Source organism: Hippocampus bargibanti, linkage group LG02 (genome assembly GCF_051943395.1).
Source record: "Hippocampus bargibanti isolate YZ-2025 linkage group LG02, ASM5194339v1, whole genome shotgun sequence".
NCBI lineage: Eukaryota > Metazoa > Chordata > Actinopteri > Syngnathiformes > Syngnathidae > Hippocampus > Hippocampus bargibanti.
The window spans coordinates 12498847-12640000 of record NC_142735.1 but is presented as its reverse complement, the minus strand read 5'-3'; the positions used below and the strand labels follow the sequence as shown (position 1 = coordinate 12640000).

The 141154-nt window shown below is 41.6% G+C and overlaps 5 protein-coding genes and 1 long non-coding RNA gene across 17 annotated transcripts in view; 1 reads left to right on the top strand and 5 right to left on the bottom strand.

The window, feature by feature from the left end:
- Nucleotides 1-29740, bottom strand: part of arhgef37 (Rho guanine nucleotide exchange factor 37) — a 41466-nt gene extending 11726 nt beyond the window's left edge. Inside the window, exons 1-16 of one of the 6 annotated variants that reach the window (XM_088989394.1) lie at nt 29658-29738; nt 25713-25905; nt 25393-25439; nt 20810-21191; nt 19349-19478; nt 16938-17085; nt 16671-16870; nt 16446-16576; nt 16010-16114; nt 15803-15916; nt 15553-15722; nt 12892-13039; nt 12683-12811; nt 11846-12041; nt 9156-9343; nt 3516-5971 (exon numbers count right to left, since the gene is read on the bottom strand). In XM_088989394.1, coding sequence (XP_088845520.1) covers nt 5774-5971; nt 9156-9343; nt 11846-12041; nt 12683-12811; nt 12892-13039; nt 15553-15722; nt 15803-15916; nt 16010-16114; nt 16446-16576; nt 16671-16870; nt 16938-17085; nt 19349-19478; nt 20810-21178 — 2226 coding nt within the window. In that variant the 5' untranslated portion in view covers nt 21179-21191; nt 25393-25439; nt 25713-25905; nt 29658-29738 and the 3' untranslated portion in view covers nt 3516-5773. The other 5 variants (XM_088989401.1, XM_088989407.1, XR_016114085.1 and 2 more) reach the window with 5 other exon arrangements.
- A 266-nt stretch (nt 29741-30006) lies between these two features.
- On the top strand, nt 30007-44936 carry elp1 (elongator acetyltransferase complex subunit 1). 3 transcript variants are annotated; one of them, XM_088989379.1, is made up of 36 exons: nt 30007-30197; nt 31296-31465; nt 31862-32014; nt 32077-32158; nt 33084-33164; nt 33247-33332; nt 34003-34193; nt 34699-34822; nt 34910-35003; nt 35076-35306; nt 35385-35555; nt 36476-36554; nt 36633-36779; nt 36861-36967; nt 37351-37454; nt 37758-37811; nt 37891-37996; nt 38373-38488; nt 38565-38638; nt 38738-38816; nt 38909-38988; nt 39075-39218; nt 40238-40323; nt 40446-40594; nt 40785-40908; nt 41634-41731; nt 41794-41995; nt 42298-42359; nt 42444-42506; nt 43128-43188; nt 43266-43385; nt 43463-43562; nt 43842-43969; nt 44060-44211; nt 44560-44638; nt 44819-44936. In XM_088989379.1, the coding sequence occupies exons 2-36, from the start codon at nt 31316-31318 to the stop codon at nt 44878-44880; spliced, it is 3939 nt and encodes a 1312-aa protein (XP_088845505.1). In that variant the 5' UTR covers nt 30007-30197; nt 31296-31315; the 3' UTR covers nt 44881-44936. The 3 variants fall into 3 exon arrangements, with proteins under 3 accessions (XP_088845505.1, XP_088845504.1, XP_088845507.1); XM_088989378.1 differs by having other exon boundaries at nt 43842-44211; XM_088989381.1 differs by lacking the exons at nt 30007-30197; nt 31296-31465; nt 31862-32014; ... (1 more) ...; nt 33084-33164; nt 33247-33332 and having other exon boundaries at nt 34053-34193; nt 34667-34822; nt 43842-44211.
- Nucleotides 44937-45063: 127 nt separating this feature from the next.
- On the bottom strand, nt 45064-58496 carry LOC148901572 (putative carboxypeptidase X1). Of its 4 annotated transcripts, none has more exons than XM_088989388.1 (15): nt 58232-58496; nt 56582-56719; nt 55721-55830; nt 55509-55648; nt 54195-54279; nt 53958-54117; nt 52619-52707; nt 51969-52092; nt 49989-50185; nt 49134-49313; nt 48873-49070; nt 48140-48236; nt 47932-48071; nt 47727-47829; nt 45064-46894 (listed from the first exon to the last, which is right to left on the bottom strand). In XM_088989388.1, the coding sequence occupies exons 1-15, from the start codon at nt 58458-58460 to the stop codon at nt 46632-46634; spliced, it is 2253 nt and encodes a 750-aa protein (XP_088845514.1). In that variant the 5' UTR covers nt 58461-58496; the 3' UTR covers nt 45064-46631. The 4 variants fall into 4 exon arrangements, with proteins under 4 accessions (XP_088845514.1, XP_088845511.1, XP_088845518.1 ...); XM_088989393.1 differs by having other exon boundaries at nt 46722-46894; nt 47727-47858; XM_088989385.1 differs by having other exon boundaries at nt 47727-48071.
- Nucleotides 58497-59042: 546 nt separating this feature from the next.
- On the bottom strand, nt 59043-64427 carry smu1a (SMU1 DNA replication regulator and spliceosomal factor a). The gene is made up of 12 exons (XM_089017198.1): nt 64320-64427; nt 63146-63356; nt 62920-63072; nt 62733-62843; nt 62467-62595; nt 62267-62386; nt 61726-61842; nt 61511-61638; nt 61003-61129; nt 60759-60926; nt 59645-59797; nt 59043-59564 (listed from the first exon to the last, which is right to left on the bottom strand). Exons 1-12 carry the CDS (start codon nt 64343-64345, stop codon nt 59466-59468), a joined length of 1542 nt encoding a protein of 513 aa, XP_088873324.1. The 5' UTR covers nt 64346-64427; the 3' UTR covers nt 59043-59465.
- A 12784-nt stretch (nt 64428-77211) lies between these two features.
- LOC148901569 (complexin-2-like) lies at nt 77212-140005 on the bottom strand. Of its 2 annotated transcripts, none has more exons than XM_088989376.1 (4): nt 139455-140005; nt 130718-130818; nt 88321-88496; nt 77212-80312 (listed from the first exon to the last, which is right to left on the bottom strand). In XM_088989376.1, the coding sequence occupies exons 2-4, from the start codon at nt 130746-130748 to the stop codon at nt 80118-80120; spliced, it is 402 nt and encodes a 133-aa protein (XP_088845502.1). In that variant the 5' UTR covers nt 130749-130818; nt 139455-140005; the 3' UTR covers nt 77212-80117. The 2 variants fall into 2 exon arrangements, with proteins under 2 accessions (XP_088845502.1, XP_088845501.1); XM_088989375.1 differs by lacking the exon at nt 139455-140005 and adding an exon at nt 134129-134414.
- On the bottom strand, nt 120185-121635 carry LOC148901570 (uncharacterized). The gene is made up of 3 exons (XR_016118077.1): nt 121495-121635; nt 120900-121028; nt 120185-120311 (listed from the first exon to the last, which is right to left on the bottom strand). It is a non-coding gene; the product is annotated as an uncharacterized LOC148901570 (long non-coding RNA).
- Nucleotides 140006-141154: the final 1149 nt, after the last annotated feature.

Genomic DNA, 141154 nt, shown 5'->3' with positions numbered 1-141154 from the left:
AGTTTCAATTGATTTTAGTACGAGTTTGACCTTTTTAAAACATATGTTGACAACAACAATAATAAAAATAATAAGAGGAAGAGGTAAAAAAAAAGAACTTACACTGTGGTGAATGAGTGAATAGTAGATAATTCAATGAGCTGTAAACGTAGACTTTGAATTCCTGTTTGTGATGTAATATAGGGAAAGACATGCCCATTTCATGGTAAGGGAAAGACATGCCCATTTCATGGTAAGATCAGACCATTGTCATCAAATGGTGAGCATAGTTTTGCTTTTTTGATTGTTGCTGTGCTCATGATGTCATGATCTGGTTGGCGACCAACGGGGGGCGCTGTCGGCCCCGCCTGCACCTGCACAGGTGCTGGTCGTCCCGATCAGATTGGCGACCAGCGGGTAGCGACGTCAGCCCTGCCGGCAGCCTCGCAGGTGCTGGTCGTTATAATCAATGACACTTAAAAGGACACCTGGCACGATCATCCGGTGCCGATTCATTGTTTGTTTGCTGCTTGGTTGCAGCATGCATCGTGTACGTGTTTGTTTAACCTTGGAGGGCTTTTACTTTTTGTCTTCTTTTGCTCCTTTGTATTTTTTCCATTCAGATCATTTTGATGTTTTACATTTTGTTCCTGCTGACTTTATTTTAATACAATTTGTCAAACAACCTCCTGCTCCCTCCTGCCTGCTTTTTGGGATCCGAATCCGCCATCACCACCTCGCGAACCGTGACACATGACCACTTTGTGTTTGGGAGCCTTTTTTTTACTGAGCGCGTTGCTTGTTCTGTAGCCACAAAGGGACATAAGTCTTCTTGTGCCGGTCCCAAGCCCAGATAAATACAGAGGGTTGTGTCAGGAAGGGCATCCGACGTAAAAGCTGGGCCAAAACAAACATGCGGATCATACCTCTGAAGATGGAGGTTACTGATTCGCTGTGGCGACCCCTTGAAGGGAAAAGCCGAAAGAAGAAGACATGCATGTCTACGCGCGCGCGCACACACACACGCAAACACTCACTTTCAAGCTGTTGTTGGGCCTGCAACTTCATCACAACTAATTAACCAGCTTGTGTGTTTGTCCTCTCTGCTCTGATGTTATCCAACTGACTGAAAAACGTAAACACTATACTTTGTTACATGCTCCCCTGAACAACTGATTCTGCCCCTCAAACATATTCACGCACACACACACACCATTGCACGCAGTGGGGCAGATGGTTGGCTGTCACCCACAGGCTAGCTTTAGCAACATTTGGTTCACCGTTGTCTTTCTATACAGACACTCAAACACGAACACCTACAATACAAATGACGCCACCACAATTACACTAACAAATGAACCAAGCAATAACTTGTCATTTTGGAAGATCATCCAGAAAAGAATTTATTGACTGCAGTTGAAGGTCAAGTCGATGCAGGTCTCCTGGGCTACATTAGGGGGCGGCTTTGAGAACCAAATTCTATTTTTAGGCTGTTCGCAGCTGGAGGACAAGATATTTATAGACTGAGACTGCTGCACAAACACACACGAATACACGCACACTTACGCTCACACAGCATCTGCAGGCAAGATGTAGCCAGCAGATGTCTGAAGCCATTTTGCATCAAATGGCTGATGAAGGAACAAATCGAGGCTAAATTAGGCACCCACACATCGAAGCACACATCTGTGTTTGAAGTGGCATCACAAACAGTTGCAAAGCCACTCATCCATGACAACAGCCACCTTCCACAACAGAAATAATCCATAAAACACTATGTGCTTCCCCTAAAGAGTCAAGCCAGCACATTTGTGCAGCAGTGTCCGACGCAGGTAAGGGGCTCTTGAAGGTAGCACAAATCTACTCCAAAGGTCGTCACGAATGTGGCAGTTTTGTCACAGGCAAAATCTGGCATGTGCTGCACTGTGTTGCATCTCGACTACATATGAAAGTGGTATCATGCAAAACGAATCAATATAATAGTTCACATCCTCAATGATCTGGACATAGTAACTTTGATGATTTTGTGGTTGAGTATAGCGATAACGATGAGGCACACACCACAGTGGACTACTGTTACAGAGTTGTGTGTGGTGTTCCGCAAACATATGCAGAGGCAATGAGATCAACTTATTCTCAAGAATGGGTAAAAGCCATGGATGAGGAAATTCAGTCATCAAATGACAACAACATAATTACTGTGACAACCCTACCTGCGGGCAAGAAAACAGTGAGGGATAAATGGGTAGATGCTATCAAACATGATGTAGATGTCAGAGACAAATACAAAGCACGATTTGTAGCAAAGGGCTACAACCAGGTGAAAAACAGACTATGGAGAGACATTTTCACCAACAGCCAATCAAACAGGTATAAGAGTGGTGCTTCAAAAAGCAGCTCTCGAAAATGAAGAAAAGGCTGATGATCTAGTTTACAAACTAGAAAAATCACTTCACGATCTCAAACAATCTGGCCGAAACGGGAACAAGGTCTTACATAATTATTTAACTGATAATGAGTACAAGCAAAACCCAGCCGATTGTTGTATGTATGCCAAAGAATCAAGAAGTGACAAGGTAATCAAAATCATATGGGATGGTGATTTTATTGTTGATGACTACCAATACGCAAAAACAATTGTGTTTATACCCAATGTTTTTGGAAGTTGAAATGTGTAAGACAGAGTTCACGTTGTTCTATTTATCTTGGTTTATATTACAGCAAACTGAGTATAAGTGGGGGTGTTAAGAAAGTTAGATTGTATCCTCATTTTGTGAAATGCTGTAATATTGAGCTGATCTGGCAACCCAGCCACAACGCGACATGACGTGATTTGACAGCGATCAAAGCCAGTGTATAGTATGTGTGTGACTTCTCGTACGGCGATGAGCGCAGCGGCTGCTTTCTGTGCTCCGGCAAATAAATACCCTACTTGTATGATCTAAACAAGAGGACCATCTCGACTCTTTATTCTCCCAATTGCATCGCGAAAGCGATGAAGACCTCAACATTGCCCAATTCAACAGAGGTTTGACATCAAGATATTTGGGTATTTGTCTTTTTTTTTCTGGAACGAGGTTATGTCAATGGCTGATCTAAATTTTAGAGTGGGACTTGAATGATTGCATTCACTTAATTCTATTGGTTTGGATTGAATTAGCCTTGATTCGTCTCGTAGTGGAGAAATTTACATTTCACAGCAGCAAAGCGATGAAAAAAAGAGAAAACGAAAATAAGTAGAAAAACAAAACACAGGACCTGCTGTAAAGACAGCGCCATTTTTAAACACAAATAAAATAAAGACAAAATGCAAACCTTTATTTAAGCATCTTTAGCATTAGCTACATTGCTACATTCAACGACATAGGCAATTGTGATGTTTCCAATAAGTTAATCATCAAAAACAACAGTTAAATAAATTCCCTCTCTCTCTCTCTCTCTCTCATATATATATATATATATATATATATATATATATATATATATATATATATATATATATATATATATATATATATATATATATATATATATATCAAATCACCTGATTTATTTATTTTACACAAAAATAATACTTTTTCTTCAGAAATTACAGTGTGTTTTTGAGTATTTATATTATCTGTGTATATCAATTAGACCTGGCATTAATTTATTCAAGTGGAATAAAGGAAGTAACAGTGGCAATTGGTTCACACGTCTGCCTCAGTGCAGAGGTCCAGGGTTTGACTCCAGGCCCCGGACTTCCTGTGTGGAATTTGCATGTTCTCCCTGTGCCTATGTGGGTAAATACTAAATACTCCGATTTTCTTCCACATTCCAAAAACATTAACTGAACAATCTAGAGTCAAACTCGTTTTAGTCGCAGGCCAATTTGGAGTGACGTCTTCCCTCAGAAGGCAGTGATGACAGTGAAAACACAAAATTATTATTTGTACCCCAAAAAATATGCATTACAGCGAGACCTTGGCTTACGAACTTAATTGGTTCCCAGACAGAGTGTTTAAGGCGAAAAGTGTGTATCCCCCAAAAAATGTTCCCATATGAAACCATTAAAATGAGAATAATCCGTTCCCAGGTCTCCATAAAAAATAATTTTCAACTAAATAAGCCTTAAAACTACACACAACATACCTTATTCTATGTAATAAATGTGCTATTGTATTGTAATGAAAGAAGCACACTGCATTGTATAATAAAGTCACTTAATTTACATTTGTGATGGTCATTGATGGCTCTTAATTGACACCTGTTGCTTTCTGACTTGTAAGGTCTTACGAAACTGAGGCGTCACATTATCATTCATCATGTTGATGATTCTCATAGCCAGTCTTTTCTGGATGGAACTGCTCAATAAAAGCCTGCACATCATTCCACTTAGCAAATCAAATACTATCTGTTGACGACCTCATTATGGTCAGCAACAAGCTCCTCGATCTCCTTCTTCTACTCGACTGTAATTTTGTTTTAGGTCTTCTACGGCTGAACACGGGCCTGTGGTGTCTTTTTCGGTCCCAAAAAAGCAAAAGTATCTGTAAAAAACTCAGTGGAGGCGATCGACGTGTGTGTGTGTGTGTGTGTGTGTGTGTGTATGTGTGTGAGTGTCTCTCTCTCTCTCTCTCTCCCTCTGTCTCTCGCTCGCTCTGGATCAACATGTGCATTCAGAGAAAGGGGGTGTGGAAAGGCAGGCCGGCTGAGACGCTGTTCAGTCATGTGCTTTTAGAAGATTACTCCGCCAGCCGTGGTGGGGGTGGGGGGTGTATCGCGAAAAGTAGTGCGTAATCCAAGGTTTAATTTTCATAAATTTAATGTTCGTAAATCGAAAAGTTCGCAAGGCAAGGCGTTCGTAAACCCAGGCCCCACTGTATTAGTTTTGAAGTCAGTTAAGTCAATTATAATAGTTTCTTATTGTTCAAGTGTTATTGTTCAAGTGGGGGACACATTTTTTTTGTACAAAATCTGAATGTTATTTAGCACACATTACAATTTGACATTTCAGTCTAAAATGTTGGCAAGCTGACACACATGGCATGCTTTTGTGGGGCATAAAATAACTGCTTAATGATGAATTGTTGACTCTTTTTCAAACTAACTATGCTGTCTGAAGTTTGTGCTGTCGCATCAAAACAAAAAGCTGACCTAATGACTTTAGCAAAAAAATCCCAATTCCATCCCACATAACTCAGGCACCACTGTATATATATGTACAATTTCAGTCCAAACAAATCCAGAGTGAAGGCAAAAAGCCACAGTATTCTTTCTTTCATTTAATCGACACCCCATAGTATCGTCCCATCACAGTCCTGTCACTGGCATTGAGTGAGACGATATCCATGGCAACAAACAGCATATGTCATTCAGTGTCCATGCAGTGAGGCCATCTTAGCTGCTGGCTAGTTAACAATATACAGACAGATTGCCGACTATATCGATGATGGGTTCCGGGGAAAGATCTTGGACAATTCGGCGCGATATGGATACAATTTAAGAACAATCAAAAAGGAAGTCAAATAACAGGCAAGAACCAAGTCAAATACTAAATGATGATGGAGTCAAAACAAGCATAAAAAAGTTTCCATTGAAGAAAATAATAAATAAACAAGAGTAGTCCAGAACAAAGTTTGTACTTTGCTCAAATATTAAAAAAGTCAAAAACAGAGTCTTTTTTGGGGGGGACCTGGCGGTTCTTGTCTATTATTGAATTGTTCTTTTTTGTTGACAACTTGCATTTTGAATGGTATTTGCTTGAGCGGGGCTTCATTTTCCTGCTTTTCCAGGAAGTGCCACCAGAGATGTGCTAGCAGAATGCCTGTTGAATGGGTGTTATGGCGAGGTAGTTGGAGGGCACGTAGCCCCTCTGTCGGCCTCGCACCTCCACCAGGCTCCACTCAGGGTTGCCCCGCTTGTCATGAGGCTCAAGTACGCGCACCGGCTCCCCTGCCGTCACAGAAACTTCATGGTTCCCTCGTGCCGTGAAACCATAAGCCGCAAACACCTATAGACACATCACGTACATGTGTATTGCACGTCACTGAGAATTACAGTTGGATTGGATTGGATTTGCCTTTATTAGTCTTGCAGTGGAGAAATTTACATTTCACAGCAGCAAAGTGCAAAGTAGAAAACCAAAATACATGAGCCGCATGAGTTGCCAATGTTTATTTATTAATTACTGGATGTTATTTGTTCATTTAGCTTTTTTTTTTTAACTTTTTTTAAACCATTGTTGATAGAGTGTTTATGCACATTAGTAAACATATTAGGTTATTTCATGTTTAGCTTAGTACACATTATGATTATTGCGCGTTTAATTTCAGTCTAATAGCATTATCAATCTTATTAGTTCAATCGTCGTTGCAAAGAAGCAACGGCTCCAATCTAAGACCCTCCCAACACTGAGTTGCCCGTAGCTGATTGGACAACAGATCGCTGCTGTGGACATTCAAAAACTTGTCAGAGCGGGAGCTCGTTCTCTTTGTTTCCTATCTTTGTCCGTGTGCTCATGTCTTCGTCCCACCGAGACGAGAAGTGCCTTTTCTGTCTCATTAGAATAAAGTAGTTTTTTGTTCACCATCTATCGTCGTTACTGATATTTTTATCACTGAACTTCTGACAAAACCGAACCAGGAAAGACGAACAAGAATTTAAACCGAACAATTGTTAATGACCATCATTGACCATTTTGTTACTTGTTATTTACTTTTGGAGTACTGACAGTTTTTAAGTCGTTCTGGACTTTTTTTAATTCTATTTTTTTAAAGGTTTGATGCCATCAAATTCTGTTTTTTTCTACAAGTCTGTGACACTGTTAAAATTGTCAATGATGGATGAATCTACTAGATGTGGTTCATTACTCGCTCACAATAGCCTTTCAAAGGCAAAGGGCATGCTATGACAAGTGGATTTGAACTCGGCGTCGGCATGACATATTTTTGACACTCGGGCACCTGTCCACTTGGTGGTTGATCCACAACCACTCAACTCAGGAAATATTGCCATGTCTTGTGCAAAGCTAAAACTTTGGATCATATGCCAACCTTAATCGAGGAGTTGAGGCCGCAATGCACTTGCAATATTGTGCAGTTTCACCGATCGGCGGTTCTTGGTGTACCTCGTCTACTGCTCAAAGACAGCTGAGATAGGCTACGGCACGCCACGCGACACTTGAGGATAAAGCGGTTCAGAAAATGGATGGATGGATGGATACATTAACCGAGTAAACACTTCTGCATGGGCCATATATGTTGTTTAGCAGAATAAGAGTTCCCTGTTTTAGACTTGTTATAATAGCACTCGTGGCAGCCATTAGCAACCCTCAGCATCATACTCTAGGGCGCCTGCGGAAACACTCTTTGAAGCGTGCAGGTTGAATTCAACTCGTTGCACGGCTCACATTTTCCAATCAGTTATACAGAGTGCCCCAAAAACATAACACATACTTTGTACTCTGACTGAAGTCAGTGCTGGCTGCGCTCAGAAATTAATATCTCTCCAAACACACCGGGTCTTAGAGTTGTGCACGGGCATCACAGTGAATTTCCGAACGCGCTCCAAGTCACAGTCAGATGAAGTACAATATGAATGAAATACGGCAGAAAAACGAGCCCGGTATTCGCTGGGGAATGTCTGAGCGTATTGGCATATTATTGTGCTCCCGAGTGGCAATGTGTTGAAATGCGCTGGATAGAGGTTAAACGGCTGTTGAACAAGCCTTCTTTGACGCCAGGTTAAAATTTCAGACAAGTAGGGATTTTACTCAAAGCCATGTAATCTGACAACATGCTGATTCTCATGATCAGTTTGCCAATGACACCTTGTCCTTGCAATTGAGTCACCATCTCGATATTGAAAAATCTGCTGGCGATGATGTCATCAAGTAGCATGTAATTAGCATTTTGCTGAGTGGCTGTTTGCATGCTTGCCAAGAGCTCTAGAGAATGTTACTTTCTCCCTGGCAGTCAAACCACGTTGGCAGGAAAATGAGGCTCTAACAAAAACGAACTCTGTCAAGTGGCCTTCAATTACAAATGTCTTTAATAGGATGAGGCTCAGGGACACCTGGAAGAGGTCACCTGAACCTTCAGTCATTTTGACAGGCGATCAGGGAGCGCACTGCATTATTTACACACACACACACACGCACACACACACACACGCACACACGCACACACACACGCACGCACGCACACGCACACGCACGCACGCACACGCACACACACGCACACACATATTATCACACACACACGCACATGCACACACACATGCACACTCACACAACCTGCGTGTGTTGTACTATTATAAGTACAGTAATGAAATTGCGCTAATACGATCACCCGAGTCTCACTCTCTAGTTTGCGTGCTCATATAAATCACACACGTTTAAAAACCTTGACATTGCCAACTCACATGAACTGTTTTAATCGTGAAAGTAATACATACAGGAAAGGTGATACACGTTGCATGTGTGATTGGTCATGTGACATGATGCTCCTGCAACAGCACCACACGGTGAGATCACATTAATCAATCACACACACAGATATGCACACACACACACGCACGCACACACACACACACACACACACACACACACACACACACACACACACACACACACACACACACACACACACACACACACACACACACACACACGTGTCACAATACTCGCTGGTGTGTTGGAATAATTTTAGACTCTGCAGCACATCAACATCATATTGTCAATACAGCAGTCAATAACCACCCCCAACTGCGTCGTACCCACTTGTGAAGATAAAATGTTACAATTTTTTTTAACATTTTCACTTGTGCTCCTTTCTGAAGTAACACAATTGAGGGCCTCAGATTGGAATTTCCGAAGGCAGCTCGTGCTGCCGGCGCCAAATGAGTCATGGTTGCATTTCAAACTTCTGCTTATAACGATGAAATGTTTTTCCATTTCATTTAAAATGGTTTATCTTAATAATATAAAAGGTAGACAAGGATGGTGATTTTGCACCTTTTACTGTTGTAAATAGTAAATCCCTTTATAAAAGATCTTTTTTATTCGTAATTAATTTTCAGGTCAATGTTTATGTGTTCATCACTCTTTTTAGCCTCAGAATCCTTGCTCAGTTTGTGAAAACAATGGTAATTAAATGAACTTACATAATATGAGTGTGTGAGTTTTTTGTGGTCACCTGGAAGCAGGGTTGGCTAAATGCCAATGGAGCTGCTGTTGCGCTTGTGTGGGGGAGCTCTGTCGTATATGAGTGTCTCCTGATGCCACCGTCGCCCTGCGGGAGATTCAGATGAGGCGAGGGGGGTGGCTTCTCCTCCGCCTGGTGATATCGGATCAACCTGGAGGCTGGCGCATAGCCTCGTCGGCCTGTGGGTCACAAACCACACAACTCAGCTCATTAGTTAACTTGATATATTACAGTAGTGGGGAGTTCTGGTTGTGCTTCTGTTCTTAATGCAACTCCTGAAGATCTTTTTTTTCCACTTTGTACTCTGTTCCTCACTGTTTTTGAAATTGTTTATGACTGGTTATGACTTGTGTTGTGTCTGACTCGTGACAAATTTGTTGTCTTGGGTCTTGACTTGATTCTTTTCTCGGGTTCTTTGACTTGTGGCTTTGACTTTTTTTACCAGTTCTTTCCTTAGTTTTTGACCATTTTTATATAAGACTCTTATGTGATGTGTCTTTCTCGGCTATTGTACGGCAAAGCCTTTGTTTTTTAAGTGTTTATTTGAGTTGTTCTATCTCTCTTTTTTTAAGTGGTTCTTGACTGACAGGTATTTTTGGCTTAGCCTCTGACAAAATGTGACATTATAGTTTTGTATCCTGCTTGTAGATAAGATTCTTGAGTGTCCTTGTTTTTTTTTACATAGAATATTTTTGACCTCGTTTGTCAGTGGTTTTGTCAGTGGTTCTAACCTTTTGAGTTGTTCCACCCTTCTGAACCAGAAAACTAGTTGATGCTAGCCTGACTTTTGCAGTGAATGGCAGTGAACAATCCATAAGTAGTTCCTAATAGACAGTCGATAATCAGTGCTAATTTCCTCTGTTAGTAGTGACATGTTATCAAGTGCAATCTTTCTTGGCTTCCAGACACCGTCCACCCTCCAACTTCACTAACTACAAACGGACGGTCAACACAACCCACAAGATGGCGCCAGTGAGCTGCACTATTGTATTGCACTTGATTGAATACTGTCTTTAGAATCAGCTGAAGCGCTAACAATACTCTTATCAAGCTAAAATTATGTAAAATAAACGGTGATATGTACCTTGTATATTTTTGTGTTAATTGTACACTACACCTTAAGCATTGTTTTTGCTTCACATTTACAAAAAGTATCAAATAAATAAAATAAAGTAGGCCACCTTCAACTTGCGGCGATGCATAATCTGCATCACAGGAAGTTGTTAGCGGTTAGTAGCCTGCAATTGCAGATAGCAATCGGGGCTGTTTAGATCTCTCCATTTTTTGTTGATTCGCATTCAAAGTTTGTTTGAGTGCCAATTCACAGATGGCATTGTCAAAGAGCAGCATTTTAAAAGGTGTAGGCGATCTATAAAAGTGCAACTGTTCCTCACAATGTCAAGTCTCCCATTATGGTAGCCAGTGATTTCCCTTTTCCAGTCTTTTCCATTTTTTTCTGTTTCATTCATCATAGGATCTGTTATAGCTGCTGCTCATCATGGAACATGTGTGTGCGCGTGCAGTAACTAGTTGATCGCGGGAGGTTGGTTGCTTGAAAAGTAGATCTGCGGTCAAAGAAAGTTGAGCAGTCCTGATCTATGGCATACTTAAAAGACAACCGACATCACTTTTTTGTTTCCTAACTGACATCAGAAAAACGTTTTATAGCATCTAAAATATCCAAAACTCGCAGTATGATATTTTTAGTCAAATGCAAAACACCAATAAAAATGACTTAAAGTGTCCAAAAACTACTTCAAATTGAACCTGGAAGTGACCCGTTTCAGAAGGTCCCGCCCCCTTGTTCGTGGTGTCACCCCAAGACGTTTTGCCTTGCTGGAGAATCAAAACAACGGCTTCAGATTCGGAAAAGATGCTTTCTTGTTACTCATCCAGTTATGAATATGATTCAAATAGTTATGAAGAGGAAAGCATACATGTTTGCAATCGATTAAAGAATTTATTCCGGTCATTTTCATGCATCTGGAGAGAAATGTAGTGACAAACTCTTTAGTACTCACAGTACCCAAAAAAAGGCAGAAGAGGGCGACAAAGCTCCGTGTAAATTGTCTCCTGGGACGTTTTGTAAGCGAACATCAAATACATTGTAGAAGTCTTGGCGCAATACACAACGATTCACCATCACGTTATTTATGTGTTTTCCTTCTAATTTTGCCATCAACACGGATCAACACGAAGTTTTCAGACCAAACAAAGTACCGCAAAATGCATTGAGGTGATGCAAGGTACAGTAAAGTCTCGTTATATCGATATTCAAGGGAGTCCGAAAAAATATCGATATAACCGGGACTATCGATATATCCGACCCTGTTTGCATGTAATTTTCTCAGTGCGTGCATAGAAATAGTATCGATATAACCGGGACTATCGATATATCCGATATCGATATAACGAGACTTTACTGTATATCATTTCTCGGTGAGGGCCGTTCCTTCAGTGACATAGGGTGAGGACTCGTCACCAACTCAAAAACAAGTATTCCGGAATATTCAGCGCAAGTCTTAAAACATAAAATATAGCTATATGCGGTGGAATCTTTGTAAAATTCGCTCAGCAGAAGTCATTTGAAGCGATTTTACAAATTATGGACACAACTTGTCCGGAGACGTCGGTTGTCCTTTAAATTACAGTCAGTCTCCGGTCAGCACCCAAACACTTACCTCCGGCATCGACAAGCCACCTTCGTTTGTCTCCGCGGGTATCTGCCTGGCAGATGACAGCTACGAGCTCTCCCTTGGCGAGGTTGAGGTCCAGGTCTCGGCTGCCCACCACAGCGCTCAGCACCTGGTAGATCTTGTCGGAACTGTGCTTTTTCGTCAACTGCTGGAGTCGCTGCTGCGTAGATGAGTTTAGGGGCTAAAAAAAGGGGAGGAAAAAATGTCACTTGTACTGTCACGCAGCCTGAGTATGTGAGCCAACAAAATCTTGTTTCACGTTACCAAACATTGTGAATTTGGGGTTTATAATTACACTACTGGAGTCCTATATTCACTAATACTAGTGAATCCATTTTCATTGTTTTGAAAGTATCATCGGAGATTTGGAGAATCAAAGATTTAATTCATGTATACATTCATAAAACTACAGTAAAGTCTCATTATATCGATATCGGATATATCGATACTATTTCTATGCACGCACGGAGAAAATTACATGCAAACAGGGTCGGATATATCGATAGTCCCGGTTATATCGATATTTTTTCGAACTCCCTTGAATATCGATATAACGAGACTTTACTGTAATTGTAAATGTGACTTCATTACTGAAAATTCCAAACATTTTGGCTCAACTCAATAAAAAGAAGATAATTACTGTTAAGGCGTAGGAACATAAATTTTATACATATTAAAAATAAATAAATACATAAATATAAACAAATAAAGATGCTTCTCTAAACCACAGCCAAAAATAATAATTCATCACAGAAGCAGGGTTGCAAACAAAACAGTGTGCTCATAGAACAGATAAAAATAGATGTTGAGATGTGTGCAGACCTGAGTGGCAGGCCGCAGTAGCGTCTCCTCTACACTTTGACCCAAAGTATCCAGCCTCCGTGCCTCTTGTAGCACGGCCGTCTGGGCCCACTCCCAGAATGCAGCAGTTTCTACAGAGCTGTGAGGAAGCTGGGAGGAGATGAAATGCATGTTGAGAACAGATGTAATATGGTCATATATGGTAAAGACTCACATTCAGTGGCGGATACCTGTTGGGCGAAGCTCAGGAAGAGCTGTTCCAAGTCGGAGGCAAGGTCTTTGTGGAGGCAAGCGAATGTTCCTAACATACCCCAGATCATTTGCAACGCTAAACTGTTAAATTTGGGGAGCTCATTAAGCAGCAATGTGTTCATCGTCCTGCAATAAGACCACAACGTTTCACTTGGCAATACAGTAAAGTCTCGTTATATCGATATTCAAGGGAGTCCGGAAAAATATCGATATAACCGGGACTATCGATATATCCGACCCTGTTTGCATGTAATTTTCTCCGTGCGTGCATAGAAATAGTATCGATATAACCGGGACTATCGATACAGTAAAGTCTCGTTATATCGATATCGGTTATATCGATAGTGCCGCTTATTACGATACTATTTTCATTTCCCTTGCACATTTCTAGTCTTTTTATGTATAATTAGTACCGTTTAGTACGATACCCGGTTATTACGATAATCCGGTTATTACGGTGCTCCTTTTCATCCCCCGCCGGCCATTTTTGTTGTTTATATCGATATATCCGTCGCGCCATTGGTCAACTTGGTCACGTGTCTTGTTACGTGAGCCGCTATCGGTCGCGCCATTGGTCGACTTGGTCACATGAGCCGCCATCGGTCGCGCTATTGGTCGACTTGCCCGTGTGTCTTTGTCACGTGACACGCCATCGGTCGCGCCATTGGTCAACTTGGTCACGTGTCTTGGATACGTGTCACGCCATCAGTCGCGCCATTGGTCGACTTGGTCACGTGTCTTGGTTACGTGTCACGCCATCAGTCGCGCCATTGGTCGACTTGGTCAGGTGAGTTGGTTACGTGCCCAGCACCCGTGTAGCAGAGCCATTTTCATTTTCAGACGCTAGCTCGTGTGTAGCAGACGAGATTGAAGTGTTTGTGTTAAAAGGTAAAAATGGGAAGCAGAAGAAGATTGATGACTTTTTTTAAATTGTATACATAATACAGTAAGATGTAAGCGTTGCAGTTTCCCTGTTGTGTTATGTACATGCCCACTGTACTGTATATGAATGCAATCGTTTTTTGCAACAATGTTTCTTGTTTTGTCTGCTGAAGCGCGATGATTTTGAAAATTATTAACATTCCATACTGTGTATTAAAGGACAGCCGATGTCACTTTTTATTCAAATGCAAATAAAAATGACTTCACGCCAAGACGTCTTGCATTGCTTGTGAATCCAAACAATGGCTTCAGATTCGGATAATATGCTTTCTTGTTACACATCCAGTTATGAATATGTTACAAATACACTGTAGTTCTGAAGATTAAAGCATACATGTTTACAATCATTAAAGAATTATATGTGCCATTTTGAGGCAACATTGGGGGAACATCTCTCACCCAAAAAAAGGGAGCTAATGGCCAGCTCCGTTTCTTATATGGCGCTTGGCTGCCCTCTTTTGGCGGCTTTTGTTTAATGCAGTTCGGCGCAGGATCGGATATATCGATAGTCCCGGTTATATCGATATTTTTTCGGACTCCCTTGAATATCTATATAACGAGACTTTACTGTATATCCGATATCGATATAACGAGACTTTACTGTATTAAAGTTTGGTTGCCATGAAAGTCCTGGGAATCCACGTTTGAAACGACATAAGACGTCTGCAATTTTTTGCCATTTTTGCCATTTTCAGCATGTGCTTCCAAGACGGACTCATACTTGCCAGTTTGCCTGAACAAATGTCGTATATATGCACATATGGTCTATGTAGTTGTATTATAATTTGAGAAAATGCAGAGGTATTGGCAAATACCAGTACTTAAAAACCAAACACTTCGACTTGGGTGTTAAATTAGTGAGATTAAACTAAATTGCCACTAAAAAGTGGCAATTAGCAACACTCGGAAAAAAAAGACATGAAGCCTGTCATTTTGTTTTGAAGTGGACATTTTGGGTTCCAAAATACAATTCCAAGGTTTCTTTCAAAGCAAATTTATCCCAGCCAGTTTCACTGAACAACATGAAAATTGGCAGTCATTAGGAAAAACACCCACAATAAATAAATGAAATATAATAATAATAATAATAATAATAATAATAATAATAATGATAGGACTTGACTTAAGGTGTGGAACATTAAACTGAACACCGATTACTGGTTATTATTATTATTATTTATTTATTGTGGGTGTTTAGTTTAATCTCACTAATTTAGAACCCAAGTCTAATAATAATAATAATAATAATAATAATAATAATAATAATAATAATAGGACTAGATAGGACTAGACTTAAGGCGAGGAACATTAGACTGAAAACTGATATGAGTGTGTACACACTACAAATACATGAAGTTATATGGTAAACTACACACACATATAGATAGCATATAATAAACTTAACATAAAGAGTGAATAATAAACATTGAATGTTTAAGAATGTGCATATATAAAATTGTCCTATGAAATACTAATCACAATTATTATAACCATTATTATCATTATTATTATTATTATTATTATTATTATTATTATTAGTAGTAGTAGTAGTAGTAGTAGTAGTTGTAGTCGTAGTCATAGTCATAGTCGTAGTTGTAGTACTAGTAGTAGTAGTAGTAGTAGTAGTATTATTTGCATTTTAGGTTTATCTTGACCATCGAAGGTAATACATCATTGAAAAATACATCTGTCCTAACCTATACGTGTTGGCAATGGCTTGCTCGTCGTAGGTGAGGGAATACTTGGCCTCGATCACTTCATAGTCAAGCAGCTTATGCAGCCGCTTACGGATCAGGTTCCTTGGGCCTGCCAGGAGGTCACGGAGAGCACACAGAGGTTTGTGGATCAACGTCCTAATCCTCTTTTCCTGCGAGATTAACAGTGACGACAACAATCATCAACAATATATATTGAAGTGATATTAGTGGATGTTGGCTAGTGACTCACAAATTCAGGTAGGATCCACTGTCTGAGTGCAGTGGTGATCTCCTTATAGCAAATGGGCACCTTCTCGCCATCCATATCCAGGTCAAACTCCTCCGTTTTGCAGTCCAAGAAAGTCTGCCGACCAGACAAAAATGATAGTGATGATCACAGATGCTCGATCAAGTCAACTTATTCCAATGCTAAGTTAGAGCAGCAAGGTGTAGCTACCTGGAGGTGATGGAGGTAGACTTCCACATTGTCCAGGAGTTGTAAGGTGCCATGCTCGAGGACAGAAAAGAAGCCTTCTAGTGCATCAAATTCCTCATCCACAAGCTGCAACAGAACACATACAACAAATGACCCATGCCAGGTTTGCACGAGCAGAATTAAAAAAATTAATGAAAAAAAAAGTTCCTCCTGAAAAGGCAAATTGTGTTTGAATGCAGATTACAAACTATAAACAATTTGACTTGACAAGTCATGTATCACTTAAAACCCAAGTCACATGTCAAATGTTCCCAGGTTTTTTTTTTTGTAAACCAAGTCGCAAGTCTTGAAATGAGCAACTTGTGTCAAACTAAAGTCAAGTCATATGACCCTGTCTGTGGTAATATCTTTTGTTAAAAAGTGTATGTTTGATGTCTAAGTGAGATGTGTGTATTACCTTGGGAACCATGCCGGTCTCATGTTTGATGAACTGTCCGATCCTGGCAGTTTTCTTTGCAATGCTGTGTGAATTCAATCGGTTTATCTTTTCCATGATGCTCAAGGTCTCACTTTTCTTGTACTTGTCGGCTGCAAGGATGCAAAAAATAATAATAAAAAAAGACCTCAAACCCATCCAGTCACCGGATCTTAAGTTTGCTGAAATGTTTTAAGAGGTTCTCACCGACTTCCCGGAAGCGTTTGTACTCATTGATGCGATAGTTTATGGCAATGGAGGTGTGTGCTGTCTTTTCCAGCAGCGCGTATGCCGGATGCTCTGAGTCCGTGTGCTTCTGGATTGTCTGCAGCAGCAGAGGATAGCGCGCAATGCGCTGCACTGGCATCACCATAAAGAAACTCAGGGAACTGGCATTCACTTCAGGCCTGCGGAATCACACACGTGTGGACATGGAGTCAGGAACTTTGGGCCTGTGAATTTTTACAAACTTACGCTGATGTCTTGATGACTTGGACAATCTGCTCCCAGAGTGCCTCCTTCTGTTTATAGGAGTTCTCCACCACGGTAACACGGTTGTAGTTGGCCAGGTACTCCTTGTAGGCTGCCTCAATGTCAGAGGACAGGTTGAGGAAAGCGTCACCTGTTGGAGAGAGAAATAGCTCTGATCTGTCAGTGTATGCAAAGTTATTCACTCTTACACAACATCCATCTATCCATTTTCCGTACCGCTTATTCCTCATTAGGGTCGCGGGGTTGCTGGAGCCTATCTCAGCTGGCACAAGGCGGGGGACACCCAGAATTGGTTGCCAGCCAATCGCAGGGCACAAAAAGACATACAACAGTCACTCTCACACTCACACCTAGGGACAATTTGGAGTGGTCAATCTGCCTGCCATGCATGTTTTGGAGTGTGGAAGGAAACCGGAAGACCCGGAGAAAACACACGCGGGCCCGACCATGCAAACTCCACACAGAGAGGCCGGACCGGGACGCGAACCACCGACCTCCGCATTGTGAAGCCGGTGTGCTAACCACTCGACTACCGGGGCAATCTTACACAACTATGTACTCTGAAATTGACCCTCTTCACCTCCCCTAAAAAAAGAACAATTTAAATGAAAACAAATGACTGTGCCAGGCAGTAATTGTTGAAAATGTATTTTTTTCTTCAAAAAGCTTCATCCGCACAATGAGCTGAAACAATTATAAGTGACAGCAGTTGCACCAACGAGAGGATATAGTAACACAGTCACAGGGGCTGTGGGATGGCCCAAGTGCTGGATGATAAATTTAATATACAGTGAGACCTTGGCTTACGAACTTAATTGGTTCCCAGACAGAGTGTGTAAGGCGAAAAATGTGTATCCCCCAAAAATATTTCCCATAGGAAACCATTAAAATGAGAATAATCTGTTCCCAGGTCTCCATAAAATATAATTGTCAACTAAATAAGCCTTAAATCTACACACAACATACCTTATTCTATGTATAATAACTGTGCTATTGTATTGTAATGAAAGAAATACAATGCACTGTATGAGAGATAAAGTCACTCTATTTACATTTGTGATGGTCGTTGATGGCTCTTAATTGACACATGTTGCTTTCTGACTTGTAAGATCTTACGAAACTGAGGCATCACATTATCATTCATCATCTTGATGATTCTCATAGCCTTTTCTGGATAGAACTGTTCAATAAAAGCCTGCACATCAACTCCTGAATGGCCTGCTTCTGCTTGTCCTCTTGAAGGCAAATCAAATCCTCTGTGTTGAGGACCTCATTATGGTCAGCAACAAGCTCCTCGATGTCATCTGCAACCACTTCGAGTCCCGTAGGTGCTGGCAAAGATTTTATTACAACAAGCCTGTAAAGCTGGGCAAAATAAAATGATCCCGGAAAGCAACAAACTTACGTGATCGCCTCTAACAATCACCTCGGGCAAAGCAAATTCTTGGACTTGCCAGCACAAGACACAGCGAGGCTCGCGGCGTCGTAATCATGTCACTGGTGAGGTGACAGTGACTCGTTGAAATGTCCCAGTATCGGTGATTAGGAGATCAACACGCACACCTAGTTCGTGTTTCTCTTCTCCTCGACTGTAATTTTGTTTTGTGTCTTCTTCGGCTGGCGGAGGTCGGGAGCGGCGGCCCCGCCCCAACTGTCAAATCGCACGTGACAATTTCGGTGTCATTAGTCACGTGAAAGCATCGACTAAATAACGCCTTTGTGTCACGCTTTTTGCAAAGGATGGTAGCAATGGTGGACGGTACCGGGCTCTTTATTTGTAGAATGGTCATAGAAAGTTACTCTCAGGGAAGTGACACACAGCGTGGGAGATGTGTCAGGGTGAGATTCACATGACAGCCGCGGTGCGCACGTGTGATGCCACAAACACACACCTCGTTCGTGTTTCTCAATGATCTTCTTCTCCTCGACTGTTATTTTGCTTTGTGTCTTCTTCGGCTGGACACGAGCCTGTGGTGGCATCTTTTTCGGTCCCATAACGGCAAAAGTATCGCTGAAGACGATCGACGTGTGCACTCATCGAAAGGGGGTGTGGAAAGGTAGGCCGGCTGGGACGCTGTTCGGTCGTGTGCTTTTGTGTTCTTCCGCCGAAGATTACTCGATTACAGCCGTGGTGGGGGGGGGGGGGGGTATCGCGAAAATAGTGCGTATGCCAAGGTTTAATTTTCATAAATGTAACGTTCGTAAACCGAAAAGTTCGTAAGGCAAAGTGTTCGTAAACTGAGGTCCCACTGTATTTCAATAGCTTATTTCCTTTATTATTATATATTATTATTTCCTTATTATAGGATTTCCTCCCTGCTCCCAAAGCAGCGGCTTTCCTGGCAGGAAGGGTGTGGAAAGAAATAGGTGGATGTTGTGAAGCGTCCACTTACACAGAGTCGTCAGGAAGACTGGCTCTGTGGGCTGAAGCTGTTTCTGATCTAGCAGACTGAGGAAACGAGTGGACACGTCCATCACATCCTCTAGGTACAGGAACATGCTGTCCAGGTTGGCCAATGCGGGCTGCAAGCAAAACAACACACCAAGCCACACACTGTGAAACAACAAAACCCCTCTCTATGTCAAAAACATTGACGTGCTTGAATGAAACGTTCTCCAAAGACCAAAAATGAGTAACGTAACAGCCACTTTAAGGGATTTCAATGTTTCAAATGAACTAAATGGCCTTTGTGAAAGCTTTTTACAAAATTGAAATGTCACCACATTTGACACACACCAGTATACACTGGTTGGAAAAGTTTGACAAGCATCGCCATTAAAAACAAACAAACAAACAAAACTATACACGTTTCAGATGCAACCCCCTCAAAACTCATTCACTAGCACCCCCTGTACATTGAAAACAAATTCAAGAAGCCTCGGTTTTCATCAGCGTCCAGGAATAAGATGTCCTTTCAATGAATAACAATAAGAAAACAATGTGGCCCATCACTGTTGAGTAGGTCAAATGTGGCAACAGTAGGCGAACTTAGCTGTGAACAATAGGCACTGTGCTCTGAAAACAAGCCTGAAACATGAACATTTGACAATGCTGCGGAGTGGCAACATTGTATCAATGTGGCCCTTCTTCACAAGCCACAATGGTAATTCCCTCAGCACCCTTTTTTAAATAAGCATTAACTATACATATTTGGGTTTATTCTCTCTTATTCCCCCATTACACTTGCATGTTTATTTTCTGCTTGTGGAGCACTGCACTTGGTTCTTTTCCCACACAGTCGGCTAGTATCTGCATCACGCATTATTATTTCCATAAAGCCAGATTCCGTTCCGCCTCAGAGTGCTGTTCATAACCTTCACCGTGATTAAAAATCACAGAAGCAGCAGAAATTAAAGAAGTTGCTGATGGTTTTACTGTAAATCGATGACTGATCACATTTCCTCACTCCAATGTCTTTTACTTCTATTTCTACTTTTTTGAAAGTATTTCTATTATCACCTTTTGTAACTTCCAAAAGAAGGTGTCGTTTCACTTCCTAGTTCATTTTTCCCCTTTTTCCAAGCAGTGGCTGATACCTTAGGTTTTGTAAACACGACACTTCTATGCTGATTGGCCTGCCAAGTAGCACTAGGGCAGCGTTGCAAAATGGTTACCTCGCAAGAGGTTTTTCTTCAGCATCATTGCGAAAAGCTATATAGGCATGAAATTACGGGTCTGAGGCCAAGGTTGGGGTTTCAACCCGAGGTTAGACTTTCAAGCCTGCCTTCCTAGTGGATGATCAGTGAATATGAGTAAACTGCTATGGTAACCTCGGTGTTGCTGTGAGATCTTCCTTGTATTTGATATGAATTTTTTCCCCAATATCGTAGATGCATGCAATGATCTGTTGTACCTGTAATTTTTGCAGGTTGCTCCTGATGGTGACCATGCTGACTTGCAGCATTCTCAGGTAATTCCTCTCAGACTGCACCAGCTCCTGGATGGACATGAGCTGCCTGCGTGCCGCTCTCTCCTTCGCTACCTTCTCCTCTTCTGCCATCTTTTCCATCTCCTCCTCTGAGGGAACCATGGCATTGGGACTTTTCTCCTCTTCATCCTCTCTGAATGCATCGTCTTCTAAATCGTTCTCCTCCTGGAGCTTTTCTTGTTGCGGTGGCGGCTTGTTCAGGGAGATGTTCTCCATTGCGCACAGAGGAGACGCCGAAGGATTAAAAATAGTGCGGGGGAGGGGCACAGGTGGAGGCATCGTGGGCACCTCCATGATGGAGATGACTCTAAATGAATACAAGAGAAGAAGAAAATGATTACTGACATTTAAAGTAGCAGGGGAGACAATTGTGTGGTAAGCTTTAAGGAGCACAAAGAGAAGGAGGAGCGGGACTCCGGCTGCTCCTTCTTTTTGTCAGCGGGAGCCACAGGTAACGAACCTTTGTTGAGGGAACAATGGAAAGCAGCACTCATTAAAGTTTTGTCATGGAAGGGGTGAGGCTCAACTCCACTCACGGGGCGGCCGAGCGAGACGATAGCAAAGCGTGTGCGGGTGCGCTACTGTGAGAATTAGCATTGCAGCGACTCTGATGACTCAAGTCAAATGTGTGAATGAATCATGAAACCTTTTCACGAAAATCGGATCCTGTCCATGCAATGCATTGAAATCATCCATTACAATAGTTCAACACTGTGATTTATCTTGAGATCTACAATAAGTCATATGTAATTACTTTGATCATGTTGGAGGAGCGTGGCCTTCTTTCCTCTGTGTGTTCGTTAATATCGGATGATGAGGATTTTGGTTATCCAAATAAAGGCTGGAGTCGATGAACAGTACTTTCGAAGGGTTTACTTGCAGAATATTCCAGACACCTATGATTGACAGGTAATGTCTAGCAATCTAGCTTCTATCTATTTGAGTTATTCCGGGTTGAGTGAACACTGGCGCGAGTGGCTACCGCTGCTCACCCACGGAAAATGTTATCCTGTGACTGTTAAGTGACCTTGATTGTTGTGAAAGGCGCTTACAAATGAGATGTATTATTAGGATTATTAAAGGCTGTGTGATCACGAGTCTTTCCAAACCATGGACACGCAACATATTTATTTAATCAGAAGGGCGGTATCCAGACTACGGCGCAACATCGACACGGTATTCTAGCAAAACAATTCTTAGCTTTTATCAGTCTGTCTAATGAAGGTCTCTAGTAAGCAGTGTATCAAGGTTAACAGTATGGCTCCAAGAATGCACTTGGTTAACTCTGCGTATAAGAATGTTATACAGGCTAGACTAAATATGGCCCAAGAAACACATCATGACATTATTTTCATGACATATTAGTGAGAAAAGCAAAATACCACAGCAGAGGTATTACTAAACAAAATATAATCAGAATTTACCCTTCAATCACTAAGTCAGTATGACCAACTATGAGGGTTTCCACATCAGGGTTAGGACTTTTGGAATTATATGTATGGGTTAGGATTTTAAAATTGAGAGATAGAAACAGTGAGGCGGATGTGCTAAGAAGTCGTTCATAGTTCCACTGTATAGACTTGTCAAACAACATTAAAACGGCACATTTGCCTTTCTAAAGGTGCTGTATAACCATGTACCTACACCCTGAAAGAATTCATACTTAAAAAAAAACAAAAAACAATAACTTAAATATTCTCAATGACGACCAAAATTTGGCCAGGTCAACAATTCAGTAGACATTCTTTTTTGTTTTTTTTTTCACTTTGAACAAAGTATTATTTTCATGCCTGCCCTGCAAGTGAGAAAATAAATAAACCAAAACAGCACATCCATATTGGGTGTGAATTTCACACAGCCAAGTCAATCAGAACAAGAAAATCTTGCCCATTTCAGATTAATGAAAAAATAAAAGATCGCTGGCAATAAAATAGACAGTTTCAAGCCAATGTTGGGGTTTCAAACAAGTCCAACACTTCAAATTAGCATTTTACAACTGACTTGCAGTTTGAAAGCAGGTTTCAAGCAAACGTGAAGTGTTTCAAAAGACAATTTAACGCCAAGTTAGGGTTTAGATGCCTTAACTTGGGGTTCAAACCAATTCAAGAAAGGTGGATGTTTTTTTCCCCAAGATGGCGGCGCGTGAACATGCAGCGGCTCCTCTCGCCCCCGGAAAATTGGTGTTTTCGTGTTTATTATGTTTTTCTCACTCGTGTAAATGTTCGTCTCCGTCTGCCTCGCTACACCCGAGGCGTACCTACTCCCGTGAGGTTCTGCTCGACATCGCCAATTCCTTTTTAAAACCAAAACCAGCTGAAGCAGAAATGCTACGAGTGTGGATTGCTCAGGAAGTCGGCTCATCCACCGACCCCCACTCCTCCATCGACCCCCACTCCTGCACCCAAATCAGAGTGGAGGCGCCACAAGCGGTGTATGAGGAAACAGAAGAGGGGGAAGCGTGGAGGTATCCGCACAAGGCTCGCAGCTAACCCCCACCGGCCGACCATTCCTACCATCACGCTAGAATACGTACACTCGCTGGACAATAAAATGGACTACATAAGACTTCTCCGCTCAACTTCCAAGACCGTGGGTGAGTGTTGTGCCCTTGTGTTTGTGGAAACATGGCTGAACGACAGCATACCGGACAGCGCCATCCAGCTAGCCCAGCTAACTAGCTTCCAGGCAGACAAAGCGATCGTCGAGGGGGGGGACTCGCGGCGGGGGACTCTGTGTTTACATCAGTGATGCCTGGTGCCGCAACGATGTTGTGGCATGCAAACACTGCTCACCACTGATGGGGCTTATGGTCGTAAAATGTCAGCCATTCTACCTGCCGAGGGAATTTAGTGCCATACAGTTCATACAGGTAGCAGTTTATATCCTGCCGAGCTCCAGTAACAACAGGAGCACAGCATTGAATGAACTCTACCAGCACATCAGCCAGCAACAGACAGCCCACCCAGATGCTGTCCTTATCCTGGCTGGCGATTTCAACCATGCCAACCCGAAAAGCGTGTTTCCACAACTCCATGGACACATTAACTTTCCAACTAGAGGTGACAAACTGACGGGGAGACCACAGGCAGTCAGAGTTTGAAACAACACCTCCAGCACCATCACGATGAACACAGCCCCCCCCCCCCCCCCCCCCCCCCACGGGTGTGTGCTGAGACCCCTCCTCTTCATTCTGCTCACACATCACTGCTCACTATCATCACCCAGCTCCACCCTGTTCAAAAAGTTTGAGGATGACACAACTGTGGTGGGCCTCATCAACAACGATGAGGAGACAGCCTACAGGGACGAGGTCAGCCGCCTGGCTACGTGGTGCAAGGACAACAATCTCCGTCTGAATGTGGAGAAGATGAAGGAGATTGTTGTGGACTTCAGGAGAGTGCACCCCAGCATGCTCCACTAAACATCGACGGTGCTGCAGTGGAGAGAGTGAGCAGCACCAAGTTCCTGGGAGTGCACATATCCGAAGATCTGTCCTGGAGCCACAACAGGGCATCACTGGCCAAGAGATCCCACCAGTGCCTGTACTTCCTCCGCAAGCTCAAAAGAGTTGGGGCCCCGACCCCCATCATGACCTCCTTCTACCGCGGTACCATCGAGAGCATCCTGACCAGCTGTATCACCGTGTGGTACGGCGCCTGCACCGTGTCCTGCCGTAAGACTCTGCAGTGCATCGTGAGGACAGCTGAGAAGCTCATCGGCGTGTCTCTCTCCTCCCCTTCAGGACATTTACAACATCCGCCTCACCCGCAGAGCCATCAGGATCGCTGGCAATCCCACCCCTCCCACAGCCTCTTCAATCTACTGCCATCGGGTAGGAGACTGCTGAGTCTCCGAGCCAAGACCCGCAGGCTCAAGGACAGTTTCTGCCACCAGGCAGTCAGGAGACTCAACTCCTTCCCAGCCCTGCACCCCTTGCCCTTTCCCACTGCCACACTCACCGAACTGTGAGTACATACTACACGCTGTACTATCATCCTGAATTCTATTTTTTTCTCTATTTCTTCTATTTACATGTATTGTCTGTTGTCAATTGTAATAAATGTGTTTTTTTAGCCACATTATAAGTGCCTTGCACGCTGGTCCGAGAGGACATTAATTTCATCTGTGCTGTATGTCATGCATATTAGAATATTTGACAATAAAGCTGACTTTGACTTTTTGACTTTGATCTCTACTTCATCCCAAAAGGCTTGTCTTTCACTATGAACACAAAGTTAACTTTTATTTATCCGTTTTTAGTCTTTACACCTATGGATAAGTTACAGCTAAACAAATTGTCTCTGTGATTTAATTTTAGACAAAACTTTAGATAATCATCGTGGATTTAAGTTGTAATATGCCTTATTTTAAACATTTGTGTTTTTCTCTGTGGCTCCACGTGAATATGCAGGAGACTAGTAAACATGCAATAAGATGAGCTTAGACATCAATAAGTTACAACACAAAAGTACTTTCTTGTGCTCAAAATACAAAACAAAAACACAAACCTTGTGAAGAAGACTTTTCAATGTATCTGCACTATTCCTCAGTGTTCCTGTTGCATGGAAAAGACACGCACAAGGTGGTATAAATGTATCCGCTCACACATACACACATACACACACACACGCACACACACACATATTGCAGAACCTCATGTGGCACCAGTGCCTTAGTGTTGTTTGGCTAAAGCATGTGTTGCTGGGGGGGCTGTTTGGTTGAGGGAAACAGGAGGCTGGGGGGTGGGGACACGCAGACACACACACATACACATAATAAACTGATTGTCTGCAGCAACCAGCAGAAGGGTAGAGGAAGTGACACTCACCCTAACACAAATTCAATTGGTGTACAGCTCCACACTGGGCTGCCGAGGACCAACCGGAATGTCTGCGATCCCACCCCTCCCCATCGGAGGGGCTTTATTAGGGCCTAATAAAGCATCAGAGTGACTGAAGTGCTCCCCTGGCGGGAGACAAAAGCATTGCAGTGCCACATTCTCCCACTTGGCTCTTCATGTTCTGTTATGAGACACAGATTTTCAAGATTTATAATAACAGCAGAAATAAAGTGTGAAAAATGTTGCTTTTTATTGTGCGAGGTGGGGTTTATCACGGGTTACTTTCAAGGGGTAATGGTGAATATTGAATACATTGTATTTTTATTGTAGGAGTTTTTTTGGGGGGGTGACATATTATTTGTCATCTCTTTATCTCCACAGCAATTTTTAAAAATGCCATTGTGATTTTGTGTGGTGCACTCTGAAGCATTACAGACAAAAATCCTGACTCTAGACTGTTGTTGGTGAATCAAGATTGGGAAACAAATCCACGTACAAAACTTCAACAATTGGCGTCTTCAGTTTCCGAACGTAATGGAAAACAGTGGTCAACATTTTTTTGGCAATGCGTTGCAGCCATAAAATTCAATGTGAATGAGTATTTTTGAAAAACAAAAAAAGTTCAGCACAAACCACAGCATTCCGACTTCACAGGAATTGGGCTTTTACTCGCGTGGTCATTTTACACTTGGAAAAAAGGAATTGAATCAAATGTTCAACGTGAAGGTAAGAAAGGCATGAAGCGCTCATGGTATTCCTGGGTAGTCGAGTTTTGATAGTTGAATAAATACTGTTTTGAAATAAATTAATAATCATTTTATGAATTATGATCACAATCTCAATCAGAATATTTATGATAATTATTCATCCATCGATCCATTATCTGAGCCGCTTATCTTCATGAGGGTCACAGAAGTGCTGGACCCAATACCAGCAGACCTTGACCAATATCCACCAGATCGGTATCAGCTGATCGCACTTAAGGATGATTGGTTTCAGCAGCTCAACACCCCGGACAGAACATCGCTAGTTACGATGAATACATTGCGAGAAGAGTCACCACAAAATCAGATGATGCGTGCATGTGTAAATATGATGCCGTTTTTTTTCACCCCTTGCAAGAATTCAAAAAGTTATCTTGATTTGTATTCTGCAAGTTGGCAGTCACTGTGACTAAATGGCAAAAGGTACTGTGACATTACTTGGATGACTTGAGTTGGACAAAGGAGACTGCGGGCAGTCAGCCAAACGCAGCACTCTTTCCAAGTCAACACGGCAGCTGAAGTTAGCTTGGGTGTTTAGTCTTGTCATTTTGAACGTCACAATGACAATGACAAAGACAAATCAACTTCACCAACGAGCAATGAATGAGCAGTAGCTCACTTGGAACATCATACTTGGAATACATACTATACAGTATAGTCTATACAGCTACAAATACTGCCGGGTAGGAGGCGGATTTTGTCAGTCGAATCAAGCTTGAAAGGGTCATGACATGTTGCATGATCTAATGACTTGAGACAAGGAAGTAATGCATCACAGTGGAGAGCTCAAAATGCTGCGGGACCACATTCCTGAAGTTAAAAACTCGTCAGTGTCGACGTTCGCTCAGTTGGAGGCTAAACATGTCCTCAAGACAAAAACATTAACATGACTGGCAACATTTTGGGAGGTATTGAATATAAGGCACAAATAGATTTTTATTTTTAGCAATAGAATCCCTATTTAACAAAAAATAAAATAAAATAAAGCTGCAAATAATACAACGTAATACAGAATTGAATCAACTTTTTTTATGAAAAAAAAAAAACCCTTTTACGAGAATAAACCCAAAAATTCAATATTATACATTTATATCTTAATAGTCTCCTCTTCTTTTCCTTTCGGCTTTTCCCTTCAAGGGGTCGGCACAGCAGAGCAGTGTCCTCCATCTTTAGAGGTTTGATCCGCATGCTTGTTTTGGCCAAGCTTTTACGTCGGATGCCCTTCCTGACACAACCCTCTGTATTTATCTGGGCTTGGGACCGGCACAAGAAGACTTATGGCCCTTTGTAGCTACTGAACAAGCAACTCGCTCCGTAAAAGGCTTCCAAACACAAAATGGTCATCGGCACAGCAACATTCAAAATCCAGTGCCCCGTCTATGACCTCGACAACAATGTAGCCTTTATCGGCATGTATCAGACGATGACAAAAAAAGGTGCCATTACAGTGCAAGTAAGTTCTTCAATTATATGTAGCCCCAATGCAAAATCATCAGCAAGGGATATTTATGATAAATTAAGCAAGGGAGCATTTATGGTCGGTAAATCCTGAATATTTGACAGTAAGATCAGAGCATTGTCATCGTACAAGTGTAAAACGTGCAAGAAAAAAAATGAGGAGGTGCCATAAATCGTGTAAATATATAAGAACATTATTTTAAATACACATATGGCAGGAATAAAATGTAATTCATGGAAAAAAAATAAAATTTTACACAATTTGCAATTTTTACGGAATACTCTTCATTTTATGGTAATGAAATCTTATGAAATCCTATTGTATGTTTAAAATGTATTTTAATGAGACTTGAAATGAAAAAAAATGACACTCATAGTCCTAATTTGATGACAAGACTGCTTGTCGAGGCATGACATCAATTGGTAATTCCAATGCTGTAATGACAGCATTGGAACTTGGGCACATTTGAAACCAGCGTTCACATGCACTCCAACTTTTTTTCTATATAAAAAGACACATAGCATATCATATGACACACAATGAGAGGATCATTAGTGTTCTGTGTATCGCACATTATCTCAATTTTCTCATGGCATTCAAAAATGGAAACATGAAAACATGATCACTTATTTAGAATTTTTATATTTACTTAAGCACATCCATAAAAGTGTGATTTTTTCAGTGCATTTTTGTATCATTAATTACATATGATAATTTTACATTTTGGTTAAGACTTTAGCAAGCATCATGGAATTTCACCTGCTTTATTTGCTTGATGTGGCGGTCCAAATCTGCCTTGACTTTGACACCTGTGGTGTCAAACACTGAAATACTTTTTGTTAATCGAATATAATTAATTTATTCTGGCATAACCATATTTTTTCACCAAGAATTACGCATGTAAAAGATGATTTATTCTGGTTAATGTTTGAAGAAAATGTATGACTTTTATGTTTATATCAAAACAAATACTTTTAATAATAATAATATTTTTTGGTAACACTTTATACATAAAACATTGTCTTTTTCTGAAAAACAACTACGTTATTTATAATAATAATAATAATAATAATAATAATAATAATAATAATAATAATAATACATTTAATTTCAAGCGCCTTTCAAAACACCCAAGGACACTTTACGATAAAAACAAAGCACACAACAATAAAACCATAGATAAAATGATAAATAATAAAATAGCAGATTGAACTAGACATTGAAAGCAATTTTAAACAGATGGGTTTTGAGGTGGGACTTGAAAATTTTCGCTGTTAAATTTGAGAAAGATATGGGAAAGCCAGGATTTAATTTCTGAGAGGCAAAGTGAAAGGGCTGAGGTGGAAGAGAGGCGTCTCTAACACCTTTTCTCACGCAATCACCATTTTTTCACATAATTAAGAATTATCGGTGTAAATATTTTTTTCCTGCCCTTTTCCCACAAAACATTTACATTTTATTTTCATGAAAAAAAATAATACAAAACAAAAGTGTGGAGGTACACACGCGCACATCGAGAAACACAAATCCAGACTTCTCGTAGTTTCCATCACTCGGTTGACATGTTTACGAGTTCATTTGCTTAGAAAGACGTTTAAATTCCCGCATGTCCGAGAAGAAAATGCAGCTAAATAAAACCAATCGCAGTTGGCGGTTTCAATAAGGTGGGGGAAAGGCATTCATGTCAAAGTATAAAATTATTGTAGTTACCTTTTCTCGGGACCTTTTCAAAACCTATAAAATCCTTGCTTGTGGTCACTCTGAAGTCGCGCGCAGCCGCGGACCTCCTCAGTCAATCCTGTCAAACTCGCGAGATTACCTGACAGACGTCTCGTTCCTGAAAGTACAGTAGTTCAATTTTTGAATTTATTATTTTATATTTGAATTTTGTATACACTTTCTTTCGGTAACGTTCAATAACGGTCCTGGTGTTTATCTATACGCATACAAATATATCTACACAGAATGTAATGATCCGTAATGTTTTTATCGGTGTCCACCGAGCCATTAGGTGGCGATATGGAGCTAAGTTAAATACTGTGACAGAGGGGTGAAAGGTTACAAGCCTGTCGTCACCCATGTGTGTTGCTGATGTTGCCCTCCAACTAGCGAACAACAAACTGTTTCAGTCAATGACTTTCAATTGTTTTATTGCGTAAAATAAGTAAATTGGCATCTATTAGGTTGTGGAAGGAATATTCTCGTTTTTCGTCAGTTTGCTTCAAAGATTCATCTTCGGACAGACGCCTGGTAAGTAGACAAAAATTTAAACATGAATACCTCAAGGCGGCCCGGTAGTCCGCGACTACCGGGCTACTCCGGGTCCTCCGGTTTCCTCCCACACTCGGGAACGGATTATTCCCATTTTAATGGTTTCCTATGGGAATTTTTTTTTCGAGATACAGTGAGACCTCAACTTACGAACTTAATTGGTTCCCAGACAGAGTGTGTAAGGCGAAAACCATTAAAACGGGAATAATCCGTTCCCGGGTTTCCATAAAATATACTTTTCAACTAAATAAGCCTTAAAACTACACACAACATACCTTATTCTATGTATAATAAATGTGCTATTGTATTGTAATGAAAGAAATACACTGCATTGTATCATAAAGTCACTTTATTTACATTTGTGATGGTCATTTATGGCTTAATGGAATGGCGTTGGAGGTCGAAGGTCAAAGGGAATTGCTATTTGGAAAGAGAGACGCATTACATGACGACTGTAATTAAAGAAATAAACTGTGCTGTAAAATAAAGTTTTATTTACCTTTTTGATGGTTGTTGATGGCTTATGGAAGGAGAGTCACCTTCCATAAGGACTGTTGGTAACTTAACCTCTGGTGCTGTTCGGTCGTGTGCTTGCGCCGAAGATCACTCCGCCAGCCGTGGTGGGTGTGTATTATGAAAATAGTGCTTATTATAAGGTTTAATTTTCATAAATTTGACGTTTGTAAGACAAAAAGTTTGTAAGTTGAGGTCTCACTGTATATATATATACAGTAAAGTCTCGTTATATCGATATTCAAGGGAGTCCGAAAAAATAAAAAATATCGATATAACCGGGACTATCGATATATCCGACCCTGTTTGCATGTAATTTTCTCCGTGCGTGCATAGAAATAGTATCGATATAACCGGGACTATCGATATAACGAGACTTTACTATATATATATATATATATATATATATATATATATATATATATATATATATATATCCCGCCTCATGCCCGAAGACAGGAATTGAGGGAATAAAAATGGGACTTTGACCAATGAGTGTCGATTGTTAAATGAATTATTCATTGGCATTGTCACTCCAAAATGAGCTTGATTCTCAATGTGCAGGTGTCATGTCCTGAGTTGAAATGAGGAATTTAAAGCTACTGAAGAGCCTGCAGAGTTCTGAGCTCCAGGGTCTGGGGTCACCGCAGTGTTTGGCGTTACGCAGTGACGCCGAGACACTTCTGGTTGCCTCCCAATACTCCATTGCGGAGTTCAACCCTCAAACTGAACAGGTAAAGCGCACACACACATACAATTCAGAGATTTTCATCATAATGTCAAAATTCCAATGACATTTCAAATATCACTTGATTAAAATATGCCACAGTGGTTATAAATGGTATGTTTATTTTTAAAACCCTTTGAAATAGTTTTCCCTGTTTACATAGGTATCATAGTTATAATTATAATTTCGACATTTTCTGTGAAGAAAACAAGTTCTTTCTAGAGAAATGTCCCTTTAATAAAAGCACATAAGACAAATCTTTAACATAATAAAATGAGTCTTCAAATGATATGGGTTGACGGGTTCACATCTAATACTAGCTTGCTCCTGCTCGAGTGTAGGGTTTTTTTCCATGCTTGTCACACTTTTTTAAAAATTTGTTTGAACTCCTTTCTGGCTGAAGGTAATAAGCGAGGCCTCGCTGACGGCAGACGGCTACCTCTCAACAGACGGCAGCGGCTGCGTGGTCGGGCTGCAAGACCTGGCGGAGCTTGAGTCAGCATGTTTGGCCACGGCTGGCGGGGATGTCATTGTCTTTGACTACAAAACCAGCCAGGTACGTTGCACAGGAGAGTTTGCGTCTGTTTGCTAAACCAATTACTTGTCTCCTCATAACAGTTGGAGTGCGTCGGCAGTGTAGACAGTGGGCTGACCTCCATGAACTGGAGTCCTGACGAAGAGCTTGTCATTCTCACGACAGGTCAGCTGTAAAATTAATTCCATAACTACTTATTTCATGCAAGGTTTTTCTGAAGTCATTGTTATTTATTTTTTCAGTATGCGCTGGTACCTTGGCTTACTAATTCACTTTGTGCAATAATATTATTTTTCTTCAGATGATAAAGATTAAAAGAATAAGAAACGTTAAAGAGTATTTTTTGTCTATACGCGTTCTTGTGCTGTGTTCAAATATCAGTTGCCGTCTTAAAGTGTAGAACAGGGGTGTAAAACAAATTTTTATCGTGAACTTTTTATTGTAGTTACGGTTTCCCTTCGTGGACCGTTTTGAATTTTAGGAAACCGTATAAATATTTAATCACCTCCACATAGTACATGCACAGCGCAAAATAAATTGGAGAAGAAGTCAAGAATAGCGACTATGGTTGTGGATTACATCTGATAATTTAAAATGTTGGTTCTGACTTCAGCAAGCATCAAGGAACTTGACATGCTTGACTTGCCTTCGCAAGTGATGTGGTGGACCAGATCGACTTTGACACCTGTGTTGTAGAGCACTGGAATTGTAAGGCAGTTTTGCATCGTTTGTTAACGTAAAGTTCGCACACTTTGCTTCTGGTAAAGTTACTGTTTCATGCACACAGACGTCCTGACATTACATTCTATCCCATTGGAACACACAAACACTGAAAATACTTTTTTTTACTCCACATTTTTTCATGATTGAATCTTTAGTTTATGTTAAAACATGTTTACATGGTTTTTTAATGTTTTTCAATATGTTATGTGAGTAAAAGTACTGGTGTATATGTTTAAAAATATATGGTGTATATCGCAGATTTTCTTCTACTGTTGGTTAGGTCTGGTATACGTTGTGACAAAGTGGGGTTCACTGTACTTAAAAAAAACAGGACACATTATCAGTGATCATATTTCGATTCTTGCAGGTCAGGAAACCATCATCATGATGACCAAAAACTTTGAGCCCATTACTGAGTTTGCAATACACCAGGATGACTTTGGTGAAGGTATAGTAAATCATTTTTTAATTTACTGTATGATAAATGTCGTCATGAAAACTGTTGATGAAGACAGTTGTCTTCTTGACAGGAAAGTTTATCACAGTGGGATGGGGCAAGAAGGAGACACAGTTCCATGGCTCAGAAGGCAAACAGGCCGCTCAGAGAAAGGCCCAGGTGTGTGCGTGTTGTGTGTGTGTGTGTGTATATGTGTGTGTGTGCGTGTGCGGGTCTGTGCGTGTCTGAGAATTTTAAGGAAAATAATTCAGTTCGTGAATGTGGCTCTGATAATATAGCGTATTTATTCGAGTATAACACACAAAATTTTCTACCTAAAAAAGAACTCAAAGTTTGGGTGTGCGTTATAAACGAGGCCTGGGGAAAAAAATCTCATATATAGTTAATGCTTTTTCCCTTCCAGGAGAGGGCAGCATTTCCATGGCTATTCTCCATAGTCGTGCAGCTGTTTTTAAGGTGCCCTTCAGATTCGATTCTCTGAAAGACCCGGACGCATTCCTTTTTTTTAATTGTTGATTACCATCAATACTTTTTTTTTAAAGACGGGCATCAGCAATAACATGGATGGCACAGAAGACGACCTGCTGTGGATTTCAGACTCAGATGAAAGTGAAGAAGTTTACATTGTCAATAAATGATTTTTAGCATGGACGCATGTGTTGTTACTGACAATACTTGATCTGAGCCGAGAAAAAGTGAAACAAAATTGTATACCAATTTTTTTTAATTGAAAATTAGGGGTGCGCGTTATACTCGAATAAATACGGTAATACATTGTACTGACCTGATGTATTGTAAATACTTTAGTGATTATCAAACGCACCTACAGGACATCAAGCCAGCAGCACTGTGGGATGACCGCCGGCCTCGGGTGACATGGCGAGGTGACGGACAACTTTTTGCCATCAGTGCTGTTTGTCCGAACACCGGAGCCCGCAAGGTACGGGTGTGGAACAGGGAATGTGTCCTGCAGGCCACCAGTGAACCCATCGACGGCCTGGAGCACCCTCTGTCCTGGAAGTAAGAAGTTTTTTGATTAAAAGTTGAAATTATTTGCGGAAAATGCCTTTACATTCACCAACTCAACACCTGAAGTCTCAAAAGTTTTGGTTAGTGGGAGTACTAATAATTCTAATCAAAAAAGTCCCATGCTTGTCCCATGCATTTATTTTTGGTGTGGTTCCATATACACTGACAATAATTAAAATACATTTCATGTTGTGTAATTAGGTTAAATGTTAAAGGGATACTTCACTTATTTTTTGCCATTTGCAGCAGTGTGAAGAAATGAATTTGACTCCCAACATATCCATTCATCTATTTTCTGATCCACGTATCTTCGGAAGGGTGGTGGGCGTGGCAATCGATGGGTACAACCTGAACTAGTGAAAATGCCTTAAAATATGCCTCAGTCAAAGTTCATTTGGATGTCCCAGCAGATGTAAATGTGCCGTTATAAATGTCACATGTGTAATGCAACTGCTTTTCTCAAGAGTTATTCCAAACAAACCCAAACATGTTTAAGACCATCCGGAAGCCTGATGGCAAGCACTCAGCGCCATCCCAACAAGCACAGTGTCGTCTTTCTGGAGAAGAATGGTCTGCTGCATGGAGAATTCACCCTGCCTCTCAGAAAAGACCAGTCAAAGGCATGTCCATGCTTCTATATCTCACTATCGTATGCTTTTGGGGCAAAAGATTGATGTCACAAACACCCACCCACCCTACTCCTTTAGGTGAAGAAGCTTTTGTGGAACAATGACTCCACAGTCCTGGCCATCTGGTTGGAAGATTTAACAGCCGGCGAGGACGGACATGTGAACACTTGTGGTGAGTTCAATTCACTTGTTAGTCTCTTCTACACACCGCATACATGAACATCGTCCTGTCGTCTGCCTGTAGTGCAACTGTGGACAGTGGCAAATTACCACTGGTACCTGAAGCAGAGCCTGGATTTTGGCACAGACCCAAGCCAGGCTCCGGAGTGCATGTGCTGGGACCCTGAGCGGCCCTTACGGCTGCACATGGTCACCCATGGTTGGATCTACTTGGCCTACGACTGGGGCTGGACGACGGAGAGGAGTCTGGGCATGGATGCCTCAGACCACGCCAACGTGGCTGTGATTGACGGAGGTGATGGCCAATTGAATCGGATGTATGCTGTTGGTTAACATAATCAAAAATATATGTACATAAATCACTTCCCTCCAGACAAAATTCTGGTGACCACCTTCAGACAGAGCATGGTTCCTCCACCCATGTGTTCCTTTGAGCTCCAGCTCAGCTCACCTGTCAATCAGGTTACCTTCCTTTCCGAGCCTCAGAGGACCAATCAACTTGCGGCACTTACTGCAAACGGAAACATAACTATCTATGACCAAGGTGGGTCTCCAAAGTTAAACTATTTCCCCTAAATCATTAGTTTGAGCATATTACATTTAATATAGTTCCTATATTATCCCTGTACTTAAAAAAACCATCAAACCTCCCTGATTACATTTAAAGTGAGTTTTTCTTCTTAAATATCTTTAATGGCTTTGTCATGCTAATCATAATAATAATAATAATAATACATTACATTTTAAGTGCCTTTCAAAGCTCTCAAGGACACTTTACAGTCACAGACAAGCAGAGGTACTATAATAAATAAAATACAATCACAAATAGAATACAATAAATAAAATACAATTATAAATAGAAACATGAGAGAGAGCTACACAGAAAATGCCATTTTAAATAGGTGGGTTTTGAGATGGGACTTGAAGGTGAGAAGAAAATTGATGTTACAAATGTTGGGAGGAAGTGAGTTCCAGAGTTTTTGGGGCAGAGCAGCTGAAGGGTCTGTCACCCATCGTGCTGAGACGGGCCTCCCTCCACACAGAGGTGGAGGGAGGAAGAGGATCTGAAGGAACGAGAGGGAATATAAATTTGAAGGTCAGATAGGAATGGGGGGGGGGGCAAGGTTATGGATAGCTTCAAATTTATAAAGAAGAATATTAAAGTTGATTCTATAATAATATAATAATGCATGATAGTTGTACTTGTAACAAAATAGTAGGAGACAAACACAAAGCGTCACTTTAAACAGTTTCAAATGCAAAAAAAGAAATTGTGAAACTAAAAATATTACACATTGCCAAAGTGGATCAAGCGTAAAGCCTTGTGGAACTCCACCACTGAAAAAAATATATAGTTTACAATCATTATTAGAAAAGCTTGAAAATTAACCTCAATCCATACTTGAATTTGTCACAAATGTGTCTATGCACGAAGCTTATCATTGGCCCTTTTACATTTGGCAGATTCTGGAGGAGAACCAGACAAAGTTGCAAATGAATTCAGGACTACGATTCGTCCCCTGGTCTTCCAGAGAACTTTCAGGTAACAAAACTCTCAGTTACACATTTGTAAATGCAGTCAGTAGTCAGTCTTTAAAAAGTTTCCTTGTTCTATTTGTAGTACAACCATTCACCAGGAGATGCCATTGTTTTTCCGACATCTGCTGTGGCTTCAGCACAATCTCTTTGTGGCTGTCAGCAAGGGTTTGGTGCCCACCTCCTCTGCCCTAATACTGCTGTGCCCCAGCCAGGACACACTCTCTGTCAGGTACTGAATAAAATGAATCCTGCTTAAACAACCATTACAGGCTAAATTATTCATTTTGCTGTTTCTGTTTAACCACTTCAGATGTCGGCTGGAAGTGGACAGTGTTGTGACCAACGTTGTCCATTGTTGTCGCACGCGTTCGGTGGCCCTACAGCTAGAAGATGGCCGCATCAAGAAGTTCCTCTGGGGTCAGTCAGCACTCACGCTACACCATTCCGTTCTTGAGCTGATTCCACTTATCTGTACTCGTTGATCTGTACACTTTGGACACAGGGACCATGGCCTTTTAGAATTGGTCATACAATGTATATGTGGCATCAAATGATTGTAACGATATTGCTCTTTGCCAGTCATTCATGTTAACTGCCACCTTGCACATTAAAAATACAGAGAAAAACTAGGACAAAAAAAAATCTATAGCTCCAAGTTCATGAGACACTCAGTCATATGCAAGCATAATGTCCGCCATGTGATCAATGCCGTTTATTCCCGTAACCATAATTTTGCACAATAGAAATAAACAATGGTAGTAATCCACAGCGCATCATGTCAAAGTCATGTTTTTGTGTAGATTGTGCCGATCCTTCATTAGAGGATTGGTGCGACTCCAGTGGGTGCAGCGTTAACTTCCCCATGCCTTGCACTCAGATGGCTCTCTGCAGCGTGGATGGCCAGGTAAAACAAAACCAAATTGAATAGTACATATTTAACAGATTTGGTGGTGTCCTGATTTACTCTAGCGCCCAGACTAGTTATTTATTTATGTATTTATTTTAATGGTGTAGAGCATCTGGTACAAATTATTTATGTTTATAGTCATTTCAATTTGGAAATTTGTGAGTAATGTATGAGTACAGTAAATTGATGTATAAGTAAAGTGATTTACTAACAATGTCATGGATTACATTAAAGTTGTCTTTCAATGTACCACTGCAAGTCAATTGTTGTGATTTAAAATCAAGACTAACTCTTATATAGGAGTGTGTGCTGGGCCTGACAGACAGATCTCACCTGTACGCTGCTGACATGGAGGTAGACGGCCATTTTGCCATGATAGCTGACACTGAAAAAGTGTCCCCATTCAACTTGTCTGCATCATCTCTATCTTCAGCTCGCCTCCAACGTGTCGTCTTTTGTCGTCAGTGATGACTTCCTGGTGGTCACCACGCACTCGCATAAATGCCGGTGCCTCCGACTGAGCAAGCTCAGCCTTAAAGGTACAAGACCACCATTTATTTTTAATTCTGAAATGACATTTTGCATTGTTCATGAGTGGACAATGTGGGTCCATATTTTTTTAAAGTTTGTATTGACACTTGATTATGCTTAAAATGATCTGGGTAAGTTTGGGTGAATGCTCCATTGCATAGAAAAATAGAGGGGCATTGCTTTGCGGTAAAGGAGAGGGATTATGAGGGTATACTGTACATCTCTTTTTTTTTGCCCTCAAATCTAAAAATAACATACATTTAAAATCGGAAATCACATTTTTGTGTGGGTTGAGTGATCTGTGGCTGTTGATCGGGGAAACAGCATTTTGGATTGTAGCGGTGAGCCCTGATTTACGCACTTGGAAAATGAAAACTCCCACAGCGTTGCAGGCAGCCTTGGCCCAGGATGGCGGGCAGAACGATGAGACCGTACGACGAGTTGAGCGGGGCTCCTATGTGGTCACGGTCGTGCCACAAGACACGCGAGTTGTCTTACAGGTGAGCCCTGAACAAAACATCCTCTGCCGCTGGAAGTCACCTGCAGGCTTTCACCGTGGTGCATTTATGTGTGCAGATGCCACGTGGGAATTTGGAGACTGTCCACCATCGGGCTTTGGTGCTGGCGCAGCTCAGGCAATGGCTGGACAAGTAAGTCGAGGAGGGTGCAGGATTCCATCAAGGCTATGTACTTCTGTGTGGACTATGTAAAATAAAGATTGATGCAGTGACTGCTCTTTTGTTCTCCAGTTTGAGGTTTAGGGAAGCTTTCGAGTGTATGAGGAAGCTGCGCATAAACCTCAACCTTATTCATGACCACAACCCAAAGGTATGAGCCATTGTGCATCGATTGCTAATATTGTCAAGTATTATTATTTTGATGTAATATTTGCAAGAGGTCACCCATTTTGCTCACATCAGGTGTTCCTTGAGAACACACACAAATTCCTCACCCAGCTCAACTCAATCACCAACATCAATCTGTTCCTCACAGAGCTCAGGTCAGCCCAATGTTGTTATGTGAGGACCCCATCTGCTACAAGTTCTCTTTTATTTTTTAATCTTGGATTCTCTATGGCGCCATCAGGGAGGAGGACACCACGAGCACTATGTATCCCCGCCCCGGTGGGTGCCTGCAGCTCCAGCAGCCATCGCATGCTTCCCGATGCAAGAAGGTGGATATGGTGTGCGATACTCTTCGGAAAACGATGGAGGACACAGACCCCAACAAGTTAGTGACAGTGGGAATGAATAAAAATGCGTTAAATGTTTCAATGGGGAAAATATCAATTTTGTTACAGTTATGGTTTGCCGTGCAGACTTAAAATAGTATCGATTTTCTTACCCCACATTTTTTTTTTTTTTTCATCAACAGTGATATCTCAGCTTACGAACGCTTTAGCTCACGAACTTTTCACCTCACGAACATTAAATTCGCGAGCACATAGTCTTGGTTAACGAATTAGTTTTCGGCGGACGAACCAAACCACACAGCGCCACGGTGGCTGGCGGACTAGTTTTTAGGGGATGAACACCAAACCACATGGTCAAACAGCGTCTCGGTGGCTGCCGGACGAGTTTTCGTCACCTGCTTTCTTTAAATGCAGACGTGGTTTGTTATCGAGTGGAGTACTTTTGCTATTATGGGGCCGCAAAAGACCCCACCACAGGCTAGTGTTAAGCCGAAGAGCACACAAAAGAAAATTACGGTCGAGCAGAAGAAGATCTTCAAAAAATACGACCGACGTGTGTGTTTGTGTGACTTAGCTGTCCCAGTACCAGTACGGTAAGGCAATCCATTGACAACTACCATCACAAAGGTAAATACTGTAAATGACTTTATTATATAGTACAGTTTATTTCTTTAATTACAATACAATAATAGCACATTTATTATACATAAAATAAGGTATATTTTGTGTAGTTTTAAGGCTTATTTCGTAGAAAATTATGCTTTATGGGGACCTGGGAATGGATTATTCTCATTTTAAGGGTTTCTTATGGGAAATAAACGTTTGGAAGACAAACTTTTTGCCTTACATGCACTTTCTGGGAACCAATTAAGTTCGTAATCTGAGGTATCACCGTATTTTCTTTTCCTCATTTTATTCTATAAAAAAACAATTTTGATGTTTTCAATCTTCAATTAATTTTTTTTTAATAATAGCATGAAATAGCCCCTCTGATATGACATTTCCACAAAAATGTAATAATTATAAAACACTTCATGTTTATTTCCCATTCCTTCAGGTTCTTTCTCTCCATCCTAACGGCGCATGTGAAGAAGTCGACTCCTGAGCTGGAGATCGCCCTGCAAAAAGTCCACGAGCTTCGAGGTGAGCTGGAACACTTATCGGTCTCTGCTCTTTCCCAATGAACACTACAAACATGCACACATGCACACATTTTTTCTTTTATTGGAAACGGCTCTGATACAAACAAAATTTGACATTTGCAGTGAACCCCCCTGAAGGAGACAGCGGCGTGAACGCCGAAGAGGCACTGAAATACCTCTTGTTCCTCGTCAACGTCAACGACTTGTATGAACACTCGCTGGGCACATACGACTTCGACCTGGTGCTAATGGTTGCTGAGAAGTCACAGAAGGTACTAAAAAAGTCTGAATGTTATTGGTTCCTTGTTTGTGTACGCTCCACGATTGGATAGCAGGGTTTACCTCGCTACGCTCCCAATAGTTGAACTCTAATGAAGATAAGCGGCATACAGTAATGAATAGCAATGGCGGACAGATTTTAGATGGGTGAAAAACCCTGATGACCTGTTCTATGTGCAACAGGACCCGAAAGAGTACCTCCCCTTCCTCAACATGCTGAAGACCCTGGAGGTCAACTACCAGCGCTACACTATCGACAAACACCTGAGACGTTACTCCAAGGCGCTGGTGCACCTCAGCAACTCTGGTAGGCCTCCATTTTGCTTCTAACATAAAGTCACTCCTACCAGTAGCAAGGTGACTTTACACGATCTAATATGCTGCTCCAGTTTTGTTGTTCTGTCCCGTACATGCGCAGCTCTTTGTAATTTTATTTTATTTATTTATTTTTATGAAATGCAACAGTACCGTACTGATGATAATAGCAACGTAGCGCTACTTCTAACCATCATTTGACTAACGTCTCTTTTTGCACACTTGGATTGCGCGTTTATGCACTATGAGTTCTGAAAACGGTGCTCGCCAGAAATTTCAAAAAACTGCCGACCGGCACGAAATACCAGTTTCAAGTGTTAGAACCAACACACGAGACCACCCTGCGTTATCTGTATTGCTCCAGAGAAAGGTCTCTCGTTCATCGAGACATTACAGCTCGTTCGACCGGGTTGTTTTTTTATACAAACACATCAATGTGTATCATATCATTTCATGTATTTAGCTTTAACTTGGGAGAGTATAGATTCGATCATTTTGAAAGCAACTTCTGTTGAGCCAGTGTACCTATTTTGCGTTAGAAAAATCTCACAGGTAATGAACAAAAAAAAAGAAGTGTTTGGCTAATTTCAGGGAAAAGTTATCTTCTGGAATGTTTTTAATGTATTTTTTTTTATCATGACTGGCTCTTACTGCTTCCCTATTTGGTACAATTTTGCAAATACCGTACTTCAATAGCTTTCTGTAATTTTGTTTTAGGAGATGAGCATTTTCCAGATGTTTTACAGTTGGTGAAGGAGCAGAAACTTTATAGCAAAGCTCTGCGTCTGTACTCGACTGACAGTGCTCACTACAAGGTACATCACCTTCCCCACCTTACCGCTCAGCTTCCTATCACAAACGCGTACCCTCCCCCAAGGCACTGAGCCGCACCTACGCCAACCACCTGCTAGAACAGCAGCAGGCAGAGCAGGCTGGCATGATGCTGTGGAGATGTGGCGAGCTCGACAGCGCCTTGCATGCCTTCACTACTGCCGCCAGCTGGAGAAACGCCGTCTGTGTGGCGCAGCAAATCCCACTGTCCACTGACAAGCTTGCCCTGCTGGCCCGAGAACTGGCAGGTAACCCTGGCCACTGCCGCTTAGCACAGAGGCACCATATTCATATACAAGGCTTTGGTGATATAAAGCATCACAGAATACGGGACGATACGATCAAACCTTCCTGTTGACTTTATATAGAATCCATAATTTTAAACATATACTGTATATACAGTATTTGATAATACTACTTTGCAGTAACAATTGTTTGTATAAATGAGAAAATTTTATACATGTTTTATGAATCGTAAAATTTTGTAAGTGTTCTTTGACTGTCTTTTCCACTCATTTTGTTATTTCGTAATTTTTTTGCCTTCTCTCAGAAAAGCTGAGCAGACAGCAACGCTATGCGGAAGCAGCCGTGCTGCTGGACCAGTACGCCAAAGTAGGTTGTTCACACAAAAACTACAAACGGTTTGTTATCATGAATGGTAATAATAGTACATTTGGGGTTTTTGTGACTATGCAGGACTGTGAGGAGGCCATCTCGACGCTGATCTCCGGTGCGGCCTGGGAGGAAGCGCTTCGACTGGTTGGTGGCATAAAATAATACACCAATATGATCACAATGATAGCACTGACAGAACAGCCTCGTAGGCTATTCTTGTTGTCCTTAGAGCAATTTAATAATCAGCCTCGGAATATTGGACAACATTCCACAATTCTTTCCTTTGAGTCACTTTACTAATATGTAGTTGAATAAGCACTTGTTAGGCAGCCGCTTCACGTATGTGTTGCATTCAATCCACCAGTTTCTTGCACCAGTGTAGTATTCCAAACCACTTTGTCACTCCCAGTTGAAGCTTACTGTAATAAAATGTCGCAAATTACTCATTCTGCATTTAAAACCAGCCTCGGAAATCGTTTACACTAGTTTTCTCTTTGTCTGCATTACTATATTATACTGCCTCCAGGTGGCCACACCAAAGGAGCAGTAAAATCATTTGTGGCGCACAGTGTTGAAATACATTCTTTTTGCTCTGGCTATGTTTTTTTAAGAGAATTCCTCTTTATTTCAGTATAGAAAAATTATTTCAGATTCACAGGAGTGGTCATGGAACAAATTCACGTCATATCTCTTCTCGTCTAACATCTGTGTTACTTAGTTTCCAACTACTGTTACATAATTTGACTTTTTTTTTCTCCGCTTGAGATTCACATGTACGACAGAGCTGACATCACAGAGACAGACCTGAAACCTGCCCTGGTTGAAGGTAGTTTTAAAAGCCATTTTGTGCCAAAATTTTTCCCCTAAAATAAAACTTTCCCTCTGCTCCACCCGGCCTCGCAGCTGCCTCAGCACAGACTTTCCTGGTGGAGACGCAGACGGCCACCTTCTCGCGCCACCGTTCGCGCTTGGTGCTAGTGCGGCAGCACAAAGAGGACAAAGCCCAGCGGATGGGCGTGCTGGGTGAGGATGTGGAATGGCGATTGGTTGCCATGGTAACCTCCGCATTGAAACCAAACAACCATCTCATCTCCTTTCAGATGAGGACGGACCCGACTGTGCGGATGCTGAACTTTACTCCGAGGCCAGCAGCGTCATGAGCGCCTCTAAGTACTCGCACAGCAACTCGCGTGTCTCCTCGTAAGACATGCACGCATGCATGAAGATCATACACATCCTTTACACACCTCGGTGAAATACATTTTTGTCCGATGTATACAAAATGTTCTAAATCGAGACTCACTGAGCGTGTTTGTGTGCTGTGTTGCCAGTTGGCTATTTCCAATGTAATGTATGATACGGGTGGTTGTAGGTTAAATTCCCCAAAATACAATTAATTCATCTGATTCTTTAGCCTGAAATGCTACCCTAGAGCATGCAACCCAGTGCCATGAAATATTCATCAAGATGATATTTTAGGAGGTCTTCCAAAAACCGCCGTAAGGCTGAAAGAAAGAAGCTGAGTCTGAAGGAAGGAAATCCCATGGAAGAAAAAGCACTCATGTATGCCCTTGGAGAGATCGTCACAAGCGTGGACAAAATGAGAGGTGTACGCCGTACACTTAGATTTTTTAAGCACTCTGCCCTCTGTGGGGGAAATATGTTCATATGGTTTAATGCATCAACCTGTTCTGCAGAGGAGGTTCAGGCGCTGCTCAAAGCTCTCGTGCTTTTCCACTTTGACAAGCAAGCCGATGAGCTGCAGCTCGTCTTTCAGGAAGCGCTGCTTGCCATGGAGGAGGCCATCCCGGAAGTCTGGCCTCAGGACACGCACAGGAGCCATGCAATGGTAACCGTTTATCTTTCACCAAATTCATTACCAAATCATTAATAATCCCTTTCCAGATTATCGTTCAGTCTTTATCAGAAGTAGACATAGAAAATAAGAAGCATCCTTACAATGCACTTTTTTTTTAAATTACCGGTAAGGGAAAAAAAATACTTTTAAAGTAAAGAACTTAATATTCCCATTTTGAAGTCACAGTAATGTTATTTTTCCCTCCAATTAAGAAAAACTATGGACATTTGTAAATGCAGTATTGGGATATATATAATTATAATATAATTCATATTTGAACCTTCAGGCTCAAGAAATGCTTTGTGTTGTTTTCCTATTTGTGTGCTTGTTGCTTTTCAGCCGACGGGTCCCAACTCAACGGCCAACAGCATCACGGCCTCTTTCCAGCAACAACAGACTTCGCTAACATCGCAACAAGGTCAGCAGGACATACTCCTGTTTTGGTCACACTAACATACAAGCACTATCTATTCTCGCACACACACACGCACACACACGCACACAGACTCTCTTCCCATTTCTAAAAATCTAATTTAATGTTTTCATAAACATTTCATTTAAAATACATTTTTTGGTCTTGAATCTTGTCTCCATCCAGATATCGAGATCTCTACTCTGCCTACCATGAGGACCGGAGTCAAATGGAATCTGGACTTTTGAGCCCCCCCCCCCCCCTTTTTACATATAAAAAAACAATAAAAATATGAATTAAGATTCCTGAAGTATTTCTTCATTCAGACGGCAGTGTTCATCATCCCAAAATGCTTTTGGTCAAACAGTGGCAGTTCCCTGCGATTGGAAGTTGTCCACCTTTGTTCTACTTAGTCTCATTGGGGCTCAGCCAAGGTTTGCAAGTCAAAGGAAGTCTCAGACAATGGGGAAGTAGTCGCATGTGGGGAAGCGTGAAGAAGACAGGTAGCTGGCAGCAAAATCTTCATTTTGATTCAGACACAACAGCTTTGATGCCTCACCAAGATGCTGCGCAAATGAATTTTTGGAGGAATTTCTCAGCCATCTGTACTTGTTAATGAGCCATGTGACTCATCTTGTGCAAAATATCCGATTGGAAATAACGTACAGGTATTAGCAATGCTTGATGACATCATCCTGGATTGGCCGAACACGAACTGCATTACCATTGTCCACACGAGAGACCTAAAATCACAGATGATCACACCGAAATACTGTACTTCACTGATGGACTACGGCTGGCTTGCTTCATATAGAGAGCTGCTTGACTTCATCAATACGTAATCAATCCTTCTCTAACTTTTTTTAGTCGATATGGTATGGCATAGCAGTTGCCACCAACACCGCTTCCTGACGGGAGGTCACCTTTACTTATAAATGAAGTCCATGCGCCACTCCTTCTGAAGAAAGGCATCGATAACTTCGCTGTAGAAGCCTTCCTTATCTTTCTTCAATTTTAAAAGTCTCTCTGTCTCAATGGAGATCAATGCCAGTGAATGAAAGTCTTCCTTGGTCAGTCCTGTTCCGATTGTATGTTTTCAGTCTTTTCAGTGCTGAGAATGAGCGCAGCAATGCGGTCTCACTGCAGAGCCAGCCAGCACAGTTAGCATAGTGATTGCGCAATCCATGGTGAGGCTCAGCCGCGTGCTGCCTCACCGCTAGTCTTAGTATTTGAACGATAAATGTGAAAAATCAGTGATTTTGAAACAAAAATCCAAAAATGGTGAAGTTAAATGGAAAATAACTTCAAAGAACAAATCACTACATAAATATAAGTTATTTTTCTCATTTGATATTTCCATGATGACAGGTGAAGCATGGCCTCACTTGCCTCCCCTGACTGCACGTCACTGATGCGTAAAATATGTGAGTTGAAGAGTTGAAGTTATACATCAAGCAAGAATTGGAGAGAATTCAACCGACAAAACGTCAGAAAATTGTGTCATCTGTTCTCAAATGTTTCATGAAGCTTGTTAAAAGAAAAGGGGATGCAACACTGGTAAAAATGAATCTGTCCTGGGCTCCTAGTATTTTTGTTTGTTGCATTCATACGGTTCAGTTCATGATTTTTTTGATTAAAACAAAACAGTTCATCAGTTTGAACATCATACATCTTGTCTTTTCAGTGCATGCAATTAAAATAGGTTAAATATAATTTGCAAATCATGCAAATGACAAAAGTATGTCTATAATTGATGGCCACGGAAATATATGAGTGAGAGGTGAATTACTGTTATTTTTTTCTGCCCGTCAAAAACCCATATTGGTCGGACCCTAACGTTTGTTACATTTTTTTTCTCTTTTTAATTACATAAAAAAGTTTTTTTAGTACATTCAGTAAAAACAATACAATTTATGTAAGAAAGTTTTATTACCTGCAACTGTGTTTTTTTTCTTCCTTTTTGTTTTAATTTTTATCCAGAGTAATGAAGTGGTCGCCCTCACATGGTTTTGGCACGTCTACCGGCCACCTTGATCTTGCGCAGTCGGCGCAGGCGCTGTTCTCTTGTAAGCATGCTGACTTTTTCCACCTTTGTCTCTTTGAGACTGAGTCGGGACTCCTTCACCAGGCGGAAGTCGCAGACAGTGGGGAAGTAGTCGTACATGACCTGGCAGGTACGTGAGGACGGCAGGTAGCCGGCGGCGCTAGCTGTCACACGGTACTCGCCGGGGTTCAGCAGGCGCCAGTAGTCACCACCGGCAGCTACTCATGAAAAACACAAATAGAAGATAGTGGGGAAAAAACCCTGACCTTTCCCTGGGGCAGTGCTTTGCAATTGTCCTCAAAGCGCTATCTTTGACATTCCTGTACTACCTTTCTACAAGCTTCAGGTATAAAACGAGCCATTTGTTATTTGATAGAACATACTGTACAGGTTTGTGTATACATACACTTGAAAGGCTTGTTTAACTCATTCACTGCCATTCATTCCCGAATTGAAAAGCATAACGTGGAGCGCCATTCTCGAATTTGTTCGGGTTTTGGTTTTCCTTGTGGGGGGAATAAAGCGCCGGTCAGACCTCTGGCAATGTTTTCCCTCCCACAAGAGGGCATCAATTGCATTTTGTCCAACTGTCCCAATTTCAAGCTCAGATAACTCTAAACCCATATGATTTAGGAAGTAACTCTTTTTTTTCTGATGTAAGAAGAGATTCTAATGTTTCTAATGCTGTATTGAATGTTCATGTCACCCTAAAACTCAATATTCTGTGAGTTCCGCAATTTGAGTGAAAATGACAAAAACCCTGGCACTGGAGTGGACACATTTTCTGGCAGTGAATGAGTTAAGAACCTCAAGTCAATTTTCTTTATCGAGCAGAAAAACAAACAACCGCAAGAGCCATACAGAAAGAGGAGAGACTCAAAAGTATAAGTCTATACTCATGCTTAAAAAAAACACTTCTAATGCATAAATTAAAAAAACGCGATGAAAAATATTGGAATAAATCGAAGACCTACCTGTCCACCAAACCAGTGTCCCAATACTTTTGTTCTAAGCATGATCAAACTTACCACGTGACACACACTACACTACCTGATCGGATGTGGTGGTCGATGTCTTCGACTTGAATGATTGCATTAGAGATTCCCGCCTCAGTGCTTTTGTCTCGGACCACGCCTTTGATGCCCCTGTGCACCTGGAACACATCAACCGTATATATACAAACTGTGGAATGTGTCAGTGTTCTGTGGGCTCTTCTTCTTTTTTTTAATTTGTGAATGATTTTGTCCGAGAGCACCTGCTCCATGTAGACCAGCAGAGACTCTCGGTTGTTCTCCCACTCGATGGGAAGCTCACTGGCGTGCGGGAACTTATCGCAGGACAACTCCACGGTCACCTCAAAGCAGTTTGTGTGCAGGTAGCTGAAGTCGTTCATGCCTTCTCGCACACGGGCAAAATAATAGCATGTGCGTTGTATTGCAAAAAAATAGAGGTCTTGCTCTTACTTCCAGGTACGTTGTGCCACGCTGCACCATTGATGATGTTGTTGTAACGGATGAAGTCCTCATTGTGGCATGGCCGCCGGTCGGGGTTGGACATCACCTGCAACATTCAACAGGTCAAGAGGCTTGATTTGTTGGCAACCACCAGTTTCAAGTAGACATTTTGGTCTGATTTGGGCAATTTCCGGCAATTCTTTAACTCATTCACTGCCATTCACGAATTTATTCCGGAGTTGAAAATATGACGTACAGCGCCATCCCCGAATTTGTTTGCCTTTGTTTTTTCATGCTTGGGCACCGATAAAGTGCTGGTCATGGCCTCTGGCAATGTTTCTTCTTTTCCACAAGAGGGCAGCATTTCCCTTTTTCCCATGCTATCCTTTAGTTCCAAGTTGTTGTTAAAGCGCTATGTATGTCTTGCATAGTATTTGGGACAGCCACCATCATTTCAAGCTCATATAATTCCAGACCCATATTATTTAGGAATTAGCTCTTTTCTGATGAAATAAGAGAGTTTCAAATGCCTTTTTGAATGTTTATGTAGTCCTACGACTCAATATTCTGTGGGTCCTGGAATTCAAGTGACAATGACAAAAACATGGCACTGGAGTGGAAACATTTTGCACATGTCTGGCAGTGAGTTAAAAACAAACTTAGTGTAAACATAAAGATGTTTCTGATTCTGATTCTGATGTCCATCATCATGGGAGCCAAAGAAAAGAAACCGCCAGTCTACCTGATTGGTGCTGGCATAGGCGACGGCCAGCCACCGGAAGAAGCTCTCGTCCGGGGTGGGCGTGTGCTCTCGGGGCGCCCAGTCGCGGGTCATGTCAAACGGATACGTGACCACCAGCTCTCCGCCGTGAAGGTTGGCGCCGAGCACAAACGGGATTTTGTGCATCCAGCCGATGACAGCTCTGGTCTCGGACGCCACCTGCCGGGTGCCGGTGATTGAGGGAAGGATGACGGCGAGGGGCAGGGGAGGTGGCGTACGTACAAAGGCATCCTTCGAGTTGTACTGCTCTGGGATGGGGAAGTAATGGTTGATGAGTTTGGAGCGGTTCGTCTCCAGTTCGAAGGCGTTCCACATGACTGAATTGAGGTCGGCAAAGTTGTGGTTCATATCGATGCCTTCGTAGCTGTAGCGGCCCAGAGTCCACCCGGACAATTCCGAACCCTGCATCGAACCACTCGATGAACACAGTGGGCAAAGGACGGGCATTTGCATTATCAAGAGTGGTGTTGTGTCAGACAGGCTGGGTTTTTTTTTTTTTTTATTAAATAATTGGGGAATATTTTTATAGTATGGTCACGTTTGTTAACAATTAGAAGCAATTAATCTAATTTATTTCTTTGTATAATTGACTGAATCATTCATTGTGAGTAGCACATGAAAAGGGTAGAATAAAAACAAAACCTTTGTAAACATTTTTTGTAGCATTTGGAAAAGAAGCAGGGTTCTTGAAATATGGTTTTAAAAAATTAGCCAAAAAAGATAAATTAAATATCAACATAATATTTTCACTACATTTTCAAATTCACTCATGTTCAGTCATAGCCATTTTTGTCCCCATGAAAATCTAAATTAAGAATCAATTATTAATTATTGAATCAAGATTCTCAAAAATATATTTTTTCCTAACAATAACATTTTTTTGGGAAGAAAAAAATACTTTTTGCTTGATTCAATTTGTTAAAACTACAATTTATATTGTCTGAAATATGTAATGGTTTACACCCCGCAAAAACACCCGAGTTTATTGTAGTAATCTTCAACTCTCTAGGAATAAACAAAACTTGAATCACAGCAAGTTTTATTCCCTCACCCCCCAAAAAATCCAACTTCACGAACCTTTTTGAAGGCCATTTCGTATCCGTCAGGGTTCATGGAGGGCAGCAGGTGGATGCGAGTGTCTTCGACCAAGCGGACGACACGCTGGTTCCCGCGTTTGTACTCGCGACACATGAACTGCATAAGGTTGAGAAGGAGCTCGCGACCCAAGACCTCATTCCCGTGCATCCCGGCGACATAGCGGAACTCTGGTTCGCCTGCACACAACGCAGTGGAGAAACCCCACTTTATTCTCATCACATTACACTCATTTACAAATGCGTGTTTTCACTATGTGAAAGGAAACCGGTTACCCGGATGGCATGGTTAGCATGTGCACGGCTGCACTGTGAGACCAACAAGTCGACCAGTTTTTGTATAGCAGACCTACGGACGGACCGATCGATCAATTGATAGATAGGTTATAAAAGACAGAAATGCAAGCAATATGAGAGAACCATCCCTAGGATAACATATTTGAATGAAGTAGCAGTCTTGGTGTTCGTGTAAAAGTACACACAGTTAATTGCCACTTTGGTGTCCAGTATTGTGCCTGAAAGTCACAATCAAATGATTCCTGTGGAGTTGCCATTTTACAAGGTCTTCGTCAAAGAGGCCCCGTCCGTACCTTCCCCAAACATGCATGGTAGCGTATGTTTGTCAAATAGTCAAGTAAGGAATTCCCTTTCCAACTAGGAGTGTCAAATATTCTCAGGGCAGCAACATTCCAGAATAATCTCCATGGACATTTTTCACGATGTCCTATGTGTGGAGGTCTTGTTCAACTGGGGGAAGGGGGCTTTGGTGGTGGCTTATGCTACACAACATTTTTTAATTGATACCTTCTGCCGTTGTAAGCCGGGAAATTGGATGGAATGTTGGCAGGGCCGACAAGCCCAGGGTCAACATTTTTACAAGTGGGGAGCAAACGGGACAAAGGGGCGACTTGTTTGGCCACGCAGCACACAAGACACACATGCGGACTTTGAGAGCTTGTTACTGCAACACAAAGTGGCTTCTGTCAAAAGACAAAAAAATGCGCTCATTAGAAAGCTCTGCAGAGGCCTGCAAACAACCGTAATTATTTGTAAGCAGTTGTCTTGCAGGAGAGAAACATCTAAAAGATGCACAGCAGTGGCCCTTGAGGACTGGATTAAGCTAAGCGATCAACTTATACCCGATGCTCTGACAGTGCCCCCACCCAAATAACTCAATGTTACTGGAGGTCACATGGCCTCATAAAGTCCCGTTGATCTGAACATTGCCCACCACAGGTAAATCAACCTTTTTTTTAGCTCAAGCAATCAGAGGCTAAATAAAGCCGAACCAATTTGAGGAATGAAAAACTCACTCGAATCATCTAAAATATGAGTGGTTAAAAGAAGAAACGGTCATTTCAAGAGTGTGCGTTCGTGGTCAATGTCAGCACTCGAGATTGGGGGCAACGTAAGATTTGCGTGACAACACACCGAAGAGGAAATCTTCTTGGACAATTTGTTTTCAAATAAAATTCCCCACAAACAACTGGAAGTAATCTGGCTAGATTCAATAAGAAGCATTTCGTGGATGTTTGCGACTTTTTTTCATTCCTTAAAAAATTTTTTATTGGCTAAACTCTGAAGAATTCCTTGATAAAAATACAACATAAAAGTCCAAGATGGCGCCCGAGTAGGCAGCCGTCAGTAAGTTCTCTCACGAGCCTTGATTTTAGTGTTGTTTTTGTGTTTTCTTGAGTCACTTTGAGTTGTTGTGCGTCGTGTGGAACAGATACAGATTGGTTTTCAGCATTTTTGGCCACAACATTCATAAAGGAGGAGACAAGTGCTGACAAATATGCCAGCACTGTTTTTGATTTGGAGGAATGTGCTATTTGACTGGGGCGATTGTGCTTTTTTGTCCCTTTAATGGGCAGTATCTTCACAGCCCAGCTTTGTTCAGTGGAAAAGTCGGACAGTTGTTGGACAGTCTAGGGCTGGATGGACGCATCAAATCAACGCTCACCCAGTTCGTGTGTTCCCGGGTTGTCTGAGATCTCCATGACGAGCAACTGTAGCCCGTTGTAGCTCTTCCCGATGCTGTACATGCGGGTGATGCTGGGGCAAGCCTCATTCACCGCCTTCATCAACTGCAATCACCAAAGAACGTCATTAGGGAAAAAAAAAAATCAATGTGGGCAGAGAAACTGACATTTGTGATAAAGACGCAAAGACAAAAAACAAACTGATCATATTATACAATATTCGACAATAAGGATGAACATATTAGACATTCATTTTAAGAATACAAATGTTGACTACAGCTGATCAGATTCAAGCTGTATTAACAGCGCTCACCACTCGATGGGACAACAAAAAGCAGGGAAGACAGTCGTTGAATAAAGAAAATTAGGCACAAGAATTGGACGCACCATTAAAACTTGATGAAAAGAGGAGGGGGAAAATGGGCTGGGCGGCTGAAAAAAACTCCCCCCCTCCACACCTCGGAATCAGGGCTGAGTAAAAGGCATTATGAAATGTTCTTAGAACTATTTTTTCTCAATTGAGTTGTGAAAGTCAGACAGCAGGTCACATTAAAAGGCTCAACTTTGGTCTCATCTCACAATATTTGTTTGGCGGTGGCACGGGCTGTCGCCCATTTTTATTTTGCCTCACCTTCCGCATCTCTTTGTAGTTGTGGTGCCTGAAATCCAGTTTGTCCCTGGTGACTTGCGTCTGCCACGGGTACGCCACCACGTTGGGATCTGCAACACGAGCAGCGCGGAGCGCAGCGATGAAATGCCCTTTATCTGTGGGAGCTCATGGCTCACTTTTTACTTTCTATTTAAACCGACAGCTGGGCAAGGTCATTTGTAGATACATTATCTGAGATGGTTGTCCTCACAAGGGTCGCCTATACCAGCGGTCTTTGGGGCGTAGGCAGGGGATACCCTGAATTGGTTGTCAGTCAATCGCACACAGAGACAAACAACCATTCGATCTCACACTCACAGCTAGGGACAATTTAGTGTTCAATCAGCCTGCCATGCATGTTTTTGGCGTGTGGGAGGGAACCGGAGGACCCGGAGAAAACCCACACAGAGAGGTCGGAGCTAAGGTTGAACCAAATACCTCTGCATTGTGGGGCGGACGTGCTAACCAGTCAACCAATGGGAATGTTTGAATGATTTATCATCAAATTACGTATAATGAATCATCCAATCCAACAAAATAAAAAAGATGAACATGTTTATATCTGGTGCACCCAAAAGCTTTGATTTTCTTCAAAAGATGACCCTGTTCCTTAGGTGCAGGTGGGCCTTATATGTAAAGTAATATTGAGCCACAACAGGTCTCAGAACAACTGTCAGCAGCCACGACTTCATTTCCACCCAGTAGAAGTAGTGCGTGATCTCAGCCTCCACTGTAGCGCCTCATAATGTGTTGTGCCTTATATTTGGAAAACTTGGATATATTTATGTTATATTTGGAAACGTTTCCCATTCATTGAAAGTGTGCCTTATAGTCCGGTGCACATTGTCTATGGAAAAAGTTTGAAATTGCACCGTTCGTTGGGGGTGCGCCTTGTACTCTGGTGCACCTTATACTCCGGAAAATACAGTACCTTTATTTTTCAAATATTTTTATTGTATTTACAAACACATTCGCCAACCATTCACCAGAATAAAAACATTATTTTTGTGTAATTTTTATATTATTTTATTTGTAATAATGAATTAAAAAGTACTTTAATCAAACATGCATGTCTGGATGAAAAGTGCTCCAAAAGTTGAACTTTATTTTTCATTTACAATAAATTAATTTTGTTTTATGTAAATAAGTATGACACGAACTGAAAATCAAATGTACACGTTACTGTTTTTTTTTTTTTTACTGCAATTACAATTATATTTTCCCGAGTTTTTATGTTTTTTCATTCTTTTTGTCACTCAATGATTCCAACAATTCGACATGTGTTTTCTGTTTGATGACTGTTATTGAATAACTGGAATACCTGGCAACGTGCATCCCAGCACCTCAGCCCTGAGGCAAATGCTTCCCTCCGTCCCGTTCTGGTACCACGTCTGAGGATTGATCCGGATGTATCGCGCCACCATGGACGTGTTGAAGATGGCCAGCACCGGCGTCTCTGCGTCACGGTTGCCTTGGAAAACCTGTACATGCGTGCGTAAACATCTGGGCAGGGATGCTTTGCAGTGACAGACAAGACTTGGCGGTCGGACACACGTACGGCCTCCTGACTCCCGTTCATGCACGCTGTCCACAGATGGGAGTCGTTACTGAACTGCACCTTATATGTGTAAACCACGTCCCAACTGCTCAACAAATAAACATTGTCATTAGAAAAAAAGGAACAATTGTTGTCTTCTGCTTTCACTTTTTAAATTTTAGTTTAATCCTCAAAGCTATTATAATGTACGTATACTATTTTTACCACATACTCCTTATAAAATGACATATTTTTTGAAAGCAACATTGAGCTAATACATCTTTTCCTTTTCAGAATCACGTTTTATTATCCTAAAATTATGACTTGAAGAAAATACAATTTCCTCATTAATATTATTTTGAAGAAAAAAAATAATCATGTATATATATATATATATATATATATATATATATATATATATATATATATATATAATATATATATATATATATATATATATATATATATATATATATATATATATATATATATATATATATATATATATATATATACAGTAAAGTCTCGTTATATTGATATCGGATATATCGATAGTCCCGGTTATATCGATATTTTTTCGGACTCCCTTGAATATCGATATAACGAGACTTTACTGTATATATATATATATATATATATATATATATATATATATATATATATATATATATATATTATTTTTTTATCTCATCTGCTTAACTTAGAAGCTGACCGTTACGTGAAAGGAGGTTTTTCTTTTCTTTAATCTTACAAAATTATAATTTTTGTAATCATGAGAATATTAATAGCATATTATTCAGAATATATTAATATTGAGAATCCAGATTTTGTTCTTGAATGATTATCATCTGTTCTGAGATGACTTTTTATCATTAAATTCATACCTTATTCTTAGACTGTTTTTGTAATAATAATAATAATGAGTGACCTTGAAAGTCGCTTATAAATGAAACGTATAATAATAATAATAATAATAATTATTTATTATTATTATTATTATTATTAAATTCATACCTTCTTCTTTTGTTTTGTTGACTGTTTTTGTAAAATACAGTCATATATTTTTTTCTTGAAAATGTATCAATCGTGTAAATGGATTGTTTCTATCTTGTAGTATTACATCGAATGGGCATCTGCAAAAAGTTTTTTAAAAAAGGGAAAAAATAAAGAACGAAAGACAAATCCTATACATACATAACCATTCAAAGATATTTTCTTGGAAGACAATTCTTGAACAAATATGACTCAATTTGACCGCTGTGCGGTACTGTTCGACAGGGGTGGCAATGCAGATTTTGCGGCAGCGCTAAATCGTGTTATTCCCTTAATCCTGACCTCCATATGGAATTGCGCCCCTGCAGGATGACACCGGTGAAGCGTGTCAATTTCAAGGCGTCCACCTGAAGCCACTGCTTGGTGTCGCGCTCGTGGGCACACCAAGCTCCGTCATAGATGTCGCCGTCCTCGATTCCCGACTGCCGTTTCAACAAAATAAAAACATGTCACGGGCATGAGGTTTGTCGTCACGGCGACGTATCGGCGCTAACCTGAATGTTGAGTCGCCCGCGGTGGGGGCCCAAGCCTCTTCGTTTGTAGGATGACGCGCTCAGCTGAGTGTCTTTCACCTTAAGGGACTCCAGACCCAGCGGGGGGCATTCTGAAGACGACGCCCATGCCGTTTGATTGAGACACAAGAACAGTGTCAATGAGGACCAGCGGGAAGACACTCCTGCCATTGTGCATGGTGGCGGTTATCCTGAAATGACTGGCAAAACGAATGATCATATTTTTGATACAAGGGTTACTTGGTAGCGCATGCTGTGGAATTTGTGGCTCATTTCAGGTCGATGTATTTATTTGTAGTATTCTTGTAATGAGTCAAGATTAGATTCTCCCATTGTGGAAGTGTTGCGTGTCAAACACTACAGCAGAGATTTTGAAATGCACAGCTTGCTCTATGTGACTTTGTCATCCAGCAAGATTTAGGACTGGGACTGCAATTAGTGCTGAAAGATAAGAACAGATAAGCATAGAAATAATTGGACCGCCAAGAGTCAGTCCATTCATACGGTAGAACAATAGTTGAGATTTTCCCCCGAGAGGGTTCCGGCAGAGGAGACAGTGTTATCAGTGAAGCATGACGAGAGCATAACAGAGTTCAACATGTGGACAAAAGTATCAGCTCCCAGAGTTATGATCAAAACTGGTTCTGAATGTCAAAACATTCATATCAAATAATAGAGGAAACAATTAGTTTTGATACACTGATGGCCATCGGTGTCCCGATACTTTTGCCCATGCGGCGACTGGTGAGTAGCCTACACGCTATGGAGCACATGCACGCTTGTCACATGTCAAGCTCAACGTAGGAGGTCTGATTGAGTTCGGCAACAATGCAGCATACATACGTGTCGCTGTCTCCTTGGTAACCGGCAGGCTGGATTTGGATTTCTGAACAACTTTTGGCTCTTTGGAGGCAACTCTAAGTTTCTTGAGGACAATTTGGGGCTTCTTTGCTATCTTCCCACTCCTGATGGGCTTCCTCTCTATAACGAGTGTGTGGCATACATTTGTCAAAATACAACTGGGATCGAGAATTGCAGAAATGATTCACAGCATATTTGTTGTTCTAAAACTGTGCCATTATTAGAGGCAGGACTGTCTCATGCATGCAGTGTGCCAACCCTCATCCGTCCTGCACATGATTGGTCCAACGGTGAGCTTAGCTTTCATTTTATGTGGGCTGGGAAGTTGTCCGTTTTTTTAACAAGAAAAAGCGGAACCATTTTTATTTCCGAACCACTTATTGCTCACTTGGGTCACGGCCCACAGGGGGTCTTGGAGCCTATCCCAGCTGTCTTTGGGTAGTAGGCATCCCTGCAGGGATACCTTGAACCTGTAGCCACGCAACCGCAGGGCACACAGAGACAAACAACCACTTGCGCTCACACTCACATCTCTGGATATTTTGGAGTGTTCAATTCACCTGCCATGTATGTTTTTGGAATGTGGGAGGAAACCGGAGTTCCCGGGGAAAACATGCAAACGCACAGGGAGGCAAGGGAGGCAAGGATTGAACGCATGGCTTCTGCACTACTGTGCAGTGGACGTGTCTAACCTGTCAACCACTGTGCCATTTAAAGGACAACCGACATCTCCGGACAAATTGTGTCCATAATTTGCCTGTGGAAACGGGCTGATTCATTCCTCACAGGAGATCGGTGGCCATTTTCTGCCTCTTTTTGGGTGAGACATTCCCCCCAATGTTGCCTCAAAATGGCACGGAATACATTCTTTAATCGATTGCAAACATGTATGCTTTCCTGTTCAGAACTATTTGAATCATATTCATATCTGGATGTGTAACAAGAAAGCATATCCTCCGAATCTGAAGCCATTGTTTTGATTCTCCAGCAATGAAAGACGTCTTGGCGTGACGTCACGAACTGGAGGCGGGACTTGGCCAATTCGCAGCTTAATTTTTTGCAGATTTTGGACACTTTAAGTCATTTTTATTGGTGTTTTGCATTTGAATAAAAATATCATACTGCGTGTTTTGGGTATTTTAGATGCTATAAAACGTTACGTTTTTTTATGATGTCAGTTAGGAAACCAAAAAGTGGTTGTCCTTTAAGTGAATGACCCTTGTGAGTGTAACGTGTCAGTGACAAATTTGCTTAACGGAAAATCAATTTCTCTTTGTTTGCTAATGTTGTACTCCCGAGCTTCTTACGGTCCTATTTTGTGCATCTCAAATTGGAACAATAAGCCTCCTTTGTCCAGAACCCCCCCCCCCCAGTTAAGGGTCTTACTTTGTAAATTAGACCCACTTTGATTTCACAAGCTGAAAATTTCCAAAAGGTTCACAGTCGCAGACGCATTTTCAGAAACGAGCACATAACTCGAGATTGGGGTTATTTAATTTTACACTTGATGAGCAGGTCTTTGGATAAAAATGACATTAAAAAGCAAATTCCCACAATATACGGAGGAATGACGATAGAATGGCCACATAAAAATACATGAAACAGAATCTACAAACTTCAAATTGATTTTACCTAACTGTAGTGGAGTTTCTGGTTCCTTAATCGTAGTTTTTCGACTGGTGGATTTGAGAGCCCGGTTGCGGTCGGCGGGCGCTGCTGGAAGGGAGCCCGACTCAGTGGAGGTTCCTTCGGCCCGTGCGGTGCTTTTGAATCCGGCGGCAGCCCTGCTGCAGGATATGAGCACCGGGCAAATGCAAACAAGGAATAAAAGCGGGGTCAGGTGCAGACCCAAAGCTGGCATGGTGGCGTTTCTTTTTTCTTTTCGTTAGAAAGTTGATGATCTGCTCATTCAGTGTCAAGTTAACGAGAAGCAAACCCTCACTTCCGGTCAGTCAAACAAGTAAAAGAACACTTCGAAGACATTGAGAAAAAATGCCTTAAATCCGAGTAAAATGGAAATCCAACCTGCAACAGCTAATCACAGTTCTCTGTCAATTTATGAAATGCTGAAAACGCCAACTAGTAAATGCAAATTGCGGTTTGTTACGAAAAAGAAATTTACCCGAAGGGAAGGATTTTCTTCTGACTTATAATATTCGGCAGGACTCTTCTAACCACCACCCCCTCCCTCATAAAAGAAATAATTCTCAACACTTTTTGATTTTCTTTACATTTTCTTACAACATGGCTTTGAACTGACCGAATTTAAAATACCATTCAAATATGTGAATTGTACTTGACTTCAATATTTTACTCCAATTTTCACGTTGCGTAAGTTTTCAGAGAAACAGTCACATTATTTCTGCAGATATGACATTTTCTTGTTGAATTTATAATTACGGGAAAACATTTCCACATTCATTAAAAATTGAACACAATTACATGCCGCTTAAACAGCTTTATTAACAAAGTTAAGGTGGAAAGGCATTAAATAAAGTGCCTTGTCCATAACTGAGATGGTGATTATTGTTTATAACATGGACTGGAATCATTCCATTGTAGTTTTGTGTGAAATTTGTGTGCCATTGTATGTATGTCAATGATACTACAGGGCAAAATAATAACAACACAACATAAGCATAGAAAGTCCTAAAAATATTTACATAATCAGGAAAAAATAGAGGTGTAAAACACAACAATAAAAACGAATCCACCTAGTTGAGCCCCAAACTTTCTAGGAAATCCACCAATGGGTCATGTGTCTGATGCCAATTCTTGTCAACTTTTCCAGGTGGATCACGATGTCACCGTGGTGGCCTTGCCACACGTTAACAAGCGAGGCCCAAGAGTACACGTCTGGGATCTTTTAAGGCTTCCAGAGCTTCAGGAGACCGTCTTCACCGTAGGTGGCGATGAGGTTCTGGTGGGGGTGGTGGGCTATTCCAATCACGTCCTTCTCGTGGACCTGAATGAGGGAGATAGGATGGGAGTAAGAAATATGGATTCCCGCTAAAACTGAACTACTTGGCCACATATGCTCCGTACCGTCAGCGTTCTTTCCAGCTTGCCTGTGACAGTGCTGAAACAGTAGAGCACATAGTCTTCGCCCACACAGTAGATCCACTCGCCACGCGGTGATAATGTGCAGCACACAAAGTCGCCTCCTTCTCTCTTACCCGAACTGAAACTCCTCACGATCTGTAATTGATCCACAGTTCTGACACTTAAATGCTGATGATTTTGTTCAAATCTAAAATAAACACCATTTTTTTGTAGCATTATCTTTTCAATAATTCCTCACGTCCACGGCCAGCAGGCCATTGGAGCAGCATAAACGGCCGCAAGAGACATTTGCTTGAGCAAGAGAGCACGACAACACAACAGACTGTGGCCTCGGTGATTTTTTTTAAATGGTTACATTTAACTCATTCATGACCAGACGTGCAAAAATGTGTCCACTCCATTGCCAGGGCATTTGTCATTTTCACTCAAATTCCAGGACCCACAGAATATTATAATAACTGACTATATAAACATTCAATGCAGCGTAAGAAACCTTAGACTCTCTTCTTTCATCAGAAAAAAAAAGAGTTAATTCCGAAAATTGTATGGGTCTGTAGTAATATGAGCTTGAAATGAGGGTGGCTGTCCAAAATACAATGCAATGCATACATATTGGTTTATATAGAGCTTTAGCAACAGCTGAAGCGGGAACAAAGTGCTAAAATAGGAAAAAAGGGAAATGCTGCCCCCTTGTGGAAGGGAAAAACATTGCCAGATGTCTGGCCAGCGCTTTAGCGGCCACCCCACAAGAAAAACTAAAACCCGAACAAATTCGGGAACGGCAGTGAATGAGTTAAGCGAGTATACAGTCGAGTTAATATGCACCAATTTTGGCAAATGTATTTTCTGATTGATTGATTGCTTGTCATTGTCAGATATTTTACAGAGGAAAAAAAGTGAAATCAATAGGATAATCAAGCATAAAAAGGTGAATGAATGATAGCACTAGTCCAGGGGTGCCTGAGTCAAGACCTCGAAAGCCCTTACCCACTCTGTTTTACATTGTTTCAAAAATCCTGACTGAAGTGATTAGCTCATTAGCAAGCTTTGCTGAAGCCCCAAAACACTCTCTGTTTTTGTGCGTGTGTGAGTGTACCTGTCCCTGCATGTTCATGATGACCACGGTGTTGGAGCGATTGCACACCACAAAATGTTCTGGGTTCTTGGGTAGCAGGAGGACGTTGTTGACGGTAATGTCGGTGCCAGCCGACGAGCCCAGCGGCTTGAAGGTGCTGCTACACTCTGTTGTCTTCATGTTCCACACCTAAGGTACACAACAAGTCATGTATAACCGCGCACACATGCACGCACGCACGCTCACACACACACGACAGGCGCACCTTGACCGTGCCATCAGAGGAGGCACTGACAATGTGGTGGCCATCGGGGGTGAATGTGGCCTCATTGACAAACGACGAGTGGCCTCGGAACTCTTTCAGGGACTTGCCCGACTTGAGACCGTGAATCCTGACACACAAAACATTGTGAGGAAAAGAAAAAACATTCCCATTGTTATATTTATCATGACTGATGATATAGATATGGTACACGGTAAGTGCGTAAAACATTACATGTGATGTTAACATTGATTGAGCAGAGCAGTATCAAACATCAAATGGGGCATTAAAATAGTAGAGGTGTACAATGATAAAAACAAAAGTTGATTTCAGATGCAACATTGGTGTACGTATGTATAGACAAATGTGATATGCAACACGTAGGGTATAATAAAGATGTAAAACTGAATGTAAGATGCATTAGCTGTGGAAAAAAATACCTTTCCTTTCATATATTTGTGGTGAATTCATAGTTCAGACTCACAGTTTTGTGGCTGAGGAATTTTCTCACCTTATTGTCTGGTCAAAGGACGCGCTGAGGATCTGGCTGCTGTCCTTGCAAAAAGTCAGGCAGGTGACTCCTTTGCTATGTGCACGTTCGAACCTTCTTAAACACTGGCCGCTCTGGATCTTCCACACCTGCCCAGACATGGGATGTATAAGGAAGCTCAGCTCAATGGTTCACGGCGCACACACAAAAAGGCAGACAAGGCAGACAACGCAGACCTTGATCTTTCCGTCTTGGGCGCCGGTGGCCAACATCTCTGTGTCTCGACTGAAGCTCATGCACAAGACAGCGTCGTCCATCATCATCATGTTATCCTGAGCCTGGTACTTGAGATCCTTTTGAAGACACACAACAGTACTGACAAAACGTACTGCATTTTAAAATGGATGAAAAAATGTTTTCCCCATTTATCCTCCCCAATGTAGCAAGCAAAAAATGGATACACTGTAATAATGAACTGAGACATTCTTCCAATGATTGAAATGTCCTCAGATGTCTTCACCATCTTGATATGTGATTTCAGCGTGATGGCAAAATTATGTAACTAGCCACATTGTGACATGACGATGTGGCAAAAATCAAAGGGGCTGGCTCGCAGTCCCACTTTTGGAAAAGGGCAGGTTTGGGTGTGTCGTTTGACACTTGCTCATTGGGCAAGCTCTGCAGAGAGCCAACTATTGGCATAGAAGTCATTAAAAAAGTCACTTTGCGGAAAACACTTACTTCCCTTTGCCTGCCTGCGTGTGCGTTTTCTTTTACCTTTCTGATTTTGCCTGTGGTGAAGTTCCACACCTCGATGAAGCCGTCCACAGAGCCAGTCACCAAGTACTGGCCATCAGGGGAAAATCTGGAACATTCCACGTGGGATTTTTGGCCAAACTGTAAAAGCAATTTGATATTGTTAAGGGATTTGAGCCTCGCTTGGAAATAACCCGAGAGGACAAGTACTCCGGTACTACCTTGATGAGCTTGCTGAGCTGCGTGGGGAAACGTTCTTCTTCGACGTCTTTGACGGCAGCTTTGCCCCTGAACAAGTCGATGGTCATCCCGGGGGGCAGGAGACCCTGATGCTGCTGCCACTTGAGCGACTGCTCACAAAAACAGGCAAAACTATGTCAAAATGCAGTGAAAATTGGGGGGGGGTCGTCTCACTTGCTTATTTTTTGTTCCTAATTGCTGTAAGATGTTTTCTATTTTCCCCAGGAGATTTGATGCAATTGCTCACCTGGCCCAGCAGAGCCATTAGACGAGACGGCGGGACCACGCTGACCTCCCCCGCCAAGGCATGAGCGATAGCCGCCCGACGCTTCTCTTTGCTGCTGCCATCAGGATATGCCTGCAAATAAACTAATTAGAATCCCACTTGATGATCCTCAAATATGATGAAGACAACAACAACATATCTTCCTCACCTCGCGGGGATCGAAGTAGGAGCGAGCCAGCAGGTTCTCCAGGTGGATGTATCTCTCCGGCTGGGTCTGCTTCAACATAATCATTGGGTCTGTTTGCCTGAGGAGGGAACGCGCTGCACCCAACTCTCGCAGCTCTATGAGCTCTAGCACAACCTGGACACAATAGAAACACACAAATGTTACCGGGCACAGGCAAACCACAAATTCTCAAATAAAGTGAGCTGACCTGCTCGTAAAGATCTACAAGGGTCTTGTCAGGCAACTTGAGGGACTGGATGGCCTGGAGGACAGTATCCCAATGGCCGCTGTTGATGTCGGCCACAAAGCTATCAATACTGTCCACCGTGTTTAGCGACACGGTGGTCTCCTCCTGGAGGGTCGCCAGCGACCTGTGCAGATTGTTCTCCTTCAGGTACTGCATGATGAGTCGAATGACGCTGAAAGAGACATTAGTTGCGGTGGTGAATCTCACAGTGAAAAAACAAGTCACTCAAGAGCAACCCTTTGATTTCTAAAATGAAGAGATGAGCCCAAGACCTTCATAGATGAAGAAAAAAAGATTGTGAAAGCCGTTATGGTTGAAGCAGTTATAGTTATGTAATGATCAAGCATGTGGGCAAGTAAAGTCACAGTCGCTAACACTCTTAGCCATTTATTAAACAGGAGTAATGAGAACACATAAAGGGAACACACTGAAAGAACGGTACAACCCCAAATCTGAAGAAATTCACGTAGCCACACCCCGTAAAGGGACACAGGCAACACACAAATATGACAGTTTATTTAATCTTGGTGAAATAGTTCTTTTACACAGAGCAGTTTTTCCTGTACACCCTGTAAAAGATGTATTGTGGTGTTTTTGGGTCTGCAACGCAATCCTGCATTTCATGTTAGTAGTGAAAATTGAATTTATATAAATATAGAAAAAGTCACGAGTTTGGAAACTGAACAAACTGATGTCGTAAATTAAAGTTCCACTGACATGTGTTTCCTCTTGGACTTTTACTTGCATTATAATATTTCTTCTTCACATACTACTCGTCTCGTGAGGATTCGTGACACCGCTGCCTTAGGTGAAGGTACCGAACCATCATTTCAAATGTGTGTTTGCATCCCCAGTGCTTAGTTTCTAGATTGTAAATCGAATTAGAATGTCGCCCACGAAGAAAAGAAGTAAGACAATCCTATTCTAAAATATCCTAGTATGTTTAGGCGTTGCAAACAAATCATTTGATGCCAATTTAAACTGGACTAGCTTAACATTGGAAACGCTCGAGCTAGCGTAGCTCGAGTGGCCTTGCATTGGAGAACATGTATTGTTATTAAACGCGTGTGATGAAAAATAATGTTTGTTGTTTTGTGTGCTTTGGTCGCTTAGTGTCAAGTGTTTGTTTACTCACTCTGCCGATTCAATTTCCAGAGACATGCTGAGTTTTGTGATGAAGAATTTCAACAAGAATAAAACGCGAGCAGAAGCTGTTGACCCGGAAGTGGACCGAAGACCTCCAATCCGCTTTTGGTGTTTAATGTTGGGTTGAAACTTGCTTAGCGCCCTCTCTTGGCAATTTGTAGTAGTGGAGCCATTTGATTCGAACGCGGTTCAAAAGGAGTCTCTAAAATAACCGAGTGGAAGGTCAATAGAACAAAAGAGGAACGCAGAATATGTCGATGTCAGCAAATACTGTAGAAGAGCAGCACTCTCCTCCTCTACTGTTGACATACTGATGATGGCGCATTTTTTGCAAGGCTTCGATGATGGATCACGTGTAATTCTTTATGAGCATGAGGTGTTCGAATAGATGTACAGTACAGTCTGGATTTACACTGTAGAAATCCAGATTTGTAAAAATTCAGGTTCAAATACTCATTCAACAAAAGAAAAAGTGCATCCAGAAACACTCTCAAGTGCAAAAGTATAGAATCTATAAATCTAAAATAACATATATACGATATACGATATACATGTACATGTATTATATTTTTCATTTACTTACAATAGCAATTTTCATCACTTGAAAACAACCGTCATCACCAAACGCCAATCAGTATAACAGTCATTGTCTCCAAAATCATTCAGGTCACCAAAACAATTCTAAATGATCACAACTATAAACATAACACGTCACCATGCCTATTTTGACCAATCATCATCCCAATTATTTGCACCGCCATACGATTCATTTACTTGGCATCAAAATAACCTCCCATCACGAAATGAATCATTCACGTCACAATAACAATAATTCACAGCAGGATAAGAATCACAAGTTACCTGAATAATCATCCATGTCACCGTCACATCGCTAATCACAAAACCTCTACAAATAGCAAATGTTCACCCTGTTTATTCAACTATTGTCATTGGTAAGAACACGCAATAGGGGACGCTGCATGCACACATTTTCCCCCTGGCCTCTGAAGGTCTTTCAAGGTGAACATGTTTTGATGCTCCGAGGTAAGTAATCGTGACATCATGCTGCAGTTTGGGGGAAGAAGAACCGGTGGGACGTGGTCATGTTTGATTGCATCATATCCCAGAAGTCCAAAACTTGTAGGAGGCTGTCACGAGAATAATGGTGGTGGCATAAAAGCGAGAGGTTGAGGCAATGGGCCACAGAGTATTTTTTTTAATCAACTTTTGATCTGAAGGGCCACATTATCTGTATAAAAGAGACAAATAGGCCTGGTTATTTGCAAATTATGTAAATTATCCTTCATTTCCCAATTACTACATTTCATCAGACCAACTTTTTAATTGAGAGTAACCTTCCATTGATTGTATATATGCAATACTGAAAAGTCCATTGGGGTGCCAGGGAAACAGGTGGTGCGTCAAAAATACCTTTATTGAACAAACTCAGAATAGCACACAAACAGCTACATCCAGAAAAGAGTTATCTACCCTTCGTTCCGTGGAATAAGAAACCAGCCACTTCACCTTATGCTAAAACAGTTTTCCATTGTGTGTGCAAGTATTTGTTTTAGGTTCATTCCACCAGATTAGAATTTTTGGAAATAGTCAATCCCTGATGCCATTTTGGGGACAGAGATTGAGAATTTTTTCGAGAAGGACGAACAGCCATTTAACTAACGACTGATAGAAACACTCCTAACCTGTTTTTGTGTAATACGACCATATACAAGTAACCTATCAAACCTAAGGTACAATATCCTGTATTTAGTTTGATGGAAACATTTCAGATTATTTCCTACTTGCGAAAGAAAAGTGCACAAGCAAGATTTCTATGAATGTGGACCTTTTATGTAAATTGAAACATTTTTATCATATTATCATGTATTTTAGCTTTTTATAGACTTAATCCACTCAACTCATCATTATTTTTACAGTGCTTTCACAAGACCTGCCACTGGAACAAAACACTTCACAGAACATAAAACATACTGTAAAACACTAAGATTAAATCACAAAGCCTGGTCATTCCCTAAAGGACTCAGAGTAGAGCCACTGCTGTTCCGCATGGAGTGCAGCAAAATGAGGACAGTTGGGCATCTGGTGAGGATGCCTCCTGAACATCTTACCGCTGAGGTGTTCTGGGTACGTTCCGTGGGTACGTGGGAGGAGGCCTTGAAAACAAGCCAGAACACGCTGGAGACGAACCCCCTCCGGGAGAGAAGAGTGGTAATGTCTTGGGAATGGGACATTTAAGCTCCAACCAAATCTAAGTGAAAGAAAATGGAAAGATGCATGATTTAATTCATGATTTAAACCAACATGGTCAGTGACAGGACATAGAGGTGATGAAGCTTGATATTCTGTTAATGAAATGTATTCTGTCTAAAAGTAGGGGGTCCCGAGTTCATGGTTTGATATTTATTATTTTCTTGACAGCATTTGATAAGGCAAATACATATTTGGGTCTGTGTGCAAACAGAATTCTCATAAGCTTGCCAGCTCGAAAGCATCAAGAGGTCCTGTGGGAAGCGGCTGATATGAGTGCTTGGAACACGGCGAGCCTTTCACTTCTCCATCCACTCTTGCGTGTGGTGCAAATGTAAGTGTCAGGTGCTTTGAAAAACACTGGCAAGGAGGCTTGCTGAGTGAAAAGCATTCAGCCTTGCACACCCACACATAGACCATAATGTCGCATTTAAAAATGAAGAAAAAAACAAACAAATGCATAAAAGGGTGCAGAATATTTTTCACACCCATTCTGCATACCAAGATGATTATCAGCCATGCGTTCATGAGGCTTAGTTGCACATCTATGCATGATAGACATACCTATCAAATGTCACACTGCCAAGAGAACCTGCATTCAAAGGCTGAGATATTATGAAAATGTGTGTTCTGTGTTAAATATAGATGAGATTAGATGAGCTTTTATTTGTCTCGTAGTGGAGAAAGGTATATTTCACAGCAGGAAAAATAAAAACAAACAATAAAAACAAATCAGCCCATTTCCAATGGAGCTTGTGCGCCATCTTGTGCATTTTCTGGGCGCTACATTGGAGTCCAGACGGCTCGAATTGATACGGAGGGACTTCTTTAACCGATTGCAAACATTTATGCTTTCCTCTTCAGAACTATTTGAATAATATTAATAACTGGATGAGTTACAAGAAAGCATCTTCTCCTAATCTGAACTCTCTGAAGCCATTGTTTTGATTCTGGAGCAAGGCAGTGTGTGACCAATAGTGACCGCATGAACAAGGGGGCGGGACTTTCTGAATCTGCCCAGTTCCGAGCTCATTTTGTGGCAGTTTTGGGACACTTTAAGTCATTTTTATTGGTGTTTTGCATTTAACTAAAAATATCAGCCTGCGTGTTTTGGGTATTTTAGATGCAATAAAACGTTTTTCTGATGTCAGTTAGGAAACATAAAAATGGTGTTGTTGTCCTTTAAGCACTTTCTGCACGCTCATTGTTGCATGAAGCAGTTGCAGATGAAAGAGGAGAGGATCAAAGCGTCCTTTTCACCAGTGGATCAGGTATGTCATGGTGTGAATGTGCACGTCTGCTACAAACTAAATGTTGAAAGCAAACACGACGCTGTAGCATCCATTGACGAAAAGAGATTGTCTCACATCTCCTGCGCCACGTAAATCCCCTTCAATTCCAAGCCACGACAGTTCCATATCCGCATCGGTACTCTGCGCAGACGCTCCTTTCTTCTCATCGCGGGTTCCTCAAGCCATGCATCCATCCAGCCGCAGATTGTCCAACAGCACTGACCTTTCTGGTGAACAAAGCGGGACTGTGAAAATGCTGCCCATTACAGGCGCGAAAAAAGCACAAACGCCCCAGACCTGTCCAGCGATGGCGGTGAAACGGCACCGACATTCCTCCCAATCAAACACGGTGCTGGCATATTCATGCTGCCGAAAAGGCGCAACCGCTCAGCAAATACTGAAACAATATCCGCATCCGGTCCATACAACGCACAACAACACAAAAGAAAACACAAAAACAACAACAAAAGCAAGACTCGTGAGAGCACTTGCCGATGGCTGTCTACTCGGGTGCCATCTTGGACTTCTAACATACAGGTACTTAATTGACAAAATGCTGCCATTCACCTGACAGTGACCAATGGAAATGGCCACCTATGCCTTACACGCCCAGGGCTGCAAATTAAGTCGATCATTGGTGGCAAGTCAAAAGTGTCATGTCCACAGTGTCATGTCCCATCGGACCATAATGACCTGTCATCATCATGGCAGATAAAGAACGTTTGCTTCATTCTCTCTTCGTTGGACCCAATCATTGTTGGCTTTTTCCAGCAATGCAATCATAGATCTGAAATGTCAGCCATTCACTCTCTCTTATTCACACCTATTCAGTTTGAGGTGGGAGTTTTATTACTGTTCTCATTCCCACTGTATGGTATAACTGTCTGATTGAGGATCTGAAGGAGCAGCGGTACCTCAATATTCAGGTTGATATTGCGACTTGACAAATCTTGTAGCTCAATTAATTTAGCTCTCAAATTAATTGGAAACAACTGAAAGAGCATGAATATAGCTCCTGCCAAAACCCACCCCGCTAAACAAAAAGAAACATTGATAGAACAAGAATTAGAATTTGGGACGAGAGCCGTGAGCATAGACGAAACAGAAACAGAATGAAAACAAAACCATGACACGCACCGAAAAAAATTAGTCTACTCGTAAGTCAAGGTACTACTATTATACTGTATATCAAATTGGTGGTTGCTGTGACGCTAAAATTCCATTTGCATGGGAAGTCAACAAAATGGGAAAAAAATCCCTCATGCTATTTATTGCAAGTTCGTGTTGAATTATGGATAGACACAAATTAATACTTGGAACAAAAGGTGGCACTTATCATTAATCCTCCCTACTCAGCCCCCGCCCTTTTAATGATCCTTATATGATTTCTATGAATAATTGAGAATTTAATAATGCCACCGTCACTGAGGACACGATCACATCACCGCATATTCATTCTCAATAAAAAGCTTTTAATCAGCGGCCGCACCTTTTCTTCTATATTCGCCTGGTTTTGAACAATAGTCAGAATTTTGTTAGTAGGTTTTATGATGTTTGCATGACTCCTCATGAAAATGCATTCATTTCATGCTTTCATGTTGAGGTGCGTAAGTTATTATGAATAAATGATGTGTGTATGATGTATTTATATCTAAATATATGCAAATCTATATGTGCTTGTATAAACTGCTCATGATGACTAATCTCTGCACATATTTAACACTGCATTACAGAATGTCCGTTTTAGAAACAATATTGAACATCAAAGACCAAAATGCCCGGGAAATCAAGGAGGTGTGTACTGTTGTTTTCCATTGTCAAAATGCTAATTATTTTGAAAGTCTTATAATTTTAGACATATAAGACAAAAAAACAACATAATGTTATGTATGGTATTTCAAGTCATACCTGAAAAGAAAAAGGAAGCCTCCCATTAGACTTCGGCTCACTGGGCTCTGTGGAACACAACAGGATTAAAACAAACAATCAAATAAATAAATAAGCAAGTCCCAAAGTTAGATTCATTTTGCATCGTGAAATTTGGTCAGGGCGGCCCGGTAGTCGAGTGGTTAGCACACCGGCTTCACAGTGCAGAGGTCGCCGGTTCGCGTCCCGGTCTGGCCTCCCTGTGTTTGCATGTTCTCCCCGGACCCGCGTGGGTTTTCTCCGGGTCCTCCGGTTTCCTCCCACACTCCAAAAACATGCATGGCAGGCAGATTGACCACTCCAAATTGTCCCTAGGTGTGAGTGTGAGAGTGACTGTTGTACGTCTTTGTGTGCCCTGCGATTGGCTGGCAACCAATTCAGGGTGTCCCCCGCCTCGTGCCCGAAGACAGCTGAGATAGGCTCCAGCAACCCCCGCGACCCTAATGAGGAATAAGCGGTACGGAAAATGAGATGAGATGAGATGAGAAATTTGGTCAGCATGTCTGTCATGGGAGTCCCACAAAAAGCTTCAGGAATGCCGGCTGGAGAAGACAGTAAGTCTGCCATTTTGGATTGAAGCTCTACTCAACTTTATCTCACTTCAATAAGTGCAGTACTTAAAACATAAGACACTGAATCAAACAGGAATCACTATACAATCATGACCAATAAAATGGAAAATGTCTTTTTCAATTAAAATATAAAAAGTGACTGTTATTCTCTTCAGAGGTACATATTTCAAAGGCTGACTCATTCCAGAGAATTTGCCGGATTGCTACCAAATTTGAACCTCATATATGCGACAGATGGAGGAAGAGCAACAGTAAACAACATCCATCAGTGCGGTGCTGCTTGACGTGGGATAACGTGCAAAAAGATTTTCTTGTTTGGAGGCGTGCGCACACATAAACTCGAACGCACGCACGCACGCACACGCACACGCACGCACGCACGCACACTTGCCCTTTTCAAGCACTCCAGTGCGCAGCTAAATAATTGATTGAGCGCTTTTTCCTGCGGGAGGCAAAGTAGGCCAACATGTCTGCTGGTGCGCTCAAAGACCTCCTCCTTTCTGTCTGCCAACACATTTGAAATGCTCCATTTCAACAACTTCAATCGGGTACTGAGTAAAAACCAACTTTTTAGCAGGAAACGTTTGACAGATGGAACGCTATTGCTATTACTAGCTGTTATTTAACTACCATTTGGTCAAGTGATTGTTGTCATCGTAACCTTTGAGAAATCCACCGCCAAATTCACAAGAGGAATCCTGATATGGCATCAGAAACGAGCACAGCATGTGCGGAAGCAATTGTCATTGTGTCATTAATCCCATTTCATGGTAACCTTTCCGTATACGTTGTCGTGGGATTGGTTTGGGGTGTGAAATAGATTTCAAATTTGTCCTATCAAAAGTAGTGCAGAAGGAAAAAATGGTTTGAAATGGATTCACCTTTCACTTATTCAACTTATTCAATTGTTTGTATTAATTTCAATGTACTTTTCTTTTATTTAGACTTGCATTTTAGTGTTATTAGTCATTTGTTTGATATCATTGTATTGAGGGTCAATTTTCATCTGACTTTTGGTGCCTTTCCAGTTCAGGGAACCCTTAGAATCTGCCAATGTCACCCTGAGGGGCTATGTTGAAAGTGGTGCAGGTTCACATTTGACAGCTACCAATGTATCACTGATTGTACTGTATGTAAGCAATTGTCACTGTGATATTAAAACCCTTCGCGTTGAGCATCAAGAAAAACAAAACATTTTAAGTGGAGTGACAGCTACAAAGTCAACTATTTCAGGAGTTACTGGATTGGATCTGTTGAGTGTGCATGTGTAAATGTGTGTGTGAGGCGAAGACACGATTGGGGAAACTTCATGATTGATATCACCTGCGAAACAAGCTGATCATGTGATACCCGGAAATTGTGAAGCCTTTTTAAGAGCATGCGCAGAATAAAATGTTTGTCGAGTTCCCAGACCACTGCTGTGCCTCATTTTTCTCGTGAGTACTTTCAATCGCTACGAAAAGTTACCATTTTGGTTACTGTTAAAACACTGGGACTGCTGCCAGAATGACTAGTGCAACAGGATCAAATGTGATCAATGAGTCTGAAGCTCGCTGCTAATTACTACATCAGCGAGTGACAAGATGGCAGCTGTCAGCCATCATTGCTGGATGGGGAAGAGTCGAGGGTGTAAAGATGGGTTGCGGGAGATTTACAGTATCTTGAGGATCGATGGCAGAAAGCAATCATGCGTCATGGGCTCCGTCACATGTGGACTTGGATTGGCTGAGTGGATTTCCATTTCTTGCCTTTAATCAGTCCGGCTCACATCATAGATTTATGGAAAAACCACTCGCGGGTGATGCCAGAGGGCCACCATCTTACCTCGCCACTATGACTAAGATCTTCTGTTATTTTTTTCGGCCAAAACACTGTTATCGGTGAATTGTGAATGCTCGGAGACAGACAACAATGTAAAAAACTGCCAGGAAATCAATTGCGTTCAATTCAGGCAGGCAATGTGAGTGGGAATGTAAGAGGACCATCAATGGCTTCACCTCTCCAATCAGCGAGAATATCGAAGTCACATTTGTTCCTTCAGTTCTGTGGTGCTTTCAATTTCAATGGGGAAAATTGAGACGCAAATTTTGACGGAAAGAATTACTCTGCTTTAATGCCGTTGGAAAGAGGCCGACTGAGTGGCTAATTGGCAGCGTGGTGTGGTGCAGCAATCCAAGTGAAGACACCATGGCTCTCAAAAGACAATAACTTGATAATTTAGTCACTTTCCATTGTGGTCCTGATAATCAAATCCTGTAAACTGTCAAAATGATTGCCAGAAGCAGCTGGCTGCTGTGAATTGGGAATTTCTCCATTGTGATTTCTCTTATTTTCATACAGTATTTTGTTTTGGGAATCAATCTTTAAGACTCAGATCGAGTGTCGGAAGTGTCATTATTTTGGTGTTGATTACACACAACCATTCACGATGACGGACACCTTGGACAATAAAGTAACAAAATAATCGAAAGCACACTTGGTCACGTGGGTGCCTGTTGTCATTGTCACATGATTAATGCAATTGTTCCTCTCGCCAGTTAGTCGAGATAACTGCCACAATGGAAATAAACAGCTTGACTTGACTAGTGTTTAGCATAAAGATAGGATGTAGAGTTGGATAACAAGCTAATGGTTAATTTGATTGTAATCATGGCGGCAATGAATATTGATGAGGTTTAAGAATAGACCCAATTATTGAAGATGTATAGAAATATTAGATGGGGATTAAATGTGAGGAATGATGGATTATCATCTTCACCAAGGGACCAGAAAGAAAGCACTGCAATTAAATGTGCAGGGAGTTGATTGGAGCGCTGCAACCATATGATCCGCATAACATAATGTATGCATTCTTATCATTGTCATTATTATGTTATACGTAGCATTTAACGTTGAATAGTGTCTTTTACTCAATTAAATGGGGGTTTCATTTTATGGTTTTAATTTTGAGGTTTTTTTAATGGCCCACACGTAGAGAAATCTTTCCACATTCATTATATTTTTGGAAAATATATTTTTATATATACGAAAAGGCCAATTTCAATCTGGTAGACATTCCATACATAATTTATAGTCAACATGCATTATTGGCTGTTTTTCTGTCGCCTGCCATTTTGTTCATTCTTTATTTGTTGATGATCATCTTTCTCATTCTTGTTTTACAGAGCAATTATTTGTTATTTATTTTACACATCCACATCTGCTTTTCTGTATTTTACCTCTTTCCTGAAGAGCTTAAAATGTCAACCTTGTGCATCTGGTAACACACCACAAGGAAACGTTTGGGTATTTATAGATGAGCAAAACATCCCGTTTCCTTGTGTGTGTGATCTCGACGCAGGAACATCAAGAATTCATACTTCCCTTGCCCCTTCACGCTTTTCATATAAATCATGAAGCAGATTACATTATGCAGTGTGAAGGTCTGTGTACTGATGATAATGATGACGATTTCACTAACGGAGATGAGAGTGTCAATTTTTCCTTTCACACAAAACCCAGCAAAGTTGGTGCACAATACAGAGCATCTCGAAAGTATACACCATTTTACACATTTTGTTTTGTGACAATCTGATGAGTTCAACCTCCTCTCTTGGTTACCAGGGATACAAAATGTTAGCATTTTTTTTCTTTCTCGCAAATAGTCATGAAGCATCGTCAATGCTACGTGAAGGATGAATCTTTTTAGGTTGGTAAAACAGTGACCGTGAAGAGGAAATGCCTAAATACTTTTACTGTGGAGAAATTATTAATTTTGTCTCAAACTATCGAAATACATTCCCAAGTACTATCATAAATAGATGCTCAACATATTTAATTTATGGAGGGAGAAAAAGCATTGTGGCAACTTTGTTTAGATTGACACAATGTTTTTGGAATAGGGGAAGAAACCCAGAGAAAACTCACGCAGGCCCGGGCAGAACATGCAAACTCCACACAGGGAGGCCATAGCGGAATTCAAATTGACAACCTCTTCACTGTGAGGACGGCGTGCTAATCACTAGAATACCGGGCCGCTCTACCAACTAAATATCTCATCTCTCATTTTCCGTACCGCTTATTCCTCATTAGGGTCGCGGGGGGTGCTGGAGCCTATCTCAGCTGTCTTTGGGCACGAGGCGGGGGACACCCTGAATTGGTTGCCAGCCAATCGCAGGGCACACAAAGACGTACAACAGTCACTCTCACACTCACACCTAGGGACAATTTGGAGTGGTCAATCTGCCTGCCATGCATGTTTTTGGAGTGTGGGAGGAAACCGGAGGACCCGGAGAAAACCCACACGGGTCCGGGGAGAACATGCAAACTCCACACAGGGAGGCCGGACCGGGACGCGAACCGGCGACCTCTGCACTGTGAAGCCGGTGTGCTAACCACTCGACTACCGGGCCGCCCAACTAAATATGTATTTATAAAAAACATTTATTCACAAAAAAACATTCACTCTGTCACATCCTAATTGGCGTCAGGTGCGCGCCCCTCCCCTCCCTGCTCTCCGGGCTCACTCACCTGATTCCAGTCCCTTTGATTGTGCCTTCTGGCTATAAAAGCCACCTGTTCCCGTTCAGTCCTCGCCGGTGTATTTTTTCATTCGCTACCCTGTCCCCCAGCAGTACGCAGGTTGGTCCCGCTCGTCTGTTCGGTTGCCTTACCTTCTGTTTTTGCCCTGCGTGTCTCAGTAAACCTTTATTGAACTATACTGTCTCCATCGTGTATTTCGGATCCAAACCCTTCCTTTTTTTCGTCCGTCGAGTTCTGTCGCCACTCCTCCAGCGGACGTGACACACTCTTTAAGACCTACTGCCTCTATGGGACCCTCACCCATTCATTCTGACATAGTCTGCTGTTCAAGAAGCGTCGCAGTACACTCTGGAGGAGATAGGATACAGGAGGATGATAGTTTAGCTAAAAGCTATGATGGACATACCCTCCCACTGCCTCCAGGCCACCCTGACTGAGGTTGGAAGCTCCTTAGCGAGAGACAGTTACACCCACGATGCAAGAAGGAGAGCTATACCGCCGCTTGTTCATACCGACTGCTATCGAACGATTTAACTGGACGGAGGTTTTCAGGTCTGTTTATGAGGTGTTGAATAGACAGATGTGAAAAAATGGGCGAGGTGGGGTCCCACCTCATCCATTTTAAATATTCTCATATTTTATCATTTATCTACTTTTAGTTCTTCTACAGTCTCCCTTTCACAATTTTGCTACTGTAAATTGGGAAATTCTCTACTGTGAGACAAATAACGGTTTTCTTGTACTTATTTGTAAAAAAAGATTGACTGACAAAATATAAGCAGAGATAGCTGGCGTCAAAGAGCCAAATGAATCGGATATAAACATAAACAGCAAGGTGAATTTGATACATGAATTTGCACAAAATGAAATGGCAAAGGAACAAAATCATAAAACTTAAATCAGACAAGAATAAAACCTAAACTAAGAGAGCAGAACATAACACAACGCACACCCCGCTCTTCAAGTGATTGTGAGACATATTTTTAATATATAAAGCTATAAAGCTGGTTCGGTTTCTATGTGGAAATGGCACCTTTCATATGGAAACCCAGAAATATTCCCGCAGATTTGTCACAGAAGATTTAGTAGGAAAAATATGCTGGGAAAAAAAGCATAGGCCACATTGTAAATCGCTCCACTGCCTCAATGGCAAATGAATGTTGAGTGCAGTTCAAGTATTGAGGAGAGTGCAGGAAAGAAACCTGGGGAAGGGGACCGCGAGGCTCCCTCGTCTCGACGTGCGAACGGTGTCAATTTAAACCTCCATTATCTGCAGGCAGAAAGTAGTGCGCTCGACTTTCTGGAGTGAACGACAAGAAGCTTGACAGTTGAATCCGTTTGGACTCATTGACACTGTAATAACTTGCCAACTGTCAGAAAAATCACACCTGTGGCTAAGGAAGAACGCTAGTGACAACAACGTGCTTCTTATAATGGTCGTAACTTTCACACTGGCAGTGAAGGTGAGCTGGGGTGGGGTTTGAGTAAACCTGAATATGCAGTTTTTAGGAGTGGATTTAGAGGTGTAACAAAGGCTGAATGCTGACAATGTATTCAGCCAGGATTATAACCAGAGTGACCAGAGTGGCTGCCTTTACGGCAGCTTTTGTATTTTGTTTTTGCTGCTGTCAAATGTAATTTCCTCCACTGTGAGACAAATAAAGGATAATCTAATCTAAACACAGAGTGCAATGAAATACCTCAATGGACTTGGGCAACTTCAAAGATCTTGGCCAAAATGTGACCACTCCAAAACTAAATTTCTGTCTTTGTGTTTAACGTCAGTCATGGGTTTACCCGACTTTTTTGTGCATCCTGTTATGTTGGACATATCCGCAAATTTTTGTGTTAATCCAACATTTTGATCAGGACAGCCACATACGAGGTGAGATAGGCAAAAGTTTCATATGAAAATGTCTAACTTCCTGTTCGATTCGATAGGCATGTTTGCAAAATGTCCTGATCTGTGAAAAACTCCTGCCTGATACATTATTCAAATTCCATTTTAAAATACATGCACTACAAGTCAATGGAACACTAAATTGTCTTGAGATGTGAGCGTGAGCACGAATGGTTGTTGGCCTATGTGTGCCCTGAGATTGGCTGACAATCAATTCACGGTGTTCCCCGACAACTTCTCGAAGACAGTTGAGATAGGCTCTGCCACGCTCTGGATTGGTGTGAAGATAAGCAAGGGGGAGTTTCAGTGGGTCACGATAAGGTGATAAACATGATAAACATCTTCACCGCACATTTCCAAAAACAGCCGTACGCGAATAAGACAGCACGACAACACCAAACGTTTGTATGAAATCACTTTATTCTCAGAGTCTGCAGCAATTTCATTTTTTTGCATGGTTTCCAGGGTAAAATATCTTAGTTTAGAGGGCATGCAAGTGAGACTAACAGAGTGGCATGAAGGGGAAGGCGAGTTAAAAACACGCAACAGGACACATCAAAAACACTTTATAGTCACACCACTGCATACCACAGAGCATGCAGATGTTCAGGAAGAAGTGGAAGGAGGGTGAGAAAACTTGGCAGTAGAAAAGACTTAAAATATGCACTTCAAAAAATATATATATGAAAATGAAAAACAATCACCAGCTACCAAGAGGACAGGAACGGGACAGGCTACTGACAACATAGAAGATTAGCATTTTAAGCGTCACCAAGCTTCCAAAAATACGGACAACAGAGTACAAACATCAGACGTTTACATTCAAGTTACATCAAAGGGTAGGTTTAGTATTAGGTGGTTTCTTCAGGCTTGCTAATCATAATGATTAATGAGTGAACTTTGACTGGCAGTGGTCCGTAAATCATGGCAAGCATCAAATTAGTAATAAGCGACGATATAATGAGACTGTGAAAGTTTCACAATTTGATTAAATTGGTCGAGGAGAAGTATTCAAAGCTTAATAGAATTCCATTGGGGCTGTAAACGACAACTGTGCAGGATTTCAAGGCCATTGGCGATGTTAGCAAGCTAGGCGAATGAGGCTAGTAGAAGAAGGCTAGCAAAGTTACAAGCAACAACACCTGAGATATGCTGGGGGAGAAACATTGTGTACTACAGCGATCTACTACTACTCTGAGTGTCGTTCTTTGGTTTGACTGGATAACGCTGTTTGCGGATGTGGTCGCAAGTTCGCTGCTGGCGCTCCAAACGGAGGCTGCAGCTGCAATTTTACAGCACTCAAATTCAACACAATTGTATGTCTTTAGCTTACTGAAACTATCATGTTTATGCAACATTCAGAATGTATGTGAATCTGATACACCGATGTTCTAATTTCTACAATTTGTCACAGACAAGTCCAATTGTTGCTCAGATTCAATGCAAAAATGATGGCACACCATCACAGTCCAATTGTGGAAATGCTTGTTTTCTATGGTTTAGTCGCTTTTGGTTAACCACGAGGATAAGTTAGCGGAATGTTTTAAAGAGCTGGAATGTTTTTGAAAGACTCTGTGGAAAAAAAGCGAAGAAAAACACTCCAAATTTGCGTACCAATCTTTTTTTGTTTTGGCTCAAACGAGTCAGTCTCCCCTCTGCTGTCTGGAATCGCTGGAATGTTTTTAAAAAGTCGCAGATGACGAGAAAAAAAAAACCATCACATCTGGCAAACTATCAAGTTGTTCAGCTTTTTCCCCATCCACAATAATGTTCGACATATGGTGACCCTTCAGCATTTTGTGCAATTTTGTTTTCCAATGAACAATAATGGTGCAATGCAAACATGTCAGATTTGAGACAACAATTGACGGCTTTGCATCTTCCACTGAGATGCTAACATTGAAACGCACAGTAGCAAATATAATTGATTTCCAACTACTGTTCGCGCCATTTAAACATTGATGGATGTTACAATGCAAACACTAAACTCGATTAAAAAAAAAAAAAAACCTGAGAATTTGTGGCATTAGATTTGTACGTTAGATTTACACATTCAAGTGATGGCAACACTGTAATATGACTTTCTGTGTCAATTTTGTAATGCCACATTCTCAAGTGTTTTTTTTTTTTTGTGTTGATCAATGAGGCTAACTGAGTATTTTTAACAAACACAACTAATCAGCTTGATGCATCATTTTTACAGTATCTATAGATTGAGAAAATTACGATGAAATTGCTAGGCAGGCTTTACACATCTCATCAATGAATGCTGTTACATTTCTCTACTATGTAAAACAAAGTTCTGTATCTTCAGGCAACACAGTCATGGAAACACAAAAGACAACTATCAATGTCGGTTATGAAGACAAGGCATCCGATGACTGCACACTCTTTGTTTTCTTTTCTGAAAACTACATCCCGAAAACAACTCAACGTGTAATGCTCAGCTTCCATATAACTAAAATGGAGGAGCCTGCATCTTCAGCCGAACATGCAACACAGAAGATATTCTGCCACATTGTAAAAAATAAACAGGGGACGAGTACACAAGGAATGATATTTTTTGCAGTTGCCACCGTCTGCTATTCTTGAAGCATTTTCTCTATTTGCACATTTATTTTTACACTCACGTGTTGGCAAAAACTCGGGAGCCACAGGATGATGACAGTCGTTGACTGGTTGGAGACAAGCTTTGCGTCATTTTGACGACTTTCTTTCAGCCCCGCTTCCCTTGATGTGGAAGAACATTTGACACAGAGTCACATGTATGGATTAGAAAGAAAAAAAATAAATAGTGGTTATTGCCTCAAATACTTCGCTCAGTGGCGATGTCATGTCACAACATCTCACTGCATGTTGTGGATTAAAAACAAACAAAAAACAAAATGCAAACAATCATTAAACCAATCGCTTCTTTGATACGGCACAGAGAGGACAACCAATACATGTACCAAATCTTAACATAAAAGAACCAAAAAAATGATTTGGATCTATTCTTCAAAGTTAAAAATATGGCTTGTACTCATCTATCCATCTGGTTATATGTCATATACATATTTGATATATCTATATAGTTATTTGTCGTGTATCACCAGACTATTTACAAATTAAAGTGGACGTAATGAGGGTGATAATTATGTCTATTTTTACAAATTAATAAGTGGCAGAGAGGACATGAAATTTGCCATTTTGAGGCCCACCAATATGTCATGTCACAGCAGTGGAAAAGAGCAGAGCGTGAGGAGGAAGGAAGGGTAGAGGAGGGGGATGTAATCGAGTTGGAGGAGGTGGTCGTAAGCGAGGCCGCGTTACTTCTTGTTGAACATATCCATGAGCGGTGCCGGGATGAACTTCATCACCGTGTCCACGATGCTCTCCTCTTCCTCTTCTTCTCCACAGCCGGTGGGTACTGCCTTTTTGGGGCGGGTTAGACTGCCCTCAGAGGCCTGCTCCATGGCGGCGGCTGCCTCCGCCTCCTTTTCTTCTTTCTTCTTGATGCCATACTACACAAGGCCAGAAGAAGAAAAAAAAAATCAAATCATAGCAACGTTATCAATTTTTATGACGAATATTCAAGGTGATTAAACATTTATGCCCACATTCGATGCCGTAAGCAACAAAGCTGGGAAATTTAGCATCACCCATCTGTCCAGGTTATCGCCTTCAGATCGGGGTTTTCTTGGACCACTTCCTTCGTAGGAGATCTAAGCTGGTTGTTCCTTGATGTGCCAGTTGCTATGCAGTTGCTATGGCCTTAGATGAAAGCTAAATAGGTTGATACATCTATAAAGAGCTAATATAACGGTACTGAGAGCCTCAAACCCAATGTCCCTTGAACTTATCCCCACTGACGTTTCTCAAAGTAGGAAGGTAGAAGAGGCTCATGTAAACCGGAAATTTATTTTTCACAATTATTCTATTTTATACAGTTTTTCTCCTTTTTCATCTGGAACTGCTTTGTGTAACAAAGAGGGTACAGAAAGTGCTTAAGAATGAATGGCTCTCTGTCTTTGTGTTGTGATGTTATTTGTTATTTAGTTTTTTATTTTGACTTCAAGACGGCGCCGCGAGAGTGGCGGCCTTTCCAGCAGCCCACATATTTTGTTTTTCTACTTTCATTCCTTTCATAACTTTGCTGCTGTGAAGTGTAAATTTCTCCACTGTGAGACGAATAAAGGCAATTCCAATCGAATTAGTACTATTAAAAAAACAGCAGCAAAGGATAGAAAACTGCAATAGGTCAGGAAACTCCTAAAAATAATTGTGTTGCCAAATACAGAACATGGGCCAAATAACCAGAGTGCCATATAACCTGAATTTACATGTCTAATAAATACGTATAAAAATAGATGCACTGCAAATGTCACTCTGAAGCATTACACAAAGTCACAGAAAATTTGAAGATGAAATACACAGCTAAAGGGATTGTGAATTGGCATCAATAATTCTATAGTGGTATGTCAACCGAGGGACAGAGTTACAAGGGCCAATGAGCCAATGTCCAGTAGGTATCACAAACGATTATTTTAACTTGGGCACTGACCAATTAACCTTGCGGCAGCATTACTCTCATGAAAGCCAGCATAACACGTCTTGGAATTGAAGCGGATTTACGTGGCACAGGAGATGTGAGACGATCTCTTTTCGTCAACAGCTTCGTATTTGCTTTCAAAATTTAGCTTGTAGTAGATGTGCACATTTCATCATGATGCCCCCGATCCACTGGTGAAAAGGATACTTTGATCCTCTCCTCTTTCATCCAAAACTGCTTCATACAACAAACAGGGTGCAGAAAGTGCTTAAAATTGATTGACTGTGTCTTTGTGTTGTCATATTATTTATTCTTATTTTTTGGTTCTTTTGACTTAAAGATGGCGCCGCGTGACTGGCTGCCTTTACAGCAGCTCCTGTATTTTGTTTTACGACTCCTTCTTTTCCTTCCATCTTCCTTTTTTCACTTTGCACCTGTGAAATGTACATTTCTCCAGCGTGAGACTAATTAGAGTTAGAGAGGGACAGACAAAGCCCAACCATCCTCCTGCCAGACCAGAAGTTGGACAGCTGTCCCGGGCCCGCGATTGGGAGATGCGGATTGACATTGGCCAGCAATTGGTTTTCCCAGCGGAGATTGCAGCCACCACCCTAAAACCAGACTTGGTGCTCTGGTCCCCTTCACTCAAGGCTGTCTACATCACAGAACTCACAGTCCCTTGGGAAAACTCGGTTGAAGAGGCCGATGAGCGCTAGAAGCTGCGCTACACAGAACTCGCAGTGGATGCGCAACAGCGGGGATGGAAAGCCAAGGTATATCCAATTGAAGTTGGATGCAGAGGGTTTGTAGCTTCCTCCACCATCAGGATGCTAAAAGACCTGGCTATACATGGACAGGCTCCGCGGCACACAATTAGATCAGTCTCTGAAGCGGCAGAAAGAAGCAGCCAGTGGATCTGGATGAAGAGGAAGGACCCTTGTTGGGCTCATCGAACAGCAACCTAAGACACAACCCCCCCGCCGCCCCCGCCCCCCACCAGCTTCTCAACATCTGATTGGGCATGGGACACAAGCGCGGGCGTGATCAACCTGTCGCTGGCCACCATCGATGAGGGTGTCTAGTGATTAAAAGGCCGAAACACCCAATGATTCTTTGGCACACTACTGACAATGTGTCCCAAATTCACAACCTTCCCATGCCTGAGGCACAGCTTCCACACCACTCTCAACATCAAGGATAATCTCATGTGAGGACCATCCATTGGCACAAACGGACAGAACAACATCACATCCAGTGTTTCATGATTTCTAATCTAATCTAAACCCATCCAATATAATATAATATAATATAATATAATATAATATAATATAATATAATATATCATATCATATTTGCTGCTGTGAAATGTAAATTTCTCCACTGCGAGACTAAAAAAGGCAAATCCAATCCAATCATGTATCATATATCATATGTCATATCATATGTCATGTCATATCATATCATATGTCATATCATATCATATCATATAATCATATCATAATATAATCTAAGGCCTCCTCCAGGGAACCAGGATTTGCTATTGCACCCACCGTCTGTTCTGTGACATTCATGCAGAAATAAAATGTAAAAATGTAAAGGTTTTAACATTTAAAACTTGCATCAAAAAATTGGCCACCCTTTGTCATGTAATTCAATGAGAATCTGTGCCAAAAGTATGAGTGCTCATGTGTTTATTATATACAGTAAAGTCTCATTATATCGATATCGGATATATCGATAGTCCCGGTTATATCGATACTATTTCTATGCACGCACTGAGAAAATTACATGCAAACAGGGTCGGATATATCGATAGTCCCGGTTATTTCGATATTTTTTCGGACTCCCTTGAATATCGATATAACGAGACTTTACTGTATAACTGTTTATTTCAGCGCTTCAAGCTGCAGCCGTTGTGAAAGCACTATATAAATCAGGATGTATTGTGGATAATAATCAGAATCAAATGGATCGCTCTTCTCTATTCACAACCATGTTGTTAGTGGAAGCTGTTTACCTCAGATAGGCTTTAAACAAGAGAAGCCACAAAAAAAGTGAGCATGATAAACATTTCATAGTCCAGGTCAAGTTTCAAGTTAACCTAGCGGTCATGCTCTCATATGTCACAAACAGTTTTCTGTGTTACCCATATTGTTCCTCTCGTAACGTAGCACCAAAAAAAACTTTATCTTCGCTTCTTTTTAGTTCTTTTTTATTTAATGCCACTGTGGAGTGTGGTGCAGAAGACCATTTGGGAAAGGAAACATGACTGCTGATCTCAAGGCACAGAGGCAGAAAACGGGAAGAACTCCTTTGTGACCCCATTGCCGCTTCTCCGTAATGCAATTCCAGGGCAAATAAATATCCTTGAGGAAGACCTCTTTTGCATAGATGAGCTTTAGCACATTTTGTGTGTATTTTTCCAGACGCATAGTGAGGTCGTCTGGGGATCGCTAAAACTAAAATTATTGAAGAAGAAAACAGATCATCAGCCTTTCTTTACCGCCATTTGTTCACAATTCATTGTAATCCCCTCAAGACAAAGCTGCGAAATTTTATAGCAATATGGTGCATAAATATGCATTTTTTTTGCCCCCTGGGTACATGGATTTAAATTACAACATTAATAGCATGGTGGATTTCCAAAATCCCGAGTTATTTTTATTTTATGACATAGCTTGCCTGGTTGTTGTAGTTTATGGTATGTCAACATCGCCAGGACCTTGATAGCGTTTTGTTCGCGGCCTTCTGTGATGAGGTTGGCCAACTTTTAGAACTTTTATTTTTCTGAGACCAATGCTTCACATATTGACAATCTTTGTTTTTTTTACGTGTAAAAAAATCTTCCATTAGACTGTTTCATAATTTTTTTTGGGGGCGCATGTACAGTGAATGTCACTCCTGCCACCAAGACAGAGCTCTAACTGTCTACGCGAATGGAGCACCCTGACAAGAAAGAAACAGTCACTAGTGTTTTTCAACTTCTGGAACACTTCCTATTAGTGTTTTTGTAGCACCCAAGCAGAGAATCTCAATTCTGACAATGATATCTGAAAGAGGCATTGAATTCTTGAGAGAAATTTGTGGGCTCTTTTGTCATAGATCGGTGTAAGTGTACTTGTCACAAGAATAATGGCATCTTCATTTTCATGAAGGCCATTGGCTAATTTCACACCATCCGCAAGTGGACGCCTGCTTGCACTTGCTTATCAAGATACTTTCCACATTTCAATCTTCTGCATAGACTGCAGTATGCTGCTACTTCTGCTCCGAATTTAAAAGTATGAACGGAGCCACTTTCATTGGTCTGGAAACAGGTCGACTGTGTTCATTCGCGGAAATGAAAATACCAAAAAGAAGAAATTCTATCCACGTGCACGGTTTCTACATTTTACATCTCCTCCATAAAGTCATTCCTGATGGCAAACTTTTCTTCCAAAAAGTCTCTTGACTCGTATCAGCTCGTCTGTCTCCTGCCATCATGTTTGCCCTCTTTGCCGCAAGCCACCTGTCTCGCTCGGTAACCTTTCAGACATAATCAACAAGCAACAAAAGGCCTGAAGAGACGATGGCTACACTCAATCGAGCCCTCCGATATCGTATCGGGCTGTCGCTTTCTCTCATCTCTTCCAAAATTCAACAAGGGACAATGACTGCGATGCATGCGCACTAAATCCAGCAGACATTTAAACAGCTTCTTCTCCCAAGCCATTAACTGTTTAAACAGTAACCCAAATAGAACTGGATAGTGCCTCTTTGCAATTTGTTGATGATGATACTAGTGCAGCATGTTCTACCGGAAACACATTACTTGTGTGTTTCGTCTGTGTAAGCTCTCAGTCGTACAGGAGTGGTCCATCGATGAGAAGGTTTCTTCAGCCGTCATCTGTACAAAAGTGAAGGTTTCGGACGTTTCGCCTCCTATCCAAGAGGCTTCGTCAGCGAACTAAAGTCTGACTGGTCGTATCGGCCCCATTTATATATCCCTAATGTCCAGACATGGTGGCGCCGGACACAGCTATGATAGGTCCCTACTCTCAGGTTGGGGGGGGCAACGTCCGCAACCACTCATTTGACGACAATGAGGTTAAAATCTTAGCGAAAGAACATAGATGGTTTGAAAGAGGGGTAAAAGAGGCGATTCTTATAAAACAACAAAATCCTTCATTAAACCGGTCTGGTGGGGTGAGGTTCAATTTGGATCGTTCATACAATAGCCTGCTTAGGCAAAACAGGTTAGGCAACTTTCGCAATGCTGATGAGGGTCGTTATGCTGATGAGGTGATACCGGGGGGAGTGGGGGTAATAGGCCAGTCGTTAGTCAGGAATGTAGGAACAATCAGTGGGGCCACAGGGAGGGGTCCCTTGCCCCCCCAACCTGAGAGTAGGGACCTATCATAGCGGTGTCCGGCGCCACCATGTCTGGACATTAGGGATATATAAATGGGGCCGATACGACCAGTCAGACTTTAGTTCGCTGACGAAGCCTCTTGGATAGGAGGCGAAACGTCCGAAACCTTCACTTTTGTACAGATGACGGCCGAAGAAACCTTCTCATCGATTACTTGTGTGTTCTACATACTTGGCAATAAAGATGATTCTGATTCTGATTCTGCAATGTGATTAAAAAGCTGCTCCATAGTCAAATAGTAGTCCATAGTTTTTGTCGTGCGGCGAGACAGCAAGCAGGTGGAAAGTTGATAAAAGTTCACTCAGCCAGATGCAGGAAGGGTATTGTGAGTTTTCTTTATTTGAAGTTGATATCAGTTTTCGGCAGAGCCCAGGTAACACTGCTCTCCAGGTTGTCCTTTGTCCCTCTTCTTCCTCCTCGAAGTGACTCGCTCAGTCTGGCTTTAAAGGTGCTTCACCTGAGCTTCTGGCCAATCGGGTCCCAGCGGCAATTGGCCATTCCCAGGTGGTTGCAATCACCTTCTCAGAGTTAATTAGTGGTCGCCCAACTCTACTGTTTTGGATGGGGAGAAATGCGTACCTTTCTCCCATCCAAAATCCAGAAAACACAAAATTATTTAATATTTCTTTTGGCATCATGACAGTTTTTTAAAGATGCTTTCACACAACCTTCATGACAAATTGCTATTGGAGTACGAGGTAAACTCTGCATTTATTTTATTTGGGGAGAAGGAAGTCCGAGATGGCTCCCGTCGGCAAGTGCTCACAAGTCTTGCTTTTTTTTGTTTGTTGTTTTGTTTTTGTCACATTGTGTTTGTTGTTACATCGTGTGGACCTGATATGAATTGTTTTTCAGCCTTTTTGGGCCAAGATATTCATCATAGGAAAAGACTGCTTGAGGGTTGCGCCTTCTCGGCAGCACGGGTATACCAGCAGTTTGTGATTGAGAGGAATGTCAGTGCCATTTGACTGTCGTTGCTTGACAGCTCTGAGCCGCATTGTGTTTTTTTGCATCTGAAATAGACAGCCTTTTTCACAACCATGCTTTATTCAGCAGAAAGGTCTGCGGTTGGACAGTCTGCGGCTAGATGGATGAATGGCTTGGGGAGTCGCAGATGAGAAGAAAGTAACATCAGCGCAAAGATCCAATGAGTATGTGGTGGATCTGAGAGTTGCGGCTTCGAATTGAACATATTTTCATGCCACTGGAGATGTGAGCCAATTTCTTGTTTCATCAATGGACGCTACAACTTTTTCTGTACTTTTAACACTTAGCTTGTAGCAGACGTGCAAGTTTTCTGCATGACGTCCCTGATCCACTGATGAATAGGACACTTTGATCATCTCGTTTCATCTATAACTGCTTCGGACAACAAAGAGGATGTCGAAAAGGGGTTAAGATTGTGTGACTGACTATGTATTATGTGTTGTGTTGTATGATTAGGTTATTTTGACTTCAAGACGGCGCAGCGAGAGTGGCTGCCTTTACAGCAGCTCCTATATTTTGTGCTTCTACTTTCTTCCTTTCATAACTTTGGAAAATTGGAATTTTTGCAATTGTGAGATGATTAAAGGTTTCATTCTTTTTCTTATTTGCTGGAGTGGGAGCCAGTGAGCATTCGGTCAGTGATTTCAACAGCTCATGCATTCAGTGTAGACGACATGGGTGTCGAACTCACACTTTAATCACAGGCAATGTTTTGCCTCTGATACTACCTCAAAGGCTGGGAGTGTTTTTTTGTTACTCTTTAAAAGGAGGATCTGAAGACTTTTGATGCAATCACACCAGTATTGTTTTAGCGTGAGAAAGACACGGAGAACTTTTCAATCATGATCTAACCAGCCTCGTTGAGTAACAGAATAGATGGACTGATGTGACATATTCACAATTAAAAGAAAAAAAGGAAACTGTATTCTATTACAGCCTCGACTTTTGATACCTGTGCTTTACACATAGTAACAGCAATTAATTTCACTACATTTCAGCAAACAATTCTGTTACAGTTACAGAAAAAATATCAGATTAAAGGTACTTTTATGAAAAAACGGACTAGTTTGCCAGATTTCATTTTCTACAAGAAGGAGAGTTACACCACTGTTTGTTTGAGCCATTAGCACAACTGTATCAATTATCCGTCTGAGTGGTCCATCGATGAAAAGGTTTCTTCAGCCGTCATCTGTACTTTTTTGAAGGTGTCGGCACTGCAGAGTCCGGCACCGCCATGTCTGGACAGTAGGGATATATCTATAGGGCCCAAACTACCAGTAAGACTTTAGTTTGCTGACGAAGTTTCTTGGATAAGAAGCGAAACGTCCGACACCTTCAAAGAAGTACAGATGACGGCTGAAGAAACCTTTTCATCGATGTATCAACTATCACGATCAATGTAGGTGTGTAAACTTTTTATATCCAGTGTGTGTACGCTACCAGGCAGAAACGTAATTTTTAGTCTTATTATGATTGTGATAATGATTATGTGATTATGATCAAAAACAATTTGGTACTAGTACTGTTTTTTTTTTATTCAGGTTTTTACTTTTGAGAGTGATGCGGGTGTTGCATTTCATACCTTGTCCCTGATGCCCTGTCGCACATTTTCCCTCTCTGCCTCCATTCTGGCATACTTGGCTTTCCGTTCTTCCTCTTGTTGCCTCAGTGCTTCTTGCCTCTCCTCCTCCTTCTTCTGGGCATCAGGGTCTTTCTCCTCCTCACCACCCAGCATCTTGCCCATGTCCTTGGTGGCCCCTAGAAAGCATATGAGTGTCATGATCTGGTTGGCGACCAACGGGGGGGGGGCGCTGTCGGCCCCGCCTGCACCTGCACAGGTGCTGGTCGTCCCGATCAGATTGGCGACCAGCGGGTAGCGACGTCAGCCCTGCCGGCAGCCTCGCAGGTGCTGGTCGTTATAATCAATGACACTTAAAAGGACACCTGGCACGATCATCCGGGGCCGATTCATTGTTTGTTTGCTGCTTGGTTGCAGCATGCATCGTGTACGTGTTTGTTTAACCTTGGCGGGCTTTTACTTTTGGTCTTCTTTTGCTACTTTGTATTTTTTTCCATTCAGATCATTTTGATGTTTTACATTTTGTTCCTGCCGACTTTATTTTAATACAATTTGTCAAACAACCTCCTGCTCCCTCCTGCCTGCTTTTTGGGATCCGAACCCGCCATCACCACCTCGCAAAACGTGACAATGAGAGACAAAAAGTGAGATTTTCAATCACAAAGCTGAATTGTGTATAATTTTAATCTGAACCCTTATAGGATTTTTACAGCCAATGTTGAAAAGCCATTTTTCTGCATATATATATATATATATATATATATATATATATATATATATATATATATATATATATATATATATATATATATATATATAATATGCTGTCGGGCACTTAATCTTTGACTTCAAGTGATAGCTTTTTATGTTTGACTTGGATGCGCTGCTTTGTTTGAGTTCGATGTCGGCAGTATATATATATATATATATATATATATATATATATATATATATATATATATATAACCAAAGCTTAAGTGCCCGACAGCAGTGGTGAGCGACTGGGATGAAAGTGGTGACACTAAATTATTACTTGTTCTCCTTTGTGCCTCCCAGAGGAGATTAGCATCTCTTCATGCAAAGCATCCACTTGGACCTCTGCTCAGGATGCAGGGATAAAGAGGCTGAAAGTGACTGATAATTTGGACGATGAGACCAATCGTGAGGCTTGTCTCGTAGTCTCATCTCCATTCGCAACTCTTTAGATGTGCTAAACATGCAATCATATTGTCTTTCAGAAACATTGCATGAAAACTAATTTCCACCATATTTATATTGGGTCAAAGGTCATTTTTTGATTGAGTCCACCAAGGCAGTGATTTTCAACCACTGTGCCACGGCACACTAGTGTGCCGTGAGAGATCGTCAGGTGTGCCGTAAGAAACTATCCAATGCCCCTTTTTTAAATTTTAAATTTTACAAATATTTATAAATCATTTTCTCCCAGTATTATGTAATTGTCTTGTGTCCGTGCTGAAAGGACTGGAAGGGTATTTTAATATTCGTCCGTGTGGCAACACGCCACTCATTGCCTCGTTCCTGCGAGATGGTTAGTAGTGTGCCGCAAAAAAATTCCAATGTAAAAAAACGTACCCCGGTTCAAAAAAGGTTAAAAAAAACACTGTTCCAATGTGCATACTTTTCTGTGCATCCTGCCATTATTGTAGGATTTTGTGTTGATGAGTTAAACAGAGTTTCCACCTGAACATTTCACATAGTCAAATGCAAATCCAGAAACCTTAATTGCAAAGCAGGCTTGCAATCCACGTCACCTTGGATAAATGACAATTACTTGTGAAATGGACAACACTGCATCAAAAACGTTTAGAAGTAGTGTTTGCTGTCAATGGGAGCTGAATGTTGAAATTTCACGGAAGGGAAAGCGAGGTGGAACCCCCCCAGTGACGTGCAGTGAGGTTCATGGGTGGTGAGGCACTGACGTCATCACAGTCAGATTTACAAACATATGAACTCCACAGAGTAGCTTATTCACCATTTGATTGGCAACAGTTAACGTGATTTGTTTAAAATGTCATGTCGGCATTCTTTATATACTGTATACAAACTGTAGCATAGAAAAAAAGAATTAAAAAAACATTATTATTGTGTTACCTTTACTTATAAATGAAGTCCAAGTCTCTCTGTCTCTATGGAGATCATTGCCAGTGAAGAAAGTCGTCCTTGATCAGTCCTGTTCCGACTGTATGTTTTCAGTCTTTTGTGCTGAGAATGAGCGCTCCACTGATGCTGTAGTAGCTGGAACAGTGAGCACGAGCTGGAGCAACTTTGTCGCCTCAGGAATAGTGTCAATGAGATCCTTCCTGGCCAAAAAGCTGAGAAGCTGTCCAGGAGATTTACATCCATCCCTCACCGTTTGTGAGCTATACAGTCCGGTGTTGGTCTTCCTTTAATTATTCTCTCTTGCTTCGATTGAAAGTCCAGTTTAGAACATTCTTTCAATTTAGATATGTAACCTTCCATTCTGAAAATAAGGCCAGGCAACACGAAAAAATGACTGGATGGCTGCACTTAACTTACTGTAGCTTGCTGTCACTAATTCTATTACTCTGCAGCCGAGGAGTCGCAAGAAGAATCTGTAATCACCAGCACCCCCCTGTCATGAGGCAGGAGAACTGTGTGCCTCACCTATGCACACAGTTTTGATAAAAATAAAATAAACACTGTAGTACACTGTTTATAATGTACAGTGACTGTACATTATATACACCAGCTAAACTGTAGAAATTTAGTTCATATACTAAAAGCTTTACACTTACCACTTTAATAGCGATATGCAGAGGGACAGCAATGCGGTCTCACTGCAGAGCTAGCCAGCACAGTTAGCATAGTGATTGCGTAATCCATGGTGAGGCTCAGCCGGCTGGGGCCTCACCGCGCGTCTCTACTTAGTATTTGAAAGGTAAATGTGAAAATTCAGCGAATTTGAAAACAAATCCAAAAATGGTGAAGTTAAATGAAAAAGAATGTTAAAGTACAAATCACTAAATAAATATAACCGTTTAATTTATTTTGTCATTTAATATTTCTATGATGACAAGTGAGGCACAGCCTCACCTGCCTCCCCTGACTGCATGTCACCGAACCCCCCCCCCCCCCCCCCCCCCCCCCCCCCGCCCACCTCTAGAATAATCCTGATGGTCAGCTCGTGTGTTCTTGCATGTGTATGCTGTCACTGCGGCTTCCCGTTTCAGTCCAGCGCTTTCGCAACGGCAATTCACAAGCCTCCACCTGTACTCTGTGCTCACTTTCAACACACCGAACGAATTGATTTTAAGCAGAGACGAACCTCATCATCTCAAGAGAGGAAAAAAAGCCAAGCTCCTCATTCCAACTCTGGAGGACATATCGGACGCGGCCATCTGCTTGAGGCAAAATTGATGAGACGGCAGTGTCCCGGAGGTTTCTGACTGCCGTTTGGAAAGCAAGGTGTTGACAAGCCGGGACAAGCACCCGTCCGTCGTCGGACAGGCAAGGTGACAGCTAATTAATGAACTCCAACGATGTTCATGTTGTCAAGGGCTTTGATGACGTCAAGGAATTTATTGCAAACAACACTTTGTAGGGACGAGATGGGGGAGTATATCCATCTGTTTAATTTGTGTCAGCTATACTGCTCCTCTTGATTTGCTGGAGAGTATCCCGCTTGACTTTGTGTAGAATACATCCTGGATTCGTTTACAGTGAGGAACCCAGCTGTCCAAGATATGTGCTTCCGATTGGGGCAGCTTTGACTTACGACTTCTCTTATAGGTGTTTGTGCAAGGAAGTCCTGGAATTTCCTGCTTCAAACCAAAAGGGCAAACTTCATGCATAGGTCTCGGAGTCTTTGTCATTGATCCATTTATCACGCTCAAGACAGTTGAGATAATCGTGGACTTCAGGAAACATCCATCACCACAACTACCCCTCACACTATCCAACTGCCTTGTGTCAACCGTTGAGACCTTCAAGTTCCTGGGAATCACAGTCTCCCAGGACATGAAGTGGGAATAGAACAACACCAACTCTATCCTGAAAAAGGTCCAACAGAGAATGTACTTCCTGAGGCTGCTAAAGAAGCATGGCCTGCCACAGGAGGTGCTGCAACATTTCTACACGGCTGTCATCGAATCCATCCTGTGTTCTTCCATCACCGTTTGGTTCGGGGCCGCCACAAAAATGGACAAAATCCGACTTCAACGGACAGTTAGGACGGCGGAAAAAAATCATTGACACCGCCCTACCCACTCTCGAGGACTTGCACACTGCAAGAATCCAAACTAGGGCGCGGAAAATCCTACTGGACCCTCCGCACCCTGCCCACCACCTTTTCCAGCTACTCCCCTCAGGCAGGCGCTACCGATCCATGCGCACCAAATCCAGCAGACATTTGAACAGCTTCTTCCCCCAAGCCTTTGAACTCTTTCAACAGTAGCCAAAATGGAACTGTATAGTGCCACTTAGCAGTTTTTTGACGACGATACCAGTGCAGCGTGTTCTACCGGAAACAAATTCCTTGTGTGTTCTACATACTTGGCAATAAAGATGATTCTGATTCTGATTCTGATCAAACAAAAACGTGTCCACTGAAATTCGGCCTTAGCGCATCAACCTCCCAGTGCAGAGGTCATGGCTTCGATCCCGCCTTTGGCCTTGTTGTCTGGGGTTTACTTGTTCTGTGCGGGTTTTCTCCGGGTACTCCCTGTCAAGTGCGAATTGACAGCTGGGGGCGGGGCCGCCTCTCCCACCTCCACCACCGGCTGTCAATTCTCCAATCACGGCCACGGGGCATTTATACGGGTCGCGGTCACCTCACGATGATTGACTTGCCTCGTATCTCTACCGTACCCTGGACTCTTCCTTTGGTCCGCGAGTTTACCCGGTCCGAGGTGTTCTCCCCCGCGTCCCGTAAGTTTATATTATCTTCCGGGATTGCGTACTTTTGCACCTCCATGTGCCATTTTGCTTTTTGGCTAAGTAGGCGGGTCGACTCACCCCCTGCCTTCCTACTCACTGTGTTTCTTTTGTTTGTGAATAAACATTCTGCTTGGACCGTCCATCTCTGTCACCTGCTTTGGGATCCCAAACATTCCACTACGTTCCGACGACTCAGCTGCCTTCAGTCTCGCTCGGAACGTGACACTCCCTTCCTCAAAGATTCCGAAAGCATGCATGGCAGGTTAATAGACCACTCTAAATTGTCCCGAAGTGTAAGTGGTTGTTCACTTCTGTGAGCCCTGTGGTTGGTTAGCAACCGGTTCAAGATGTCCCCCGCCTATTCCGCAAAGACAGCCAGGAATGGCTACAGCATGCAAGCAGCATGCAAGCAGATCAGAAAATGGATTCATGTCCCCTAAAATCTATTTCACTTCATGAAACTGATGCGGGTCAAATGTTTCTCCCTCATCAGCGAATTTGCATGAGAGGCAACAAGAACGACCCCACTGTGTATTAATCTACCTGTCTTCAACATTGTTTGGGGGAACAAAATTGGATCTACCAATGTTTAAGGTGAATAAAAATGCATCTGTGTGACTTCTTTTTCAATTATCCCGTTTTATAATGTGCAGATATGCAGCTCTTAATTTGGAGTGGCCAACGAATTTAAAGCTTTTTTTTTCCGTAGCTAAATTTAGGCAGTTGCGGCTTATAATCAGGTGCTTTTATAATCTGGAAATCATGTTTTTCTTTTGTCCATAGGTGTACAATATACAGTCGTTTCTTCATCTTCATATGCATAGAAAGACTTTGCTGCTTCACTCCAGGCCAAAATTAAATTTGCTGAACAGAACTGAAAACTTTTTGCTTCACTTTGCTTCTCATCTCTCGAGGGTATTTTGCAGGATGAACATTAGTCATTCTTAAAAGTTTTTAATTGCAGATTTTATGAGACTTAAAGTGAAATAACTTTCGCTTCACATTTCAGCAGGCTACCCCAACGCTGCCACTGTGACATTTTATCGTCAACTAATTAGCACCGCCAATCACAGTGAAATGTCATTTAATGCCAGAATGGGCTCGGAAATGTCTTTGGGAATGGTAAGGAGGCATTTCTGCTCATATGCTAATTTGTAATAACAAACGTGTGTTCTTTGCAGGGGGTAGAATAGGGTGGGGGAGGTTAGTGCCTCCCGGCAAATAGCTCCACTCACCATAATGTAGGCCTAAAAAAACAACAATAAATGAATACAATAAATATAAACAATGTATTACATGTACTTTCCTCAGTTCATAAACGACCATGTTCAAACATAACTCTCAAACCAAACCGACCCCTGTCGCTAACTAAAGCCACCCTATTGCATGACTTAAGCGCCTCCCGTAGAAATGATACCGCGACATATGGTGAGAAATGCTCTACTTTCATGGACCACCCAAGACAAATGCAACATTTCTCTTTTCCTATTAGGAAGAAAGCAGGTTGGAGTTCTCTCAATCTGTAGATCATTCACATCCCATTTAAACTGTGTTGCTAACCAAACAAGTCACTTTCTGTACCGGCAGTGACACTCATACACGTTGATTTACAGGCAAATAATCTGCTAATCAAGGACTCTAAACGCACCATTAAAAAGTTAACATTAAAAGTCACTTTTAACATCAACGTGAAATCCATTTCAACTTTATCCCAAATCAAAGGAGCCGCACATTTCCGGGCCCATGTGAAATAATGAATCACAAATGTCCACAAGACATGTCCTCACTGTGGAAAATATTCACAAAAGCATTTCAGCAGAGGCAATGCGTCAAGAGGTTGTATTCCGAAGGTCCGCTCTAATAATTTTGATGTCGGGGACTAATTAGCTTGTGGAGACATAGTTGCTGCGCGGCAGTGTGCAGAAAGACGTCCTTCCCCAAAGACTCCACTCACACCCCATTGATGCGGTCGGTGGGAGAATCAGAGAAGTGAAACGATGGTGCAGGGAGGTGCTTGAACCCCTGCGGATGTGTTGGTTAATTGGTACACTCTCAGAAAAAAAATACATTAAGGGGACCAATGCCTTGTCATTGGAGTTCTATTAGCACCATTAGTTCGATGGAGTGCTGCACACAGATCCCACCTAGAGGCACTGGCTCTCAAACGAGGGCAAGGAAACTGTACTGTGTAGCTTGGGGGTCCACATAACAAAATAATATATGGAATGGTAATATTTTCAAATGGCATATATGCCTACATATGTAAATGATGACGCCCCGGCCAAAAAAACATTAAAAATGTAAAACGATGTTTCATTACTTAAATTTGACATCCCTTGAGAATAAAACCTTGATTTTTGGATATTATTCAAATAATGTTTTTTCTTGAAAAAAAAAAAAAAATAAGATTCCAAAATAAGCAACCTTTTCATTCCTATAGCCTATGGTAGTCATGTTCAATTTATGAGAAGATTATGAGGGGATCCTGGGAAAAATGCCTTTTTTTGTAATGAATTCTCTGGGCTGAAAACACTTAACAGTACTTGCCATACAAGGGAGGAGATTAATTATGGATTCCTGACAGTAGCCTCCTTCACAGTGCTTATCTACCCCATGTCACTTTTCTGTAAAACAACATGGTGATAGATAGTATGGGTAGAGAACGATGTATCACAAATACTTACCTCCTGGTTCGTGAAGTGGTGTGTTGGCATTGCTAGCAGTGATTGGTAGAGCCAAAGCAAGCAAAGCTAACTGAAACCACACACTATTTTTTTTTGTATGTTCTTGGCCCCACGTGAAGAGTGTCACCTTGTTGGCCGGACATTTTGCTCCACAGACCCTTGCAATTTGGTGACGGCAGCAGATGGATGAGTCAAAAGCCCCTTGCAAAATGACCATTTGTGTGGAGTGATTTATAAAATTTACAACTCTCCATGAATGATTTTATTCACCTCATCTGTTTGGCTGTAGCTTCCTGTTGATCCTGTCTTGGTGGATCTTTTGCTCCTCTCGATTCGCCGGCTAAACCCCAAACCCCTCCATGCCACATCAACATCTTAGACACAGAACAACAAGCCGTGAAATTCCAGTTTGAAAGACGCTAAGGCGCAACAAAACCATGCACGAGGAAATAATATACCGTAAAGCACAGTGGTCGTGAAGCATAACACCTGGAATTTTCTTGTCCCACCTCGTCGTGTTGAAAGCAGTCGTAAAATCTGACTGCGGTGTGTAAGCAGCAGAGACTACTGACTATATCCTACTGCTGCAGAGAGTACTGACTAAAGGCAAAGGGCTTTCTGATGAGGCTTATTTTTCCAGAATCTCTGTGTTAAAAAGGATCATGTTGAAGGGTGACCATGGTTTAAAGAGACAAGGTCACGGTGGCCGGGCTAAGGAAATGATAAGCAATTCCAGGGAGGGTTTTATGTATTTCCTTCATGTGACATTTGCAGGTTAAAATTATTGCAAGCAAGTACACAGATATTGGAGTTCCCATGACAATTCCTCTAAGTAGCCATTAAAGAACATATGGAGTCGGCCCTTCAATGTCCGCCACATTCACAGAGCAACAAGAAAGCTACCAAAGCAAAACTGTATACCAAGATTCAACAAGAAACAAAAAAATCACCTGACTGATCTCTCTCCAACTGTTATGATAGGTTAACACTGGACATAAGCCACCATGAGTTATTTTTACTGGGAAACATCAACTTTTGGCCACAATGAATCTTTTGATGCTTTCTGAAATAAGGTCTTTCGTGAATTAAAGAAAAGAATGTGAAAATGATTAATGCTGTCTGCTTTGTCGTAATAATCTGCTGGTCACTTTGAAGAACATTTGCTATAAGTGTCGTAAAAACCATTCAATGTCGTGACCAAATCACAACACTGGCTGGACTTATGAAAACTAGCTTCACTCTTTTGGTAGCCATGTTGATCATGCTCCTAATGTCATTTATTTCCACAGACTGAAGGAATGTCATCTAGATGTATCCAAAACACATTATTAGTGATGGGACAACCCCAAGATCTGGCATTGCACAAGGTTGCAATGGCAGCATGTTGGTACAAGACCAATTTGTTTTATGAAGCAGTGCACATCCACACAACATTTTGAACAAAGAAAGCTATCAAGTCATCACTGACATCAATTATTGACATCAATTAATTCCCAGCTGTACGCTATATTCTTCTGGGAAGTCTTCTGGACATGTTTTGAAGTGAGTCTTTCCCTATTCTAGTTTTTTTTCTTTAAGATGTTTGATGGGCTTCATCCAAATCAAACTCCATCAGACAGCTTGCTCTGTTGCACTGGGAACTGAAAAGCTATTTCCCCAAAACAGCTTGCATAAAGCTAAAAGTGTCAACAAGTCTGAAAGTACAATAAAATGTAAAATTAAGTCCCTGGGTCTTTCCATGATGTGCAATGAGCGTTGGATCGTTCAGCTTTGAATGGACTTTTTAGTGGTCAACCGGGGATTCATTTGATCCTAAAGAGGGATATTGCTTTCTGTGCTTTGTGGGAAGCACATCAGTACTGGAAAGCCCCTGCAAAGAAGTGCGGATCGTCATAGAGTTTCCTTACTCACCATGATTAGACTTTATAAAACATAGAATGTACAAACACATGCACTCTTCTGTGAAAGTGTGTGTGTGTGTGTGTGTGTGTGTGTGTGTGTGTGTGTGTGTGTGTGTGTGTGTGTGTGTGTGTGTGTGTGTGTGTGCGTGTGTGTGTGTGTGTGTGTGTGTGTGTGCCTGATGCAGACAAAACGTATATGTCCTCATTACCGGCCATGTTGCAGTGCATGTTTATGTATGTGTGTGTGGATATAAAAGTGCTGGTTTCCTCGGTGAGCGACCACATGAGGACGTCTCTCCAGAAGACGGCTAAAAGAAGAAGGGCCTTGCATGGAGGGCAGGACAATATGAAGGCCTTACGCAACAAGATGGCTTTGTGTGATTCATTGAGAACAACGAAATTGAAAATGTAAAAATATAAAGAATCCTCCCGGGGAAGTTAAATAGGAAAAGGCTGGATGGGTGATCCTGAAAAAAGTATTTTAGTCTAGATCTCAGAATTTGGCTGTACAATTTGGCATGCAACATGAATGTCCAAAGTTCACCCAAGGAGCAGTGACGTGCAGTCAGGGCTCACCTGTCATCATGGAAATATCAAATGAAAAAATACATTAAACAGTTATATGTATTTAGTGATTTGTACTTTAAAGTTCTTTTCCATTTAACTTCACCGTTTTTTGATTTTTTGAGACGACTGTGTAAGCTCTCAAAAAGTACAGATGACGGCTGAAGAAACCTTCTCATCGATAAGTAGAGACGAGCGGTGAGACAGCAGCCGGCTGAGCCTCACGATGGATTGCGCAATGACTATGCTAACTGTGCTGGCTTGCTCTGCAGTGAGCCCGCATTGCTGTCTATCTGCATATCGCTATTAAAGTGTTGAAAACATTTAGTATATGAAATAAATTTCTACACTTTAGCTGGTGTATATAATGTACAGTCACTGTACATTATAAACAATGTACAATAGTGTTTATTTTATTTTTATCAAAACTGTGTGCATAGGTGAGGCACAAAGTTCTCCTGCCTCATGACAGGGGGCGCTGGTGATTCCAGAAATTCTTCTTGCAACTCCTCGGCTGCAGAATAGAATTAGTGACAACAAGCTACAGTAAACAGTTAGCAAGTTAAGTGCAGCCATCCAGTCATTTTTTCGTGTCATTTCGTCGATGTTAAATTATGAGGGATTTTAATCTTTGGGGACTTTGAGTAAAATCAGCTCTGAGTCACTTTTTTCCATCACGTCGAGCTGGCTGTGTTGGAAGCTTTTTGGAAAGTTAACCTCACAGCGAGCTAACATGTCGAAGATGGAAAAGGGTTTCTGTGCTAATGATCTCCCTTTTTGAGAATTGGCTTGTGCCAAAGTTTGGCCGTCTTTGAAATGCCCGCCCACTACCCCCTGTGGATCACTTTTCAAGGTGCTGACGATTTCTCAGTTCATTTTAAATGTATCTTTATTTCAATGGATATGAGTGGGAATCAAGTCAGCTATGTTCACTCTAACAATGGCGCAAACGCCCACTCCTAGCTCTGAAATACCAAAAGATAGAACTCTACCCATGCGTCATGTTGGACTGCACTTTACACTACACTTGCGCTGGGCAAGAAAATAGGGTCTCATGACTCCAACGGTGTTTCTTTTTTCCACTTGTGAATAGCGTTATAATAACACACGGCTAAACATTTGTACTAAGGAATGTTTTACCATTATTTCTAATTTCCATTTTCTTGCACGTTATTTCCCGAGGGAAATAATCTTGGTTTCAAACGATATTTGACTGTGGCTGTGTCATAACAATTTATGTTATTAAATTAGAATATTAAGCAGTAAATTAAACAAAGGTATGTGTTTTACCAGCATGGGGAGAGGAAATTCAAAAGTACAATTGATTTTCTTTTAGTTCTCCATACAGTAACAAGAATGTAAGGTACTGTAGCTAATTGTAGTGAAAGAAAGCACAGGCCATTAATGACATAAAGCCACCCACAGCCCCAAAACATCTCCCTGAATCTCAGGAGTAAGAAAGACAAGCAACGGTCTGCTGTTCGCCACCAGTATCTTTTAAAACAGACCGACACGTACACACAAACACACACACACAATGGACAGGCTACATTTATCACCATCGAGGTCGCATGAAGGACAAGGGCGACCACACACATACACACAATAGCTGTGAATGCAGGGCTTCACCAGACACAGCGATTTAATTGAAACTGTAAGAAATCTCCATCACATTGAACACAGCAAAACCTTGTGACGTGACAGCTACCTGAGCTGGTATCAGGAAATAATCGAATCAATCACAGGGGTCATGCCTGTACTCGCATCGACAACACCCTGCAGTCAGAGGGAGTTGGCAGTCCAAAGGATAGCCCCCCTAATATAAATCTGTATGATCTAAAGAAAAGGCTTCCTGTAATTCTTTATCCTTTGGCTATTTTCAGAGTTGAAAACTCATTTAATTTGAGTGAAAATTGAATAACATATCTCCTCAGGCACAATATTGGAAATCCAATTTAATAGTTCTGCAGTACCCTTCCAGATGTGGTATTGGACCTCAGAAGATTCTCCAATATTGTTTGAATTATGGACTTCACTATAGGCACTGGAGCATACTCTTAACATCCCACAATAGTTGTATTCTTTTTTATTAATGCTGTTTATCATTTGGAGACACACACAAGTAGCTCGCGGCCATGGGATTTTCCATTTGATATTACCCGGCTCCATCCTGCGTGCGCCTGACAAATCTGACTTGTCAAAATAAAAATCCAAAACCAGCAACAGGAAGTGAACATTAGAGCATCTGCCGATGATTGGACGCAAAACGGCGGGAACACCGTGGCCTGTCATTTCCCCTCTGGTTTTCTCACAGTTCAGTGGGCTGAACCAAAGCGCGCCAATGCGGATGAGCTTGGAAAGACAATTATCTTAAGACGTGAGAACAGGAGGAATGCCTGAAGCAGCAATCTGTTAACACACCACCTGAATGAAGTGACCTAAATGGACAGTTGCGAGTACCAACCACCGTATGCGCCACCACTTTTATCCATCCATCCATTTTCTAATCTGCTTATGCTTACAATGGCGAGAGCGCCGGAGGGCCAGACTTTCCTCCCACTATACTCGATAAAACAGTACTCCGATGCCATGACTGTAACAATTGCTGCACATACTATTTGCTGGAGGCAAGTTCACTTTATTATAATTAATTTTAAGTTATCTGTCACAATGCAGGATAGATATTCCATGCCATAGCTGTGTGAAACTCTCCCATCACATGACAAAGGTGTCAATGAAGAAACAGGTCTAGCACTGGGTCTCTCTGGCTTTGGCATATAATACTTTATCTGTGACGATCACCACTTTATTTTAAGTCAGGCTATCAGCAACGGAGTGACTAACGACTCGAAGTGGACAGCGTTGAGGTTGGTTGGGCTGGCATAAATGACAGGATTTATCGTGAGTTGCGTCTCGCTTTAACATCATGTTAAATCCTGATTCCTTCAATTTGTAGGTAAGCATAAGCAGGTTTCCGCTTCAAGAAGTTGAGAATTGGATCAGCAGTGGCCAAAATCATTCAGGAGTTCTTAGGAGTTGTGTCAGAACAGTCATGTGCCAAATCTTTTACTGGGGAGGTGAAGGGAGTTTGGCAATATTTAATACGGACGGGGGTTGCCTTTGGGTAGCGCAATATAAATTGTGGAATTTAAGGTTTTTTTTATTATTATTATTTCTCCATGACAAATAATGTATATTTGTTTATCTATCTATTGATGTATAGTGATAGCACTGACAGTCCTAATAGTCAAATACTTTTACACTATATGGCAGCAGGTACAATTCATCTGTGCATAAATAAAAATATGCGGTGCCTTCCATCAATAATGCGATAAAATACAGCTCAATAATTGAACTAAGCAATTGAAGGCAAGGTCAAATAGATTCTCGAAAAACTGGATTTTTTTTTACAGAATTAGCATGCAAGCTTGTACCGGGCACAGAGGACAATTTTTGTCACCTTTGTGAAAATGATCCTTGAGAGGCAGCAGTACCAAAGCTAGCTGTGCGCTTAGCTTCTTTCATCGCATTATGCTCACCCTTTGATCCCTAACACCCAAATATGAGCACACACACACACACACACACACACACACACACACACACACACACACCTTGTACCCGCAGTTATGCCTTTGACTCCAATTTCCTTGGGAACCTCTCTATGCTAATGCCAGCGGCTCCCATTCAATCCATCTTTGGAGAGGCTCGGTCGGTGAATTAGTTCAGCGGATGTGTGGCTTCCCGCCTCGCATAATCACTTGGGCTTCATTTCCAACCTCCTGCCTTGCCCCTCCCCTGGGGCAGCCTTCCATCGCTCGGGATAAATGTGATATGAATGATAATCAATCATGCGGTCAATGACAAGAGGCTCTCCTGCACCCTTCTGTTTACAGTTGGAGCGGTTCCACTGGGAGATTTTATGAACGTACCATATTTATATTTGATGGCTTCCTTCCCATGGCATGAAAAAGCTGGAATTGAAATAAGACTGCATTGTGTGAAAGTAATATGCTTCATTTGGAAGTTGGTTGACTGTCCCTCACACATCCACATCCAAAATAAATAGGTCTGTGTAAGCTCTCAGTCGTACAGGAATGGTACATCGATGAAAAGCTTTCTTGAGCCATCATCTGTACTTCTTTGAAGGTGTCGGACGTTTCGCTTCTTATCCAAGAAACTTCGTCTGCAAACTAGTCTTACTGGTAGTTTTGGCCCTAATATATCCCTACTGTCCAGACGTGGCGGTGGGTGAATGGATGAATGTTACTTTATAAGATTCAGTCAGGCGGCACCGTTGTTGATTGGTCACTATCAAAGTTGTCTCAATTTTTCTAGATAAAACGATCACTTTTTAGCTGAGCGACGAAAGCAATCAACAATAAGTCGTATGTGTAGTTTGTAGCCATGTACAAGACAACTGTATGATACTGAGACTCTCACGTTGCTACGGTAACCACCAACTGTCTCCCATTTTGTGGGCGTACCTAATGTTGTGATTTATGAAAGCAGCGTGAAAAGAGTCGTAGAAAGAAGACAAATATTTACACAGAGGCATCCTTATAATGAAAAAGCACGATGAAAGAAGAGTAAGGGTGTCACTGGGTCGCCTGTGCGCGCGTGGATGTGATTTATTCTGCCTTGGAAGTGGCGTGACAGTTATTAGGAGAAATAACTCTTTTCTGGGGCCTGCATTTTAATGATGTAACAGTGTGTAATAAAACGGTGAGCGCAGTCCGCTTTCGCTCTCATTATCAAACACACAGCGATGTGTCACTATTGATTCTTTACTCTGCGTGTGTTCATGTGTTCGTTTGTGTGTGTGTGTGTTTGTGTGTGTGTGTGCGTACATGAACTTCATCAGCATTCTCCACCACGGCAGTTGCGGTGAACTTTGACCTCTTTGCTTTGTTATTGCCTTATTTTTGTTTGTCACCCTGGCAACGATCTGTTCATTTGCATCTCTTGTCTTTTTAATTATTGGTCGTTTTGTGTGCTTGTATCTATGCTTGTCTGTGACTGTAAAGTGTCCTTGAGAGCTTTGTAAGGCGCTTGAAATAACATTTATTATTATTATTATTATTATTATTATTTATTATTATCATAATTGTTTTCATCGATGAAAAGGTTTCTTCAGCCGTCATCTACTTCTTTGAAGGTGTCGGACGTTTCGCTTTTTATCAAGAAACTTTGTCAGCAAACTAAATTCTTACTGGTAGTTTAGGCCCGATATACAGTAAAGTCTCGTTATATCGATATCGGATATATCGATAGTCCCGGTTATATCGATATTTTTTCGGACTCCCTTGAATATCGATATAACGAGACTTTACTGTATATATATATATATATATATATATATATATATATATATATATATATATATATATATATATATATATATATATATATATATATCCCTACTGTCCAGACATGGCGGTGCCGGACTCTGCTATGATAGGTCCCTGCTCTCATGTTGGGGGGAGCAGATGATTACTCCCTGCAGCTCCACTGATTTGTTCCTATTGTTCTGACAAATACTGGCCTGATTGCCCCACTTCCTCCGGTATCACCTCATCAGTATTACTAATCCTATGTTGCCTAAGTAGGCTGTTGTACAAACGATCCAAATTGAACCTCACCCCACCATATCGGTTTAGTGAAGGATTTAGCTGTTTTATGAAAATCGCTTCTTTTACTCCCCTTTCAAACCGTCTATGTTCTTTCGCTAAGATTTTAACCTCAATGTCGTCAAATGAGTGGTTGCTAGCTTTTAGGTGCATATGACTGCCGATTTAGGCCCAGTAGTATTATCTCTGCGATGTTGATACTCTTTTTTTTGAGAATTTGTTTAGTCTCCCCAATCTACTGCTCTTTACAATTTTCATTCTTACAATGTATTGAATAAACTACATTACTTTGTTTTTCATTGGGCAGCCTATCTTTTGGATGCACTAATTTTTTGCCTGAAGGTGTTTATCGGTTTGAAATAAGTAGGAATTTTGTGTTGCCAAATGACTATGTAGTTTTTCAGAAACTCCTGCAATGTAAGGTACTGCTACTCCTCTCCTTTTTGTATCTTCAGAATTTTGGGTTTCATTCCCTATTCTTTCTTTTTGACATTTCTGACATCTACACGAACGACTGCACCTCAACGCACCCAGCTGTCAAATTCATAAAGTTCGCAGATGACACCACGGTCATCGGTCTCATCAAAGACGGCGACGAGTCTGCGTACCGACAACAAGTGGAGCAGCTGGAGCTCTGGTGCAGCCGTCACAACCTGGAGCTGAACACGCTCAAGACAGTTGAGATGATCGTGGACTTTAGGAAACATCCATCACCACAGCTACCCCTCACACTATCCAACTGCCTGGTGTCAACCGTTGAGACCTTCAAGTTCCTGGGAATCACAGTCTCCCAGGACATGAAGTGGGAGCCAACTCTATCCTGAAAAAGGCCCAACAGAGAATGTACTTCCTGAGGCTGCTAAAGAAGCATGGCCTGCTACAGGTGGTGCTGCAACATTTCTACACGGCTGTCATCGAATCCATCCTGTGTTCTTCCATCACCGTTTGGTTCGGGGCCGCCACAAAAATGGACAAAATCCGACTTCAACGGACAGTTAGGACGGCGGAAAAAAATCATTGACACCGCCCTACCCACTCTCGAGGACTTGCACACTGCAAGAATCCAAACTAGGGCGCGGAAAATCCTACTGGACCCTCCGCACCCTGCCCACCACCTTTGCCAGCTACTGCCCTCAGGCAGGCGCTACCGATCCATGCGCACCAAATCCAGCAGACATTTAAACAGCTTCTTCCCCCAAGCCATTAACTCTTTGAACTCTTTCAACAGTAGCCAAAATGGAACTGTAAAGTGCAGTTTGTTTGTTTTTGACGACGATACTAGTGCAGCGTGTTCTACCGGAAACAAATTCCCTGTGTGTTCTACATACTTGGCAATAAAGATGATTCTAATTCTGATTCTGATTTGTTAAATGACCACTGAGGGTACCCACAGTTTGTACGTGCTCTCCTGATATGTTTTGTGCCAGGGAAGGATGTGAGGGCCTGTTTCTCCATCTCTTACATGTACAGATTAGCCACTATGGGTGAAACTGGTGAGCCCATAGCACAACCATGAATTTGTTTGTAAAATGTCTCCCTAAATTTAAAATACGTAGAGTATTAAGGCAAATTTCCAATAATTGGCAGATGTGGTCCGGTTTAAGTTTGGTTCTTCAATGCAGAGAAACGTCCGCCAGCAGTCTCGTCCTCACCACTGAGACTGCTGCTGGGGTTGGGACAGATGTAAACATCGTAAAGTGCCAATGTTTCCTCAGGTTCCAAGATGAGGTCTTTGATACTCTCTACAAACCCTGTGGTGTTCTCTACGTGATATTCTGTGTTACCAACCAACGGAGCTAAGATAGTTTTTAAATATTTGACTACATTGTATGTAGAGGAGTCAATGCTACAAACCATGGGTCTGAGGGGGAACCCTTCTTTATGTATTTTTGGCAGGCCATAGATACATGGCGTGGCCTCTCCCGGGTATAATCTAATCTAAAATACATCTGTTATTCCCTAAGTGTTCCCTAAAACACTCAAATATTTTTTTTTGTTTTTATGTTTGTCAAATACTTATGTATTTTCCCCCTTCCATGTTTTTTTCCTCAAACATTTTTTTCTACTCCTGTCTAATATTTTTATCATTTTTATGTGACATTTGTGTATTTTGACCTATTTCGGTAATACATGAGCATTGTGGCTTTTGCTCTCGTTAGCCTGTTTGATTGTACCCAATGTTTTGACATGTGTCAGTCCCATGAAGCAAATTTTTTTATCGCGATGATAATCCGGAGAAGCAAGATCATGTTCAAGTGAAAATATCACAGCATTTTTCTCACTCGACTGAGAATGGTTCTAATGCAGTATGTCCTGACATGACTTCTACCTCATTATTAGATCTCCACTCAAGGTGGCAAGTGGACATATTCGACGCAGGGCGACTATACAGGGAGTCTGTCGAGGCAAGGTCAGCCAGGATGCCGCCAGGTCTTATTAGACCGGCGGCCCGTGCTGAGCCTTTGATGATGGGAATCCAGGTCGTCTCAAGAGCATCGCTAATGGAAATATACGCAACAAATTACCCTCCATTTACATTCACAACAAACGGGTTTGCATGTTCTCCTGCGGCCTGTTTTCTTCAAGGTACTTTTATTCCTCCTACATTAAAAAAAACATGCATGGCAGGCTAATTGAAAACTCAAAATAGTCTGATGGTTGTTTGTCTCTGTGTACCCTGCGATTGGCTGGCAATCGATTTGGGGCGTACCCCCGCCTACTGCCCAGGGAGGGGCTAGGATAGGTTCCAACATGCCTTGCGACCCTTATGAAGATAAAGCGGTTCAGAAAATGGATGGATGGATACATTTTTAAGAAAGCAAAGCAGTTTAAATTTGCCATCGCCGCCTCCAACCTCAAAACTGCGTTTCAGAAAAAACAGCGCGTGTCCTGGCAAGCAAATTTTGTCCTTCACTCCAAATGCAATCACCCTTTGGTTTCTCCTCTGATGCTTGCTACATGAAGTGAACTCCACATTTGAGCATATGTGCGTGCCCAACATGAAAAATAATGATGGCGGATTTTGATTTATTGACTGAAAAAACTGTCATGTTTGTGATAGTTCAAATCCAAGTCAAATCTACTACATACTAGGTCATTGTCTAGTTGAATGTTTCATAAATTTTAGTCGAGCAAGTCCAAAGTCCTAAAATTGACTCTGCACAATGCATCTACTGATTTTAAATCGCAGCTCTATGCACCACTGTTCTTTCTACCCCTACCTGTGACTTTAAGGATTAAAGTAATGAGAGAAAACGATCGTTGCACTTTAGAGAAGTGATGGATGAAGCAATAGTCGGGAGTGGGGAAAAAATGATACTGAAATCAACGCAAGATATTGCGGCAGTGCTAACACAACACTGCTTTGTTCTCTTCTGTGCAACACATGCCTCACTAACACTTTGAACAGCTTGTTACGGCAAAAACAAACTTCATTTAACATCAGTCAAAACAACACTCTAGCTAACACCTGACATCTGCGTGAGCAGACTCTTTAGCCTTGATTATTGGGTCTGATACATCCCGGGGCCGCGTGGGTTTTCTCCGGGTCCTCCGGTTTCCTCCCACATTCCAAAAACATGAATGGCAGGGAGATTGAACACTCAAAATTGTCCTTAGGTGAGTGTGAGAGTGACTGGTTGTTTGTTTCTGTGTGCCCTGTAATTGGCTGGCAACCATTTCAGGGTGTCTCCCGCCTCGTGCCCGAAGACAGCTGGGATAGGCTCCAGCACCCCCCGCGACATTAATATAAATATAAATAAATGGATGGATATAATATTTCATGATGTATGGAAATCCATGTGGGGATAGCGACCAAGCCTTGTTGTGAATTGCTAAAAAGTGATTAATATACAAGCAATATGTTTAGAATATTTGTTTCATCTATTCTATGCAGTGACAGCAAAAGGCTATAAATATAACGTACAAAGCATCCCACTGAGACTGATTGTTTTTTTGCTGTACATGTTAGCACAACTCTTCCCACAAATACAGAGTAGTCAGAGTAGTACCGAGTCTGATGCCCGCTGGCACTTTTGACACGATCACACCCACTACCGCCTGCTTCCTTTGTTCAGTTCATGTTGGCCAGAAGGATATGTTCAAGGGTCCAGTGTTGTGGTCACACCAACATCGCTCTAACTGAGCGTGTTGGTTTGCGCGACATGAATGCTTGTGACAAGTCATATTATGAAGCCTGGTGGTTGGCAGAGGCAGGTGACCCCCAAGGACAGCAAGCGTGCCAGCTTTCTAGGAGGCTAACTCAGACCGAGAAGATGTCGCTCAACTGATGTCATTCCACATATATTTCAAACCAAGCTGTACAGAAGCTGGCGTATGGTACATGGTTTTTCAACCCCCCTACTGAAGAAACAAACTCATCAACACTTCTCAGCACAAAGATTCGCATGACATTGTCACTGAATTGTAAATGGGACTTGTAGCCTTCATAACTCCACCACACTGAAAAAAATATCAACTCTCTGAGATGCTAATTTGAGGCTGCTTCTCAGGTCATGGATAGATGGAAGGATGCATGGATGGATGGATTTTGTTTACCGGTATTTATTTTATTTCTATGATGCGAAGAATAAATTGTTTTTATCTTTTCGCCCCCAACCCCTTTCAATTTTGCTGATGTAGATTGCAAATTTCCCCATTGTGGGACTATTAAACGCTTTCTGATTCTGATAGGTAGGTAGGTTGGCTAGTCTGACGGTAGGCAAGTTAGTTGTTGGGACGACTGAATATATATACATTATATACATTTCAGGGTGAACAAATATGATAGTTAAGTGGGTGGATGGACATTATTTTAAATAAGGGCACATGGTGAGTGTTATGGATCATTGGAGACTAGTTGCATAGTTGGACAGATGAAAGAGTGGATAGGTCACGTTTACAAATTCAGGCTAAATAAGAAGAATAATGGAGTAGCTGGTTGGATGATAGCATAGGTTTATTATCACTCCATCGATACATGACAAAATTGTATGTATAGCCTAGCATGTTTTCAAAACATGAATGGATGGTTTTGAATGTAAAGTTGAATAGATGATGTGCATTTGTGAGATGGATGGTAGATGGAGGTGAGCTGAATGTATTCATCTCTCAAAAGATATGTTAGTGCTGTATCTACATTTATGGGAATGTTGTTTGAATGACAGCTGGTAATGAGTTATTCACATATACCGTATAAGCAGTAAGTCAGCGCATCCCCGACACTGCATAATGCTTTGGGATTTAAGACCGCCATCCTGTGACTTGACACACTTTACAGTTAGTGTGTTAAGCGACTGTTGTCACCGCAATGGTCATTCATTCAGCTTGCGCGCTGCCATTGTGTCTGTGTAGATGAACTCCGATAAGACGCCTCTCCCTGGGTTTGTCTCGCCAACAACAAATCGCCAGTGACGTCGGAAGTGTGCAGAGACCATGATAACTGCGAAGGCCGTGCACTCACTCAGTCATAATCAGTGCCAAGCACAATGAGTGCTTCCGTCTCTATGGCTGCCAGTGATCATTTTTACACATGGGGGCAAAAATAGTTGTAAATGTTGATTGATTGCATTGATTGGATGACATAACGGTGTTTATGATTAGAGTGTGCCAAGGGCTTTCACTTTGGGGATTATCCATTTACTTGATTAATCAGTGGGATAATCGGTGGAATAATGTATTCTAAAAATAGTCACTTGATGCTGCCCTACCTATTTTATACTAGGTAGCAATTGTCTTTAACTTGACTTCATGACTGAATGAGAACAACGTTGTGCACCTGCGCTCGTTTGGGCATTCAACAATATTTGATTTTATGGTTTAACTTGAGTGCTTCTGATCACTGATTGGAGCTCTGGTCCTATATCAATTGTTTTAATTTGAGCATTCCTTTTTTCCAGATAGAAAAAAAGCGTGGGGGTTCCCCAGTGGTCCTTAGTTATCTCGCAACTTAATTTTGCAATCAGGACTTCATCGAACGGAATGTTGGATGCAAAATGAAGCCTGGGATTCATCACCTATTAAAAAAAAACTTCATGATTGCTTTCATGTGCCCTGAGCCCTCATTGCATATTCTGTCTGAAGTGCTGATGAGATGTTGCTGATGTTATTGAGGTGTTTGCACAAGTGATGCTTATTTTAATCCTCCTGCAACAAATTTGCAACAGACACATTTAGCTGTGCCATCTCACCAAAATGGAGGTGCTTGCCATTGGCTTCACATCTGCAAAACAATTGCAGCTGCATTGTGTCAGTTGGCATCATTTCCGTGTCCGAGCCGCTCTCTGTTGTAGGGCTTGGCACCTTTTGAAAGAGGCATCGTGCTCTGCTCTCTAAGACGGACGTCAGCAATTTAGCTTCAGGTTTTGACACAGCGGAACAAAGCGGCGGTTAAGCGATATGGACTCAGACAATTGCCCAGGAAATGAACAGTGATGGAAATATACACTTTCCTCCCTACTCACTCCTCTGCAACAGCTTTCTCTGAAAAACTTTCTACAAGAGCATGTTTGTGGGAATCGGGAATCTTCACGGGAACTAAGCGGTCAATTAATGGATCACTGAGAGTTCTGCTGACCGTGTGGAATTGATTTTGGATTAATTCAAAGCGATGAGAGCTTCCCACATCATTGCCACAGTTGAAAGCTTGCAGTTGTCTAGTTTAGTCTTGTTCAGATGAAGAATTGAGTTACTTTTGAACGTTAAAGTTCCTTTTTGTTGTACCGTTTAGTCTAAGTTTATAGTTCACGAACAATCCCAGTTTATCACATGTATGTTGCGGGACATTTTTTTTAACCTACTACATTAATGTCATGCGTGGACTCCTTTCACCTCTCATGTGCCAAATTTAAAAGGGAATAAGAGAAGCTGCTTCAATTGGCGATAAATCAAGTTAGCTGTGTTCAGGCCACAACTATGCAAAATATCAATTTTTAACTGCATCAACCAGAGTGCGCCTGACAAAATTCCAAAACCCAGTCGAGTCTGCCTCCTTGCAGATTTAGGCCACGACTCATGCTAGACTCCACCTGGCATGATAAAAATTGAGATCAGGGAGTTCCGTCAAAATTCTGTGCTGGCTAATTATTAGTATCAAATATCTATCTACCGGTGAGGTGAGCGTTTAGCCATTCACAAGCAACAATAGCAAATGTGGAAGGGCTCCATCTTGCACAAAAATCATACCGTTAACACTCACTCAAGCAGTTGCCATTTGGTCAGTGCTTCAGTGAATTAAGACTCGTTAAGGTCAGACTTGTCCACGACTCACCCGATTTCATCTCACATCGGCTTTTGGCATTCTTAGCATTGTAAAGAATGAATGTACCCACAATTCTGTTCAAATCCTTGCACAACACTGCCACTTCAATTAATTCCCATGATATTTTTGGGTAATCATGAAATATGATTATCACAACCAATCTGGTAGCAAAACAGACTGAGTGTAGACCATCCGCTTATTTGGAACAAAGAAAGTGAGCTAAAGATAAAATTAGTCAATTCCCTCCGATTCATAGTTGATAAATGTCAACGTTTCAAAGTTACCTGACATGAATAGCGTTTTAAAACATTGCTGTTCTGGAACGAACTTGCTGATTTACTCCTAATAACACATTTGGTTTGTAAATGCTATGATACTCAACCCGATGATAAGCAAATTGATGTTTTGTACATTTGGGCTTCCTTTTGATATCGATAATATTACAAACATAACTCTTAGAAAGGAATACATAGCCAATATGAATACCACGAGAGAGAGGGTGTGTGTGTGGAGGGGGGGGGGGGCGTGTGTGTGCGCGTGCGTGCGTGTGTGTGTGTGTGTGTGTGTGTGTGTGTGTGTGTGTGTGTGTGTGTGTGTGTGCGCGTGTGTATGTGCGCGCACGCGTGTGTGTGTGTGTGTGTTATTTTGAGTGCCATCAGGGCTGCATGTGAAAAATGCCCAGACTGGAATCGGCTGGGGAAAGCAAAATAAAACTTTGAAGGGCTTGGATTCAGCCTCAGGACTGAGTGAGTCATCTCCCCGCAGCCATCACCTGAGCTCAGACACTTTCCAGGAGGGGAGACAGACGGGCAAACACTGGCCCAGAATAATAAATGTGCCACTAAAACGAAAATCTAAAACGCTCAGCGGGTAAAACAGGCCCAACATTGACTCCCGGGAGGAGAGTGGATATTTGATAAGTAACAGAGAGGAGGCATACAAACGAGCTTCAAGGGAGTGACTGCCATGGCAACCAAGATTGAGGCCATGGAAACTATCAAACTGTGTCAGAAAACACAGTGAACATCTGTTGAAACATGTAAGAGTGCCAACAAAAATATGGAAGTTAGCTTTGAGGGTGGCTACTTCAAGTAACCAGAACAGCTTTTTTTATTCATGAACAAAATAAAGAAACCGTACCCAAGAATAATACCTGAATACTGGAAAGAAGCAAATCATTTCTTAGTCTTGGTGTAAGAAAATGGATCAACCTGAAGGTAGTCAGTTTGATCTCCATGACAAACACAAAGTATCCTTGATCAAAATAACAAACGTCCAGAACTTCCAACGGCTTATTGTTGAAGTACTTTTAGTTTGAAAAGCAACCTTACAAGAGTTGTCACAAAATGGCCCAACGAAAAAAAGAAAACAAAAAAAACATAATGACAAAGGCGGAATTTCCCCAAAACAGATGGTAGCTGGTATCGTGGCTGTCTGATTATCTGCCTTGTGTCGCCCGGACCTCCTGCTCTGACCACCTCCCCTCCACCACATGGCCCAGACACACATGACTTCCAAATCAACAGCCCGGTTTCGCCGTGATATCCAAACAACATCACAAGAGTGTTTTTGGCATGACTTGGCGCTACGGGTATGGAAACCCACACAATCGTCTCTTAGGGACACTCAGCATATGACGAGCAACGGAACACATGCGGGGAGGATTACGACTCAGGAAGAACAACATGTTCATGCCCTTCCGCAACGTTGGCGTTGGACCTCGATACAGATTGAAAAAGAGAGAAGATTCCTTGACCTTGGACCTTTGCATGCAGAGTCTTCCTAAAGGGTGAAATTCAGAAGCTGGGAGGCCAAATGCTGTCTGAACAGAATTTAACAGCATCATCGCAATTTGATCTTAAAGTTCCACACTGTTTAAATCACATACATATATCCACATACAAATTTACATAGGCAAGTACATTTTAGTTTGCTGCGTATGCCCAAAAACATGTCTTGAAGATAGCCCAATTTACAAAAATATCTTTCACCCACAACTTGGCAGCTATTATTTTGGTCAAGATCTCACAGGAATCAAAGTGCAGTGGGAACACCAAAACTAGCCCAACTCCGATTAGGGAATTCGCCCAAACAAGATATATATACAGTGATACCTCCGCTGACGAACGCTTCAGCTCACAAACTTTTCGCCTTACAAACATTAAATTTGCGAATGTTTTGTCGCGGCTGATGAACTGGTTTTCGGCTGACACACCAAACCACGCGGCGCCACGGTGGCTGGCGGACTATATATATATATATATATATATATATATATATATATATATATATATATATATATATATATATATATATATAAAATATATATAACAGTAAAGTCTCGTTATATCGATATTCAAGGGAGTCCGAAAAAATATCGATATAACCGGGACTATCGATATATCCGACCCTGTTTGCATGTAATTTTCTCCGTGCGTGCATAGAAATAGTATCGATATAACCGGGACTATCGATATATCCGATATCGATATAACGAGACTTTACTGTGTATATATATATATATATATATATAATGTATTTTTTTTATACTTTCATTCCTTTTATCACTTTGATGCTGTGAAATGTAAATTTCTCCACTGCGACACTAATAAAGGCAAATCCAAATCCAATCTTCTTTTGGCAGCTGACGCCGGCTTACTCTCCATCCTCGTCCTTTTTGACCTCACTGCAGCTTTTCTCATCCCATCCTCCTTGACAGACTTTCCTCCATAGGGATCACCGACACGCCCCTACGCTGGTTCCACTCTTATCTCTCTGGCCACTCTCAGTTCATCCAAATTAACTCCTTCACTTCACAGTCCTCTCCTGTATCTTCTGATGAGCCCCAAGGCTCTGTCCTGGGACCCCTCTTCTTTATCACCTACCCCTTGGCAATATTCTCTGTAAAATTGTTATACAATTTCATTGCTTTGCAGATGACACCCAGCTCAATCTCTCCAACAAACCCGATGCCTCTCTTCCACCTTCTTCCCTTTCACTCTGCCTCTCTGAAATTAAATCCCACAAGAAAAAAAAAACACCCACCAAATTCAACAGTTCAAGTGCATTCAAAAAATTAGAGAAGGTTCAATTAAATTCACCTGTCAAAGCCATAGTACAAGTTTGCAAACTGCAACCACAATGTGAGACGAATCCCTCTCTCAAAGCAATTGTTGACTATCTTTCTAGAGGTACAGTGTTTACTGTTGCAGTAAGCGTCCACGTTATCAGTCACAGACCAGCGAGCAGGCTGGAAGGTCTTTTTCCGTATGAGCGATATTTGCCAGGCCGACACTGCCGAGATAAAAAGGAGATCACAGCAACCTCAGCTTGAGCGATGGCGAAGATGAAAGCGTGAGGGTCTATCATCCCTCCGAAGAGCCACAAACAAGACCCAGAGGGTGAGAGAGGAGCCGGTCGGATCATTTGTTTCTCAATGACTTTGAGGGAGACACGAAGCATCATTGCAAGCGGTGCATGTATCCTGGAGAGCGCGGGGACGGCGGCCATTTTGGCTGGTGTTCAAGAACACATGGCTGGGCTCAGATGCTGGGTTGGAGCCCTCGCCAGAGGAAAGACATCCAGTACTAAAGACTTTCTATGACTCTGTGGTGGCATCAGCCATCCACTATGGCATTGTCTGCTGGTTAGGCAGCATCACCACCCGGGACAGAAAAAGACTGGAGCGCTTTGTCAAGCGGGCCAGTTTTGTCGTGGGCTGCTCGCTGGACTCTCTAGAGGAGGTGGGCAACAGACGGACGCTAGCTAAACTAAAAGCTATGACGGACAGCCCCTCCCATCCCCTCCTGCCCATCCTGACAGCTCTGGGTAGCTCCTTTAGCCAGAGACTATTACACCCGCGCTGCAAGAAGGAGAGGTACCGCCGCTCGTTCCTACCGACTGCTGTCAGGCTTCACAATTCCCAATGATCACTTGTGAAAAAAAAAAAAAAAAAAAAAAAAAAACTGGACACTTGTAAATATGGGTTGTTGCAATATATCTAAATGCATTTCTTGATTCTGCACTATGTACAGTCTTGTTTATAGAACGGTTTTTGGATTGGATTGGATTGGATTGGATTGGATTGGATTTGCCTTTATTAGTCTCGCAGTGGAGAAATTTACATTTTGCACATCTACATTTGCACAGTATACAGTTGACATTTTTATTTTGTTATGCTTAGAATATCTTGTTTTCTATCCTTTCACTCCCACCCCAACCCCATCCCTCTTCAATTGCTGCTGTGGACTGCAAATTTCCCCATTGCGGGACGAATAAAGGTATTCTGATTCTGATTCTGATTCTGTACTTGTCACGGTGCCAAATGAAGGGAAACCAGCCACGTCACCGCGGGTTATTTTCGGCGCAATGCTTCCTAACTGATCAGTAACATCTGAGAGATGAAAAACAGCTCGATTTATTTGGAATGGTATCTAGCCGAAAGGGACTACAAATGGAAATAGAGGACAGATATGCAATTTGACACAGGCCATCTGCATACTTGAATTTAATGTTTTGTGAAGATGTGCCCTGATAGATTCTCAAATAAATGAAAGATGTGAAAAACAAGGATGTGAATTACAATGGATCGATGAAATATTAGTTTAATTAGTGCCATGACTATGGCTGTGTCTCAAAATATTTGGATATCAAACCATCTTTCCCAACAGCAATGAAAGAAGATTCCATTAATACACATCAGCACAGAGCACCAATACGTATGCGGAAAGGTTGCGGCTTGAAATTGAAGCGGATTCACGTGGGGCAGGAAATGTGAGACAATCTCTTTTCATCAATGGATGCTACAGCTTCGTGTTTGCTTTCAACATTTAGCTTGTAGCAGACAGTGCAGATTCCACCATGATGTCTCTGATGCAATGGTGAAAAGGATGCTTTGATCCTTTCCTCTTTCATCTAAAACTGCTTCATACAACAGAGGGTGTTTAAGATTGAATGACTCTGTGTCTTTTGTGTTGTGTCATTTTTGTTTTTTTTAGTTCAAGATGGTGCCGGGAAAGTGCCCATGCAGTTGTTTTTCTACTTCTTTCTTTCCTTTCCTCTTACTTTCATCACTTTGCTGTTGTGAAATGTCAATTTCTCCATTGCGAGACTAATAAAGGATAATCCAATCCAAAAACACCAAATTCATTAATTTAGCAAACCCCGCATTTATATTTATACACAATTTCACTGTTGGTCATACTACGAACAAATGATTCGAATTTTGGGAAATTCCATCTTTTACGTCCTCTATCTTCCTGTACTTGTCAATATTGCGGCAACTAGAATGAGAATGTGAAGTTCGCAGCCACGTTAGTTTGTGTTCACAATTTTTGGACTGAGAAGCTTCAAAACTGAGATTTTGCTTTGACCTTTTTCTTGTTCTCGAATGATTCGGGCATTTATTTCTTGGTTGAACCTATTCTTCACCTTCAGTTCATCCAAGAATCCCCACGATTTTGAATGTTATTAACGAGAACCTGCAACATAATTGTCAACCTTCGAAAGACAGCAAAGGTTATTAAAATACACGCTCCTTGTCATGGCAATAAAGAGTTTCTCTTTATTCGTAAGTAGGTTCGTTGTCAGATCTCCCAGGCAAGTGACACGCAGATGAAATGTGTCCCAGAGCTTGATCGTGGCGTGGAGTTGAGCAAGTCATTCTTCGGTGATGTGACTTCCGTCCGACGCCCGGTGTGGGTCGGGCGTGCCTGTCCGTGTCTCTGCGAGTCTCTGTGATTCCTTGGCAGTCCGTGTAATTCTGATTCTCTCTGTCCCGCGACGGCTACTTTTATACCCATTTTCATGCGTGGGAAATGTGTCAGGCTGAGACGCACATCAAGGAGATCAAAGGGCTTGAAAGACATGAAAGGGTTGAAAGGCGCACTTCAAAAGCATACATACACACGTCAGCGCCGCGGTGCACACGTGTGACGACACAGCAACACTAATCAAGCCTTTCCTCATTTTTACATTTTGCCAGAGACAATTATGAGGTGTCAAAGCAAGAATCGGGCTGTCTTGATATAATATTCAGTATAATCAGTGAGGTTTCGGCCGGGAGGTTCCTCCCCCTATACGTTTTTCCAATTTGTTCATCCTCGCCGTTTGACGGCAAATCTCTCAGCACAGGCGGAGCTGCATAATGCAGGTGCAAATATTCAGTGCAAACACAATGACTCATCCTGGCGAGGAGTCCCGTCTGTGCTGAGATGGAGTGTCTGTCAATCTGTGGAGCCGTCACCACTGGTGCAGTGTGTTTGTCACCCGTGTGTTGATCTGGAGCGATTTTGAATGTTCTGTGCCGATTACCATTTTGCGTTTGGGAGCCTTTTACTGAGCGAGGTGCTTGGTCTGTAGCCACAAAGGGACATATGTCTTCTTGTGCCGGTCCCAAGCCCGGATAAATACAGAGGGTTGTGTCGGGAAGGGCATCTGACATAAAAGCTTGGCCAAAACAAACATGCGGATCAAACCTCTAAAGATGGAGGACACTAATTTGCTGTGGCGACCCCTTGAAGGGAAAAGCCGAAAGGAAAAGAAGTGTCGATCTGGAGCGAGGCCCCAAACCAAATACTGATTTTTTTTTTCTTTTTGATTGATGCGCCAGTATCAAGCATCAAATTATTTGGAAGGAAATGAAATTGGGACCTCTTGCAGGAGCTCTTTCTGTGGTCTGTCTCACACAAAGAGATTTTTTATAAGTAACTGCACCAGAGAAGTAACACAAGCTTTGATACCATGCAGCCTTTTTGGGGCAAGACAGCTTGTCCTCACAAGAAATTACTCTGATTATCTGGCCATTACAAGCATTTTGTTTGGATTTAAGTGGTTCATATAGACATACTATACTACTGTTGTGCTCAAAACTATACAAACAGACCAAGACTTTTGGGACCTGAGACGAGCCCAGACAAAAATAAATAAATAAATAAATAAATAAATAAATAAATAAATAAATAAATAAAATTTCAATTAAACATTCTGTTTAATATATTTTTTTAGTGGATTTGACAGTCAAAACAACCATTTCAAAGCACAGAAATGAGACGATTTTGTTCTCCTGTGAAATCCATTCAAAATTAAGTCATTACATTTAAAAGACTGCCGTATTTGGTGAGCTAATCGTGCACGCTGGGGTCTCAGAATAAGCTCCCCTCTACTAAAAACCTTCACTCATAGCACTAGAAAGGTCACAGTCATTACAAGGACAGTGGGGGGCTCATAACACAGGAATTCAAGGTCTTTTTTTTTAACCTTGTGCTTCTCTTTATCACATTAATGAATGTAAAAATATAGCAGGTCTCGACCTGTCTGACTCCAGCCAATCCGAAATCCCGATAAAACCAGGGGTGCAATTTTAATGGTGAGGCATACGTGCGGTTGGCATAAAAAGGAGCACATTTTCATTTATGTGCCAGGAAAAGTCCAGATGATGTGGTTTTGCAATCTACTGGAACGCACTACGCCTCACGGGGGGTTACAAGCCTCTGGCGCAGCTGACAATTGAAAAGTAGACTTGAAGGGCGCTATAATTTCATTCAGTTCAATTTGCATCATTGCTGGAGTCAATCCTAGCTGTCTGAGGGCAGTCGGAGGGGGACACCTTGAACCGGTTGCCAGCCAATTGCAGATAACACTGAGGCGAACACCCATTTGGTTTCACGCTCAGAGTGTTCAATCAGCTTGCCATGCATGTTTTTGGAAGGAAACCGTAGTCTTTGAGGAAAAACCCACACAGGCCACAGGAAAACATACACTGTCTATATAGGGAGGCCAGAGCCAGGATTGAACCCACAACCACTGCACTATGAGGTAGACGTGCTAACCACTGGTTCATCGGGCATCACGCTCTATTCTTATCATTGTCAATCCATTTTTAAAAGCAGCACAGAGTCCGGAAGGAATCTGCCATTTAGAGCGCATGTTTCTCCTGCCCTAAAATTTAAGAGAATGACAGAAGCCACTTGGTTTGGCCGGGAATCAAGTTGGCTGCTTTCACTCCCACGGAGCGCTAGCACCCACTTCTGCGCCCACCTACTGTATGAAAATTCCAAAAGAGAGAAAATTCCACACATGTGCACAGTCACACTGCGCTTTGTATTGGACTTGGTGGTAGTCAGAGTTGCTGGAGGCACATATTGGCATCCACGCTTTCTGGAAGCCTACATCAGGATACATTAATTCGTCTGAATTCACAAAATGACAAAACAATAAAACTGTAGCAAACCGAGAATAATAAAGGAAGCATGCAGCTGCAAACGCAAAGTAAAAATATTTTTTACTGGCAAACACTCTCAAGTGTACCTGCAAGGATCTTTAAAGGTATTTTCAAATATGTTCAAACAGGTGTCAGACAACACCCTTGCACGCAGCAGTCTTTCCCGCCTTAGCTGCACTCCAAAAGTCATTAAGTGATTATTCAGGCGGATCGACTGTGAAATTGTATTCCTGTTAATTTCACGGTTGCGATGCATTCTTAAAATAAGTGTGAGGAATAACACAAGTTATTTTGTCAATGCAGTGAAAATAATGGCACGAGGAATGAAAAAAAAATCAAGGCTGCTCGCTGATGCTATTACGGTGTTGTATTTCTCAGAAGATTCCTCGCCTACATCGCAGAGAAAAGATGCAATTAGAAGGAAGCCTGCTGCTGCGACTGTTATTCTACAGAATCTCCTCATCTATCTTGTGCTTGTACAAGCAAAAGTAATATTTTTAATTTTCATGTTGTCAGGAAAAAAAAAATAAAAAGCTTTGATGAAGTGCTTTTACTTTGAAATTGTCAGCCTCGCATATCGGCTCATGCATCAAATAACACCTGAGAGAGCAACCGTAAATGCGTTGTTCTTTTTTACTCTGTGGGTTGTTTCAAGTTGTTCTTTTTATTCTCCATTGTGCAATTTCATCATTGATAAATGGAAGCCACAGTTGCATTGCAGTAAACATGACATATTTTGTTTTCAGTTGTCATTTTCCTTGGATGAAGAGCAAAAACAAGAGAGTGTCACTGTTTTCATCAAACGAAGGTGGCAAAGGCCTGCAAAATGAAACCTGGAGTTGTAAAGGGGAGTCAAATCAAGCATTTCTTTGCAATAATGTTGTATGTACCACGGCTCATCTAAAAACAATAATCTGATTCATTTTTTGTTCGTGGAAGATGGATCTTGGGGGGAGGGTCATTTCGTCACTCGTTGCTGACAGAGTATGACGTCTGAGTGCCGAAGGGCATAAAGACCGTCACAGCCCACCTGTTCTCTGCATTCGCTCATGTGACATTTATAAGGCGAGGAAAAAAAAGAAACCTTTGTCACATACCGCGATTAGACCAATGGGGCTGCATAGATATATATATTGGTATGAAAAAAATATGACTGGACTTCCCCTTATACGATTACCAAATTACATCACCTTTCCTGTGAATTAGTTTTTTAAGCGTTCCTTGTCTGTCCACATTTGTCAACTACCTTACAGTGCACAATATTGGCACCCCAGTGATCTGAGCGCAACAGCAACGCTTCTTAGCTACCAGTTTCAAGGGGAGTCAATAATGGCACTTCATTTCTGGAGATGTCTCGGTGATGTGGTAATGAAGTTGTGTTTCAGGTCACCTGCTGTCATTCGTCACCTTTCTTTTGAAGAACTACACGAGCGCACGGTGCCATCCTTTGGCCTTTGTGGCGAGATGAGCCACCATTCTTCATCCATCATTCTTCACGCCGATATTGTTTCTAAATTGGAGTGGAATGTGTACGCTCTCAAAAGAGGAACACGTACACAAGGTCATTTATAGACTGGTCGTCAAAACAAAGACGTAAAACAACCCCTACAATTATTATTTTTATTTGTTGCAGATAAAAACTGAAGCAAAATGTTATATCAATAAATAAAAATTGCCGTAGTTGTCCAAAGTCTACAAGAGCTCTTTGTTTTTTATTTTTATTTTATTTTATTATTTTTTTCCATACTGCATGGTGTTTGGTGCGCTTCATGTGGACCCATTGTGGAACGTTTTCAGTTTGAAATTGATGCGGATTTACAGTGTGACGTCTCTGACGCACTCGTGAAAAGACACCTTTTTTCCCCCTTCTTTCATCGAAAGATCTTTCTTAAAACAAGGCGTATGCAGAAATTGTGGTTAACATTGCATGATCGCCCATGTATTTAAGGTACAGGTAACAGCCGATTTACGACCAGCACGAGTTACGACCACCCGTACTTACAACCACGTCCTCAGCGATGCATTTAGTAGAATACGGACTCGAGATGGTCCTTCTTGTTTAGATCTGTCACGTTCCAAACGAGGCAGAGAGCAGACGACTCGTCGGAGCGTAATTGAATGTCTGGATCCCCAAGCAAGCGACAGAGATCGCGGTCCGAGCAGGATTATTTATTCAGAGGCAACACAAAGTGCTAGTCCCAAAAAGGGGGTCAGGGGAATAATCAAAAATAAAGAATACCAAAAACGACGAGTAGAGGGGAAAGGGAAACCCGACCCGCATACTACGCCCGTGGCGAAAAGCAACTTGCACAATCCCGAAAGATAATATGTACTACTTACGGGATGTGGGAGGGGAAGGGGGGGCTCGGACCGAGCATCGAAGATATAAAAAGTCCAGGGTAATACAAAGTACAAATACAAGTTGACAGCGTCCCGTTTTCGTACCCACTGTCCTGATGAAAGAAGTGGTGGAAGCGGGGAGGCATGGCCCTGCCTCCAGCTGTCAATCCAAACCTGACAATATTGAACAAGTAGGATGTTTATTTGCAGCATTGCACAAAATGAGGATACAAAATAACTGTTACTTAACAAACGCGTACGACAATTTTCTCCAGCCTGTCAGCATCTCACTCGCACAGCAATCGGAGGCTTGCGAGAGGGCAACCGGTAGAAATTTTTTGCTTCGGCGTCCGCCTCAGTCCAAGCGTGTGTGTTGTGTGACCTCTTCTGGCTTCTCCATTAGCAGGGAGAGCGATTTTTGGACAGTTCGCATGCGTGGGAAGTCGTGCGTATTTTGGACATCAGAAAGCGTGTGCGCGACACAGTAATAAAGATCGATAATACGAAATATAAAATGACACTAAAAGTTATAACATTTATGAATGAAGTGTCAACAGTTTGGTATATAATAGTATTCAATAGAAAACGTTGCTTAAAAACAACAGATTGTCATCATATACTATCCTGTCATATAAAGCTTGCGTCAGCCATTTTGAATGCTTTTCGATTTACGACCGTTTGACTTACGACCGCTTTGTCGGAACGGAACCCGGTCATAAATCGGATGTTATCTGTATAATGTTGCATTATGTTGTTCTATGTTCACCAGTCTCAATATTGTGTTTTGACATCTGCAGCTATTTTTAAAGTGCGATATAAATGAATAAATCCAATCCAATATTGCCTTTGTTGAAAATCAAGAAAATATTTCAAATTGAGAGTGCTTGGCTGTTTTTTAGGTGAAAAATCCTTTTGAGTTTGGAAAAAAAATAATCTCACTTTTTACGCCACACCTCATAAATCACAGGAACAATGATTAAAAAATAATTATAATAAAGTTTTCTTCTGATTTCTGCTCTCGTGATGGGCATATAGCAGTCAGAACGTAAAGACAATATATGCTTTTTGCCAGGATTTGCGGGTGAAAATCAAACAGTCCCGCTCCTTGTTAGAGAAGATCAAGTGGCTGCAAATGTGCTGCGGCAATCAGTAGTTGGACACGTACACTCAACAGTTTAGAAAAGATAAAATTAAAGTTCACCTGTAAAGGTTATGCTGCATTTTAGCTTCATCTTGACATTTCACCTGATCGCCCAATATCCTTTTCTTTTGCCAACACACACCCTGCATTTAATGCCTGCCTCCAGCTCCAGTGAATGACAGATAATTGGAAAGTTTACCCATGTGTGAGGAAGCAACTAGGAACCTGGGATAAGCTCCCGGCTGAGCCACTGATGATGTAACAGTAATTACAGCGCAATTAATATATTGGTAGGCTCATATTTTTTTCTTCAGGTTGCGTATTTTCACCTCTGAGCCAAACATTAAAAAAAGGACAAAATCTTTTTCCTTTGGCATGCGTAGCCTGGTGGGTGTCTGAAGGCGTCCGATTACATTACCGTGTATCAATTCATCAGGATTAGACGGCGTCTGAAGCGGATCAAAAAACAGGGGCCCGGCGTGCTGGCGGCCGCAAGCGTGATTCTTGGGAGCCAACACAAGTGTGGAAAAAAATCTCATTTGAATTTGTCGGCCTGGCTGGGCTTGGCCACCCAAGCGCAAACGTCTCTGTCGATGAAAGGCGGCAGGAAGCGTGCGTTATTTAAAGCCCGCGTCGTGTTATCATAGGAAGGTATAGGCGCCAAGATGGTGGAAAATTGTTTGTCAGTGTGAGCACGAGCTGAAAGGGATAAATAACACACGCAGTGCCTCATACCCCATCCTGCGCGTAAATCTCCTGTTTGAATGAATATCACTCGAAGAAGTCATATGCGTTTGTCAGGGCTGGGATAACTTTATGCTTTTCTCAACCATGGCCAGGAGATGAGAGAGGGGAAAAAACTTGCAGTATTTTCTGATGAGGACTGATGATCATGTAATGTGTACCTTGTTTGATGTATTTTTGAAGCATTTCTAGACATTGACATATGAGTTCCCATATTTATAAGTTGGAATTCTAAGTTTGCGTGACAAGTGTCGCCAGGGTTTTTTTACACTGCTTTCGTCTTTGCTTCCATGTCATAATTAAAAACTGAAATTTTTTTTTTTTTTTTTTTTTATTTACCCTGGGGTGTTTAAAGTGTATTTTATCGATTTGTACATACTTTTACTGCACTGGCTGACCAAAATAGAGTGGGACGAAGTCACGCACAGCTACTGACTGCACAATTCACCTCTTCAATACGTATAAATAAATGTCCACAGAAACACAAACAGCAAACAGTCAATGTTTACTTGTTTGAGAAGGCTTCTGAGGTGCATATCTCCCAGACACACCTGGAAACAATCGACAATGTTAGCGTCATGTTAAGAATGTTTCCTAAAGGTACAGTGATATCTCAGCTTACGAACTTAATTGGTTCCCAGAAAGTGTGTGTCAGGTGAAAAGTTAGTTTTCCAAACATATGGATGGATGGATGGATATAGATATACAGTGATACCTTGGTTCCTGGACAGAGTGTGTAAGGTGAAAAGTGTGTATCCCCAACATTAATTTCCCATAGGAAACCATTAAAATGAGAATAATTCGTTCCTAGTTCCCCATAAAACATAATTATCTATTAAATAAGCCTTAAAATTACACAAAATATACCTTATTTTATGTATAATAAATGTGCCATTGTATTGTAATTAAAGAAATATGCGGTACTATATAATAAAGTCGTTTTATTTACCTTTGTGATTGTAGTTGATGGCTTGATGGAATGAATTTTTGGTCCCATAATAGCAAGAGTATCCTCGATAACAAACCACATCCGCACTCAAAGAAAGGGGGGGACAAAAACTAGTCCGCTAGCCACCGTGGCGCTGTCCGACCGTGTGGTTTGGTTCGTCTGCCGAAAACTAGTTCGTCAGCCAAGACTATATGCTTGCGAATTTAATGTTCGTGTGGTGAAAAGTTCATGAGCTAAAGCGTTCGTAAGCTGAGGTATTACTGTACTTGTTTTTATTTTTGCAGAATTCAGTAAGATTATGTTTGTTGTGATTTTCTATCAATGATGTTTTTTCATAAACATATTCCACTGTTATGTATTTTATGTACACACTGTACACTAGGGCACACAGACCATTTTCCCTGGCGCATCCCCGAAGGAGGTTTTATTTCTTTGTACTTCAGATTTACTCTAATGGCGGCAAAGGGAGCTGAGAGGAATGGTGCTGCACAGGGAGAAAGACTCAGAGAAGTGTGAGATGGGTGGGGGGTAACACCCGCAGGATGGCGAGATGGCACGTGATGAGTTGAAAGGCGAGGCAGTTGAGGAGGGAATGGAGGCGGATTTGCCGAGTGAGCGATGGAAGAAGTTGGAGTAGACAAAAACATCCTCCATTAACAGGTTCTGAAGGGCCAATTTGTCCCGTTCCATCCTCTGCCTCTTCCTCTTCGGCCAATGGAGATGCAGGGGAGTTGTACTATATGCTCGGGTTGCAGAGGTTACAGATGCAGCTTTTTACAGGTTATTTTGATGGAACAGGTGATAAATCTTGACCAGGGCGGACACCACAGGAGCCATGAACACCCTACCATGTACAGCTCTTGTTTCTGAAACATTTTTGTGCACTTGAACAGTTTACTCTTCTGAGTCTTTTTGTGCATGGAATTGTTTGTTTTTCTTTTAAACCCCCCACCCCTTTCAATTTTGCTGCTGTAGATTTCCCCATTTCTTCTCTTATCTTATCTTATCTTATCTTATCTTATCTTATCTTACAAACTTGCACACACCAAGACATAGTGAGTACTATATGCAAGCATCATTCTTCCTGATTTGCAGATTGAATGTATTTGTCATTTGTCCACTTAGTGGGAGAGTGTTTGCCTCCTAACCTAGAGGTTGAGTGTTTGATCCCCAACCATTGCAACCTTGGCAAAGTATCCTTGAGGAAGATACTGAACCTCTATTGGGCTCGCGATGCTCTGCCATCAGTAGGATAATTAGCTATAAGTGCAAAGCGCATTTGGTACCTGAGATGAAAGCGTTATATAAGTGACAACCCATTTACCATGAGCACATTAAATCGGATACACTTTCAATCCACATATATGTTTTATTCATACAGTGGAAACACTGTTTGCGCCAAAGATAAGCCTCGGCTGGAGGCCTACCTTCATCAACACACCTCTCACCGTTATCGCTAAAGGATTCCACAGTTGAAAACATCCACAGACTCACTGGAAAGCGCATTGAAACACAGACTTATCAATGACACAACAACAATTTGAACACAATTCAATAGGTCTTTCAACATCACAAGCTGGAATTGCTCCACAAACACTGGAACGACCAGCCTGATGTCACAAAAAAATTGACCCAATTACCAAGAAATTGGGGAGAACAGTAGTTTAGTTATTCACTAATGAAATGTTGACTCACAAGAAAATGCCACACGTGGTAATCCATGAATGTAGGTGGATCGATGAAAAGGTTTCTTCAGCCATTATCTGTACTTGTCCGACGTTTCGCTTCTTATCAAAGAAACTTCGTCAGCAAACTATATATATATATATATATATATATATATATATATATATATACACAGTAAAGTCTCGTTATATCGATATCGGTTATATCGATAGTACCGCTTATTACGATACTATTTCTATGAACGCAAGGAGAAAATTTACATGCGCGCAGGGTCGGATATATCGATAGTCCCGGTTATATCGATATTTTTCGGACTCCCGAGAATATCGATATAACGAGACTTTACTGTATGTATATATATATATATATATATATATATATATATATATATATATATATATATATATATATATATATATATATATATATATCCCTACTGTCCAGACATGGCGGTGCCGGACCCTGCTACGATAGGTCCCTGCTCTCAGGTTGGGGGGAGCAGAGGTTGACTGTTCGATCCCCAACCATTGCAACCTTGGCAAAGTATCCTTGAGGAAGATACTGAACCTCTATTGGGCTCTTGATGCTCTGCCATCAGTAGGAGAATTCGCTATAAGTGCAAAGCGCTCCCGATATGGTGGGGTGAGGTTCAATTTGGATCGTTCGTACAACAGCCTGCTGAGGCAACATAGGATTAGTAATACTGATGAGATGATACCGGAGGAAGTGGGGCAATCAGGCCAGTCGTTAGTCAGAAAAATAGGAACAATCAGTGGAGCTGCAGGGAGTAGTCCTCTGCTCCCCTCAACCTGAGAGCAGGGACCTATCATCGCAGAGTCCGGCACCGCCATGTCTGGACAGTAGGGATATATAAATATAAGGCCTAAACTATCAGTAAGACTTTAGTTTGTTGACAAAGTTTCTTGGATAAGAAGCGAAACGTCCGACACCTTCAAAGAAGTACAGATGACGGCTGAAGAAACCTTTTCATCGATGGACCACTCCTGTACAACTGAGCTTACACAGACGTATGAATGTAGGTGGTTAAAAAGATATAATTATCATGATTTGACGATCATTTACATTCTAAAATTCTACCAATTTATGATCATGATGAAATGTCATTTGAACTCATTCACTGGCAGACGTGCAAAAATGCATGCACTACAGTGCCAGGGTTTTTGTCATTGTCACTCGAATTCCAGGACTCTCATAATTTTAAGTTTTACGACTACATAAACATTCAATGCAGCGTAAGAAACATTAGCCTTTCATCAGAAAAAGAGTTAATTCCTAAATTATATGAGTCTGAAGTTATATGAGCTTGAAATGAGAGTTAAAGTATTGATAGCACCTTTCGTCAAAAACTAAAGCCGCACTTAAGACACAATATAAGGCTTCGGCAGATCATCTTTCTGAACTAAAATGAGAATATCGACGGTGGAGATGGTTTGGACATTTTATTCCGGCACAGAATGTCGCAGCGCTGCAGTCACCACTAACACGACCAACGGCTGTTGCACGCTTGGACTCCTGCTGCTCTAACCAACCCCCTCTCTATGTGTCGCGCTCCAAAGACCGTCACAGCAGCACAAAAGCGGGAGAAAAACTTGGGGAGGAAATGTGAGTGTTGAGCAGATGGAGTGTGAACGTACGCCGGTAGCTCACATGAAGAGGTCGACATAATTGCTTGGAGCTAATCCGCCGCACCCTCCTAAGTGGTTAGTTAGATGAAAAGGAAGTCCCATTTTCGCCAGTGTTCGCTTGACCTTCAACTGTGTACACCAGGTGTGCTCATTATGTCGATCGCGATCTACTGGTCGATCGCGGAGGTAGTACTGGTCGATGGCAGCGTGACAGTAAAAAAAACATTTGTCAGCAAATCAGACGTCCCGTCACATGATTGACATACAGGGCAACCATTCAGATGCAACTAAATGTTGACCTTTAGGTTGCCGCGCATTCGTAAACAACGGCGCTAAGCGCCGCAAAATTTACAAGCTAGTCAGCGAATTACCTCAGATTTTAAGACCTTGCTAAGACATATGGTGATCAAAATGAGTGAGAAAGCTGGACCAGGTAAGAAGGCAAAAACATATTATTTTCATACGGAATGGGAGGTGGACTTTTTCTTCACGATGTCATTTTCAAAATGCGTATTACCAAGTGCAGGCAGACTTCTTGAATTACCATTGCATAATCCACCAACAAGCGTTACGCGCTAAAATGCTCAACATGAGGAAATGTGCTACCTCCTTGACGGCATTAATCGGCTCCACTTATTTATGTGAGTCAGCCTTTTCCTACATGAAGATCATTAAGTCCAAATACCGTTCCACCATGACTGATGAACATTTGGAAATGTGCTTGAGGCTGGCTGTCAGCATCTACTGTCCGGACTATGCATCCCTGGCTGATTCAATTCAGTGCAAGTCATCAAAGTAAACTCAGGTAATTACAAATAATGTTAATAGTTATTTATTATGTTATGTATATGTAGTTATGATGTGTGTTGTGCAATATTGGCTTATTCAGTTATGTAAGGTACATCAACATACATTGTACATACAATCAGTGGGGCCACAGGGAGTGGTCCTCTGCTCCCCCCAACCTGAGAGTAGGGACCTATCATAGCTGTGTCCGGCGCCGCCATGTCTGGACATTAGGGATATATAAATAGGGCCGATACGACCAGTAAGACTTTAGTTCGCTGACGAAGCCTCTTGTATAGGAGGTGAAATGTCCGACACCTTCAAAAGAGTACAGATGATGGCTGAAGAAACCTTATCCTCGATTGTACATATAAAGAATCCTTAATACATTTGAAAATAATTATGTTTTGCATTTTTGTAGTGGGTAGATCATTTTGACTTGGTTGTTTTTATAAGTAGCTCGTATGCTGAAAAGGTGTGAGCACCTCTGGTCTACACACACTGAGCTCAATAGCACAATCACACAAAAATAAAATAAAAAAAAAAGTCAGTCATCTTTTATCATATTCACCAATCAATCCCAAACAGTGTTTGGTTGATGTGTGGCAAAAAATGGTCCAATATCCCTTAAATGATCATCTCTGGGCATTAAAATTAACACACTAGGTGTTGAGTGAACACCAGCAGATTATTGCAGGGCACAAATGTGCAACCATCAGTACACCAGCATACTAGCAGTACCCCACTAACATAAATCTATACAACTTTACAGTCTAACATACAAGTACGCATGTGCCACACATAGCAAAGTGGCTATTCCTCCACTGAGTAAAAATGAGGTGAATAAATGACGGGGAATATTTGTCTTTTCTCCAAAGGCTTACCTTTAATTGGGCCTTATTTCGAGGTAATACACTCTTAGTCAATTCTAAAGATGCTCACGCTCAAAGACTCTCCGAGGCATACAAAGCACTTCACCATCTACATATTCATACGTGAAATTCATACATGATCGCCAGTTGTCTGCTGTATGATAATGCGGCGTCCCCGGGGAGCGATTGCATCACATTTCTCAAATGAGAAGATGACAGATTAGAAGGCTGGTTGAAATTGCTTCATTTCCTCCTTGTTATTATTCATAGGATAAATAAATTGCTGTTTTGATCGCTCTTCCATTCTCAAAAATAAACACACAAAGAAATAAACAACACACACATACACACACTGCTGTTACTTCCACTGGATTGGGAATGAATATATATATATATATATATATATATACTCGTTATATCGATATTCAAGGGAGTCCGAAAAAATATCAATATAACCGGGACTATCGATATATCCGACCATGTTTGCATGTAATTTTCTCCGTGCGTGCATAGAAATAGTATCGATATAACCGGGACTATCGATATATCTGATATCGATATAACGAGACTTTACTGTATATACAGTAAAACTATATATATATATATATATATATGTAAATGTATATTTATGTATATATATATATATATATATATATATATATATATATATATATATATATATATATCCAAGTTCACATCAATGTTTCTGCTAATAAAATTTGACTGACCAACAATATCGTTTTTTCGGTATGCCTACCATAAGTAGATCTGCAAATCAAATTAGAACAAAGTTTTAAAGGTGCCCTTGAAAGACCACTAGATAATCTAATCTTAATGTATTTTTTAAATTAAAATTTAATTTCCCCAAAACTCTGCAGACTTGCATCAAGGCCGCACATTGCACCTTCCTTAGGTGGGCAATGTCAATTACGTGGGCAAGTAAGTGAGTGGCAACATCATGGAAGGCATTCACGTTTGACAGAAAAAGCATTTCCGGAAACAAACATTTGCTGACTCATTCCGTATGTGTGCCGCAATATAAAAAAGAAGCAAAATCTTACCTCCCAACGCTTGTTTCATGACGAAATTCATGGCTTTTTATTCCCTGGCTGCTCAAGCAATGTCACATTCAAAGGTGGCAGATGAGTGGAAGTCCCGAGTTCTGAAAAGAAAAGGGGATGCGGAGTTAATGAAATGATTATATTGCTTTGTGATGGATCACAACACAGTTGACGTGCAGTTGTGTCAATTGCTCACAGACAACAGTGCACCCCCGCACAATATGAACACGTACCAGCGTGCCACCCGTGTTCAATTTGTCTTGCACATGCTCACACGACAAGAACAAAACTGGCACGCTTACTGAAACACAACTTCCATACGCCATCGCACAATCTGCCCGCCGCAACGAGCATTGACTGCTGGCTTGCATGATATGTTGTGCAGGAATAATGGATCATGCTCACTCAACAACACAAAGATAACATGTTTCACACAATAACTCACATGGACCCTTTTACTGAGCAACATGGTTACAATTTACAAACAAATAACATTACCAGTCGAGCTGCACAATACTGCACTACCAGCGCATGACAGCCACACATGATATACGGTACAACATAACAAACACAGAAGCACCCAATCTCCGTACAAACAGCAAATAGACACGTATTCATTCTGAAAAACTCGCACACAATATTTTCATTTTTACATATAATCTACATACTCCACAAAAAAGTGGACACAATAGCTACACACCAGCACACCAACCATATACAGTGGGGCCTCGGCTTACGAACACCTTTACGAACGTTTCAGTTTACGAACGTCAAATTTATTAAAATTAAACCTTGAAATACGCACTACTTTTCGCGACACACACCCACCACGGCTGGTGGAGTGATCTTCGGATCTGGCGGAGTGATCTTCGGATCTTCGGCGGAAGCACACAACCGAATAGCGCTGCAGCCGGTGCACCTTTCCACACCCCCTCTCTCTGAATTCACACGTCGATCGCCTCCGAGGAGCTATTTGCAGATAATTTTGCTATTATGGGATCGAAAAAGACCGCACCACAGGCTTGTGTTCAGCCGAAGAAGACACAAAACAAAATCACTGTCGAGAAGAAGAAGGAGATAATTGAAAAACACGAACAAGGTGTGCGTTTGTGTGCAATGTTGGCAAAGTGGAATGATGTGCAGGCTTTTATCGAACAGTTGCATCCAGAAAAGACTCTGGTTATGACAATCATCAACATGATGAACGATAATGTGATGGCTCAGCTTTGTAAGACCTTACAAGTCAGAAAGCAACAGGTGTCAATTAAGAGGTTTTTAATCAGCAAAAATGATGAGGAGTCTCCAAGGAAGCAAAGAAGAGAAGCCACACCAGAGGTTGAGTTACCAACAGTCTTTGTGGAAGGTGACTCTCCTTCCATAAGCCTTCAACGACCATCACAAAGGTAAGTAAAACTTGATTTTACAGTACAGTTTATTTATTTAATTACAGTCCTTATGGAATGTGACTCTCTTTCCAAACAGCAATTCCCTCTGACCTCCGACCTCCAACGCCATTCCATCAAGCCATCAATGACCATCACAAATGTAAATGAAGTGACTATTATATAGTGCAGTGAATTTCTTTCATTACAATACAATAGCATTTTTATTATACATAGAATCAGGTATGTTGTGTGTAGTTTTAAGGCTTATTTAGTTGAAAATTATATTTTATGGAAACCTGGGAATGGATTATTCTCATTTTAATTGGATCCTATGGGAAGTTCTTTTGGGGGATACACACTTTTCGCCTTAAACACTGTCTGGGAACCAATTAAGTTTGTAAGCCAAGGTCTCACTGTACATTTTACATACTACATGCACACAGTGCTGGAGGCAGTACACAATTTACAGAGCATAACTTTGCTGCTGTGAAATGTAAATTTCTCCACTGTGAGACTAATAAAGGCAAATCCAATCCAATCCTATAAGTGCACACTTTATTCACAAAACAGCGCGCAGCCTTCACACAATTTACTGACAAATAACCGAAACCTTTCAGACTATTTAACATTTATTGAAAAAGAAAGAAATGAACCCTAAAATAATTAACCGACAAATGGAAAAACAGCGATGGACTGATAAACAAGGCTGCGTCACAATGCAGAGGCTGTGGGTTCTAACCCAAAACTGCCTTCCTGTGTGGCGATGGGATATTCTCCCTGTGCCTGTGTTGGGTTTCCCCGGGTACTCCAGTTTCCTCCCAAGTTCCAAAAACATGTGCATCAGGTTAATGGAACACTTTAAATTGTCCCTTAGTGTGATCATGAGCGTGGATGTTTGTTTGTCTTTGTATGCCCTGCAATTGGCCACCACCCAGTTCAGGGAATGGATAATACTAGATTTACTTTATCTTTGTCTCAATATCACACAACATTGACACAAAGACCTTTCATGAAAAATCTGACAACTAACACAAACGAAAACACATAGCGTTCACTTCATTTGCCAACAAATAATCAATATTCAGCATTTGTACAAAAAAACACATAACATAAGATTGAAACAGTTTAAATCAACACAACTCCCACATAAGACATAAGGACTTTACATTCTTCACGCCATCATCACACACCCAGTACACTAAGAGTGCACAATTTTCACACAAGACTAACACACACAAGGTTCACAATCAGTAGACTTATTGTACGCACCTCGACACACACCAGTAAACATTTTCCACATCATGTGCATAATATGAGAGCAAGTTACAAAATTTCCAAACAAACGGATCAACATCAAACAAATGCAATACACCACTATATAAAACCAACACATAATCGTGACACGACCAGTACCCAAACACAGCTATCAGCACTCTCCCATTGTACACCACATCTACACACCAACTCACAAATGCGGTAACACTACTGTTACATAGTGTAGTTGACACACAAATACACAATCAAGACTGTGTATTCGGTGTGTGGGTGTTTTCTTCTGATTAATGGTATGTGCCCTCTGCTTGAGAGTGTGTGAGAGAGGGGAGAGAGAGAGACGGAGAGAGAGAGAAAAAAAGAGAGAGGGAGAGAGAGCACCACTAACGGACTTGACGGTAACTGTGTGTGTGTGCGTGCGTGTGTGTGTGTGTGTGTGTGCGTGTGTGTGTGTGTGTGTGTTGTGTGGGTGCGTGCGTGCGTGCACGTATGTTCCGATCGTGTGGTCAAACTTTCCGTCCTATCCTGCGTCGGCTTTATCAAAGCGGCACGGCAGTCACTCGTGCACACCACTCCCCCTCTCGCCCGGCTTGCCGTGCACGCGTAGCGACGAGTGTGCGGGGGAAAAACCCTAGCCGCTCTTTCTACGTCTCGAAGGCGCTTTTCAGCACCACGGCAAGTGGACAGCTCTACTCTAGGATCTACCCTAGTCGGCGCAACATCAGTATCAGCATCGAACATTGATTATGATTACCTGCGATTCGCAAGGAAAAGAAGAAGCGGAAGAATGAGAAGTTGTCCTAGCAGCTCGTTGTTCGCATCGTCTGCACTGAGAGAAGAGTCGGAAGATGAGAAGCAGGAGGAGGATGTCCTTGCTGTAGCCTTCACGAGTGGAGAGCGAGGAGGAGGAGGAGGAAGAAGAGGTGGTGGTGGTGTATAGTGGAGGACGAGGCTCACACCATGACAGGATGGAGAGAGTGAAGCAGAGGAGGGAAAGCGTCCCGCTAACGACCCCACTTCTCCTCCCTTCTCTCGGTCGCTCTGTCCACGCCTCCTACCCCCTCCCAACACAGACAGACCAGAGCCAGCAATTAAACGTGGAACGTTTTGATCACAAACGCGGGTGCAAACAAACACACACAAACAGTTTTTTTTCTTGAATTGCTTTACAATTGTGTGGCCAACTCAGGCAGCAAAACCTGTTCCGGAAATATCTTATACTTTATTGTGTTTTTTTTTGTGTGGTTTGTTTTTTATTAATAATAATAATAATAATAATAATAATAATAATAATAATAATAATAATAATAATAATAATAATACATTTCATTTATAAGTGCCTCTCAAAACTCTCAAGGACATTTTACAGTTTTTCTTCATGGTGGCTCAGTTGTTGAGTTGTTTTGAAGTTTGTTCGTAGTTTATTCAAGTAGTTGGTTAGTTTTAAGTTTCTACGTAATTGTAACATTCGTTCGTCATTTAGTTAGTTGTTTTTCAATGAGTGACTGAGTGGTTGAGCGGCTGGGATTGCTAAGTTAGTTGGCTAGTTATTTTACTTTAATTTTAGTGTACTGTATTATCGATGCAAAGTTCAAACGCGAAAATCTGAACTGGCATGGGGCCATGTAAAGTGCCAATGGCATGGGCAACTTACACATCTGTGAAGGCACCAGTAATGCTAATGTTCCATACGGGTTTTGGAGTAACACATGCCGCCATACAATCAAGGTCTTTTTCAGAATGTGGGAAAAGACTGGCCTGCCTGCAGTCCAGACCTGTCATGACCATGCATTGAAAATTGTGAAGGACAAAATACACCAATGCAACAGCTGAAGCTGAACATCAAGCATCAATGAGAAAGAGTTCCACTTACAAAGCTTCGACAAATAGTGTCCTTGGTGTCCAATCATTGACTGAATGTTAATTAAGAATGAAGTACTGTTATGAACACGATCATGTATTTAAAATGGGTTCCAGCCACAAAATTCTAAATTCAAGATTATTTCCGAAAACCAAGAATGATCATTAATTTTAACATTAAATATCTTGTCTTTGTGGTTGGTAACTATAGGTTGAATGTCATTTGCAAATCATTGTATTCTGTTTTTGCTGATGTACATGTCCCAACTTCATTGGAATTGGGTTTGGATGCTGGTTAAATTGTAATTATTTGGCCCCTTTTTCAGTTCATTCGGTATTTTGCGTGTTTGTTTGTTTGTTTTGGTTTAATAGTCAGGTTAGCCAATAACCACCATTATTATTAGGAACTATTAATTTGAATGTTCTGCTTTTTGTGGTGTTTCAGCTGCTGGACACCCACACTGGACATTGAGAAATTCAACAATCATTTGGAATGTTTGTGTTAAGGAATCCAGAGCAACTTCCTGTGTGTTCGGTTTTCCAGCAGCAACAACACACAATGAGAGAGTGCCTTAATCATAGCATGGCACCTCCAACCAGGAAGTGGCAATTATTTTATTAGCCGATACACATGGAAAAGAGCACACTGCCATTGTTTAGTGAATAATACCGTTTGCACACTGTTGTTACACCGTGCCGTGTTTTTCCACAATGTCGACATGACGTTGACTCTTTTCATGGCATCCTCCTCCTCCCTCCACACCGCTGTTGGCCTCCATTGATGAGGGGCGACGGTCAATACTAATTCACATTAAGTGATTTTTCAGAGGGCTTGCGGGCACGCCAGGCACGTGGTCGCATGTCTGCTTTCAACGAACGGAAGAGGCTATGTCAACCTTATGGGCCCTGTTCTGTATTGCTCGTTTAAGATATCACCGGTAGAGGAATAAAAAATGCCTTGTTAGTGCAGCGTGCAAGAGCTCTACAACTTCTTCATAGAATATAGTTCAGCTACTGGAAGCCTTAAGCAAATACCTTCTCACTGCTCAAACATTAAGTTTTGTTGCATCCAAAATGTGCTTTTTGTGCCTCACATAGAACTATTTAAAAGCAAAATTGAGAACAGATCTAACATGATTTCGCCGGTGGCAGAAACGAAACTATATGGTGTTCTGCACGGCATGATGGCAAACGTGTGGGAGCATTTCAGAGTGAAATGCATGATCGGGGACCACAGCGTGGAAATGTTTTTACACAGGACTTGCTCTCCACCAAGGACCCCCCTAGCGTGAAGCCACACAGCGCCAATCAGTGAGATTCACGGTTATGTAATCAAGGCGTGCGGAGGGCTAGGACTCTCAATTAGGAGTACCGTCAAATTTGTGGCTTGCTTATTACCAAGGTGACAAGTATAGTACATGCCCGTGACCATAATGACATTATACGGTTTGCTAATTATGCTATGTCCACATCTGACATGTTTTTTAACAATGAGCAGGAAATGATCCCATGTGGGGTTAATGCAGATGGCACGCTGTGGCCTTTGAAGAGCAGCGGGCGATGGGGAAGGCGGGTGTGGCGCAAGATCAATCAGAACATTGCACCACATGATGGCATATAAAGTCATAGTGGGAAAAAAAGAAAATCTATCTATCTATCTATCTATCTATCTATCTATCTATCTATCTATCTATCTATCTATCTATCTATCTATCTATCTATCTATCTATCTATCATATTGTATAAGAAAAGAGTATAATGTTGAAATCTTTGCAAACATGTGGATGGACGTGTCTGTGTGTTGCGCTACTTGGGTTGCGTCACGCGACTTGGACCCAATGGACAAATCACCCACATAATTGCCTCCCTTGCCCCTGTGCTCTACTCGATTACAGTTGTCAACTGCCATTTATTGTGCATCGAATTTGACATTTCACTGCACACAATCTCAGAACCAGGTGATAGCATTTCACTGATTGTCTGATTGACAAGCAGCTTTTTCTTTCTGGGATCCGCTGCAAATGGACAGCACTGTTCTTTGTCTACAGCTGTGTGCACCATAAATGTTCATTCCACAATCAGGGCTTCATGAAATAAAATACACACATATTCAGAAACATTCTTGTCACATTCATAAATATGTAGGGAACATGTCTCAGTAAAAAAAACAAAAAACATTTTGGTTATGCATCCGCTAGATGGAAGTACACTAAAGGGAATACAATACAGCTTTATTTACATTGCACTTTCACGACCCCTGCCACCTGTAACAAAGTGCTAAACAGAACATTGTAAATACTACATCCAACAAATCAGAATATTGATCCGTATATGTGGTGCATTAGATTATAAGGCATACAATTGGCTTTTGAGAACACTGAATGCTTTTATGTGTACCTTATAGTGCAGAAAATATCGTACTTTAATGTTTGAAAAGTGAGCTCATCCATCCATCCATTTTCTGATCCACTTATCCTCACAAGTGTCATGGGACATGCTGGAGCCTATCCTAGCTGTCTTCGGTCAGTAGGCGGGGATACCCGGAACTGGTTGCCAGCCAAAACTAAGAGTGCTAGTCATCAAAATGTATGCTAACCTGTGCACAGCCAATAAATATAAAATAGTGGACTGAAGGTTTGAGAGGATGATGTCATAAGTACACATGTCTACATACATTTTAGAGATGAGTGATTGCAATTTTCTGACGAAGTAATGTTAAACTTAACACAAGTATTTCACAGTACAAGAATAGCTATGGTGATAAAATGCCCAAAAATGAAAAATGTTATTCTTAGAAAGCCTTTTCCCCATTGGGTTGTCACGGCCCCCAATGGCCAGCCCGTAGTGATGGGTCTGGCGAGTGTGTGTATCTGGTGTCAGTAAAGCCATCATTGGGTCCCTTATGATTTCTCTCATGTCTTCTCCACCCTCAAATTTCCCCTGAGGACAGAGTGCTTGACCTGCAGCCGAGACAGCAAACTCAAAACACTGTGTGTGTATATATACTCTACGTGCGTTCTTCAGTTTCATTTCAAATTATCTATATTTTTTTGCACTTGTGACAGTGAGTAATGTTGTCTTTACGATCTTGTTTTCCTTTTTGTTGCTCTTTAAGGCCAATTGGATGACGTTCAATGTCGAACATCTCTCATCTCATCTCATTTTCTCATCTCATTTTCCATACCACTTATTCCTCATTAGGGTCGCAGGGGTTGCTGGAGCCTATCTCAGCTGTCTTCGGGCACGAGGCGGGGGACACCCTGAATTGGTTGCCAGCCAATCGCAGGGCACACAAAGACATACAACAGTCACTCTCACACCTAGGGACAATTTGGAGTGGTTAATCTGCCTGCCATGCATGTTTTTGGAGTGTGGGAGGAAACCGGAGGACCCGGAGAAAACCCACGCGGGTCCGGGGAGAACATGCAAACTCCACACAGGGAGGCCGGACTGGGACGCAAACCGGCGACCTCTGCACTGTGAGGCCAGTGTGCTAACCACGCGACTACTGGGCCGCCCGTCGAACATCTCTAAATATAGTGAAACCTCAATTTAAAGGACTTAAAACGAAGGGGCTAGGAATGTAATGGACAAAAGCTCTAAATCACCTGACGCAGTCGTGGTGAATCACTATACAGAAAGTGAGGACGGACATACTACGTTACTGTCGGAAACTAAAGAGCCATTTGCAGCGTTTGATAAATTTACACGGGAGGCACAACACCTTTGGACCTCTAAAATGAAGATAGTTATTCTCTTCCTTGTTATTTCTTCAGAGGACAACCTCTTAACAGGGTGACCCAGTCTAATCGATGTTGCAATTGTATATACCATAAAAACGGCAAATAATATTTGTAAAATTGAGCTAAAATGCCATAATGCATTCAAAAGCAACGCTTCGGTACAAATTCAGTCAGTTCTGACCAGATGATATATCTCCAAGCAGCAAATGAATGAACCATCTTCAGAAATTGTTTGATTTAGGCCGATTCGATAGGGCCGCGGCATCGACGTACCGTATTTTCCGGTGTATAAGCAGTGTCTGAAACTCATGACAAAAAGTTACCGGACACCAGGGCAGACACGTCTGAAAAGTTGCCTGCCCAGCCATAAAGTTGCCTGTCCCATTTTTCACAACTTGAAACACAATAAGACGACTAACCGCAAAAAAAACATTGTTGCAAAGTATTAAGGAATGTCTTTATGAAGGATGTACCTACCACAAATGTTCCCTTGGTTCATTTATCGTAAATATCCCATGCTGATGATTTTGCTCCAGTTGTCGTTTGTCCATACACTGTTTGCGGTACGTCGTCTGCTACAAGCCCAGTCAACTCCTCTTTCCACGATGCTTTTAATAATAATGATACATTTTCTAAACGCTTTTCAAAACTCTCAAGGACACTTTACAGTCACTGGATAATGTACGTTTACGTTTAGGAGCGTCATAAATTTTGTTAGCTTCTTTTTTATCTTTCTTCTGGGACTGAGGTTCTGTGCATCTACTTTGGAAAATGATATGCAAATGGACGACCTTATAACGCTCGGGAAAGTCCAAAGCATGAAGCAGGCTTCTGATTGGATGCCGTGCCGAGTATGCGAGTTGCCAAACGAACCGGTTTGTTTTCTTCAGCGATCCGTATTCGGTGAAATTTTAACCCGGATCCTTTCACAAAACGGTTCATACAGCCAACAACCACACACGATATCACCATCGTACTAAAACGCGAAGACTTTCAGTCATCGAAACAGAAAATGAAAGGCATACGCTTACAAAACAATGATCGCACTCGCTGACAACTGTTGTGTTTACTTGGCTATCGGCCTCCCGGAAATTAGCGGCCGATCACGTGATCATAACAAACGATGTCACGCTGGCATCTCCTATTACGCCCGGGAAACTCCAGAAGCAGAAAGCAGGGTTTTGATTGGCTGACGTGACATTGTTTCAAACACTGGTATAAGGTGCACCGGAGTATAAAGTGCACCCCAATGAATGGTGCATTTTCAAACTTCAAAACTTCAAAGGCGGACAAAAAGTCATACCTTCAATAAATGAACAAATGTTTTCCAAATATGATTTATAAATACATGTATATGTTTTCCAAATATAAGGCGCACCACATTATAAGGTGCTAAAGTAGAGGCTGGGATTACGTACTACCTCTTCACCCCCCCCCCCCCCCCACACACACACACACACACACATATATCAAATGAATCCAAAGGGATCAATGACCTGCAGGCAATAGTCAAAGTGAATCAAAGGCTCGCAGCGGCAAGTGATCAGTTGACTGTTTTTTAATGGACACACATGCAGCCATCAGGTCTCAAAGTAGTGCTTTGGTGCACCAAAGTGGTCCCCCCAAAAGCCATGTGTCGACCACCCGTATGTGTCAACTGGCAAGAGCTCTTACAGAGCAGACACATTTGAACCGGGTTCGCATTCAATCCAATGTAACAATAGACACTTGGTAGACGCAAATGCAACTTTTATGTTGTTCGCATCACATTACATTGCTGACTATATGTTGTGTGACAACTTGCAAGGTGGTTGTGGCGGTGGACTCCAGAAATGCAGGCAGGATGTAGGAGCAGGATATATTTGAAAAATTGCTGCGTTACTTCCGGGTAGAGTGAACGCTGGCGCGAATGGCTGCCGCTGCTCACCCGCACAAAAAAAATCCTGTGACTGTAAAGTGTCCTTAAGAGTTTTGAAAGGCGCTTAGAAATTACATTATTATGATTATTATTATTATTATTATTATTATTATTATTATTATAAATAAAGCTGGCAAGAACAAAATCTCCCAAACAAATCAGCAAAACAAAACGGTCCAAAGTAGTAAACAAAACCATGAGTAAAACATGACAAGATGAAACAAATCCGACAGGGTGAAACAAACAATTTCCCGACACT

Bases quoted from the DNA above. Each gene is read 5' to 3' on its own strand.
- smu1a (XM_089017198.1), bottom strand. From the start codon at position 64,345: ATGTCTCTGGAAATTGAATCGGCAGA. The intron at 62,844-62,919 runs GTGAGGAAGATA...GTTTATTTGCAG, and splicing joins CCTACTTCGATCCCCGCGAG to GCATATCCTGATGGCAGCAG. The intron at 61,843-62,266 runs GTAAAAGAAAAC...TGTCTTCAAAAG, and splicing joins CCACAGGCAAAATCAGAAAG to GATCTCAAGTACCAGGCTCA.
- LOC148901569 (XM_088989376.1), bottom strand. From the start codon at position 130,748: ATGAATTTCGTCATGAAACAAGCGTTGGGAG. The intron at 88,497-130,717 runs GTAAGATTTTGC...TATGCTTTCTAG, and splicing joins CATGAAACAAGCGTTGGGAG to GGGCCACCAAGGACATGGGC. The intron at 80,313-88,320 runs GTATGAAATGCA...GGCCTTGTGTAG, and splicing joins GACAGGGCATCAGGGACAAG to TATGGCATCAAGAAGAAAGA.
- LOC148901572 (XM_088989385.1), bottom strand. From the start codon at position 58,460: ATGCCAGCTTTGGGTCTGCACCTGACCCCGCTTTTATTCCTTGTTTGC. The intron at 50,186-51,968 runs GTGAGCGTTGAT...CGTTGTGTGCAG, and splicing joins CCCGGGAACACACGAACTGG to GCGAACCAGAGTTCCGCTAT. The intron at 48,237-48,872 runs GTAGACTGGCGG...TGAATGTTGCAG, and splicing joins CCTATGCCAGCACCAATCAG to GTGATGTCCAACCCCGACCG.
- elp1 (XM_088989378.1), top strand. From the start codon at position 31,316: ATGAGGAATTTAAAGCTACTGAAGAGCCTGCAGAGTTCTGAGCTCCAG. The intron at 37,455-37,757 runs GTAAAACAAAAC...ACTCTTATATAG, and splicing joins TCTGCAGCGTGGATGGCCAG to GAGTGTGTGCTGGGCCTGAC. The intron at 38,639-38,737 runs GTAAGTCGAGGA...TTTGTTCTCCAG, and splicing joins CTCAGGCAATGGCTGGACAA to TTTGAGGTTTAGGGAAGCTT.